The sequence below is a fragment of the Euprymna scolopes genome, chromosome 22, assembly GCF_053919585.1.
Source record: "Euprymna scolopes isolate OS-2025 chromosome 22, ASM5391958v1, whole genome shotgun sequence".
In the NCBI taxonomy this organism is placed as follows: Eukaryota; Metazoa; Mollusca; class Cephalopoda; order Sepiida; family Sepiolidae; genus Euprymna; species Euprymna scolopes.
In genome coordinates this window covers 46,077,988-46,222,166 of record NC_136503.1, presented here as the reverse complement: position 1 = coordinate 46,222,166, position 144,179 = coordinate 46,077,988, and the positions used below count along the sequence as shown (strand labels likewise).

Genomic DNA, 144,179 nt, shown 5'->3' with positions numbered 1-144,179 from the left:
TGCAGTGGATTTCTCAATTGGATAAACCAGAAAGGTGGAGATAAATGAGCTCCTAAAAATCACTAAGAAAAAGTCGATGCATATAAATGTTACATTGCATAACCTGGAATAACAACAATTACAATTAGAGATGCTTTGTTCCCTAAAAGGTGGATATTTTAAGCTAGTTTTAAGCCCATTTGTTGCTGCAGAGTTTCTTTTTGCCTTCTCAATTTGAAGTTAATTGTTTAAATTAATGTGAACACTAGGATACTTCAACTAAAAGTCAAATATGAACAGGTAAAATTATAGAGGAATAAAAGGCGGATCAAGGTATAGGTTGTTTAAACAGTTACATTAAATTTAGCTTAAATTTGTAGTTTTTGAAAAGATGCCAAGTGCGGACTTTTTTTTTTTTTTTTTTTTGGCGCCACTGTATACCGCCATTTCATCACACAAGTTATTTAATAAAAATCCATTTCAAGTATTTTGGAGAATTATAAAATCAAATAGCAAGTCAGACAACACCCTATCTTCAAACGCTTTCCATAATGAGATGTTTTATTTTTTTTCTGCTTTCTATATCGATTTAATTTGTTTTCTTTTCTGTTTTTTTTTTTTTTTTTTTTTTTTTTCTTTTGAAGACTTTCCAATTAAAAAATTCTTTCTCTTCACCGATTCAGACTTTATTTTATATGAATATATTCATTAGACACTGATGGATAATTTTTTTGGTACTTGTACAGTTTAATCAAGACATTAAGAAATGAAAATATCGACAAAAGGTTATATTGTACGTATCCGTTTTGGACTGAAAATCTCCAGGAAAAAAATTTCACTTAATTTGATCGAGTAGTTTTATTTATTTATTTTTTTTTTTATTACAGTGAAAAACATTTTTTTATGAGAGCGCGTTGAAATCAGCCATCTTTGAATTTTTTTAACATGCCATAGGGAGATAACTCGATTTAAAGTGCTGACACTCCCTCCCCATCATTAATACTACTTTTTCTTCCTAAGAATCGGACCTTTTGCTCGGTATTATTTATTTTTTTTATTTTTTTATTTTTTATTTTTTTTTAGAACTTTGTTCCATAACGGATACGTACAATATAGCCTTTTTTTCAATATTTTCATTTTTTTTTTAATGTCTTAATGAAACTATACAAGTACTTTTTCTTTTTCGTCCGACAGGTGTACACTCATTTGATAATAATTCTTAACACTCGATTCAGTGATTTTATTTGTTCATTTATTTTTACATCTACAGTGGAAGAAGGTATTTGCTGAGAGATTTCGTTTACGCAATAACTGGTTGAAAGGTCGCTGTACTGTTCGTACATTTGAAGGGCATACACAAGGTATGAATATCTGCTACTTATTTGCTGTTTATTTTTAAAAAATTAACTGCAGGAGTTATATTTTTATTTACATATTTTAGAGATATTTTAATTATTCTGCCTATGTATGTTATTTTGGTTGCCTCTTTAGAAAAAAGAATTGATTTCTATTTTAGGTGGTTGTTAAGATATAGTCAATAGATCGATTAAAAAAAAAAAAGTCATTTTAAGCAAAAACAATATTACGTCCTTAATTGTCATGTCGAAAATAGTACTATATCTAAAAATTACAAAAAAATTATTGAATAGAAAGTAGTTTAGTTTAAAGTAATTTTTACTGAAAACTGGGTAAAATTGCATTTTTCTTAGACGTTAAAAAGTAGACACAGGGGACATAACTCTGAAACGATTACTGCAATATTTGTTGTCTACAGCAATAGACTTTTTTTTTTTTTTTTTTACTAAAAAACACAATAGCAGTTCTATTTGGATTTTCGTAATTTTTGGATATTTTCGACATCACACTTAGGTACGTAATATTGTTTTTGCTTAAAATGATATATTAAAAAAATCAATTTGTCAACTATATCTTAACAAGTGTCCTATTTTAAAATCCATATTTTAATATATGCACAAAATGATTTAGACAAAAACAGTTTGTGTGTGCAAATTGTGTTAAAAGCTTAGATATTTTCTGAACTATTGATTGAAGCAAAAGTAGTAGTTTGGTGTCCGGATGAAACAGCTGATGTATACTTGGCAGTTGAGGAAACTAGTGTTTTTTTTTTTTGTTTGTTTGTTTTTTTTAAATGGGATTTTCTAATATGGATTCAGATGATCTGTAGTAGTTGTCAACCGTTGGTCCACGAACTATGAGTGCTCCATGCAAATTTTTTTTTATGGTTTCCTGAAATCTGAACAAATATCACACTAAAAATATGTAATCCTTGAATAAACTTCAATTTTTTTTTTTTTTTTTTTTTTTTTTTTTGTAAATGATTAAACTATAACTTTACCTTTTTAATGGGCACATTTCATATTAATAGGTTTGTATGATTATTATAACTAGACATTTTATTCCATTAAAAACAAGCAAATTTACAGCCCGATGGCATAGAATAGGTGCTTTATGCAAAATAGATAGTTGAATATGATTACATTTGTGCTCATTTTTGCTCTAAATACTAATCTCTAACCTCTGCATCAAACGGATACCATAATACTTAGTTCGCTGCATCTTATAACAAAGGTCCATACAAAACTCAAGCCAGATTGGCTCAGTAGTTTTCAAGAAAAAGTGAAATGGACAGATACACTAAGAGAAATGTAATATAGATATAAATTTATTTACATTTTTTATTTCTAAATTCATTTGTTCAGCAAATTTAAAATCATATTTATTGGTTCGTAAAGTTCGAATAGTTGACGATTGCTAATCTAGAACACAAGGGATGTAGAGCTCACAATTTCTGTTGTCATGGCAACAAAATGAACCATGTTGATCTTGGAGAACTAAGCGGTGAACAAGGGATCAGTGCCAGTATCTACACTCCATAAAATTATGACTGTTAGTGCCAGTGTGCAACCATTTCAACAACTACTGACACTACGCTGTTTCTGCAGTCTTCTTCCTCATCTTCTCATTCTGGCTGTGTGGTATCTCTCATATTGGCAACTGCTGAGGGAGAGCACTGGTTCAGAGCTATAAAAATAAACTCAATAGAAACAACAAACTTTGGCACATCCTGTAGATATCCATTGTACTCTGTGTGTGCGCGCATGTGTGTGATACTCTCAACCCTCTAAATGCTAACGCCCACATCTTAGGCGTTAGTTGATCAATTCATTTTCCTATCTTCTCTGAGCCACAACCCGTCTTCAACTGTCCTCAAATGTAAACTGTTGCGAAACTCGCTCCCACTCCTAAAACTGTCTGGAAACTAACTTTAAATATATTGATCTTATGTCCAGTCTTTTGTTTCTGGTAGTCTTTTGTGTTCCTTGGTGAACTACTCCCCCTCCCCTCCCCTTATTTTTCTAACTTCACTTCCTATACTTTAGTTCTGGTGATCACCTATTTCCGCTTTTTTTTTTTTTTTTTTTTTTTTTTTTTTTTTTTTTTTTTTATCACTTTCTAAGACTTTGGGAGGAGGGGGTGTCCATATTATCACACCAGTTCTCATGATCTGTTGGTTTGTTGATGTAACGCGATGTTCAGCTCCCTAGATTCAACATATTTCAACTTTATATGAAGCACAGTTATGCTAGATGCACATATTCACAATGAGACTAGCTTGCTACAGAATTGATAGTCAGAATTCAGGTGTTAGGGTTGGTAAAACTATTATGAATATGAATTTAGTACTTTAATCTCTCTGTTAGTGTGATAAGTAGTCCAACTTAATATATAAATCTTATTTTCTCATTTCTTTGTAGGTATATCATGTATACAGTTTGATGATACACGGATCGTCAGTGGTTCATCCGATAAGACAATCAGGGTTTGTTCAATTTTTATCATTTTCCACTTCGTACATAAAAATGCTTGGTTCTTGTCCAGAATTCTTCCTATATTAAAAACAAAAATAAAGAAAAATCTGTATGTACCCATGATGAAACAAATATATTCCAAAAATCACATAAATTAAATTTAAATAAAATCAAATTTTATCAGTAACAGAAGAGCGACTGTCTTGTCCACCATTTTGTAAACTATCTAAAAAAAAAAAAAAAAAAAAAAAATCAAAGCGAGATAAATCAATAAAAACTTACGAGATTTATGTTGTAATTAATCGCTTAAAAATGATTTTCCTTATAAGAATAAAACTACTTGATCAATTTACGTAATTTTTAAAATACATTTTCACTTTGTCACGGGTACATGCATCAAGATTTTTCTTTATTTTTGTTTTCGACAAGAACCAAATTCTTTAATAAAATATGTTGGTAGGAAAATTAGTTTCATCATCAACAAAAACTTATTTTTTATGCCGATTGACTTTTCCTGAATTTAGAAAGTATTTTCTCTCACACAGTACTTTAATAAGCAAAAATTGCAATAAGCTTGAAACAATTCTCAAGAAATCTTAAGTGTCCTCACTTTAATTTCAATCAACAGGGAATTAATTTTGATTGCGGTCCTTTTAATAACTACAGACTGAGACATATTTTTATTTATTTGATCTGTCATCATTGGCAAGTGTCCTGTTGATGCAGAACACAATGACAGGCTTAAGACTGTCCTGAGTTAGCCAATTTCAATTTTCTTGTCCCAATGACTCCTGCGACCTTCTTGCTGGTTGACCAAGTGGGTGTGTGATATCTATCAGCAGTCCTCACCAAATCCATTAGTTGTCCATTTCTTTAGCCAAGATGGTCAGTCCATTTTTTTTACTTGTTGACCCCCACCCACTATCCTGTAAATGTTGTCATTAGGCCTAGGATAACAGCATATTATTTTCATTGTTTTGACTCTAGTGTGTATCCGTTGATATCTTATATGCTTTTATATAGTGATGTGGTTCTCGGTTGATTAACTGTGTCTAACTGTGTTGGATATATACTCGAGTCAAAACGAGGAAAAGAATATTCTGTTGTCATAGCCCTAGTTATTACTCGTTGAGGGAATGTTGGTTTTCATAAGTTTTAGTAAGCGTGAATTTTCTTTATTGCTATACTGTAGCTTGAAAATTAAAAGGAATAAAATGTTTACTTTGTGGTGGGCAGTGAGAAGTGTTGCAGAAAAGTAAAGAAAACAAGTTAAAGATATTTGCCAATTTGAGTATCGTTTGATGTTTTTTTTTTTGTTTTTTAATATATATCCCCTTTCAGCAATGAAAATCTCGTCTTGGTAATAAAAATCTGAATTTTTTAGATTAAAAGTCAGTAAAGTTTAGTTTGCAGTGTAAGAGTAAGTTTGAGGAAAGTTGGATTTTAAATAATTTGAGTTTTTCACTTAGAAATTTTGAATATTTTTTTAGCCAATGAATGTGTGTGTGTGTGTTGCTGTTAATTTGGTTTTCACTAAAACCTAAGATATAAGTTGCTATAGTCCCTGGTGAGACTAAAGATACATCTTTCTCTAGTAATATAATAATAGTAATCTTAAAACTTACACAGCAATCCAAACATCTCTTCCACGTCACAAACAAATTTGATGTCCTTTATTGGATTAATGCTGTCTGCCACTCAAATTTTGCATGAATTCAGTTTTCTATGAATTAATTATAATATTTAGTTCAATTTGGAAATAAACATTTAAAACAAATTTGATTACCTGTGATTAAATTGGATTGTGGGCCTCCTATCGAGTTCCTGTATTTGTTGACTTCATTTTCCTTTTTCCAGGTTTGGAATATTCGGACAAATGCTCCATGGTCAGTACAGACGTTAGTCGGCCACAGTGGAACTGTAAGATGTCTACATTTAGAAGGGAACCGATTAGTGAGCGGCTCTTCTGATAAAACAATTAAGGTGAGTGGATTTTATTTTTAAAATTGAACCCTGTAATTTGATTGACTAAAGTGGAATCAAATATTCTATAGTCAAATATAGTCTTCATTTTAAGACACTTACAAAAAATTGATATATTCAGTAGTAGGATTCAATCATTCTAATTAAAATTCCAGTGCAGAACAATTTTTTGAATTGTTTCAAAATTGATTTTTTTTTTTAATTTATTTATTTATTTTTTTTTTATATATGGCAAATTCTTTAGTGGAATACAGATATTAAGTGTGAGTTTCTAAGAAAGCAACTCCTGTCATGGACTTGCATCAGAAGCAGCAATATGTCATTGAACTTTTTGCAAAAATGCATTAACAATGGTGATGATTATGTAGAAAAATAAATTGTTTTAATGGTACCATTCCTGTCTTTGTAGCTCTTCAACATTTTAAGCTGAAAAAAACATAGGTTTTACTTTTAGGACGACCCTCATATCTATGACTCGGTCTTATTTATTCCTTTTTCTCTCAAGTATTAAATAAGAATAGTAATCAAAAAAATCCAACAAATTTTACATTTGAATTTTAAAGTTCTAAATAAATAACCGTAAGATTGGAGATAGATTCCCCTTTTAACATTAAGAAGAAATTGTGTATCTACTAAGTATTGTGAGAAAACCAATCTGTTTTAGTAATTAATTTGTTTTAAAATAAGTGAATAAAATATAAGTATATGGACATGTAAGAAAATACTAAGCAAAGAAACAAAAGAAATGGTGGAATTTAGATTTACATATAGAAGTTACGCACAACACGGATAGATAGATGTACTCGACTTCGAGCCACCCGTGTTGGTCTAGTTAACAGACCAGTGTCTCCACGTAGAATGAATTTGGAATGCAAAGATTTAAAAAAATTTTAAATAATAAAATCAAATTTTATGAGTAACAGAACAACTGTCTTGTCTGCCATTTTGAAAACAATTAAAAAAAAAAACAAAAAAAAAAAACTCAATAATTCAAACTTGCAAGGTTTACGTTGTAATGCTTACAAATGCCCATTAATTGCTTTAAAATGATTTTCCTTATAAAAATAAAACTTCTTGATCAATTTACATAATTTTTGGAATTTGGTATTTTCGTTTCATCACAGTACATATATCATACAGATTTTTCTTTATTTTTGTTTCTTATATAAAGGGAATTCTGCACAAACCATAATTATAAATCAATAAAATGTGTACTAAAATATTTGAAATTTTTTTTTTTATACATCTTTTTTACTATTCATAGGTTTGGGACTTGTCAACTCAGGATAGGTGGTCAAGTATAGCTTGTAAGGTGACTATGGTAGGCCACTTGGATACAGTCCGATGTCTACAGGTGAGTTTCTATAGAAGAAAAATAAACATTTTTACAGTTAAAATAAACTATTTCCATCTAATATATAAAGTTGTGGAATTTTCAAAGTCTGAACAAAATAGCATGTCAACTGACAAATTAAATTTTGCTTTTGACCAGCCAATTTTCATTTGTTATTATTATACCATGTTATTAGCAGTATAATAACATACTTCACTAAAATTTATCTTTAAAAATTACTTAGCTTTGCTCAGATGACTGCTAATATAAATCTTTGAATAATGATCTAAAATAAAATTTTAAAAAATCGGTCAGAGAAATGACTCATTTTAAACTTGAAGATTATCATATTTGTCTACCTTAAATCTAAATGTGCAAACAAAATTAAAATTAAAAACTAAAATTATTTCACTGTGCATTTAACTAATTTCCTGCACTACTGGGGTTTAATTTATTGATCTCTACCCTTTAAACATGCGATCAGCTCTAAGTCTGTTTTCTGAATATAGATTCAACTAGTCTTAATTATTTTTTATAACTAAATAGAAATTTTGATTAGAATTTGAAAGTTAAGAATCCAATACATCCCTGATTTTTTTTTTTTTTGATTTTTTTAAATAAACATTGTTTTATTTAAAATTGACTAAGTTCCAACAATATTACGTCTTCATTGAGTATAGAATCAGTTTTTGTGTGTGTGTGTGTGTGTGTGTGTTTTTTTTTTTTTTTTTTTTTTTTTTTTTTGTAGCATAATAGAACTAGAAAATCTGTGATTTTAAAGATGGATTTTGCCCTCAAATATTCCAATCAGGATGATTGCGCATGGCTTGTATGAAGTGAATTATAGTTTTTTTTTTCCCCCCCCTCGATGTAAGCATTTTTGTAAAATTTAAATTAGAATTTTATAAGTTAAGCTAATACAACACAGATTTTTTTTTTTTTTGTCTTTTAAATAAACATTTATTTAAAAAACAACTCAGCTTCAACAATATACCTTTTCATCAGGCATGGAATCAGTTATATTGGTTTAACTTACAAATTCTCATTCAAATTTACAAAATGTTTACATTGAGGAAAAAAAAATCTCTAATAGAAACTTTTTTTTAAAATAAAAGTTGACAAATTTGCAAAAAAGCAAAATAAAGTACGACACCTATGAGTATGGTGGCATAAGTTTCCCTGAAAAAAAAACAAAAACAAAAAAAAACAACACGCATTTTAATGAACCCTCTCTCACTATGCAAAGTCATCTACTTCAACCCACTAATGGTCCTGGATATGACCTTAAACTATATCTTTACATCATCAACGCTCTGATCCCCATCTGGCATCAATTGAAATGAATGGCTCTCGTCTTGAGGAGGCTCCATGTTTTAACAAGCTTCTAGGTTTGACCTTTACTCCCGATCTGAAATGGGACATGTACATCAAGTCTGTTGCCAAGGTCTCTGGGAAAATTGTGGGATGCTTCTACCACACCAGAAGATATCTCACTACTGATGCAATTCTCTATCTATATAAATGCCAAGTACGTCCAAGGATGGAGTACTGCTGACACATTTGGGCAGGAGCCACTAAAAACAGCCCATCCTGCCTTGACAGAGTACAAAATAGACTTTGTGGCTTAATGGAGGATGCCCTTTTCTCTTCCCTGAAACCTCTCTCCCATAGAAGAGGGTCCTGGATATGATCTTAAACTATATCCAGTGGTGAGACCCCAGCTTGTGGGCTTTGAGAAGTGTAGAGCCACCCTTTAATTGCCATTGCTCCCAGGTCCACTCTGGCCCGGAGTGGTAGTACCTGTTAGGGTTCCAACTATGGGTTAAATAGAAACCGACTTGAAAACAACAAATGTATTCTATTAAAAAATTTTTCTTAAATCTTTGAATTCGGCATTAAATAACCTGAAAAGGGTTGATATGCCATAAAACAAAAACAACTAACCAACCAACCCACAGAAGATATTGCAAGCCTGTCTGTTTTATCGTTATTTCCATGACAAGTGCTCATCTGAGCTCCAATCTCTGGTCACCCCTCGCCAATCTTTCACGATAAACACCCGTCTAGCTGAAACTACTGTCAGTAATTTACCCCACTCTTTAACTGTGCCTAAATCAAAGCGTAGATTCTATGAACAAAGCTTCTTTCTTAGAACTGCACGGCTGTGGAACTCTCTTCCACTTACCTGTTTCTCACCTGACTACAACTTAGATGTTTTCAAGTCCAACATAAACAAATTCCTGATGAACCGCCCCCTTAAGACACTTTATCAAATCTTCAATACTAACAATTATTACGACACTATCTCATCAATTACTGTACATGCAATAACCCTTATCCCGAGTGGCTTCCGGGTCTTGATAAGTGGTGACCTCCATGTAAAAAAAAAAAAAAATATATATATATATATATATATATATATATATATGTAGTCGATGGTGAGGCTCCAGCTTGCGGGCTTCAGTTAGTGTAGAGCCACCCTTTAATTACTATTGCTCCTAGGTCCACTCTGACCTGGAGTGGTAGTATCTGTTAGGGTCCTAACTATGGGTTAAATAGAAACCAACTTGAAAAAAAACAAATATATTTTATTAAAAAAATTTTTCCGAATCACTGGATTCGGCATAAAATAACTTGGAAAGTGTTGATATGCCATAAAACAACCAACCAATCAACCCACTAATATTAACCAAATAGTAATTAATATTAACTATTTTTTTTTTTTTTTTTTTTTTTTTTTTTTTTTTTTTTTAATTCTCCAATAGATTTTTTTCTACAAATAATAATCAGTATTATCTATTCTTTTCAAATTATTCATTCCTCTCCTTCCCACTAGGCTAAGCCACCTAATTCCATCCAATGTTAACTAGTATGGGTTATCGTCAGTTAACATACTTAATATCCAGTATAGCACTACCAGAAGCAGTGACAAGGTAAATCAGTTCCTTCACTTTTATTGTTCTTCAGTATTTCTATTGTGAAGTGATTTCTTGAAATAGAATATAAGAAAAATCTTCATTGAAAAATATTCAATAAAAATTCACAAAATTTTACAGATAAAACTAACACAATTGGTCTTAATTTTCACTTTTAATAAAGTTAAAAAAAGCTGAAAGTTTTTATTTTATTTGAAACTAGCATTTACGCCCGACGTTGCCCGGGTGTTTGGAGGGGTACGTTGAACAAAAAAAGAAAAAACGCGTTCAATTTTTTTTTTAATTTAACCCCTATTTTTTGGGGGGCTCAAATAAAGTTATTAAGTTAGCTCGATGTCCAAGGAACCTATATCTAAAATGGCAAGTGTTTAGACCCCAAATTGTCGGAGTTTGGTAGAGTTCTTAAAAGTCAAATCGTTGAACTTTGACCCCTTAATAGAAAAATTTCTGGCCAAAACCCGATCACATTGATTTTCCCAAATCTCAATACCCTATATATCAATTTTCGAGTCTATAGACTAAAAATTGACAGTTATTGCATAGGGAAATGTACACACACGTTCACTTTTATAGATAGATAGACTAATAGATTAAACAAAAATATATACGTATGCATAAATATATATGGAAACAATTTTTTGTTTAATGTAAAGATTTTATGCAAATATTATGCAAGTATAAATCATGTAGAATATCTGCATGAATATAATTACACATAATAGTTAACTCTAGATGATCATCCCATAAGAAAACCGAAAAAACTAATAGGGAATAAATTAAAATGAATGTTTAAAAGAATATGCAAATTAGCTAGATCTTTTGCTAGTGAATGCATTTCCACAACTCATATATAAGAAAATTGTATTTTTTTTTTTTAAATAAGTAGAAAAGTTTTTAATATGAATATCAATACACGCAAAAGAAAATCGAATTTATAGGAGTATAGATTTTATAAACATAAGTGTATTAAAGTATAAAAATAAAATTATCAAAATAACAAATATAGACATGAGAGAAACGCTAAGGAACTGATTTGCCTTGTCCACTTTATCACTTCTGGTAGCGCTACGCCGGAAGTTAGAAATTACTTTAACTGACTAATCCGTAGTATGATCTGTTGTCTCAATTTCTTCAAATTCTTTAACGTTTAAGAACTCAGTTTAAAGGGAAGTAACTAATTTAAAATGAGAATTACCTCCCATTCACTCAGGACAAGCCCAATAGGCATTTTTAAAAAAATTTTATTTATTTAAAAAAAAATTTTTTTTTTATCTAAGTTTTTTCTAATGTTGATATAAACTTTAGCCATCTAATCTGCACCTTCCGAATCTGAACTTGACGGAATATATTGCCCCTCTCCCTCTTCCTACGCATAAACAGGTTCACTTCTAAATTAGACCCAAAATTGCCCTCTGGACCCAACTCCAAAATATTTTCAGGATTTTTAAATGGATTTAGGATGTGGAATATCAAATATTTGCACCTTGTAATGTATTTTGTAATATTATACATATTTTTTAATGTTATTTTTTATTCACGCTAAACAAGATGGAGATGTAAGGAGCTACTATGAATTAGGAACCAAATTTATAGAGAACATCCCAAGTTGGAGGGGAGGGGGTTGTTCAGCAACATGGTTGTTGGTATTACATTTAAATTTTTTCACGTTGGTACAGTCGGGAGCAGGAAGAGAATTCCAAAAGCAGGCAGTCTGAGAAAAGTAACTATTAGAGTAGAAAGTTTTCTGGTATCTGGGGACCTTTACAGTGAAATAAGTGATTTTTTTTTTTTTTTTTTTTTTTTTTGCCGCTAATTGGGTTGGTGAAGGGTATTTATTATAAAAACTAATTTAATAATTGTATTCTATTAAAACACTCATTTAATGGGGTTTTGTTTTTCTAATTTCCAATGAAGGCTGATGATGAAAAAGTGATAAGTGGATCTTATGATAAAACTCTTAAAGTTTGGGATATCCGAACAGGAGAGTGTAAAATGAAACTCAGGTAAGTAAAGAACTTCCTCTTTATTTTTCCTTTTGAACTACTTGTATTTAAAAATTACTACATCAAATGAAATATTGAATATGCCACATTTTTTTTTGTTTAATTTCTTTTATATCTGAAATTTCATTTGTATAAGAAGTTAATGTAGTTTGCTTGAAACATTGTTTAATGTGTATATAAGAAATTTAGATTTATAGGAGGCAGAAGAATGCAGGGATTTAACAGATAGACACAAATAGAAGCAACTTAAGATATAATGGTGGAACAAACAAGCTATGCCGTTTAAACTTTATTGGTTCAATACATGCATGTATATATATGTACGATTTTATATATATATATATAATGTGTGTGTGTGTGTCAAGGGTGTGAGTTCCACTATAGAAACGTTAATTTAATTTGAATAAAATATGTATCAAGTGCGCTTGAAAGCCAAATCACAACGCAATATTATGACAATAAGCAAATATTTTACATGCTTGAAATTTATAATTTAAATATATTTCTTAGTCAAATGCCATCATCAGAAAGAAAACAGCATACTGAGGATGGAGTTACAGTCCAAAATATATTTAAATTTCAAGCAAGTAAAATATTTATTTTCCTAATATTGCATTGTGATGGACTTTCAAGCGTACTTGATGCGTATTTTATTTTATATTATTTTACATGCAGAATGTTCTTACAAAACTATTTAAACGCTGTCTTAAGAATTGCTTCCCATCACCCTGGAAAATCTCATCAGCATGCCCTGTATTTAAGAATTCAGGTGATCGCTCCTCTCCCTCTCAGTACAGGCCAATAAGTCTCCTGTGCGTCATGAGTAAGTTGCTGGAATCTGTTAAATAGAGAATTAATCAACCATCTCAGCAAAAATAACCTTAGTGACACGCAATATGGTTTCCATTCTGCTAGATCTACAGCAGATGTGCTTACAGTTACATCTCATAGTGTTACATAGTTATCATTGAAGTTATCACTAGGGTTATCATAGAGGGGCACCAGATTGACATTTGGTGTATAACATAAAAGGGGAGGACCATAATTGTATTTGTTGTCATGGAATGATTATTATTAGAATGAAAGGAGATTATGCGTGTCATAAAAGAATTCCGTGTGCGTATGATCGTCTAGTTTCATATGCGGTTGTGTGCGTGTATTACATGCATTTTCTTCGACATACCTTACTTCATGTGTCGTCGATGTTGATCCATCTGGAATTCATCTTCTCCTGGAGGGAGACTGGTACCTGTTAGACGAAGATTTATCACTCCAAGACGATGAATTGGTTTTATAGTTTTTTTATTTTCCTTCCAGATGTCGACACAGAATATGGAAGTGAATCTTGCTTGCTTTGAACACGTCAGCATCCCCCACCCCCAGTGGAGGGGAGGGAACAGCTATTAAGCTGTCCGTCTTCAAAGTCCAAATCCAGTCTCACAGATCTAGCCAACCTGACCACGTCACTCATACGTAATCTGGTCAGCTGACCCTCGGTTCTGGTAAACGTGTCTACACTCCACGTTTACTCACCTCTCTCTCTCTCTCTCAATCCATTCTGTAACAATAGGATTAGAAAATTTCTCGACAGAGGCTACCTTTCTAGGGCAATTGCTCTTGACATATCAAAGGCCTTTGATAGAGTATGGCATAAAGGTTTACTTCACAAAATCTCCAGTTAAGGTATAGCTGGAAATGTCTTCTCAATTATTAAATCATTTCTCTCTGATAGGTTCATAAGAGTAGTGGTTGAGGGGCAGAAATCAGAAGCTCACAGTATTAATGCTGGAGTCCCTCAGGGACCCATCCTGGGCACAACTCTCTTCCTGATCTACATCAATAATCTTCTAAATCACATCCTTACATCATTCATAGACATTTATGCTGATGACACTACTATCTATGGTAGCACATCTATGACCGTAAATGACCAAGTTCTCTCCGATTCTCTCTCCTTTGATTTTGAGCAAGTGGTACAATGGGGAAAGAGATGGCTTATTTTTAATGCATCTAAAACCAAGCTTTTATCTTTACATCATCAATGCTCTGCTCTCCATCTGGCATCAATTGAAATGAATGGCTCTCATCTTGGAGGCCTCATGTTTTGACAAGCTTCTGGGCTTGAAATTTCTTGATATTTACTCCTGATCTGAAATGGAACACATACATTAAATCCATTGCCAAGGCCGCTGGAAAAATTGTCGGATCCTTCTATCAATCCAGTAGATATCTGACTGCTGATGCAATTCTCTATCTATATAAGAGCCAGGTACATCCAAGGATGGAGTACTGTTGCCACATCTGAACAGGAGCTGCTAGAAAGGACTTATCCTGCCTTGATAGAGTTCAAAATAGACTTTGTAGCCTCGTAGGGGATGTCCTTTTCTCTTCCCTGCAACCTCTTTCTCACAGAAGAGATGTTGCGAGTTTGTCTCTGCTTTATCGTTATTTTCATGGAAAGTGCTCAACTGAGCTCAAATCTATGGTCCTCCCCTCGCCAAACTTTCACAAGAAACACCCCCCTAGCAGAAAACACTATCAATAATTTCCCCACTCTTCATCTGTGTCTAAACCTAAATGTAGATTCCATGAACAAAGTTTCTTTCTTAGAACTGCACGACTATGGAATTGTCTTCCGTTTTCCTGCTTTCCAGCTGACTACAGTATAGTTGTCTTCAAGTCTAACGTAAACAAGTTTTTGATGAGCCGTTCCATATAAGTTAACAAATTTACCGAATTTCTATTACTAATGATTACTTTATTGTCCAATTGTCTACTGTACACTCTTTAACCCTTATCTTTGAGTGGCCTCTTGGCCTTAATATGTGGTGATGCCTTTGTAAAAAAAAAAAAAAAAAAATCCGTGGTGGCATATTTGTGTTGCAGTATTTTGGGAAGTACTTCCCTCTATCTGGCGTGTTCAATTTTTCAAATGTACATCATGCGTGTTTTGTAAGCTGAGTTGTATATTTTAAACAGCATAATGTATTTTAAGTCTTCTTGTACCATATTGAGTTTTACTAAAAAAAAAAACAAAAAAAAAAAAAAGGAGGGGGGGGGCTTTATGCAAAATTATAATCTAAAACTAGTTATTGCAAAGATGAGATATTGCTGACAAATCTGGTTTCTCTGCCAGTTTTGACCCAGTGAGTCATACAATAGGATAAAGACAGAACCTGAAAATGAAGGAAAAATGAACCCAGTTGTATGGTTACTGGTTAATTTGGCACATAACCAATAGCACTGCATTGCTATGCACAGTAGAAGAGATCCTGCACTGAATTGAAATGCACCTGTGGAAATGCACTGGTTCTCTTGTGGTTCCCCATGCCACTGAATTTAATTTAATTCTTTTGTAATTAAGAACCACTGCTGGGATATGAACACTCTTAACATTATTCTAATGACCTCTTCATAGTTTGTCTATCTCTACCTCGGTGAAATTGGTAATCAGATTATATTGCCATATAAGAACTTTTAATCCTGTCTTCACTACCAAGATTTATTTAGCCAAACATTATTGGCTACAAATGTGAATACATGTTTCTGTTTCAATCCCTTTTAAAGAACCAGTGTCCTCGGGTGAGATTTTTTTTTTTTTTTTTTTTTTTTTTTACATACAACCCAAAACCATTACACAGGGTTTGCACAGGCTTGAAAAGGTCTTGAATTTTTAGCTTTGTCCTGTTTTATAGTTACTTTAAAAAGGCCTTGGAAATATGAAAAATGTCTTGAAAAGAGCTTGAAAATCGTTTCTTAAGTAAACATTTGTGTTAGAATATTAAAAATAAAATAAAAATAAATGTTCTGAAATTACATTTCTGGTATTGTCGATACAAGAGTTGTCCCTTTATGGCGAAACTATCCCATCTTATCCATACACTTTATTGATGTAGTGAAAGGGAAAATCAAATAAATATTATTAAATATTAATTAAAATAATTTTTTTTTTTTATATCATTCTATATATATCAAATTTTGTTTTTAAAACTTGAATTTTGTTTGGAGAAGGCCTTGAAAATGGATATTGAAAATTTGTATGGACCCTGATTATAGATGGAGGGAATTTCATATTCATATACAGATTTAGCATATTGATTTTTCTTCAGACACTAGCCATAATCACTCTTTGCACTTAACAACACCAACAAAATTAGGAAAAAAAATTTTTTAAAAAATTCTTTTATTAGGGTGAATGTCACCATTCAGAAAAAATAGTAATGAAAATAAAGATTTTTCATTTAATAAATTATACAACATTACTCAGGGTTTCTAAAAAAATTTTTCATTTAACCTTATGATGTTTTCAAAAAGAAGTATGTAACTCCTTTTCTATAATCTTGAAGATTCCAATGACCAACTGCTTCCCTCCAGACTACAACTTGGATGTCTTCAAGTCTAATGTTAACAAATTCCTAATGAACCGCCCCCTTAAGTAAACACTCCATCAAATCTCCACACTAACGTAATGTACGTGCAATAACCCTTATCCCTGAGTGGCTTCCGGGCCTTGATAAGTGGTGATCACTGTGTAAAAAAAAAAAAAAACAAAAAAAACAAAAAAAAAAACTGATGAATTTTAATTTCTATTCCATATTGAATGTTTCCATTTCTGTTTAAAAGCATAATAGTGGCTTAGAATTATGTATTCAGCTTTAATATCTGAATTTATGGATTCTCTTGAGTGTAGTGGATTAAGAAATGGGTGCTTCAGCATCGTTTCAGGATTTGGAAAGTCAATAAGAAATTTTTCTTGGTGCTTCTATATTATAACAAAAAAATATTGAATGTCAAGTGAAACAAATGGTACCTATGTAATTGTCAGGTCTCAAATAGTAACATATCTAAAAATTATGAAGAAATTTGTGAAATGAAGCAAAATCACTTACACTTACTAAAATAAGATAAGTTGACAGGGGAGATTAAGTTCTATTGCTTACATCACATAATGAACGTAATTCAAAATGTTTTATTCCTCATCTAAACTTTAGCGGAAACTGTTTTTAATTCATAATTATTTTTCTACCTTATTTTCCGTAATTTTTGGATACATAACAATTGCGACATAACAATTATGTAATTTTTGGATGCATAACAATTACGACAACAATTACATGGATACCATTTGTTTTACTTGAAATGAAATATTTTTTAGTTATAATAATATAGAAGCACCTTTTCCCTTTCATATATTTTGATTTAAAATTAAACTTTTTCTATACAATTATGTGAAAATTGTAATTGTATATGAAGCTTTGCTCATAATACTATTCTATCACTTTTTTTTTTTTTTTTTAGGGGCCATTTGGCTGCTGTCTTGTGCGTTCGTTTCAGCGATACAAAAATTGTATCGGGTTCCTGTGATAAAACCATCAAAGTAAGCAATCCACATTTTGGTATTATCTTTAGTTTTTACATTTTTTTTTTTCCAAGATTAATTTCTTTTCATGTTTTTTTTTTTTTTTTTTTTTTTTTTTTTCCCCCTAATATCTGGCAAATCCTATTAAAATAATTAAATTTACCTCATTTTAAATCTTATGCTCCATGTTTCTTTCCACTTCATATAATTGTTAAAGCAGATTAAATCTTGGAAATTTAGTTCAAAGAAAAGAAAAGTTCTTTAGGTGCCAAGAAGTCTGACATGAATCTAAATTTTCTGGATGATTAAAGTTCAGTGTCTCTGGGTGCAGTTTATCACAGAGTAGTTCGATTCTTTGTTAAAATTCAAATCCCCCCCCCTCCCTCCTGTTTTAGCTTTCTTTACTTTTCACTCTTACAAATGTACAGTCATTAGATTTTTAGTCACGGTGGTGGGGATGTATAAAGATAATTTCAAAATTCAGTTTTAATCTTTTTGAAGAGAACAGATGAATAATATCAGACTGAAAATGCATTCTTTTCAAATGACATTTTGTTCTAGTGCTTTGGTTTTGCTAAACCAAAGCTAAATGTAGTAATGTGTAGCGCCCTTTCACACACACACACACACACACACACACAAATATATATTCAATGATAAAAATATATATACATTTTCAAGGATATCTTACAGAATAGTGAGTGAGAAAGAGCCAGCAGTTATTTCCTCTCTTTCTCTATGAACATTTCTTGCTTAGACCTTATCAATAAATTTTCTTTCTAGCATGATGATTCAGGGGTCCATCCTGGGCCCAACTCTCTTCCTGATCTACATCAATGATCTCCCAAAACACATACTTAAATCATTCATTGACATCTATGCTGATGACACGACCATCTATGGCAGCACATCAAAGGCCGTAAATGACAAAGTTCTCTCCGATTCTCTCTCCTTTGATCTTGAGCGCATGGTACAGTGAGAGAAAAGGTGGCTGGTCACTTTTAATGCTTCCAAAACCAAGCTTCTATCTTTACATCATCAACGCTCTGATCCCCATCTGGCATCAATTGAAATAAATGGCTCTCGTCTTGGGGAGGCTCCATGTTTTGACAAGCTTCTGGGTTTGACCTTTACTCCTGATCTGAAATGAAACAAGTACATCAGGTCTGTTGCCAAGGATGCTGGGAAAATTGTGGGATCCTTCTACCGCACCAGAAGATATCTCACTACTGATGCAATTCTTTATCTGTATAAAAGCCAAGTACGTTCAAGGATGGAGTACTGCTGCCACATCTGGGCAGGAGCTGCTAAAAACAGCTATCCTGTCTTGTCAGAGTACAAAATAGACTTCCTGGTTTAGTGGGGGATGCCCTTTTCTCTTCCCTGCAGCCTCTCTTCCCCAGAAGAGACGTTGCGAGCCTGTCTTTGTTTTATCGTTATTTCCATGGCAAGTGCTCGATTAACTAGATTAAATAAAAGAAAAGGTTTTGGTAAGTATGAAGGATCGAACCCAAAACCTTGAGGCAAAGTTGGAAATTAAAGTGTGAAAAAAAAAAAATTGCAACGTTAACCACTGGGCCACCGCGAAATACTAACGGAAACACGTTTGAATTTATTTAACTATTTAATGATTTAATGAGGTCAACTTTGATTGCGGGGTAGTATTTTATTTTCTGCGAGAAAACTTTCTTTTTTTTTTTTTTTTTTTATTTCCCCAAGTTGTTGGGGGGGGGGGATAACAGCTCCCCATAACAAGGGGATTTTCCAAATTGAATAGCAATTGTCTGATATAAGGAGAAACTCCACATTAATCAAAGCTGATTGCTTTTGGACGTTCCTGGCGATTGCATCGGGAACAATGTCTTATTAAGCTTCGTTTCGCTTTTATTACTATACGAAAAAGCTTAATGCGTTGGCGATCGAAAATTGTTGAAGATTTATCTTTTCAAAGTCGGGCAAATTAAATAGACAGGCGACCTCGGTTGTTAACTCATAGATATTATCATTTAGGCGCGATATAAAAAGTTTTAAGTCGTGAGGCGACCCATCAGTTCTCGGAAAGAAGCCTTTCTTGGATATACATGAAAACGAACGCACGCAAACATTTTCACTTTTCCATTTATAGATTTACATATTCCTTTCATGTATAAAAAAATTACTATTTTGTATTTCACTGACTTTCTTAGAACATCCAAAAGAATCTTTCCTGCAGAACAGACCCTTCATTTTGGTTGCAATTTCAATCCTATTATATATTTATATTTGCTCCATAGGTAAATTGAAGAAAAATTATTACCTTTGCCAAAGATGTTTTGTCACTGCTTCTTTCTGTAAAGCCTAGACATTTTTTCTTGTTATAGATATATTAGCCTCTTAAACATAGGAGTCTGTCGGATAGAAAGAACGTTCAAGATTTGAATGTTGACGTGTGGGCACATGCCTGCGAATTAATATTAAAACCTATTTCTCTTTCTCTTTTTCTTGGCAATTAATCTTTACCATTTTTTTCGCATGGACAACAAGGAGTAGAACAAATGGTCACAGTAAATTCCTAATTTATTCCCCCAGGGATATATATATAAAAATTAGTAGGGTGCCTGTCTCAGGATAGGTATAAGCAATAAATATAGCATTAGTTTTTAAGTTAAATATTTTTTTATTTCGTTGGGAGCTTTGATAGTTTAAATGGCAACGTGTAAATGGTAGTTTTCAAAAAAAAAAGTGCTTATATTACTCACCATGTTGCCTAGAGTAAAATACCAAGCATATACATGTGACACTCAGGCATACGTCCAAATTCTTTTAAAAGTGTATTATCTATAATATAAAGGCAAAATCTATTTAAATGTTTGTATGTCTGCCTACATACAGCATAATCACGTTGACACACCGGTTCTCATCACATCACCAAAGTTAAGCAACGTTGAGCCTGGTTAGTCCCAGATGGTGACCATTTAGGAATTTTAGGTGCTGTGTGTGCTTTCTGCTTATCTCGGCATTGTTTCCAGTCGTTCTGAACCTCCACTTGCCACTGGTATTCAACAATGTTGACTCAGGAGAGGTGTGGTTGGAGATTGTGCAACTCTTGCCACAAAAAAAAAAATTCACGCGCATACAGTGGGTATCCATAGTCTGGTAGGACTGAAGGAAGCTTTTTTTCTTTTTATGTCTGCCTAAAACTTTCCACAGAGGCGACGGATTTTCACAAAATCTGTATTGTCTTGAAGTTCGAACCTTCGGACGATAAATATCACAAATTGTTTAAAAACATTAATTCCTTCACCCTCAACTGGACACTTTTCTACAGAGGGGTAGCAAAAAATCGTTCCTTCATGACAATTTAGCCAAACAAGCATGCGTGAAAAACGTTCTTTAATTGGTTTAAATATAAAAAAACGACCTAACTTCGCTCACGCAATCATATACCAGTCGTTATAGTGGCAGCATCGTTATCTTAAGATTGCATAATCGCGCCTAGATATCAGATATAAATTTTTTTTTTTTTTTTTTCGGTTTTTAAAGTTTTAATATTGAAACTGGGTTACTTGTGCCATTTATGTTCATTTTTTTATTTTCTATTACGTTCGCTATTTGTTTTTGTTTTTCTGATTTTTTTTTTTTTTTTTTTTTTTCCTCCCCCCAAGAAGTTTTAACATTTAGACAGGGTTATTTATGCCATTTCTTTTTCGTTGCTGTTCTTTTTTATTTTTTTTATTTTTTACGATTTTAAAAAAAAAGTTATATTTAAACAGGGTTATTACATTCGCTTATTCTTTATTTTCCGTTTTGTTTTGATTTACCCTCTACCCACATACCCCACACCTCTCCACATCCGGGCAACGCCGGGTACACCCGCTAATTTAATATGAACTCCAAATAAATTTTAAAATACTTTTCTTTTTAAATTAAGGTTTTAAATTTTATTACTATGGCTAGGACAAAACGGAATATTCTTTTCAGTGTTTTTACTCTCAAGTATATATCCGACTCAGTTAATCAACCGAGAACCACATCACTATATAGAAACAGAAGATAACAAATATGTATTCGAGAGTCAAAACAATGAAAAGAATATGCTGTTGTCCTAGCCCTATTCATCACACACTAAAAAAATTTTTGGATATTCTTATGTAAAATCTAATTTTAAAAGAATTTAACAAATTTAAAAGTAAAAATGAAGTTAAAACTTATCAGTTGATATTTTCATCATAAAAAGTATTGTAAATTAACATCTTTTATCACCCACTCTCCGAAAGAATGAGATTCTATTTTCTTTTAAGTGATTACACGGAAACACCCTGAAAAAATTGATGGAAAGAAAACAAGAAAATCTTTAGTTAGAAGTTTAAGTGAGAGATCAGTTTCGCATATTAATTTACTATAAAATGGTTCCTCATTTCCTGACTATTCTGGTGATTTAGGGCAGTTAATTTTTTTTTTTTTTTTTTTTTTTAGGTTATTACATGTGGTTTTACAATGTTTATATCTTGTTGGGAGGTGAGATTGTTACTCTGACTGGGGGGGGGGGTAGTAATAGTTAAGTGTTTTTTTTGTGGAGGTTGCCACTTGAACTTAGCTGTAGAGTTTAAAAAAAAAGAAAAAAAAAAAGTGGGGTGTTTAAGGTGTACTACCCTAACCAAGAGCTACTGGTAGAGTAATTTTTTTTTTTTTTCTAACTAACTTTCCAGCATGACCTCCCCCCCCCCCAATGCAAAGAATTAATCTCCCATAGCAAAAACTTTGGGGGTTAATTACGTTAAAAAGCTAGAATGATCTGTAAAGGTGGAGGGCGGGGGGTTATTTTGCTTTAAATTTTACATGGTGGGAATTGGATGTGTCCATTTGGAAATTAATGGTGAGGGAGCGAGTATGGTTTCCAAGTTTCAATTTCGGAGTTTTTTGCATATTGGCCACTCGCATGATTCAATATTAAAATCCCCGAAATTCACACCCTCTTCAATATTAAAATCCCCAAAATTCACACCCTCTTCAATATTAAAATCCCCAAAATTCACACCCTCTTCAATATTAAAATCCCTGAAATTCACACCCTCTTCAATATTAAAATCCCTGAAATTCACACCCTCTTCAATATTAAAATCCCCGAAATTCACACCCTCTTCAATATTAAAATCCCCGAAATTCACACCCTCTTCAATATTAAAATCCCCGAAATTCACACCCTCTTCAATATTAAAATCCCCGAAATTCACACCCTCTTCAATATTAAAATCCCCGAAATTCACACCCTCTTCAATATTAAAATCCCCGAAATTCACACCCTCTTCAATATTAAAATCCCCGAAATTCACACCCTCTTCAATATTAATTAATTTAATATTCAATATATTTTTCCCCGAAAAAAAATGTGCGTTCATGCACAGCCTCTTCAATATTAAAAGCTACAAATTTTGGAATATATATATATATATATATATATATATATATATTATTCCAAAATTTATGATAACCCATTCATTAGTTTAGATTAGTTGTTTTCAAAGTGGCTGGTACCGCCTCCTAGGGGGCAATATGAACTTTTAGGGAGGTGCTAGCAAGTAAACAGGCAGAAAGGAGTGTTGAAATTTGTAAGTTTGCAAAATGACGAGGATCTGAAACCAAAGTTCTAAACCTTTTACCAAGTGTTTTGGATGCAAACAGTGATCCCAAAACATTACCCAACCCTGTGGAAAGACATCAAGTTGTTTTCATTGCTATTCCAACTTCCTACTTGGTTGAGAGGGGATTCAGTACTATGTCCAGGTTTCTTACCAAACAAAGAAACGAGCTCAACATAACAGCATGGCGATATAAGACTGCTCCTGACAAACCTTCATCCTGATGTTGGCAGTTTGCTTGTAATGCATGAAGCCGACCCATCTAATTAAGCTAATTGTTAATGATTACTCGTTCACTTGTACAATTTATTTCATGTTCAGTTCAAGGTGTTTGTTAACCAATTTTGTTTATTAAAATTGTTTTTTATATTCTTCAAACTGTTTGATTGAAGAAGCAACCAATTTTTATGACATTTAACATTACCGTCGTTCTGGCATTCATTGAAAGAGGGGAGTGCTGGCATTTTGGTTCAGTGATGAAGGGGGTAATGGCAAAAAAAAAAAAGTTTTAAAAAAACTGGTTTAGATTATCCTGTATATAGAAATATATACACGTACATTGTGTGTGTGTATGCATATATATAATATATATATATATATTGTGTATGTGTGTGAGAAAGATACCCTGTTCTTTATTATAGTGGAGAGTTATCTACACAAATATTGATCTTATTAAATGTTTTCAGGTTTGGAACTTTGATGGAACATGTATGATGACTTTGACTGGCCACCAGAATGCAGTCACATGTCTACAATTTGACTCGACGCGTATTGTAAGTGGATCGTTAGACTGTAACCTGAAATTCTGGGATATCCACACAGGGGAATGCATTAATACTATCGATTGGAAAGCTGCTGAAGGACACACTGGAGTTGTCAGGTAATGAATGATGCCTTATTTTTCGTTTTCTCTGCATCCTAGTATAAATACTGTTATGTAGTAGGATTTTTTTAGCAGCTATTTTTACTGTTTTGAAATCGAATTAAATTTGTTCCACAGCACCAAATCCCCTATATATCAAATTTTAAGTCTGTAGACTAAAAATTGAGAGTAGTTTGGTAGAGACCATTTCTCATACAGACAAAATCATTTTATATATGAGAGAGAGAGAAATACAGATTACAAACAATTGTCATTTAGGTTTTTCCCATTTGATTATACTTATTAACATTTACCTTATTTGGAATGCTAGCAAAATATGCTTCCTATAATCGCATATTTTTGCTGTGAGGACAATATCGTTACTAATGAGCATGTACTAGCCTCACTCTCCAATGTACATGTGTGATAGGATCACTTCATGAACCTTCAGAAGAGATACTGCACGATCCTCTCCTCCACAAAAAGTTAATGCTTGGGAGAGCAGTGTTGTGATGAACAAATAGAGAATGCACTACCCCCCCCCCTCCCAGGAAGAGGGAATGCCTGGGAGGATAGTATCATGACAACAGAACAGATACTCTACTACTCACTCGCTGAATTGACGATGAGTATTTGAAAAATGGTACATTAATCTGAAATAGTAAACTGAATTAAACATTAAAAGATAGTAATAGTATAGGTTCGGCTTCGTATATCAAAATCTCTATTAGTAATAGAAAAAAATGGTGTCCGTTTACCTGAACAAGTTCAATAAAAATATTTTCCTTCTATTAAATGCAATACAGATTGTGTAAATTTACATCCTTCTACATTTCTTTATATAGCGAATATTAACTTCTGTAATTCTTAAGAAAAAGCTGCCCTATTGGCTGGAGCTGTACACTATGCCGACTATATTATTATTATTATTATTATTATTATATAGAGGGGTAAGAGCCCACCGACCCCACCTCAATGAGGCGCCTATTGGCCATGGGTGGTGACCTATAAAACATCAGAATGGAATCCTGATGGTTGAGCAATCATTGATCCAGCAACAGTGGTCAATGGCTTGCAACGCTTCGCTTTGGCCATTACTTGGTCTGATGGTTGATCGCATGGGGCTTGATCTGATCAATCTGCTAGTCCCAACATGCTCTAGCTCGGTTATTTTTCTCCCAAACGTATTATCCAATTTGCTCTTGTGGGACACTTCCTAATCGTTTATATTATACTAGCGTTGCCCGGGTGTTTGTAGGTGTGTGTGTGTAAAAAAAAAAAAAAAAAAAAAAAAAAAAGTGGTAGTAGACAGGCAGGCGCAAACCCATGACGCGAAAGTGGAAAAGAAAGTGAAAGAAAATGTGACGTCTTACCGCTACTCCATGACGCGACCGGAAGTGATAAGGGTTCAAATTAAATGTAGTCAATCAAAAAGATGACTTGAAGAAATGGCATTGCTTTTAAACCTCCCACAAAAGTCGTTTTTAATGTGTGTGTGGGGGGGGGGGAAGCAGCTAGGCCAAAATCGGGAGGAGGGGCTCTGGCAGTATCCAAATAAATAGTAATTGTCTTAGTAGAAAGGGTTTCCCCTACATTGACTAAGGACAAATTGCAGAACAAATATTACCCAGGCGAAGTCTGAGAATTGGCTGTTGCGTTCGATTAGTTTCGCTTTATTTATACGAAAAATACAATCACTTGAAACGAGGGAATTTTTTAAAACTCTATCGAAAAAAAGATAGACAATGTCCGTTTGTGAATCTGAGATATTACGATCTAGGAAGTATAAGAAAACTTCTCCCGGAATCTAACCAACGCAAGAACCCCACCCAAAAAGCGTTTCGTAGATATACACAAGCACTCGCGCTTATTTTGCCTTTTATGTATTAGACTAACCTGGGTGCTTGGCATTGCTCAGGCATTTGGGAGTGTGTGTTGAGTAAAAAAAAAAAATAAATAAAGTTGTCGTAGGCAGGCAGGTTCGAACCCATGACGTGAAGGCGGAAAAGAAAGTGAAGGTGTGTGTGTAAGGCTGTTGGTTGAGCAAAAAAAGAAAAGTGGTAGCAGGCAGGCAGGCTCAAACACGTTAGTGCAAAGGAGGAAAAAAAGTGAAAAAAAAAAAATGTGACACGTTAGCTGTTGCAACCATCACCAAACCGGAAGTGACGTAGGTTTAAATTAAGGCTAGACAATCAAAAAGAGGTGATGACTTTCGAAAATATCGGCGAAAAAAGCGACCTTTCCTTGTTAAAAAAGTGCCCAGTTGAGGGTGAAGGAATTAATGTTTTTGGCCAATTTTTCGATATTTGTCATTCGAAGGGTCGAGCTTCAATATGATACCGATCTTGTGAAAATCTGTTGCCTCTGTCAAGTATTTGCGAGACATACATATATACATACATACATTTAAATAGATGGGTGAGAGCATTGCCTGAGTGTTTGGAGGTGTGTGTGGTTGTTAATGAAAACCTAAGAATAAGCGAAGTAAAAAAGAAAACGGAAAAACGAACGTAAAACCTTATCTGAAAAATAAAGCGGGGGGGGGGGGGGGGGTAATCAAAACAAAAACCAAAAAAAACTAACGTAAGGCAAAGGAACGATGTTAAATGTGAAAATCTGAAAAACAAAAAGAAAACAGAAAAACGAACGTTAAAACTTCTGAAAAATAAAAACCAAAAAAAAAATTGTGAAAAATGGCTTAAATAAGCCTGTTTCGATATTAAAACTTAAAAAATCGGTGGATGCCCGGATGTTTTTGGGTGTGTTTGTACGGTCGGGGTTGGGGGGGGGGGGTTAATGAAAACCTAAGAATAAGCGAAGTAAAAAAAAAAAAAACAGAAAAACGAAAGTTACGTGAAAAATGGCTTAAATAACACTGCTTCAATATTTAAATTTAAAAAATCGAAAAAAAAAAAAGACATCTCACATGATTCAAACCCAAAACATTTAGATAATGAACCAACGCGCTAACCAACTGAACTAACACGACGTACATGAAATTGTGAGTTCTTCAAATATTTAAACTAAATCAGGTCATGACGTCATCTGACGCATGCATAGAATCGATCTCGTCATGAGAGGACGGTTTTTGTTGGTCAATTGTATTAAGAAAGAACTGATGACTCCTGTTAGAATTTGGCAGAGGATCGTATTATTTTTTTATTTATTTATTTGGCACAAGTATATTGGTATTGTATTCCCCTTGGTTTATTCTTAACCATAGTTGAATTCCGTTAGGTGGAGGAGCATAGAACCAATGAAAATAAAAACTGAATTATGGCTTCCTCTTTTAAAAAAATCCAAAAGGTATTTATCCGATTCAGATTCTGAAACCAACTTGTCAAAATTTATTATTATTGAATCCCTGAATGAAATCAAACTAAACATGTTATCCCCTTTTCTGATTGAAAAAGTTATATCAAGTAGGTCAAATCAAAAAAATGTTAAAAGAACTTCAAAATGACCATCTGCTAGAAGAAACATGCAAAAAATCTGCTGAAAACATCAAATGCAAAGCATATTCACATTTTAGATTAAATACCTCAGAACACGTTATGAGAAGCAGAAAGCTTTCATTAGCAACACCAGAAGAAATTGAAATGGCATTAAAAAAAAAAACAGGGTGTAAAGTAATATAAGAGAATTGCCCTCAGACAAAACTATACAGACACGCACACATATATATATTCACCTTTGATAAACCATCAATGCCAGAAGATGTCAGGATTGGCTATAACAATAAAAAGGGTAGAACAATTTATACTAACTCCCCTGCAATGTTTCAAATGTCAGAAATTTGGTCATCATAAAGACAGGACACCAAGTGTATGGGAAGCATGGTGAACATGACCCAAACCACACACAGTGAGTGCGAAAATATGTGCGGACCTGTGATGTTTATAAGACGGAACAGGAGATAATGTATGTAAAACACACCAAAACTTTACCATTCCCAAAAGCTAGAAAAATTGTTCAAAGCTATATGAGAACAAAAGCATTTGCCGATGTTGTACAAAAAACAAATCAAAAACCTCAGGACACCACTCAAAAAGATAACTATGAGAAACTTATCGCTCAAATAAATAACTATGAGAAAAGTAAAAAGAAATAATACCTTCTGCTTCAATAACCTCAAACAAATTTGAGGCGCCTGAAGAAATGGAAATTGAAAATAAAACCTCGCAAATAAACAAAACTCAAAAAAGAAAATCTATTAAAAAAATATTACTTGTTTAAATACTATTTCACACGTACATTTGTACATGTGTGCCCTACATTCCAAAACTTTGTCCAATGGTATGTGGATTTGATTTTTAGATAACCCATAATGTTTGATATGCCGTATAATCTAAACAGCCAAATTAAAATTGTTTATAAAATGTGTATCTATTGATAATTTATGAATTTGTTTGATATATAAATCTGTTAAATATATTGAGTTTATTAAATAGATAAACTTGTTGAAATTGTTTTACTTTTTTGTTCAACTTTTATAAAATCTGAGTCGGCGTGAAATGACCCAAAATGGGTTGGTATGCCGTAAAACAATCAACCAACTAAGGAAAAGCGGAGCCATTCCATGAAGGAACTGATTTTCATGATAATTGACATAGGGGTGGATCCAAAGTTTCTAACCATTATTTATATTGTACTAGCCTGGGTGCCCGGCATTGCACGGGTGTTTGGAGGTGTGTGTTAAGCTAAAAATAAAAAAAAAAGTGGTAGTAGGCAGGAAGGCTCAAACCCGTACCGCGAAGGAGGCTAAGAATGTGGAAAAAAAAAAACCCTGAAATCTTTGCTGTTGCGCCTATCGCCAAATCAGAAGTGATGTAGATTTAAATTAAGGCTAGAAAATCTAAAAGAAGGGATGGCTTTCAAAAATATCAGCGAAAAAAGTGAACCCTCCCTGTAGAAAAGTGGTCAGTTGAGGGTGAAGGAATTAATGTTTTTGGCTAATTTTTTGATATTTGTCATCCGAAGGGTTGACTTTAAAATGATACCGATCTCATGAAAATCCGTTGCCTCTGTCAAGTTTTAGGCAGACATACAAACATACATACATACATACTTACATTTAAACAGACAGGTGAGATTTATATTATAGACTAGCGGGAGGAGTACCTGGCATTGCCCGAGTGTTTGGAGGTGTGTGTGGTTTTGGGTAAATCAAAACTCCGGGGGGGGGGGTAAAATTAAAAAAAAAAAAAAAAATTAGTAGGTGAGCATTAGGACCGAACCCGAACTCTTGAGGCAAAGTTGGAAATTGAAGTGTGAAAAAAAAATCGTGCGATGTTAACCACTGAGCCACCGCGACATACTAACAGAGACACGTTTGAATTTAAGTAATAAAAACAATTGACACGTGGGCGCAATAAAAGTTAACTCTACTGCTTCTATTTGACGTCATTAATGAGGTCATAAAGTAGCGGACTTAACTTTTGCTGTGGGGTAGCTTTTGGCTTTGTTTACCCAACTTTGACTGGTTTTTTGCCCAAGATGTTGGGGAGGGGGAAACCAGCACTCCCTTGTCCAGATTGAATAGCAATTGTCTGATATATGGAGTTTGGCCTCACATTGATCAAAGCTGATTGCTTCTGGACGTTTCCTGGTGCGATTGCCGGGAACGGTGCTGTATTTATTTGCTTCCCCACTGAGCAAATTAAGCACAAAGCCGTTTTTTAATGTGGACAGAGAGGGAGGGAAAGGGGGACCAGCTCCCGATGGGTGGGAAATGGGAGCTGGATAGTGACAATTGGTGTGAAGGGTTGCCCCCTACATTGACCAAGGTCTGATATGTGGGGTTACCCCCACATATGGTCTTTGCTTGCAGTATCTGCCGGAACAGATACTACACTTGTCCCCCCCCCCCGGCCCCAGAGGGCAGGGAACGGTGCCTTCTTGGAATTAGTTTCGCTTTTTATACGAAAAAGCCCAATCAACACGTGAGAAGCCAAAATAGCAATAATTTTGTAAAAATCAACGTAAATAAATCTAGACACTACACATGTTCCCAAATCCTATATATTATTATATAGGGAGTATATAAAGTTTTAAGCGATGGTAACGACCCCGGGACTGTCGGCAAAAAAAGCCTTTGCGAGACATACACGAAATGGACACACACATATTGCCTTTCATATATATAAATTACATTAGATCAGAAAACTTGAATAAGATATATTAAAAGAAAAAAGTGGTACTTGATGCCTTTTTACTAAACACTCAACGTTATAAGATGCGTATCAAAGGTATAAGCAATGCAAAGAAGGGATATCATAAAAATGTACTTATGGCAGGTATGCCTTCTTGGTTACATCCTTAACCATTAAGCCTAGTTTCAAAGAACAACCAGGTTCAGTAAGATCCTGTTGTAACAGGTTTTCTAATTCTTTTTTAATGAAATCTCTATCATCCTTTCAAAATTGGTTCAATGCTGATGCTATTCTCTATCTATATAAGAGCCAGGTACGTCCAAAGATGGAATACTGTTGCCACATCTGGGCAGGAGCTGCTAGAAAGGACTTGGCCTGCCTTGATAGAGTTCAAAATAGACTTCGTAGCCTCGTAGGAGATGTCCTTTTCTCTTCCTTGCAACCTCTATCTCACAGAAGAGATGTTGCGAGTTTGTCTCTGATGTATCGTTATTTTCATGGAAAGTGTTCGATTGAGCTTCAGTCTATGGTCCCCCCTCGCCAAACTTTCACAAGAAACACTCGTCTAGCTGTAAACACTATCAATAATTCCCCCCACTCTTTATCTGTGCCTAAACCTAAACGTAGATTCCATGAACAAAGCTTCTTTCTTAGAACTGCACGCCTGTGGAATTGTCTTCCGTTTTCCTGCTTTCTGGCTGACTACAATATGGTTGTCTTCAAGTCTAACGTAAATAAGTTCTTGATGAACCGTTCCATATAAGTTATCAAATTTACCAAATTTTCATTACTAATGATTACTATATTGTCCAATTTCTACTGTACACTCTTTAACCCTTATCCTTGAGTGGCCTCTTGGCCTTGATAATGTGGTGATGCCTATGTAAAAAAAAAAAAAGTAGTGAAAAGAGAAAGTTTGTCAGTAGAGCAACTGAGACGAAACACGGTGTACAATTTGGCATAATGTTTAGTGTTTGTTAATGGACCAGGAGACCAGGGTTCAATCCTCAGTGGAGTCATAACAAGGATTCAAATAACGGTATTTGATGCCTACTTGTTAAACACTCAGCATCATAAGGTGAGGATCAAGGATCATCAATGGAGTAATCCAGGAAAAGGATTAGCACCCTCCTCTACATCTTGGTGTAGTAATCAGTCAAGAGGGAGCTATCAACTATGATCGATTCATTTTTTTATGATTATATTAATACTTTGTCAGAAATTATCCTAGGAGTAGTATATGGTTGGGAAGTGGGAGAGAGATTGTATTGGTCTGTATTTCGGTCTGTATTGAATACTAATTTCTCTTGCTAAAGTGAAAGCCTTTGTGGTGAACCTTTTCTGTTCTGATTTCCTTTCCTGTCTGTTAGGAATTTTCATCAATGAGAATCTTTTTCATGGCGCAATCCTCATGGTCGATAACACATGCGGAAACCTTGGCACTAGGAATATTTTAGGATGTCATTTTTTCCATGACAGTTGGGCAGAGATAGAAATACAGAACTTAAGCATTGGTCGCCCCACCATTCCCTAACCTCATGGCTAACACTTGCATACTTTATATTGTTATGTCACGTGTGCTGCTGTAGCAGCCACTCTGCGAGTCCACAAGATAAGAGTGATGATTATGCCGTATATTGTTCATCAGAGATTGAACTTAGGGCGTTTGGTTTACAGGATGGAATTCTGTTATTTTTGTGCGATGATAGTTCACTTATGCAAATGAGCATTACTTTGCATGGGATGAGTTTTGATGAGAAATGATGAAATGAATGTGACGATTTAGGACCACTTCAAGTGTTCAGTGAAAGAAGAAAAAAAATGAGTCACCATTGTGTTAGATTATTCCATTGACAAGATTTGTGCTTTGGAGAATTATTAATACAGTTCAGGAGTCAAAATTTATTTACTAGCAGTTCAGCCCGGCTTTGCTAGGGCCCTACGTATTGTTCATAACTTTATGTGCGCATGCATATATATATATTAAAGTTTGACTTGTGTCCAGATAACCTACATTTAAAATTTCAAATGTTTAGACCCAAAATTGGTGGAGGAGTTTGGTAGAGAATACAAAGGTCAACTCTTTCAACTTTGACTTCTTGGCAGCCAAATTTTTGTCCCAAAACTGATTAAAATGCTCGCTACATGTCTGAATACCCTTTATGTAAAATTTCAAATGTTTAGACCCAAAATTGGCTAAATAGTTTGCTAGAGACTGCAAAGGTCAAATCTTTTGAATTTTGACCCTTTGGCAGCCAAACTTTTGGCAAAAAAAACGATTAAAAAGCTTACCTTATGTTTGAATACACTTTATGTAAAATTTCAAATGTTTAGACCAAAAATTGACTGAGTAATTTTGTAGAGACCGCAGAGATCAAATTTTTTAAACTTTGACACCAATTTTGACCTTAACATTTGTTTGGGGCTCAAATCAAATTAAAAATTTTGATCCATGTCAAAGTAACCTACATCTAAAATTTCAAGTGTTTAGACCCAAAACTGGCAGAGGAGTTTCGTAGAGTTTTAAAAGATCACATCGTTGAATTTTGACCCCTTGACAGCCAAATTTCTGGCCGAAAACCAATTAAAGATTTTCCCAAATCTCAATACTCCTTATGTCAAATCTCGAGTCTCTAGACTAAAAATTGACAGAGTAGTTTGGTAGGGAAACGTATACACACACACACACACAAACAATTCCACTTTTATAGATATAGATTTTGTACATGTTTTCAACTGTCACTGCTACAGGTGCTCCCTCTGCATATGACTAACATCTGCAAAGTACCCCTAAATCCTAGCTTACACATATTTCAATCTATGAAGACCTTTCATTATCTCCCCACACATCTTTCAACAGTTGATCCTTCATGATAGTCTATACCTTGCTTTGTTATACTTGATAACGGTTATCTCATTTCTAAATCCAAATTTCAAGGCTCTTGTTCAAGGAATACTGAAACAAAGGAACTCAAGGCTTTATCATCTTGAAAATGCATTCCTTTCAGAAACAACTTCATGGCTGGAAGTGGGGGAAGTCAGAAGATGCAAGGTGATGAGAGTAGGAGGGATAAGGGAGGAAATAAACATTAATGTCTATAACTGCTACATCTATATTCTGGTTAGTTTTACTTGATAAGTTATTTCCAAATCTTAGTTTCAAGTCTGTTGTTCAGAAAATACTGAAAAAGATAGAAGATCTATCATTATAGCACATGCGAGTTAATCAACGGTTGTTTCCATAAGGTTTTCCTCTATAAATGAATTGTAGACTTTACATTGTTACGTCACCCCAATTGTCTGCGGCTCCCTCTGATTGTATCCGTCTTCTGCTAACTACTAAATGTATATACTTCTACAGACTAAAACATGGGTATGATTTTAAAAGTACAGATAGGGGAATGTTCAATAAGTAATACCTCTGATCCACTTAAAGCAGCAGAGCAATGAAACTTGGCACAGTTATTAGTCTTTTTTTTCTTTTTTTTTCTTTTTTTTCTTTTCTTTCTTTTTTTTTTTTTTTTTTTTTAAATCTTTTAATGCAGTTCTGGAGACTGCTTTTTAGAACACCTTAGGTTGGTCATCAAACCACAATGACTTTGGAAATCAAAACTGCATCATCTGGGGAAATGCTAGAAAGAGGATACAAGGTCAGGAGTGTAGGAGAGATGGGGAAGCAAAAAATATCAATGTTTATAATTGTTACATCTATACCCTGGTTAGTTATACTCGCTAACAGTTATCTCATCTCGAAATCCAAGTTTCAAATCTGTTCACAAAATACTGAAACAAAAACATAGACTTATAGAAAATGTGAGTTAATCAACGTTTGTTTTTATAAAAGTGGTCCTGGATATGACCTTAAACTATATCCGATGGTGAGACCCCAGCTTGCAGGCTTTGGGGAGTGTGGAGCCACCCTTTAATTGCCATTGCTCCCAGGTCCACTCTGGCTCTGAATGGTAGTACCTGTTAGGGTCCCAACTATGGGTTAAATAGAAACCGACTTGAAAAAAAAAATATATATATATTCTATTAAAAAAAATTGTCTTCAAAATCACTGGATTTGACATTAAATAACCTGAAAAGGGTTGATATACCATAAAACAACCAACCAATCCATAAAAAGTTTTCCCTGTATACTTTAATAACAGAAAATACATTGTAGACTTTACATTATGTCACTCCAATTGTCTGCTGCTCCCTCTGGGTGTGATCGTCTTCTGCTAACTACCTTTAAATACAATTCTTCAGACAAAAACAGAATGATATAATTTAAAAGGATATAAGCTAATTTCGATGTACGCACATTGTAATTATAATTTTGCCTTTATCATTGTATACAGGCAAATTCAATTATAAGCCAGTATTGTAGCCCCAATTTCCATCTAAAAAATCATAAAATGTTTTTTAAAAAAAAAAGTGATTTTTGTCAATTCAATCGGGTGGTTAATTTCATCAAAATGTTTTTACTTTGTTGCAGAAAATATTTTCATACTATGTTTAGCATTTCATGTTCAACTCTCAAAGCATTTCATAAAGTCTCAAATTTATTTACATGATATTGGTGACATGTTCCAAATGGAAAATTAAAATTATATTGAATTGATTTTTAACATGAAAAAAAAAATTGATTTATTAAAAATACACATTTTAAAAATGTAGATTAAAATTAATATTTTCTCTACATTACAAGGTGTATGCTATCAAGACACTGAGTTTTGAACATGGAATGTGTAAAGAAAACAAATTTTTTTGTGTTTAAAAACAGAAACTAGCCGCATGCATTTTTGACTTTGTTCATGGCCACAACAAAAACTGATGTTTGAATGTCAGTTTTTGCAATTCTCCCAGAGTTCATAAAGCAAACTTTCAATCAGTATTTTTCAAAGATTGGTTTTGCGTGGACTTGCATTCTATCATTGTTCCAGCTCGTCTGGCTTGTTAGTCTGTTAACTTGCATCAATTCGCTGTTTCGATAGCTCATTATAATACAACTTCTTATTCCAGTAGCTTCTTTCAAAGAACTGCAAGCTTCTGGAACTTTCCTTCTGCTGACTGTTTTCCTCCTACCAAGCTAGTATAGGTCTTTCCAAGACTAAGGTCAATAGTTGTGGAACTCTCATCCTGCTTACTGGTCTTTTCAAAACTAAGGTTAATAGGCATCTACTGTTTTTGCAATAATCATCTTTCCTTACATCAAGTGGCTTCATGCATTGTCTCAAGCGATTTCCATAAAAAAAAAAAAAATAGGCATCTCCTGTCTTTGCAATAATCATCTTTTATTCTTGTTAGGTCCTTTCAATAATTCATGCTTTGTCTGGAGCGATTTCCATAAAAAGACAAACCTTGATGAAAGTACTGCTGCACTTCAATGTTTTGGTGGATGAATTTTTGTCTTGGCAATTAATCAAGTGCATTAGTGTTCTAAGAGGACTCGTCTCTTAACTTTTAAGTAGTTGATTTTCTATCACATTATTTGGAATATCTCTGGACCTATTAAGTTTCTTTCCATTTTTCCTTCCTCCTCTTAACGTTAATACCTTCAACCAAAAATACCTTATTTTATTTACTCCTTTTTCAGGATGCTAGTCATAAGGTCAAGTGTGAGTTTTATGAAAATGTCTTTGTGGTTCAAACTGGATTCAAACTTTGCATGCCTAGGTTTTCAATTCAGATCATTAATCACTTGGCCACTGTCACCAACTTTACTGTACCTGGCACAATCTGAGTAAGTGCTAATCATACGCATCAAGATATGTCCTCGAAATCACTCTGACAGTCTGGGCTATTTTTGAGTAGGTGATGACCTTGCTTCTGTTGCGTTGAAGTACGGTTCCATGCAGTTCTAGGAGCACGTTCTTCCCAGGTTTTACCTTTCCCCTTTGAGAAGGGGTTAGTTTATTCCTAATCGCCGGAGTCGCTGCACATAGAACTGCCAACAGGCAGAAAAGGAAATCAGCACTGTCATTTTTGTGTATTTTTTTTTTTTTTTTTTTCATTTTTCTTAAACTTTTTCTTCTAGGGGATGGGACATCCAACTAGATGTCTGACATTTACCCCTATTTTAGTGAGTCCAACCAAGAGATCTTTTCAGGATTCTAGCTGTCCCTTTCAGTGCAATCGTTTGTATTTCACTTGCACTTGGTTCACCGGGTATGCTTGCTATGTACTTTTTAAAGTTTTTTTTCATAAGCCCAGTTGCTCCTATGATGACTGGTATAATTGAAACGTCTTTTAATTTCCAATTTCGTTTCATATCATACATAAGTACTTGATATTTTGTTATCTTTTCCCTCTCAGCTCTGTTAAGCCCTGTATCATTGGGTACACTGACCTCTATTACGGTCGCTTTTTTGTTTTGCTCTGTCCCAAATCACTATATCTGGTTTAACAGCTGCGTTTTCTAGATATGTAGCAGTAGGGATTATGTAGTCATAGTGAATAGTGTAGTTGTCATTCCCAACTGTTCGTTCGGGTATATGTTCCCAGGATTTTTTACTACAGTGAATGTTGAGTTTCTTACATATCTTCCAGTGAAGGTATTTGCAAACTCCATTATGGCGATCTGTATAATAACCATCTCCAAGTAGGACTTTGCAACCAGAAATCAGGTGGCCCACACTCTCAACCTCAGTGCTACAGAACCTGCATCAGTATGCCTATTCTTGTGTGCTGCCTTTTCAATCCCCGCCTTGTGTTATATCTTTCTGCAGTAAGGAGGAGGGTGACAAATAGCTACGATTGTCAGAATTTAATTCCATCTACCCTTCTTTCTCTCTTTTCTTTCTTTAACCTCCCCCCCCTCCCCTCTATGCAAGTAGTTGTAGGCTTCTACTGATAGCACGTTACTGTTTCTTTTTTTTGCTCGCCGATTTTAAGCGAAAATGGAAGTGAAAAAGGCAGTTGCTGCCTTGGCCTTTGGGAGTGAAAGGTCATTGTTTGATGGACTTGGATGTAGTAACCCATCGTGGCGAGACATCAGGAGGCTCTAGATGTAGGTCCTATTTCATCAGTTAAATTTTTGTCTAGGTGACGAAAATACAGAGAAAAATGCCGGCTGAGTTCAGACAGATAAGTCTTAAAAAATCAAGTCAAAAGTTTTGTCTAGAAGAAAAGAAATAAGTGCAAATGTTAAACCTCAGACCAGTGAAAAAAGTGACAGTACAAACAATAATTTGCTTGTTCCTCAGGAAATATTCAAAGTGAAAAGGAAAGTGTATAATCTTCAATGGTGCAGCAAGAAGAGCCTTCTATATATAAAGTGAAAATGTGTATGTATGTTCGCTTTTTGTGTATGTCCGCAAAAGGATTTTTTTCGCCAGCTTCTGGAGGCCGTTGCTCATTTTTAAAACTTATATCGCGTCAAAATCATAATATCTACGAGTTACGAACAGGGGTCGCCTGTTTATTTAATTTGCCCGACATTGAAACGTTAAATATTCAACATTTTGGGATTGCCGCATATTACTTTCGTTTTTCGGTATAAAAAAAGCTAAACTCTATTCGAATCCCTGGCCCACGCCCAGTGGTCTCTAGAAAGTGATGTAACGTTTGGCCAATGTCGGTTGCTTTCATTTGGAGACAAGACACTCCCCTAATAAATGGGGGAACTGATTTTCCCCAATGTTAGGTAAAAACAAACAAACCGGGTTATTGACCTCATTAAAAACTGTCCTGCAGAAAATGTTAACTGCTGAATAGCTATTGCTTTCGTCGTCGTAACGCTCACACAAAATGTTAACTTTATGACTTCTACTTGACGTCATTAAGTGCGGGCACCTGTCAATTCTCTTCTTACTTAAATAAATTCAGACATCTTTCAGTAACTCATTCTGGCTGGGTGAGCGGTTAACATGTCAAGTTTTTTTCACATTTTATTTTCCAACTTCGCCTCAAGGCTTAGGGTTCGATCCTACCAACTTACCAAAACTTCCGTCCTCCCGGCCGGGGTTTCTTTTTTATTGAAGAGCGCACACCTCGAAACGCTCGGGCAATGCCGGGTACCCCCGCTAGTCTCTAATAAGAATAAAGTTTTCATTCTAAGCTGTCGAAGCTACATCAGATCAAGTAATATTTTCTCCCTAAGTAAAAGCCGACAAATATGAGTAAAAGAAAGTTGAAGATGCAGATTTGTTTGATAAAAAAACAGAAGAAAATCCAATGAGACATTTTTTTTTTATTTTTATGCTATCTCAAGCAGGAATGACAATTCTGCTTTCTAAAAATAATTCTGTATAAATTATCCTTGCTTCTTAACCTCAAAGTAAGTTTTGCCTCTTTCTTAATCTTATCTTTTAATTCTATTCTTTCTCTCCTGAACTGTTACTAGAACCTTTTAAAGTTCACCAAAAGGGGACATTTTTTTTTTTTTTGACAGTCAAAATACAGTCCTTTATATGGTTAAAAGGTGAACTTCAGACTTTATTATTTTTTTCCTCGTTCCCTTTTCAATTTATTTTTCCGTCTTTAAATAAAATTTTATAATTATCTCAAATGGTTTTTACTTTTTCTTTCTTTCTCATTGTCCTACTTGTAAATGCTTATATGTAATTGGTTTTTACAGGTTCTAGTATTTAAATACGTCTAATTTGCCTGTTACTAAGTTAAATTCGGACACCATCTCATTTCCTGTTTTTACCATCTTCCATCTGCGATTTTTTTTTTTTTTTTTGTTTTTTTTGTTTTTTTTGTCGCATGTTCAGCTTGTCTTTCATGAAAGATACCATTCAGCATCTTTCATGAAAGATACCATTCAGCATCTGATTTTATTATCAAATTGTTGATGAATGCTTAAATATGCCCGATTTGTCATAATTTGCTATTTACTCTTCGTTGGATTTGTTTATTTTGGATGTGATTTCTCAACAAGCATTGACCATTCCCTTTCTCTTTCTATCCCCTTCTGTCTCTCCTAAGTCTGTATCTCTCTCTCCCTTGTAAATGGTATCAAAGCAGTGGAGGGTACTTAAGAATATTCAGGTACCAAATTAACTCTGTAGAACTTGGAAGCTATTTAACCTTTATAAGTAACAACTTGCACACTTTAGGATGACATCAGTTCAAAACTTTTAAAGACAATTGTGTCTAGATAAAAAAGTGAAACAAATGTAAAATGTCGAAATATTGTTGCGTGTGTGTCATGACTTGTAATGTAAACTTTATTTTTCAGATGTCTACAATCAGATTCTTGGAGAGTTGTGAGTGCTGCTGATGACAAGACAATCAAAGTAAGCAACTCATTTCGCTTGAACATTTTGAGTTTTGTGTTATTCAGTAACCTCCCCACCCTCACAACATGAACAATCTATTGAGTTAATCATCCATGCAATCAAATCGGCTGAGCCGAATCTGCTAAACCGAAAATGTCCTATTCCCAAAAATTATACTAGTGGCTTTTGTAATGTCTGCTAGTGACTGTTGTGTAATGGGCAGCCATTGGCAACATTGACCATTTTGGCCATGATCATTGTTGGTTATGTGTGTCCGTGGTCATTGATATCCATAGTCACTTGCAGCCATTATTAAAGTCTGCCACTGTTGGTTCTTGCAAATAGCAGGTAGTAGCAACCCTGGCCAAAATGAAACTCTGGCTTCCTCTGTCAGGCCATGGGAACAGGTTTTACTCCAAACACGGTTAATTTTTTTTTTTTTTTTTTTTTTTTTTGCTTCAATACACAAAGCAAGGAGCACCTTATTTCTGATTCTACTTAATCTAGAGTGGCAGTGTTGATGCAGTTTGCTTTTTCTGACATATTTTAACCAATGTTTTTGTTACTGTATATGTAACCCTGCCTCCACAAATGTTAAGAAAAAATATGCAATATGTACAAAAGTAAAAAAAACTTTGGTGTCCGAAATAAGAATCTTATTAGTTTTAAACTGCCTCATAATTATCATTAACAAATAATGGTGATTGTATATAAATTAATGAATGAAAATTGGAAATGCTTTATCAGTTGAAGAATGAAAGGAAGTCGTCTATGCAAACCCATGACATAACTTTAATTGTTGATACATTTTTTATTCTAAGATGATTCATTCCAGACAATCATTTTGTTTACATTATTTTAAATTCGAAGTGATTTACATAAATTACTGATGGTTATGAAAATCTTGAAAGAAATGAATGATTTGTTAAATTATGTGATCATCTGGTATTATCAATAGAATTTTATTAACAGGCTCTGAAATAGAATCACTATGCACAATAATTTTGCATGTAACTTAAAAGGCGCAGATGATAAAATTGAGTAAAAAATATCTGAATAAAATAATTACGAAAAGTATGATGTAAAACTTGAAGGAAAAAAGTGACAAAGAAACCAAAGAAAATGAAGGCGATGTTGACTTTATTGCTACTAATATTTTCAAATGACTTAATCACCACTGAAAGTTTTAGGTTGAGGAGTAAATAAACGTTATCTGACAGCGTTCGTGTTTGTTTTTCTTTAAGAATGTTATTTGCAATCTGATCATCATTGTTGAAATAAGTCGACCAATAAGGAAGGTTGGTTATTTAAGTTTGGTGGTTGTTTGACGTTCATTTAAATCAAATGTATATTTGGTACATGTAAATATGAAATGATATCAGTTAAATTAAATGGTTTTCTTTCTGTCCCTTGTTTTTTTTTTCTTTTCCTCCTTTTCGTTCTCGTTCTTTTCTTTTCCTCCTTTTCATTCTCGTTCTTTTCGTTCTCGTTCTTTTCGTTTTCGTTCTATTCGTTCTCGTTCTATTCGTTCTCGTTCTATTCGTTCTCGTTCTATTCGTTCTCGTTCTTTTCCTATCTTCTATGCGTTCGTTCTTTTTTCATCTTTTTCACAACTAACAGCAACCTCACATTCATGAGAAAAAAAAAACAATATTACTGATCTAGAACAAAAAAGATGTCTTTTTATACTGTAGCCTCAAACCCCGATAGCACCTAATATTTGCATTTATTGTATTTTTCATATAGGACTGGTTTCACGCTTGAATGCCAACACTTCTCTATAGATATCAAACACCACCCGTTTGTGCTTACTGGATTGTCACTCCACATCGTCATTACTAGGGCTGAGACAATAGCATTCTTTTCATTGTTTTGACTCTCGAGTGTATATCCGTTGATATCTTATATGCTTCTATATATAGTGATGTGGTGCTCGGTTGATTAACTGTGTCTGTGTCGAATATATACTTGAGAGTCAAAATAATAAGAATATTCTCTTGTCATAGCCCTAGTCATTACGTATACTTACTAATCTATCTATATAAATAAAATGAACTCATTTTTTCCCGTCTGATTTTGACATTAATAGGATTAAAAATCAAGGTATTTCATGCAAATATAATATGCACAAACGGCAGAACAATATCTGAGGTGTGTTATAGGCTTATTATTTCTCAAATTCCTCGATAATCTTAGATTTCTATACTTTTTCTGCTGAGAAGTCACGGCCAAAATCGGTTAAGATCAATGGAAGTGGTAAAATATTTTCTCTCTAATAAATTCCTCCTCCCCCTGCCACCACTTAACACCGTTTGGGGATCGTTCACAAGGAACAGTTGAGAAGAGAACACCGGTTTGGCTTCGTAGTTCTTTCATGTGAAGTTATTTAAAATCACTAAACTAAGCTGCAGTGCTCTGTGGCGTAGTGGTTAGCGTGCTGGACAATTCACATTATATTTTCACGTTCGCGCCGACCTACCGTAGTCGTTTTTTTTTTTTTTTCCTAAACAACTGGAATGGACTTTTCTTGGTGGCCGAACTGTTAACGTTGCAGATGTTTTTTTTTTTTTCACACTTTATTTTCCTACTTTTACTCATGACTCCGGGTTTGATCCTTCCTACTTACCTACCATAACATTTTTTAAAACTCCCCCCCCCCCGTCCTGGAAACAAACACTCGGGCAACGCCGGGTACCCCCGCTAGTTAAAAATATTAGTGTATGCTAAAAAAAATTACAGTAAACTATAGAGTAGAATTTTAGAAATAAATAAAATTAATTTACTATTCAGACCTCACAAATTCTGAACAGCATTTGTGTCAAGCCAGCGTGGTGTAGAAGATAATTATAAACTTGTGATGTATCTTGTTGTTCAGATTTCACGGCGTTCAAATATTAACTTTTCTTTTAAAATTTTGTTCTATAATTTTCCATAATTTTTGGTCTACATTATTATTTTCAATGAATAAACATATCCACAAGTTTTCATATTTCATTTTGAACTGCCATATTTCACATGTATCTCAATATAAATCAAATATTGGTTGTTAATAATTTTGGCACAAACGTTTTCAGAAGTTTTCTTACACTCCCATCCTGTCTACCTCATTAAAACAGAACAAAACCTTTCAACCAAATATGATAATTAGGCATGAAAATGGCTCCAAAACAAATGATTCATTTGTACGAAAAAAAAAGCAAAAAAACATTTGCTCATAAAAGGTAGCTTCATCAGAAATATGTCTTTCTCTTCTAATATATAAAATTGACCAATTTTCAGAGTTAGAGCCAAATAGCAATGCATTTGACGCATCAATGTGATTCATGCAAGAGATTTCTAGATATTTAGAGCATAAACGAAAACTGATCCCAGTTTAACAAAATTCCTAGTTGAAATATTTAAAAAAGAAAAAAAAATGTCTGTTTCAGTTTGTTTAAACAACAAACTGCAAACTGAAACAGACATTCTTTTCTTTTTCTTTTCTTTCTCTTTTTTTCTTTTCTTTCTCAGTATAAAGAACATGCTGCAAGGATAAGCAGAAAAAATTGTTAGCCTGAAACAAATGTGTAAGGTGCATTTGTATTTAGGTCAAACTGAAAATCTATTTTGGTAATAAATATATATCTAATACTAGACTACCTGTGACTCGTTGGGTCAGTATGTTATATTAGCTATGGAATTCATGTATGAGCATGACACTTGTGGCGTAAAGAAAATAGTTTTTTTTTTGTTTTTTTTGACATAACAGAAACATTTCTATGAAAGTATGTTAAAATGAAAAATCCTCCCTATTCGTGTTAACTATTTTTCCAAATAACCGCTCAAAAATCGAAAATTAAACATGATTTTCCTACAAATCGAATGCTGACGAAAGTCATTTAGCAGCAAAAACACACCTGAACCTACTGATGAGAAATATAAGAATGAAAACCCCATATTGGAATCCTCCAACCAAGTTATAGAAACTTAAAATCTAAAAAAATAATTAAACCTGAAGCAAAAAAATAAAACCTAAATAAAATAAAACTAATATTGAAGCGGATTAGTAAATGTGTCAACAAATTCACCGTTCTCACACAACTATTTTGTATCTAGAGATGTAAACAAAAATAAAGGAAGGAAGGAAAAGGGACGGATAGAGAGTAGTAGTAGTCTTGGCTTTACTATAATTGTCTTATGTTTGTCAACGGGTTAAAGTTTAGTTGTAAGAAAATAGTGACAGTATAGATGTAATAAAGAATAGTTGCAAAACACCCCCACTCTTATGTTAAATAATAATTTTGAAATAATAACGCAAATATATTGCAGTGCGCAAGTCAAAATCTGCAAAAGAAGCGATTTGCATTTATTTGTTTACGTTGTTATGGGCTAATGTTTATGCGCGCATGCGCAACCGGATATCGTAAACCAGAAAGTGGGTTACATCACTCGTTACAAGGTCATTTGAGTTTTATAATTATATAGATATAAAGTTAAGAACTTACTAAAACATAATTTTATCAAAATGAATAGATGCAAAAGATTTTTTATTTATCCTCTCCATATTACCATTAAAATGACTCGCTATTATTTAAATCCAAAATAAAACATTTTGAAATACTGTAGAAAGCAAAAAAAAAACTTGTGGATATGTTTACTTATTAATTGAAAATATTAGTATACACCAAAAATTATAGATAATTATCGAGTAAAATTTACAAAAAATTTATTTGGGTTCCATAAATGAACAATAAGACTGGTGTTTTTATATTAGAAGGGAAATAATCTTCTATTCCATGCTGACTCTACATGAATGCCATTTAGAGTTTGTGGAGTCCAAAATGTAAATTAATTTGATTTAATATTAAAATTTTACTTGATAATTTTCTATAATTTTTGGTGTATACTAATATCTTTAATTGATAAGTTTATCCATAATTTTTTTTTGCTATTTTATTCTGAACTGCTTTATTAGCATGTGTATCTCCTATATAAGAACCAAATAATGTTTTTCTTCCATTTATATTAAAATTTTGTCAAATTTACTTGTGATGCAAATAAGTTTGACATGCCAGGGAGAAGATTTCTAGCCTAACTTAATATATTATCAGGTGAAAAAAAGAAATAATATTTTCAATGTTTATTTTTAAAATTGTTTCTTTGCTTTATCTATTCAATTCTGAATTTGTTTATATTGCAATATTTTTGATATGAGATTATAATTAAATAAAATTGGAAGGTTCTACTTATACTCTGGCGATAGGAACTGACTAATCAAAGCAATCCACGTTCTGCTAGCAACCAATCAAAACCTGGAATTGCTCCATAAAAATATTAGACATTTTAGAATTTCTGCACATAATTTTTCATGTCCACAAGAAAGATCTTTCCTCTTTGCTGCAAAATTTTAAAGATCAAGGCTTATACAGATCAGCTACCCACTGAAAACTTTTTTTCATCTCTAGGACTTGTACAAATTAGCTACCCATTGGAAACTCTGCTAAAATTAAATATGGCTGTATTTATTTGCTTTCCCACTGAGCAAATTAGGCACAAGGCTGTTTTTTAATGTGGAGAGAGAGAGAGAGGGGAAGGGAAAAGGGGGCCAGCTCCCGAGAGGTGGGAAATGGGAACTGGATAGTGAGAGCCTGCTGGTATATACATACATGGACCAAAAGATTGCCACAAGGGCAATGATCTTTGATTGCAGCATCTTCCGGAACAGATACTACATTTTTATCTTGGCCCGTGCAAAAATGTTCTTATCTGTGTTGTGGGATGTGTAAATTGTTAATGAACAATACAATTTTCATCTGGGTCATTTTCAGTTCAAATCATAGTACAGAATGAAAAAAGTAATTTTTTTTGTTTTTTTATAAAAATACTTTTTTGTTTTTTTTTGTTTTTTTTTGTTCTTTTTGTTTCCTTTTTTTTTTCCTTTTTTTTTTTTTCATTCCCTTTTTTTTTTTCATTCCTTTTTTTTCTTATTCTCTTGTCCTTTTTTTCTCTATTCATTTTTTCGCCCTTTTTCTTTTTTCCTATTCTGTTTTTTTTTTTTTTTTTTCGTTTCTTCGTCTTTCGGGGGGGGGTCCGTTTTTGTTTTTTTTTCTTCGTCTTTCGTTTTTGTTTTTTTTTCTTCGTCTTTCGTTTTTGTTTTGTTTCTTCGTCTTTCGTTTTTGTTTTGTTTCTTCGTCTTTCGTTTTTGTTTTGTTTCTTCGTCTTTCGTTTTTGTTTCTTCGTCTTTCGTTTTTGTTTCTTCGTCTTTCGTTTTTGTTTCTTCGTCTTTCGTTTTTGTTTCTTCGTCTTTCGTTTTTGTTTCTTCGTCTTTCGTTCTATTTTTATTTTGTCTTTTGTCTTTCTCCTGCTTTCGTCTTTTATTGTCCTTTTTTTCTTTTTTTTTTTTTTTCATTTTGTTTTTGAATTTAATGCTACGTCATCTGAATAATTTTATTTTATTTTTTTAAGGTTTGGAATCTGGAGACTGGTAAACGCTTGATAACCTTACGGAATCATTCAGATGGTGTCACCTGCTTGCAATTTAATGATCTCACCATCGTATCTGGTTCCTATGACAAAACTGTGAAACTTTGGGACTTCAGTTGCTGTTGATAATCCAAACCTCGTATATGATGGCAGAAGTGGGAAAAGTTTTGCTGATTATGACTATTCCTTCCCAACACTTCAATTTCACCTGGATTTGATCTGCTGTAACTTTTTAGATTGTATAACGTCTCTAATGATCGATAACCTATTTAGATATTAGACGACCACAGTTCTCTTCTCATAATGCATTCATTATTCAGACTCATGAGTTTCTGAGGACATTCAATCAAAAAAAAATTGCCAACAAATCTTCAACAACTTTTTTTTTTTTTCCTTTAACAAACACATGGTTGATCAATTTACATGTGACATTTTATTCAGTTCTGTTAGCAATTAGCATTTGCTAATTGACTTGGTTTTATTGATAGACGATAAAAGATCTGTTACAAATAAGAACTAAAAAGAAGTACATCATTGAATCTCAAATATTCCATGCATTCTTTTTTGGATGATTTCATTAAACAAGATGTATTTTATATAATCCTCCTAAACAGAGGCCAACCCTTGTTTCTTGTTGACACTGTTCGATTGATGCATCCTATAAATTGTTTTGTTTTTGTTATGAAGATTTCTTTTTTTTTTTTAATCTTAATATAATTAACTTTTTATATATGTATATTGTGCATTAATAACATTCAAATAATTTATTAACAATTATGCAAAAACAAACTTTTTTGCTCTCTATTTAGAGAAGTTGTTTATTGAAATTTCATCCTTTTTTTTATTTTTTATTTTTTTTTTTTTGTCATGACTTACAGTCACATGATTTTAAAAGTGTACATGTCAATAAATGATAATAATTCAAGTAAAAGCTACAATACCTATGTAGTATGTATGTAATATAATAAAAATCATATGCAACATTTCATTGTAAAATGCAAAAACTTTAGACACAAACTTTTTAAACAACTTTGCCTATTTAATTTCATATAACATCAATTATGGACTTTTTTTTTTTTTTTATTCATTCTCAAAAATAACTCTAGTAGATTTAAAAAAAACAAAACTTTTAATGTATTTTGGATTAATCTATATATTATTAAAGTTATGACACTTTGGTGGGGCTTGTCTCTCTATTCACAAATAGAAACATGTGATTGGTTGATAAAAAGGGGAATAGGCACAGTACACATTACTAAGGCAGTAGGTTTTTTTAATGTTAATGTGTGTTTGAATCTCACATAAGTTTAAAAGATTTCTTTTTAACCGAGTGTTTTCTAACTTTTAAGAAATTAACATTACAAAAAAGAAAGCGTTTTTTTATGTTAACGAAGTGAGTTTTTTTTATAATCACAAAAAAAAATATAAAGAATACTCAGTATTTAAAGGGAATTGTTTTTACTTCAAAACAATCTTTTTTTTTTTTTTTTTTTTTAACTGATAAAAGCAATATTTGGTACTTATGCAGAATATTGGACCATGCTATCTTTTAGGTAGAATTTTCAAGTTAAATTCAATTTTTACAGTATTTTTTGTTTATTAAATTTTTAAATAAAAGTATAGAAGAGTTACAAAATGCCATTCCCTCCTGTTATAGTTTAAATGTTGAAAGAAGAACAAGTAGGCTTAGAAACAGTGAAATGGAATATATATATATATATATATTAACAGAAAATATAGAAATGTATATTGGTTGAGTGGGACTTCCGCTCAACTGGAAGGACAAAGTAAGGTTATGACCCACTCCCACTGAGCCTCAGATCCAGGCTACTTGATGGCAGAAACTGGTTACTGGAAGTGACATCAGGAATAGTCTGTCAGAATCTGTATGTGTACTATTCAAACACCTCCCCATTGTAGTGGATTTCTAAATAACATTCTTTTAGTACGGTCCATATTCCACATTAGTAGTCAATATGTAAATATATTCATCATGGTTACTTACTCTTATGCAACTATTAAGTAGCACAGTTTTGAAAAAAAAAAAAAAATTTCACAAATATTTTTCTTCATATTAGCTATGAAGCAGAAGCTAGGTTTAGGTGAAAATTAACATACTCGGGTACTTTAATAGTACCATTCAAAGAACAGGTATAAACTAGTTAAAAAAAAAAAATTCATAATATAGATGTAAATGAAGAACTTTTTTTTTTAAAATTCAGTTTGTGTATGTCAAAATCCAGAATATATTTGATTATTTTAGAATTTTTAACATTAGTAAAAATGTATAATAAGAAAAATGTCTAAATATAATCTTGTTTTAAATCAAGTCATCAGGTGTTTAATTTGATTACTTTTGACAGTAATGTTCTTTTATACCTTTTTAAGTTCCTATATATATATTTCTCATTTTTATTTATCATGAACGCTTATAAATCATTCCATCTACATGTAAAGAAACCAACATTCGCACAAAAAATTCAATTATTTGTAAAAGTATATTGTCCTTTCAGCAATATCCGTCTCGCATCTGCAATTGGTCTGTACAAATTATATATATTGAGTAACTTAAAGAGGAAAAAAACAATGGCATTTAAAGGGTCTAAAATCATTTCTATCAAATATTCAAGATGAGATGTATGAGCATTCACAATGTCTTTTTTTAATGTTTTGGGACATACAAATGCTCGAGTTGGTGTATAAGGGTACGATAAAACTACAAGATATGTCCTCTTCAACCTTTGTTGAGGTCATCATTCAAGGAAAAATAAAATTGACCTAACCGGACTGTAGTGACTGTTACTTCCAATGATGCAGACGATCTTTTGTGGTTCAGAATAGCAGTCCATTCCTTACTTTAAAAAATAAGGCTTCAGGCACAAGCAAGTGCTTGAAAACTTGAAGATCTTACCGCGTTTTCATGACACTGAGAAATTGTCAAGCAATGCAAATGCTTGAACCCTACATTGCAACCATCATTTATGTATAGTACTGTATAAAAATTTCTATGGCAAGTAAGCTACACATAATCTTCTGTGTTTCATCCCAGCAGGAAATTGTTTGGCTAAAAACAGATGCCTCTGTAGTTTACTTGCGATAAACTAGCAAAAAATATGCTCTCTGTGGTCAGATATTTTTGCTAGTCTGGGAGGTCCATGCATAATATAATGGGCATTTTTAGAATTATACTAGCAAGTCTACCTGGCATTGACCAGGTTAAGTGTAGCGTATTTCTATTAAAACTTCTATCTCTCTTTATCGGCCACTCTATCTTTCTCTCTTTTTCTTTCCCCCATTTTCTCCAACTCTCTTACTTCTGTGCCCAGTCCATTCTCCCCTCTGGACATTGGACATACACACAGACAACTCTTCTTTATATAATAGATTTCTCGAGGGATGAGTCAGCATTTTCTGATCAAATTATGACATAAAATGGCCTCAAAAATTTACCCCCTCCTCTCTGATGAAACTTGGTCCAATTGACTCCTAAAGAATGAATATTTTTTTTTAATTTTACATGTTTATCCAGGACAATGCTAATCAAAAATCTACCAATTTTGTAATCGTTTGTTTTGTAGTATTTTATGCACCACACGCACATACACCCTCCACACACACACATACACCTCCCACCACATACACCTCCCACTTATTTAAAAATGATACATTGACACACTATATATTTACATATGTTTTGAAACCTGATGTAAATCAAATCTATGATGTCACATTGATGCTGTAATTATTTTGTTAAGATAATTTTCTTTAGATCTATTTATAAGAAAATCTAAATAGCTAATTTCATAGAATATCAAACTGAAGATATCAAAGTTTTGATTTCTTCTCATGGCATCCGTTTTATTTGTTGGGTATTTATCTAAAAACAAGTTAAGATCTCTGATATTTCGAAATAAGACAATTTTTTTTTTTAAATGTGACTGATAGACATCTACATAGATGCACAGAGAAAGTGTACTTTATATTAGTATTAGTAGTATGAAAGTATATCCACTCATAAACCAGACTCATTGAGTGCTGAAGTAGATACTAAAAACATATATACAATATATTATATCACCTTAGAATATATTGTGTATATACATGAAATAATAATAAAAAATATATATATAATCTATATCAGACGATTATACAAAAGAAAACTTTTCTATGCAAGTATAAATGTATTCAGTGTGAATCTAGTTTTAAATTATTTTTCTTCACTATCCTTTAAATATTCAAAAATGTTTGTAAATTGTGTTTGAATAGTTGAAATTTACTAGCGAAAAAAAAAAATCTATCTTTTAAACAAACTGTTTGATGCGTACACACAATTGTGCAAAAAAAAAAAAAAAAAAGTATTTCTATGCAAATAAAAAATGTATTCAGTGTGAATCTAATTCGGATTTTTCGGACTAGTATTCTCATCTTGAGTGTTATTCACAAAACTTTTTGGATAATGTAATCTCCAACTTTCTTCAGGTGTATCTTGTCGAACTTAGGAATCTCTTTGTGGCACTCTGGAATCTATACAAGTGGCCTGCTCTCGTTCTATCAGCCATAATCAGGTAGAAGCCCTAAGTAATTCGTACTTGTATTTTAAGTGTTGGTTGCATGATAAACACCCAAAGAATGCCTGAGGTTACATCAACCAAAACGTTGTAAAAGTAATACTCAAGATGAGAACAGTAGTCAGAATAATCTAAATAATAAAAATTATCAATGTTCATCTTAAAAATTCGGAAACATAGAATTGAATTTGAAATTATTTCTTTTTCATTATTGTTTAAATATTTTTTAATATTTACAAAAAGAATTTAAATGATTTTTTTTTTTTTTTTAAGGATATTTAAATACAAAAAGAATGTTTGAAAGAAAAACAAAATGGTTAATTAATAAGACAATAGAATGAACCAATTAAATATGAGAAAGAAAAGCAAACGAGATTGATCGGTTTCATTTTAAAGTATGACCGTCTTTAGAAGCTGTTTGCACATCTGAACAAAACTGGTCCATCTCTTGTTTTTCTGTCTCCTATTTTTAATTTGTTATTCCATTTAGTCTTTCATTATATAAAGTGTTGTTAAAAATATAAAGACATAATTTAAATCAAAGCTTCCATATGAAGAGTTTCTACTCGTTTGTGGTTTTCTGGTAATTCAAACTTCTTGACATGTGCAGTGTTTAGCTTTTAGTATTTACTTTTTGTATTTTCAACATCCAGAATCTGTCGAGCGATATTCTTGATCCGATCTACCTTCCTTCTGTCTTTTTTTTTTTTTTTTTTGTGAAGTAAAATACTCAAGAAATAGCTACAAAGCAATCTGTAAAAAGTTACTACATTTCTGACAGGAACAATCTTTGCTTGATATGGGTGGTGCATGCTTCAAATTTTGGTTTTGGTTGTTTTTGTTTTACAGCATATCAACCCTTTTCAGATTATTTAATCCAGTGATTTTGAAGAATTTTTTAATAAATATATATATATATAATTTTTTTTTTTTTTAGTCGATTTCTATTTAACCCATAGTTAGGACCCTAACAGGTACTACCACTCTGGGTCAGAGTGGATCTGGGAGCAATGGCAATTAAAGGGTGGCTCCACACTCCCCCAAAGCCTGCAAGCTGGGGCCTCACCATCGGATATAGTTTAAGGTCATATCCAGGACTGCACACTTCAAAAATCGCTCCAAACAAAACATAAAGCCATTTCATGTAAGGAGCTAAAAGACATAAAAATATTACTTCGAGGTCAAAAACTAGACAACGGCTAGATTCCAACCCAGAAAACAGCAAGTCTTTCCCCTTTATCAGAAACCTCGCTTAATAATGGAAGCTTACTAATGTAGAGTTCTGAAAGTTACTAAATAACACCTATAATACTAATGAAGCTAATAAATTGTCAACACCGAGATTAAACCTTATTTGTATGAGTTTTTCTGACTTGGCATTTTCTTTTACCTATAACCACTAGCCGGGCTACCTGGCAGTGCCTGGGGTCGTAAATAAAAACGATAGAAGAGGTTAAAAAGTGTGTGCAAAATTTTTATATTAAAGCTTCTCTCTGTAACTCCCACAATCCATCTCATTATTTTTTGTTGTTTCTCTTGTTTTTCCGCATTCCTCTTTCTTACCCCTCTTTCACCCTCTGCCCTGCCCATTCCTCTTTGTTGTTTACCCCTAACCCCATTCTTCTCTGAAAATGATGTCAATCACTTCTCCTTTATATAATAGATAACACTGGAAATTGCGGACCTACATAACCAACGAATTGACTTAACGAATTGAACGAGATGACTCCTAAAGAATTGAATTTTTTAGATATTATTTATCCACGGCTGTGTCGTTCAAGAATATACCAACTTTATGGGTGATTGTTTTGTTTGTTTTTGTATAATAGAAAGTTTGGCAATATGTCACTATTTGTATCTACAAGGATCAAAGCATGTAGCTACACACACATGATTAGATTAGAACAAAGTTAGTTGTGAGATTAGATTAACCCTAACCCTGACAACCTAACATGCATCAAATAGAAAGTCTCTATGATGAATGGAATCAAAATTATTTCCAAACGTTTGATTTTTACATTTCCATGAAAATGACCTAGAACCAATTGAACTTTGGAATATCTAAGTTAGACCATGACCAATATTTTGATAATAGTTTGGTAACAATTGGTGAAAGAAAAGTGTGACGTTAGGCTGTACAGAAACCAATATAATGTATCCTAGGCTGTACAGAAACAAACCTAATGATAGATTTCACTGAATAAATAACCTCCTTAGTCGCAGTAACACTTTTACATAACATTGATTGTGAAGCTAATAAAAGATTTAAAAAAAAAAAAAAAAAAAAAAATGAAAAAGGCAATGGAAAGTATGAAATCTATCGTCAACATTGCATTAGTTATAAGATAATCCTAACACATTAGTACTCCTGTGTGTGTGTTTTTTTTTTTTTTTTTTTTTCAGCAACAGTTTTATTTCTGAAATCTTTATAGTTAGTTAAAAATATTGAAGTGATTTTCGAATATTATACTTACTGTCTGAGTTTTCAGTATGCTATGAAAATCTACTCTAAGTATAAAATCAGTTTCATCTCTTATGCAAACATTTTCTGTTAAGTAGTCCTTATATAATCAATGTGTATATATATATATATATATATATATATATATATATATATGAATGGATGGTCTAACTTTCCTATAAAGTAAATCTTTGAAAGAAATGTTGCTCAAATATTTGTAAAGGATTTTTTTGATAATAAATTTAAGAAAAAAAAAAAATTGAAGCACTATTGGGTTAACAAAAACTAGTGTCGGGATGATTAATTGGAATTGGAAAAAATCAAAACTTTTTGGAGTATCGGAATCAGAAAAGTCTGTGCCTATTTTCTGACGCCAAAACGATTCCTTTAATTATCTTTGTTGTTAAATCAAATAAAAATCTTCCACTGTTGGTTGTAATAATAAATATTTATTGATTTTTAACTTCCAGTATAACTAAAATTTATAGACCCCCTCCTCCTCACGTGTTTTTTTGTTTAAGAAAATATATACACATTCAGGATGTGTTTTTCTGGGGGTTTTTTTTTGTTTTTGTTTTTATTACAGTAATTAGGACAAAGTACCCATTTTATAGTTAAATATTTAGATATAAAGAATCGGAATTACTATGGAATCGGTAATTGTATCAGAATTGGGGGAAAATATTGGAATCGTCCCATCACTAAAAACAATCCTAAATTAATATGACAATGCATTCAAACAACTATCGAGCTACGATTCATGTAAATAAATATCACATAGTGAAGCTGATGCACAAAATGAATTGCCCACTGTCCTTTTGGTAATGTCGGGCAGTGCTGCTGCGGTGGAAATGGAACAGTGACTTTTGCAAAACAATCAAGGTCAACACGAATCCGGAAATAGTTGAGACATCCAACTAATCCATGTCTCCGGTGATGTGGATGAGTCTTATCACTGATGCATCGGTGTTATCTAAGCAGACAAAATTTGCTGGTTTCACTTGTTTGCCTTTTTGATATATCACGTTTCTCTATCATCACTTTCTGTTCTTACTTTTGTTGACCTTGTTTTTTTTGTTTTGTTTTTTTTGGTTTTTTTTTTGTTGCTTGCGTTTTTTGTTTCTTTCTTGTTCCTGTCCAATTTTGCAGATTTTCCAGCTCTTGGTTCATTCTTAGTTTTATGTAACTCAACCCTTGAAGCGAACTAATCGAAAAGCCCAGATTCATATCGATTTGTTTAAGCTGGTTGCGGAATATGTGTACATCCATACATCCATTCCTGTTTTGTTCATTTAGTTTGTTTACCATTTTTTTTTTTTTTTCTTAAATTACAAATGCATTAAATTGCCCAGGGTTGTAATTTCTCTCTGCCTTCTAGCAGAATTACCTTTTTTTTTTTTTTTTTTTTTTTAATCCAGAAAAAGCAAGATTTCACTTAAATTGCTAGTTCTCTGCTTTTTGGTGAAAATCCGCATTTTTTTTTTCTTTCTTTTTTGTCAAATTGCTAAAGTTTCTTCATTTTATGTATTTATTTATTTATTGTCATTTGTCATTGTCATTTGGCTGGATTCTATTTATTTCTCTCTCTCTTATCATTTTTTTTCTCTTTTCCTGTTTTATTTTTTTTTCCTTTCTTCATCCTCCTCTCTATCTTCTCTTGTCTTCCTTTTCCTTCTTATGGCAGTTCTATAGGGAAATTTCAGGTTTGAATTTAAATGATTTATGATGGGGAAGAGGTGTTGGAGTTATGAAACATTTGTTTCATCAAAGAATGCCTCCCCGTCTCCTTCTCCCACATGCACACGCAGTCTTTTTAAAGTTGTTTTTAGTTGTTATTCACTGAGCTTCCCTCTCTCTTCACACACGGACACAAGAGGGGAGGTGATTGGACAAGTTTGGAAATTTATTTCAACTTTTAGCTTCTTTTTGCCACGTTCCTTGTTATTGTTAACTTAGTTTCTTTGAGAAAAATTTGCTTATTAAGGAGCAGATAACTCCTCTAAATTTTATTAGTGGTTGTACCTATTTACAATGCCTCCCCACAGGACAGTGTTAGACACCAGGGTCGTTTTTTAACATGGAGAAAAGGTACAAAAATAAAAATTCTCAGTCGTGAAGGATTTCTCCTCCACTGAAAGAGAACAAGAAATGGAAGTGCCGCATCTGAAGACTCATTTAAGCAAATTGAATTCCTTCAGCCAATCTATATGCAAAACGTTATTTCTAAGCACAAATTCAAACAAATTGTCAACATTTTAACGTTTGTTAAACACTCATTTATAACTTCAATGGGACGACAAAAGGACAGACATGTTTTTTTTTTTTTTTTTTTTTGTCATTGATGAAAGTTAATATGGTGCTAAATAATTTTATATCTATCTCAGTTTACTTAAAAGAAAAAAAAAATAGTAAATTCTTTTCAAATCCTGTTGGGCATTGGACTTAATATTAAAAAGGTGTTTTTTTTTGTTTTTTTTTTTTGGTTTTTTTATTCCAGTCTAATATGTACATACAGATAAATGAGATTCTAATGAATCAAAGAAATATTGACACATTCTAAAGTTGAAATAATGAAAATGATTGTAAGAATAAAAAAAAAAAAGTTCTTGAAAAAGCATCAACTAATTTCGATTGCTGCGTTCACAGTGACGCTTTTTGAGAACACAAATAGAAACTGTTTCGATCAATTGAAATTCATGTCCACGAATTGCTACAAGTGATCAACAGCTTCACTTAAGTTGTTTTGAGAATTTTTCAGTACTTATGCAGCGAATGACCCTTTTTTCATGGATGCAGTGTTAGCATATTCTGCTGGATTATAGTGAAACATTCAGCCGATGCAGCAGACAATAATATTAGTTTTAATCAGGCAAAAAAAAAATAGGTAACAGAAAATATTTAAAAAAAAAAAAAAAAAAAAAAAAAATTTTTTAATTCCTTAATCTTAGAAAAAATGGAGTAGAAAAAAATAAAATTTCTTTTCTGAAAAGATGTTTCTTTGTACTTGCTCGCCCCCACCCCCAAATCCCCTTAAAAATATAACATTTCTAACAAAAAAAACTTTGTTCTTTGTTACTACACTTTATTTTACCAAAAATAAATATTCATTCATGACACTTACAATAGATTTTTTTATTTAATTTCCATTTTCTTTGAAATTACTATTCCATGTTTTCTAGCATATTTTTTTATTTTATTTTTTATTTTTTTCTAGCGTTTTTAAAATTTGATCAGTGCTTGGCATATTCCGGTAGTTTATGAAAGTTGCTGAAATATCCACGATAAAGTGGGTCATGCATAAGGATAATTTTTTTTTCTTTTACTGGTCTACAACGTGAATTAATTGGGCGATTTTTTTTTTTTTTTTTTTTTAAATGTCCAATATTAAAAATAAATGCTAAAATGCAGGAATCCCTTTTGTGAAATCTCAACATTTACAGACATGCAAGCAGTAAATAAACACCTTCCCACAAAAAATAATTTAGTGTTTTTAAGCTTCTGCTTCCTTCACATTCAGCGCTGTACAAAGCATGAGTAAAAGCTTAAAGCATTATAAGAATTGAAAAAAAAATTCATGTATCACAATATCTATTATGTATAACCTTTTTAAATATGACATGGACCATATACGCATAGTGGTTCTGCTTCAGAGGAGCCATATTAACAGAATGGCAAGCTTGATTAACCTTTAGAATTCACTGCTAATGGTGTGGTAGTTTAATTTATCAGCGACGGAAGGAAGGGAATGATATCTTGTTTCGGCTGATCAGAACGCTCTGACATTAATCTTTGTTATTAATGATAGCTAGCAGAACCCATAGAAATTCCACAGTAGTTCAAAATTTAAAAAAAAAATAAAATGAATAATAAATAAAATGACGAATTTAAAACAATTTTTTAGCAAATTCTTTTTTAACCTTTTAAAGTTAAAAAAATTAATTTTAAAAAAATTTAGATTTTTTTTTTTTTTTTTTTTTTTCTGAATAAATTTTTATATAAATTATAAAGGAACAGATGTCAATTTACTTGCAATTTTTTCTTTTTTAATTAAAGAAAAACGAAACTATAATAAAAAAAAAATATTAGTCTTTTCTCAACATGACTTTTTTAAATTCTAAAATAAAATAACCAATTTGAAACCATAAACAAACAGGCATTATTATTATTATTATTATTTTTTTTAATTTTTTTTTTTTTTAATTTTTGGAGAGGAAATGGTTTTAATGTTTTTTAACTGATAAAGAGTGACTATAAAGGGAGGTAATTCGTTTCTCATTAATGTTTGTGATGATGATGGGTTTTTTGTGACACTGCATGTATGAACAAGTAAATTAATATTTAGATAATAATGGCTATTTACTTCTAGACCATTTGGTATAATGGTAAGAGTATTTGTTAATAAGCCAAGAGACCAGGGTGCAATCCTCGGTCAAGACATAAAAATGGTATTTGGTGACCTCTTGCTAAAAATACTCAGCATCATAAGGAAATGATCAAGAGCAAGTGGAGTAATACTGAGAATTGAGTGACGTCCTCTCCTACACATCAACGTAGCAGCTAGTACAAAGGGAGCTTTTGGGTCGCCTCGACTATAAGCGATCACTTACCTTATTCACTTCCTGCGTGTCTGTGTATGTATTATAGAATGATGAAAAAAAATGATCACAAGCACCAAATAATCAGTGACTACATTTTTTTTTTCTTACTGTAGAGGTATGTTAGGCTGGGTTTTTTTGGTTACAGTATCGAAATAAAATGAAAAGAAAGATAAAAATGCTTTGTCTTCAAATTATTCCACTGCTTATTCATGATTATGCAATATTTACCCTTTTATTATATTTGAATGTTATTGACTCCTTGTTGATAATGAATATATTTCAACTAGCATTTTTTTGTGTATGGTTAAGAATTTAAAAAGGGGAGCAAGAATGCTGCACATTTATTCTCTTGTTTTTTTTTTGTTTTTTTTTTCATTTCTTGTGTTTTCATGTCTGTACAAGATACCACTGCACATGCCATCCCACCGTGATTCTCTGGTTGTGTCCAATGTATAATAAAATTGCAAGTGTTTATTTTATAATTTCGTCTTTGACTTCTTTCTTTTTCTTTTCTCCTAAATTTTTCATTATAATACTGGGGGGAGGGGGGCATAAAATACCCTTAAATATGATATTTTAATTTGCCCAAATTTCGTGTATATTATAGTTGTGCTTTCAAACATGTATAATAATAATAATAAAATAAAAATAAAAACTGTATTTCGGTGCCATCAGCTAGAATCGAAACCAAAACTGTAGCATTCAAAGCTGGTGACATTATCCTTTTCCCATATCCTGTAATATATATACACCTTCAACTGGAAACCCTATATATCCTATATTGATCTCGGTAATCCCCATTCGACCCCCCAGAAGAACCATCCTGATTTCCACTGGAAATAACAGTTAGACAGTGTCCACTCAAAAGGACTTATATTTGAATATGACTTTTATCAAAGAGATTGATCTCTGTGTGATTCCCTGATTTGTTTGTTTTTATAGTTTTTTTGTTTTTTTTTTAATGGAAACAGACAAGGCATGAAACCACTTAATGTAAAGAGATAACAGAATGAAAGATGATTATTGCAAAGACCTGAGATGTATGGGTTCCTTAATTTTGAAAAGACCAAGGTTAAAAGTAGGAAAAAAAACAGTCAGCAGGAAGAGAATTCCACAAGCCTGAGGTTTTTGGAAAGAAGCTACTGGAATAAGAAGTATTACAATGAGGTTTAAAACAGCGAAATGATGGAGACCACTAGACCAACAAGTCAAACGAGCTGGAACAAAAGAGGCAGGAAATAGATCAGACAATCTAGAAGAACATATGCGATAATAGCGTTTATAGAAAAGACTAAGACTAGCTATTACATTTGGGAAAAGAGAGCTTGCAGAGAACAGGATAAAATAGGGCCACCTAAGGTGCAAAAACATATCTGCAATTTATGAATGACTCTCAAATGGAACAAAGATTCATCAGCCCAAATATGGCAGCAATAATCCATATATGATTTGTAGAAATAGAGAATAGCATCAGATGTGAGACACTTATTTCATTTCAAACAAAACAACAAAAACAATTTCTGTGTGGCCTAATTCTCAGAGATATCTTCAATTTTTGCTGTGTTATTGCTTTTCTCTTACTGAACATCTCTCATCTGCAGGAAGTCTGTCATTCACATGCACCACTAAACATGTAGCCACTAGTGCATGTTTACAAAAATATTTTTTTTTTCTGATTCACTTGTTCTCTTTTTCAATGTGGAGTGCAGCTTAACAACAGTTAGTTCTGATTTTCTACTGACTTCTACTTAGAGCTTACAAAGATTATGTCTCAGGATTTTCTTGTTTGCATGAAGTCCTCCTGTAATGTTATACACTTTTTAATATGTAGAGATCCAACACGTTATAGACTCAGTCGCAAAGAAAACAAAGACAAAGAATAAGAAAGAAATTCAACTTGCTGTTTCAGGTTTGAAGAAAACACCTTTATTCCTCATTCTCTTGCCATGTGTGACTTCTCGTTACCAACGTGATGTCACCCACGTCTCTAACGTGATTGTGATCCTCTGACCTGTCCACAAACATGATCCTTAGTCTGCGCACACGTTCTTCTTTTTATATCTTTTTCTTTTTTTTCCTTGCTGTGATGTCACTTCTCACATGGCTCAGCATTTGCATACAGTCACCATGCGCGTGTCCATGTTCTGTTACACTCCTTTAGAGTGTAACAGAACGTAACAGAATTCATTAACTATGCAAGATTACAGGTTTTTAACCTCAACATTTGAGAACAGCGAGGTTCAGGGGTTGTATGCAAAATCAGGAAGGTTTGGCCTAGAGCACATGAACGATACAGAAGCAGCATTGACGCTCTCACTCCATTGATTTGTGGTTCCACACCTAACTCATTTTGGTTGCCACATGCAGAGACAGAGAGAAGAAGATCGAGATTTTGACTCCTGGATTTTCCCAAGAGTCCTTTTTTAGCCAGGTTGCGGCCTTAATATCATTTGGTGCCAATTTGGTCTGCCAGGAGTGGTCTTACCAAGAACAAGAGTCCCTGACAACATAGCTCTATTACTACCATGTCATCATGGAATTTAAGGAGTAGTATTGGGGCTCAGACGAGAATTAGCTTTGCATTGTAACTGTCTACAATCAGATGGACTGATTGGATGAACAGATGTATACAAGTCATAATTGAGGGTGAACGATAGAAAAGGAGAAAAATTCAGTTAAATATGACCTCAAAGCAATGCTAGATTGAAAAAAATATATAAATGATAATTTTATGAAGAAAATCACTGTATCACCATACCCACCATACAAAACACATCCGATTTAGAAGAGACATGTTAAATCAAGAAATAAAAAGAAAAAATGCCATCCTCTCTAATACTATTATTGCTGGCAATTTGTTTTGCTTGCATTACAACTTAAAATTTGTCTTCTACAAGGAGTATTTCAATCTTGTGCCATACACACAGAAAACCAATTTGCCATCATTATCACAAAAATACATGCAGTGATTTTGTGATCCTCTCCAGCCAGGGAAACACTACCTGCAAATAACTTCTATCATTCCCTGAAAGGGACTAAATTGATACAAAACTGTTGGAAGATAGAGGAGATTTATTCACCTCGATCTTCATTCCAAATCATTGATCACGTATAGTTCTCTGAATAAACTGCAGATTTGTCTCCCTCACCTTTTCTTTGAGCCATGTGATGTCACATCCATTTTTATCAGCCACCAAAGACTAGTAATTCTAATTCCAAGTTCAACAAGTTGATTTTGACTGACCTTTAATTTCCTGTTATTTTCAAATAAGCAATTTATATACTAGTGGGTTTACTTGCTTACTATTTAACAGATTGAAAAGATTAAGCAATTATGATATCTGTGCTGACCTCATTTAATGGTGAAGTTCATACACATACTGCTTTTGACCATGGTAAAACGTCTGCTTAATAAATAAAAACATAATTGGATAAAATGTGATTCAAAGTCATGGTTAGTTGACAAAATTTGTTAATCACGAAAGGTCATGATATACTCTTCATTATACATTTTTCATGACCAAAATTTAATGGGGAATTAAAATGTCGCTATTTCAATGCACAATAAAGTCCTAAAAGTTAAACATTTTAGGTATTTTGAAGGTACAATGTAAATGACCAAAATTTATGACAAACTTTGACAATTTTGAAAGGTCATGGTATATCCCTCGTTATACATATTTAGGGATTAAAATTTAATAAAGAATTCAAATTTCTACGTTAAAATGCAGCCCAAGATCCTGAAAGTCGAATAGTTTAGCTATTTCAAAGAAATATTGCAAATGTACACATATACTGGCTGGGGCAGTTTCATTGAATTCCAATATTTCAAAAATTTCATTGCAAAAAATGAAATGAACATTGATGTTTATGTTTTCTTTGGGTTTTTTTTACATGGTAGTTACCACTTACCAAGGCCCGGAGCCCACTCGGGGATAAGGGTTATTGTGTGTACAGTAACCGTTAGTAATGCAGATTTGATAAAGTGTCTTACTTAAGGGGGCAGTTTATCAGAAATTTGTTTATGTTGGACTTGAAGACATCCAAGTTGTAGTCAGGTGGGAAACAGGCAAACGGAACAGAGTTCCACAGGCGTGCATTTCTAAGAAAGAAGCTTTGTTCATGGAATCTACGCTTTGATTTAGACACAGATAAAGAGTGGGGGAAATTATTGACAGTGGTTTCAGCTAGATGGTGTTTTTCGTGAAAGATTGGTGAGGGGGGACCAGAGATTAGAGCTCAGACGAGCACTTGCCATGGAAGTAATGATAAAACAAAGACATGCTCTGTGGGAGAGAGGTTGCAGGGAAGAGAAAAGGGCATCCCTCGCTAAGCTACAAAGTCTATTTTGTACTCTGTCAAGGTAGGATAGGCTGTTTTTAGCAGCTCCTGCCCAGATGTGGCAGCAGTACTCCATCCTTGGACATACTTGGCTTTTATATAGATAGAAAATTGCATCAGCAGTGAGATATCTACTGGAGTGGTAGAAGGATCCCACCATTTTTCCAGCGAATATGATATATGTGTTCCATTTCAGATCAGGAGTGAAGGTCAGTCCCAGAAGCTTGTCAAAACATGGAGCCTCCCCAAGACGAAAGCCATCCATTTCAATTGATGCCAGATGGGGATCAGAGTGTTGATGATGTAAAGATAGAAGCTTGGTTTTAGATGTATTAAAGGTAACCAGCCATCTCTTCCCTCATTGTACCACATGCTCAAGATCAGAGCAGAGAGAATCAGAGAGAACTTTGTTATTTACAGCCTTTAATGTGCTGCCATAGATGGTCGTGTCATCAGCATAGATGTCAACGAATGATTTAAGTATGTGTTTTGGGAGATCATTAATGTAGATCAGGAAGACAGTGGGCTCAGGATAGACCCCTGAGGGACACCAGCATTAATACTGAGGGCCTCTGATTTCTGCCCATCAACTACTACTCTTATGAGCCTATCAGAGAGAAATGATTTAATAATTGAGAAAACATTTCCCGCTATACCGTAGCTGGAAATCTTGTGAAGTAGGCCTTTATGCCATACCTTATCGAAAGCCTTTGATATGTCAAGAGCAATTGCCCTAGAAAGGAAGCCTTTGTCGAGAGATTCACTAATCCTATGAAATATAACCGTTAGTACATCTGCTGTAGATCTAGCAGAATGGAAACCATATTGTATGTCACTAAGAAGGTTATTTCTGCTGAGGTGGTTGACTACTTCTTTATTTAATCTGGATTCCAGCAACTTACTCATGATACACAGGAGACTTATTGATCTGTACTGAGAGGGAGATGACCTATCACCTGAATTCTTAAATACAGGGCATACCGATGAGGTTTTCCAGGGTGTTGGGAAGCAATTCTCTTTAAGACAATGCTTAAAGAGTTTCGTAAGTATGGGCGCAAGTTCTGGTTGAAGCTTTTTCAGCACTATAATTGGAATGCCGTCAGGGCCAGTTGCTTTACTGGAATCAAGGTTCTTGATTAGCTTGGCGACATCACACGCAGATATTTGTATATTGCATAGCGTGTTGTCTGTTATAGGAGGAAATACGGGAAGTTGATGGCCTTGGTCACATAGGGTAGAATTAGCTGCAAAGTTCTTGGCAAATAGTTTGGCTTGATTTGATGCTGACGAGATGACCTCAGGTCCATTCATGATGGTTGGGATAGAATGCACATTTCTGTTCAGGATCCTGTTTGCTATTTGCCAAAACTGGTGGGAACCAAGCCGCTGCTCAGCTACTTTGGATTTAACAGACTGAACATATAACTCTCTTGCATTTTTTATTACTGTTTTACAGTGGTTGATGGCAGTCCTGAAAGCAGCTTTAGTCTTGTTCCTACTCAACGTTGCAGGAATGGAAGTGAGGAAGCTGGATCGTAGACAGCATGGAAATGTCACGTAGAGATTGATGTGGACATCCCTGAAGTGTGATGAGATGCCTCAGGTGGGTCAGGTCCATATGGATGAGGCCAAGGGTTGGATTCAAGAGAAAGAAGCGGGAAGTGAGGAAGCTGGATCTTAGAGCTGGGCATTGATGGTCACTGGAACAGAGAGCTAGCCATTGACGGCCACTCGAATAGGGTGCTGGATGTTGATGGGTACCAAAACAGAGAACAGGGCATCAATGGGCACTGGAGCAGGGAACCAGAGATTATAGATTGGTGCAGGAAGGAACTGGAGCAGGTGCTGCTGGAAAGAGCATGAGGTGCTGGAGTTGGAGAAGCTGGAGGATGTTGGAGCAGCAGGAATAAGCTGATCTACAGGACTTAGCTGGAACTAGAAACTGCAGAAACCAGAGTCAGATAAATTAAGCAGGCAACAAGATGTGAAAGATTGAATTTAGAGTTTCCCTGGAATTTGATTTGCTCTCGATGATGATGTCTTCTGCTCTGGAGCTTGATAACTATGCAGTTGGGAAGAAGTGATTTTTCTGATCAAAATTTGCTGTAAATCTTTTGCAGGGGTGCATTATAGTAACCATGTCATCAAATAAACGGCATTAATTAATAATATAAAACCTTTGTTGATTGTATTTAATTAGTTTTGGGTCAACATTTAGATGCTGGTGTTTGGCTGGGTGTGAGGAAGTTGAACTGCGTGTGTTTTACAGGTCAAGTTTTTTGGGACATGGTTTAACGTCTACACTTTTTTGAAAAAGGTTTGTTTGAATCCGTAATGTCCCAACGTAAAAAAAAAACTGAACGGTAAACCAATACTGTGACAATTTCTTAAAATAGTAAACTGCTTCATTGTATCTGACAAGCATGTCAATAGAAACAAATGGCCCCTTTTTTATCGACATGCTTTTGTGAGAGTTTATTTGGACAAGATTGTGTTATTCACTCCAGGTACTAGTGTTTTGGACTTGAACATTGAAATTTCAACAGGAATGTCACTAGATATTTGCTGGTATTATCGTACTTGGTCCAAATTACATCACCAGAATGAAATCACTCGTCTGTTCTATACATTTTGGAATTGGAATCAGATTCCTCATCAGTGTAGCCCTTAACCTCAACATCATCAACACATTCACTCCTCTTCTCTTTAATGTTGGAGTACATCGACTGCATGTCTATTTTGATTCCTACAAAAAAAACATTGCCACTTTTCATTCTGTGAATGGATTGAGTTCCCGGAAGTGGAATTGATGAACGTTCAATAGAAGCAAACTCTTCAACAATGAAAACTTCAATGATAAAAAAAAGAAAATTTATCTGTAGATTCTCTTAATACTGACAGCACAGATACAACATGATTGGCACAGAGAATTTGGCTTGGATGATTGATGAGAGCACAAAGGAATGCACCCTTTATAAAGGATCTAACAGTACCAGACATGTTCGTACCCTTGTTGTAGATTAAACATCGAGATGTGATTCGAACAAATACTAAAATGCAAATGGTTCTACTTGCCTCACCTCTTTTTCTTCTGTGCTCCATTTGGATACGCTCTCTTCATCACTTTCTGAAGCTAGCAAGTTCTAACATGAAAGTGTCAACTCAAAGTGTTTTCGATTTATGAAAATCTTTCCTAATCCCCAAAAGGTAACACATACATGTGAAAATAATAAGCCAGTGCCAACTTATAAATTTCTATGAGACCTGGTTAAGAAAATCAGTTTTCAACAGACTTCACCAGCAGCATTAAAAGACACTAGAATGCATGCTCTTCATCCCCTACCCTGGACGGGGGGGGGGAGGTAGAGGAAAGAACATGTCACAAAAGGAAAGGACCGAATTACTCATATACCAGCTTTATGAACACACACATCTATACACGCCCTAACAAGAACAAGATAAACCCACACACACACACACACACACACACACACACACAATGCCATGCTGCCAAACACTCATGTAAATCACCTACACATACATATTATTCACTCTATGAGCATATTGATTAGTGACTACTATTTGCTCAACTTGTTTACTTAAACATGTGGGTGTACTGTAAACATTTTTATTATTGAAAATAACTTTTATATTCTTATTCCTTGTATGTTTATAAAGGGTGAGGCAACAAAATTGTCACCCTAGAAAAGACGACATGATTCTATTTCTGTTTGATGAAAACCGGTTTTCTTTTCTTTTTTTTTTTTTTTTTGTTGCAGACCATCTACTAGTTGGCCAGTTGTGTACAAATCCCAAGAGTGATAGAAGCCTTCTATCATGTCTGAAAGTGACACAATGTTCAACAAGCAAGATCGGAAATGCACTGCTGTACAACTTATGCACTTTACCGATCCAAGTTAGGAGAACAGGAAAATTGCCACCACCCTCAAAATGCAAATCCAGATGGTTCCACCCTGTATTTTCTATGTTTTGTTATAAAAGTTTTTTTTTTTTTCAATTTCTCTTTCATAAAAAAAAACTCTGTTTATGTTTTATGTAGCACTTGCTACCTGGTGACCCTTCTCTTATTTCAATTTTTCATTTTATTTTCAATTTCATTATGCATACATGTTCCTGATACATCCTTTAATTTCGTCCTTTATTATTACATACATTTCATACCCAATTCATATTAGCATACACAAAAAACATTATTGTTATCCAAAAGTGGCCTCTATCAAAGCTGGGGGACCGCATCACACCTCTGCGTACCTCAAAATATTCTCATGAAGTAACATCAAAACGTGTTTGCTTTCATGGATGATGAATATTTTATAAAAATTAGTTCCATCATGCACACACACAACCACACACACAACCAAACATACATACAAATACACAACCACACACACACACATAAAACTCCCCACACGTACACAATCACATGCACATAACCACACATACATACAATCACACACACATACACAGCCACACACACAAACTCCCCACACGTACACAATCACATGCACATAACCACACATACACATACACAGCCACACAAACATACACACACAACCACACACACACCCACACACACCCACCCACACATACACACACACAACCACACACACACACACACACACACACACACACACACAAATCTCCCCACACGTACACAATCACAATCACATAACCACACATACACACACACACATACACAATGACACAAACACAAACATACATATACACACACACACACATGCACACCCACACACACATGGCACACAGAGAAGGACCTACAGCACAGTGCTGATGAAAGTGTAAAATAAAGATACAATCAACCTTTCAAATCGTCCAAGTAGAAATTCTAACAATTACTACAATTCCAACATTTCTTAACATGTCAATGCCCTGGAAAATCTAAATACCTTTATTATGTGAGTCATGTTTATCACAATAAGCATACCTAATACATAAAGTAACTTACCCTGCCTGAATTTGTACAACGCAAATGAGTAATACTGTAGCTTGATACATTATTTTCTAAGATAATCAGTAGTTATGACAATTTTTTTTTCGCAAGTAGGAATAGTTATCGCAATCAGATGATTTAAAAGATTTCTAACCTGTTTAAAGTTTTACATATTTTATATATTCAATCCTTTTGATCAAAGAAAAATATATTTATTTAAGCATGGATCTGAAATCCAACACGTCTGTTTTTTTTTTGTTTTTTGTTTTTTTTTACAAAGCAGTCACCACTTATCAAGGCCGGTAGGTCACTTGAGGATAAGGGTTAATGAGGTACAGTAGTAATCGTTAGTAGTAGAAATTTGGTAAATTGGATTACTTAAGGGGATGGCTCGTCAAGAACTTGTTCACGTTGGACGACCAGTAGTCAGTTGGAAAATAGGAAAATGGAACAGTTCCACAGCCGTGCAGTTCTAAGAAAGAAGCTTTGTTAATGGAATCTATGTTTAGTTTTAGGTAGAGATAGAGAGTAGGGGAAATCATTGATAGTGGTTTCAGATAGACGAGTGTTTTTCATGAAAGTCAGGATAGGGGAGACGATAGATTGGCGCTCAGACGAGCACTTGCCATGAAAATAACAATAAAGTAAAGACAGGCTCACAACGTCTCTTCTGTAGAAAAGAGGTTGTAGGGAAGAGAAAATGGCATCCCTCACTAGAGTATGAAGTCTATTTTGAACTCTGTCAAAGCAGGATAGGCTGCTTCTAGCAGGTCCTTCCCAGATGTAGCAACAGTACTCCATCCTTTGATCTATTTGGCTCTTATACAGGTAGAGAAGCTTGTTAAAACATGGAGCCTCCTCAAGATGAGAGCCATTCATTTCAGTTGATGCCAGATGGGGACCAGAGTATTGATGATGTAAAGATAGAAGCTTGGTTTTAAATGCATTAAAATTAACCAGCCATCTCTTTCCCCATTGTACTATGTGCTCAAGATCATAGAGAACTTAATCATTTACAGCCTTTAAAGTGTTACCATAGATGGCAGTGTTGTCAGCATAAATGTGTACAAATGATCTTAGGATATGATTTGGGAGATCATTGAAGTAGATCAGGAAGAAAGTTGAGGGATTCCAGCATTAATACCATGAGCTTCTGATCTCTGCCCCTCAACCACTACTCTTATCAGAGAGAAATGATTTAATAATTGAGAAGATATTTCCAGCTATACTGTAGCTGGAGATCGTGTGGAGTAGACCTTTATGCCATACTCTATCAAAGGCCTTTGATATGTCAAGAGCAATTGCCCTAGAAAGGAAGCCTCTGTCAAGAGATTTTCTAATCCTATGAGATATAACTGTTAGCACATCTGCTGTAGATCTAGCAGAACAGAAACCATATTGCATGTCACTGAGGAGGTTGTTTTTAGTGAGGTGGTTGACTATTTCTCTATTTAACACAGATTCCAGCAACTTACTCATGATGCACAGGAGACTGATTGGTCTGTATTGAGAGGGAAATGACTGATCATCTGAATTTTTAAATATGGGACATACTGATGAGGTTTTCCAGGGTGTTGGGAAGCAATTCTCCTTAAGACAACGTTTAAACAGCTTTGTAAGTATGGGAGCTAGTTCTGGTTGAAGCTTTTTGAGCACTATAATTGGAATGGTTGAAACAAGGTTGTGTGTGATTAGTCTGAAATTGACAGGCAATCATAATAGTGAATTGAGGCTGACTTCACTAAACATGATTATGGCAACAAGATGCTTTGCTGAAAAATGAACCCACTGGAATTAATTTATATATATATATATATATATATATATATATATATATATATATATATATATATATATATATATGCATTAGATTCAGTGGCATGCAGAATGGAAGGAATGATGGTTCAGACCATTCAAATTGGAGGAGGGGAGATACAATCATCTTCAAATCTTCTCCATTTCTCATAATCTTTCTCAGAACTAGGACTTATACTTGAATCTTTGGAGAATGCAATCACAATATTGTTTCCGAGCATCATCAAGGCAACACAAGCGGTTATGGCGTAGCCTCCCCCCCCCTCCTGTCCGGCTTTGGTAGAGGCCATTTTGGATCAACATTTAATATGTATTGTTTATAAAGTTACTTTTAGTGAAGGAAGAAAATAAAGGATATATATATATATATATATATATATATATATATATATATATATATATATATATATATATATATATATATAAGTCAATAAAGAGATAAAATGAAAGTATAAAACTATATATACTAATATTTATAGATTTATTCATTTATTCAATAAGGGTATACATCAATTAAATTGTTAGGTAAATGGGAACTCTTTACACCAAGGTATTTCGGAGCTTAATGCTTCTCATCAGAGGCATGGATGCATATAAAAAATGAAAATAAATGAAACATTAGGAGAACAGAAGAGTCAACTAAAAACATAAGCAGAGTTTTGTAAATGAAAAATGGAGAAAAACGAAATTTCATAACAAAACATTTTTATACAAGGAATAAGAACATAAAGGTTACTTTCAGTAATTGTTCTTTTATGCAAATTTTTGTTTGGTGAAGAAAATTGAGTTAGTAGTCACAAGGTTTATACATAACATCTTTGTGTAATCCAATATGTTCGTAATTTGGATATGTGTGTATAAGTACAGGATGGAACGATAAAATTGTCGCCCTGGAAAAAAAAACATGATTCCATTTCTGTTTGATGAAAACAGGTTTTCTTTTTTCTTTTTCTTTTTTGTTGCAGAAACCACACCAAAGAACCATGGCTAGAAACTTTGTTGAGCTGTACCCTCAACCATTCGACCATGAAGATTTGCATTTTGAGGTTGCTGGCAATGGTTCTGTTGTCATGACTTGGATCGGTAGAGAGCATGTGTTGAACAGCGGCGCATTCACAATCTCGCTCGTTGAACATTGTGTCACTTTCAGACAGGATAGAAGGCGCCTATCGCTCTTGATTTTTGTACACAACTGGACAACTAGTAGATGGTCTGCAACAAAAAAAAAAGAAAACCAGTTTTCATCAAACAGAAATGGAATCATGTCTTTTCTAGGAGCAACAATTTTATCGTTCCATCCGGTACTAGAAAAAAATCTATGACTAGAGAGAGCGTATTATTGTTAGCAATTGAAATATTTTTTTCTCTGACACAAATGAAAACCAAATGAAGAAAATGTAGAAAGACATTGCCATGGGACTGCATCCTTCTACAACATCTTTGTTTTAAAATCCAATATCAACAGATACTTGTTGAGCAAATTTTATCCATTTCATTCAACGTCCTCAACCCTCTCGTAGCATTGTTCATCATTCAACTGGCAGTCTCATCAATCCTTGTCTTTAAGTGGATTTAAGCTTTGGCAAGTGATGACTCATCAGTAAACTAATAAAGGTGCTTGTTTAGTTTAATCAAGATATTAAAAAATGAAAATATTTAAAAAAAAAATTACATTGTACATTACCGTTATGGAATAAAGTTCCCATGAAAAAAAAAAAAAAAAAAAATTCACTTAATTTGATTAAGTAGTTTTTCTTCTACAAAGGAAAATCAAATTTTAATGAGATCGATTGTATCCTGCCATCTTGCCTATTTTGCATACGAGGAGGGGGGGGTGCCTTTAAATGAAAACGAGATTAACAAAGGATAAAATGAAAAAGGGATTAAAAAAGAACAAAGAAACACTGTAAAATAAGTGAAAAAGAAAAACCCTAAAATAATTATCTAGGTATTTTTTCTACCCATGTTTCAAAATAATCTCGTCAAATTTTGACAAACTTTAAGCGGTGATTGGAGTTATCTCTCTTGGTGCACTCCTCGTGCACGAAAGAGGCAACTTTGCAGATTACGATCTATCTCATTAAAATTTGATTTTCCTCTGTAAAAAAAACTACTTGATCAAATTAAGTGAAATTTTTTTTTATGAAAACTTAATTTCATAACAGATACGTACAATATATATATACTTTTTTTTTTTTTGCAATATTTTCCTTTTTTTATGTCTTGATTAAATTAAACAAGTACTCTAATAAAGTATATAATAATAAAAAAAACTGGAAAAGAAGAAGAAAATTTTTTTTTTTTATTAAGTACAATAAAAAAAAAAAGTTGTTCCTTTTTCAGAGTTTCTACTTCAGGCCGGTGGTAATGAACGCTTCGTTGGGATGTACCATTGCATGCAAGAGGCAACACTTTCCTTAAACGTAGGGGGTGCTGTTTGAGGACGGGTAATTTGTGAATATTGGACCTTCCTCCAACAAGGATCAAACATATGTGGTTTCAGAATGCGGCTGTAGGCACGTGTTCTGTCGAGCTCCAATTGGTAGGATGTTAGTGACGTGTTGTTGTCATAGAAAGGACTAGTTGGAATGTTGCGCTGCAAATATTTATGAGTGAACGTGTCTTTGGGACTTGAACTTCGAAATGCTCTTTCATATGTTGACCTGAGAGGCCCTGCACATTTCAGGTACTCTTCATCTGGCCTCCAGGCGACCAGGTTTGATGCAGTGTTATATTTGTTAAATTTTTTCTTTCCTAAACCCTGTTAAAAAAACAAAAAAAGAAAAAAAAAGTAAAATGCCAGTAGCTTAGAAAGCATTTGATTCAGCAGATTAAGTGACAAGTTCCAATGAAAAACGCGATGAATATTATTTCTATTATTTGGATTACTGTTCTCATTCTGAGCATTATTCTGACAACTTTTTAGTTGATCTAACCGCAAACCTTCTTTAGCTGTATCTTGTCAACCTCGGAAATCTTTCTGTCAAACTTTGGAATCTGTCTGTCAAATTTTGAAATCTTTCTGTTAAACTTTGAAATCTTTCTGTCAAACTTTGGAATCTTTTTGTCAAACTTTGAAATCTTTCTGTTTAACTCAGTAATCTGCATGAAGCATTCAAACTACTGTTCTCATCTTCATGTGTCCTCTGTCAAACTCAGGAATTTTCCTGTTGAACTCAGAAACCTACATGGAATTTCCAATGGAACCCTTTATCTAATCCATGGGGTTAGTATGCTCTCGTTCTGTGGCCATGACCAGGTAAAACCTCTAAGTGACTTGCAATTGTATTTTGAATATAGCCCATAGGATTGACCGTTTAACCTCCAGAAGAGTGTAACTTGCGAATTTTACCAAGTCTTTTATCCGTTATGTCACATACTCAGTGTAATTGATACTCAAAATGAAATTACAAATTATTTAAGACTTTTACCTGGTTATGGCTGACAAAACAAGAGCATGCTACCCCTGAGGATTCCATTCAAAATTCTGTGAAGATTCTTGAGTTTGACAGAAAGATTGCAGACTTTAACACGATGCACCTTAAGAAAGTCGGAGGCTACATCGACTGAAACGTTGTGGAGATAACACCCCAGATGAGAACAGTAGTCTGAAGAATCCAAATAATACGAATTATCAATCATCATCTCCAAAATTCAGAAAGCAATAAATTCAATTTCTTCAAATTGAGAAATTAGAATTTGCAAAGAGGAATATTTCAAATCTAAAATTCGACAGTAAAAACTTACTTTTTTTTTAAACGCCCCCCCCCCGGAGTTTCCACACACACCTCCAAACACCCGGGCAACGTAAAATAAAGTCAGCCGAATTTTAGAAGTTAAACCTAGATAGCATTGCATCTGACATATTGTTATTTGATTCTTCCTAGTGTTTTTTTTTTGTTTTTGTTTTTTTCTGAACATTTAGTGCATGTTGTTATGAATAATACATACACTTTCATTTAATTTAAATTCTTTGCAAATACAATTTACCTCCCTCGGAATATTTTTTGAAGGCAAAACAATTTTCTTTTCCGCAACAAACGTACATTAATAGATTACAGCCATTTTTGTTATCAGCAGCAAATGTCACTATTAATAGTAAACAGTACTGCTAATACATTCTTTTGTTTATTACTATTAAATAACTTTTATTTCTCTCCAGATGCAATCCTTTCTATAAGAGACAAATACGTCCTAAAATGTAGCACTGTTACTACATCTGGAGAGAGCTGTTCAGAACACCATTTCCTGCCTTAACAGGGTTCACAACCTGGTAGGTGATATCCTTTTCTACTCTTTGCAACCTCTTTCTCAAAGAAGAAATGTTATTAGTCTATTTCTATCCTATTGTTATTTTCATAGCAATGCTCGACTAGCTACACTCTATGGTCCCCTCTCCCTGCAAAACATTCACAACAAACACTCGCCTAGTTACAACCACTGTCAACAATTTCCACCACTTTCTGTCAGTGCCTGAATCTAAACATAAATTCCATGAACAAAGTTTCTTTCCTAGAATTGCCTACTTATGGAATTCCATACCATAGGCCTGCTTTCTAGCTGACTAAAAAGTGGCCGTCTTCAAGTTCAATAGTTAAAGATGAACTGCCCCTTTAAAAATTAAATTCTACCTAATTTTGATCACTACCAGTCACTATGCTATTGTCTCTACAGAAGAAGGGAGTGTAAGTCACCTGACATCCAGTTGTAAGATTCTGCTGAGAGATGACTACAATACAATGTGACACAATGGAGTATGTAAGTATCTCCACTGGACCATCTGTAAATTAGTTAAATATTGAATGCAGCAGTAAGTCATGGGAACATGTTTACCAGAAAAAAACAGTTGGAAATAAGTCATACACCATTCACTGTGACTATGCAATTCCTGCAGCTAGAAAATGGTGCTATTAAACCTGACACAGAGATATGAGACAAGAGGGAGAAGTAGCAACCCTAGTTGAAGTCAGTGTCCCTAATGATGCTTGCTTAAACAAAGCTTAGAGAGAAAAGATAAACAAAGCTTAGAGAGAAAAGATAACTAAATACCAAAGTCTTATGTACGACATGATAGAAACTAGAAACAGGAATCTTAGGAAGATCTCTATCATTCCAGCATTTTTTTTTATGGAATTGGAATAATAGTTTAGAAAGGACATAGAAAAGGGAGTGGAAATGATATTTTAGAAAGGAACCGGGGATGAAATTTAAGAAAGAGGGATTGGACTAGTAGGTGCCAAGATATGGATTATCTCATCTTGTTTTGTATTTTTAACTGTACGAGTTACGTCCCTTGGAAGATAATAAAAATGGCTTCTTGTACTCTAAAGACATCTCGTCGTTATCTCTCCTTTATATTTACTTATTTGTCCTAACAAATACAACAGAATAATACAACACTAGGTTAGAAAGAGAACTGGAGATAACATTTTAAAAAAGTGGGAGGGAAACAAAATTTTAGAAAGGAGAGTGGAATTAGTAGTTTATGAAGGGGAGTCGGAACTAGTAGTTTATAATAAGGAGTGGAACTAGTAGTTTAGAAAGGGGAGTTGGGACAACATTTTAGAAAGGTGTGGTTAGAAGCAAGAAAGACAAGTCTTATCGTGGGTGCTCAGCGAGTGAGTTCAGGCGAAGAAAAGGAAGAACAAACATGACGGCAAGCATTTTTATTTCGTCCGTTCTTGCGTAATCTCGTGTGTGCGTGAAGATGGAAACTATAAAACGATGTTCATTTCTCGGTGCTGGGAGATTATTCCCGATCAGGCTAGAGAGAAGGCAACGAGAGTAGAGACAGAGGACTGTAGCGATAATCTTTCTTGAACATTCTGTTTGTGTATTTGAGGTGACCCCCCCCCATTATACTTCAAGCTATTTTGGCGATGGTGAACGCAGGCTTAAGCAACATGATTAAGCCTTTTAATGGCGACGGTGATGTGGTGGCGTGGCTTAATAAAGTGGACCTTGTAGCAAGGATTCAGAGGCTGGATGATGTGGCCGCAGTAATGCCACTGTTTCTAGAATGGGACACACTGGCCCTCTATTTGGAGCTTAGCGAGCGGGAACGGGGTGACGCAGACGCCATCAAGAGTCGACTGATCAAAACTTTTGCAGAGGGGCCTTTCGAGGCCTTTAATAAGTTGAAAGAGAAGAGGTGGACTGGTGAATCTGTTGATGTCTATGCGAATGAGATAAGGAGATTAGTTGAGTTGTCGGGCATCAGGGGACACGCCACGAGTCACGTAGTCAAGATGACTTTTGTTACCGGGTTCCCGGAAGAGATATCGAAAAGGTTGCAGCAGGTCCCGGGAGTGGAGACGCTGGATGTGAGTGAGCTGCTTAAAACTGCAAAAATCTTGGTGAGCACCCATCCCACGGAGCCTGGAGGAACGACAGCAACGGTACAGCAGGATGTGGGCAGGAATCTGCCGAACCCGGGGATGGCATGCTTCAAATGCAGGGGACCACACATGAGAAGAGACTGCAGGAAGTTCTTGCAATGGACAGTGTGTTACAAATGCAATTGGAGAGGCCATTTAGCGGTAAAATGCACAAGTTCGGGAAACTGGCGAGGGGAGGCCGACGCGTCAGCAGCCACCCCGATTCGAGAATAGTGGCGCACCCGCAGCAAATGCCCAAACAGAAGATTGCGGTGGAAGGACGGGAAGTTATGGCCCTGATTGACACTGGCTGCACCACTACCATGGTGCACACTACTCTGGTCGGAAGATGGAAAGGGAAGGGTGAAGTAATGGCATTCGATGGAGCGCGAGTGAAGTGTCGAGGGAGGAAGACCGTCACTATTGATATTACTGAACGTCAGATGAGGGTCCATACAATTGTCACTGATCGCCTGATGCCTGGCGTTTAAGCCATCATTGGAATGGATGTTATATGCCGCCTTGGAGGTGTTACCATCACACATGTAACAACGTGAGGTTCAGACTAGCTGAGTGTGCAGTGACGGAACAAGACCCCAGAGGGATCAACAAGACCGGGGAGGAAAGAAAATTGTCGATCAAAGATCAGGACTTCCGAGCCGAATTCGACGGAGAGCAGTGGACGGTGGAGTGGGCATGGAAACATCAAGCGCCATCGCTGACAAACAGGGTGGCGTGCTACACAAATTCGCTTAGAGGAGGGGCGAGAAAGGAGTTTGAGCAAGAAGTCGACCGATGGATTGAGGAGGGGATACTGATGCCGTGGACGGATGACGTGGAGTCGGGCATTTTGCCGTTGATGGCCGTTCTGCAAACAACTAAAGGGAAAGTAAGACCGGTCCTGGATTTCCGAGAGCTGAACGGCCATGTTAAGTGCCATACGGGAGGCGACACCGTAGATGTGTGCAGTGAGACCATTAGACCAGCTACATAAACAGACATGCCGAAGGACGAGGATGGAATGATAAGGTGGGAGAAAGAACGGTCGCCATGATGGAAGAGCTCCTGAAAGAAGCAGAACAGCAAGACCCAGTCCAGGGAACCTGGAACGTACCACGAACATTGGATGGAGTCGTGTGGTGCGATGCGAGCAGCATTGCAACAGGGGAGGAGTAGTTGCAGAAGATGCAGCCGGGTTGAGGAAAAAGAATGACGTCAGCCACATCAATGTGGTGGAATTAGACGCGACAATAAAAGGAGTCAATCTGGCCTTGAAATGGGGACTATGTGACATCTGCATCAAAACAGACTCTGCCACGGTGTTTGCTTGGCTAAAGTCTCTCATTTCAAGCGAAAAAAGGATAAAAACTAAAGGGGCTGCGGAGATGTTAGTGAAGCGCAGGCTTGGGGTGCTGGCTGAGCTGATGCAAGAGTTTTGTTTGAAGCTTCGCGTAGACATGGTGGCTTCTGAAAAGAACCGAGCAGATGCTCTCACGAAAGTGAAGAAGAGTTGGCTGTTGCCAAAGAAAGATGTTGTTGCTGCATCAGATCTAGATGATGTTGGCGTGCGAGAACTGCACAATTTGCACCATATGGGGGTAGAGAGGACTTGGTACTTAGTGAAAAAAGTCGACCCGAGGATCACCAAGGAGCAAGTGAGGCAAGTGGTCAGGACATGCGACAGATGTCAGTCGATTGATCCTGCTCCAAGCACGCATGAAGCTGGCCAATTGGAGGTGAGTGGGACCTGGGAGAGACTGGCATGCGATGTCACCCATTACAGGGGTGGACTTTACCTGACCATGATTGACTGTGGGCCCAGGAGATTTGCCCTATGGAAGAAGCTATGTGGAGGAACAGGCAATGAAATAGCGAAATCCTTGATGAGGTGTTTTTGGAGCGAGGCCCCGTAGAAGAGTTGTTAACCGACAACGGGACTGCATTCAAGTCATTAGCAGTGACAGAAGTACTGAAGAAATGGAAGATCCAACAATTTTTCAGAGCTGCCTACAGACCCAGTGGCAACGGGATTGTGGAGAGAAACCACCGCACCATAAAGGCAGTTGTGGAAAGAGGAGGCACCTCACCTGAGCAAGCTGTCTTCTGGTATAACATGTCGCCTAAACTGGGACAAGAACCAGAGACGGTCCCGCAACTGTCGACGTTTACATATTCCTGGAGACATCCCAGGGTGGAGCCGGCAAGCCGAGAAATAGAGGCCACAGGGACAATTAAACTCGGGGATGAGGTATGGGTGAAGCCACCGGGGGCGTGCTGCACCACACAATGGAGTAGAGGACGCGTGACTGGGAGGAACACTAGTAACAACATTGTGGTGGAAGGAGTCCCGAGGCACATTCTCGACGTCAGACCAATGGAGGGCGAAGCAGTGGAGGGGAGTGTGCAGCCAAAGGAGGAGGATGAGACACCTCAGAGGCCAAGTAGAGAGAGGCGACCGCCACAGTGGATGAGAGACTACGAAATGTGATCTTGAGATCAGGGAGGCATGTGGTTAGAAGCAAGAAAGACAAGTCTTATCGTGGGTGCTCAGCGAGTGAGTTCAGGCGAAAAAAAGGAAGAACAAACATGGCGGCCAGCATTTTTATTTCGTCCGTTCTCGCGTAATCTCGTGTGTGCGTGAAGATGGAAACTGTACGAGCCTTTTTCAAGTCTCACACAAAAACACACATTCACATTTAAAGCTATGTCATATACATACGCGCACACAAACATACGCGCCCACGTCCACACACACGTACATTTATTCACGTTCGCGTACATACACTCACATTCACGGTATATACACACACGCTAACGCACACATATGTACTCACACACGCACACGCGAATGCACACATGGACGACGTCATTTCCGCTTTCTAGGGAAATATACACATGCGCAAAAGACACTCCGGAAACGAGTATAAAAGGAAGAGCAACAAGTGGCTCCTTCTTTCCGGTGCAGCTTCCGTGCTGGTCGGTTGGTCTTCAGACCGCCCGCGCGCGTCACGCCCACTTACTACTATGTATGGGGCACGAGCTAACAGACTGTATGTACACATTCCCACTCTTTCTCTCTCTATCTACTACTGGTCCCTGAGAACACCTTCGCGTAGCTGACTACTAACTGATGTCAACTCTCATATCCTCTTCTTTGTCTACACGCTGGACTAACATTCTCATTCCCACTACAACACTTATTTCTCTTTTCACGCGTGAACAAACACATTTCCTATTCTTCTACAACACCAACCCCGCAACGAACAGTGGTTACACTTGCGCGGACATGAACACATGTTATAACTAAAACGTTCATTCTTTCAACAGCAAATAAACGACGTTTATCTTATTCATCAATTGAGTCTTTGTTTCCTTCAATTCCATTCGTGTCATTGTGGCGAGCTAGAGTATTATACCCTGGTCCGCAACAAAACTATAAAACGATGTTCATTTCTCGGTGCTGGGAGATTATTCCCGATCATGCAGGAGAGAAGGCGACGAGAGTAGAGACTGAGGACTGTAGCGATAATCTTTCTTGAACATTCCGTTTGTGTATTTGAGGTGACCCCCCCCCCCCACATTATACTTCAGGAACAGAATTTTAGAGAAAGGAGTGGAATTAGTAGATTAGAAAGAGGTGGAGGATTAGTAGTTTAGAAAGAGCAGCGGAGATAACATAAGGGAAGTATTTAAGAAAGATGGGTGGGAATGATATTTTGATAAAATAGTGAATAAGTTGCATTTCAAAAAAAAAAAAAAAAAAAAAAAAGAAAAAAGGGGATGTGTTAGTCGCAGATAAATGAGAAGAAAAGTAGCTGACTGAATAAACAAGTTATTAGAAGATAAGTGTTATAGTACTTGACAGCAAAACTGAACTTGATCGCAACAACGCCAAAAAAAACAAAAAAACAAAACAAAAAACAAAACACGTGTTTCCACTTCAAACAATCGACACATTCAAATGATATGCGTATAGAAACGCATGTTAGATCATGTACATTGTTATCGAATGATTTTGTTATTGTTTGTTAGACACAATTATTTTTATTTTTTATTTTATTTATTTATGTACTAGTTGTACGCCGCACGGTTCTAAAATATGCATAAATATTATATTTTAATTCATGCAGAATTCGTATTTATTATAAACAGAAATACTGTAGGTATTAAACGTAACGTTAAATTCCTTTTAAGAAAAAAATAAAGTAAAAAAAATTTTTTTTTTTTTAAACCCCGAAGAAACCGAGACATGTGCATGCGAGTATTATGTTTTTTTCTAAACAGTTCACTTCTTGTAAGTAAAAAAACAAACAAAAACACTTGAGCTGAGATCGAAACCAAAACTTAAAGACAGTGAGCGAACTACGATAACCATTAGGCCAGCTTCGCACGACCTTTAAAAAGTGTTTTCAAACCTACTTATTCTTAACATAAGTAATCTGTCATGCAAACGATTCATGAAACAGATGATATACAGATGAAAATCCCATGACCCCCATGTACTTATTTTGCCCCCTTAGCAAACCTTTTTTTCTGGATGAAAAACGATAAAAACGTTTTTCACATGTCTGAACACCTTATATACCAAATTTGAAGTCTGTAGACCAAAGATTCATTGAGTATATAAGTTGGGAAATGTCCTCAACACACACGCATATACATTTATAGATATATAGATATACTTTTTTTTTTTTTTTTTTTTATAGAATGACTTTTTCTCTGCTTCCTATGAACTTGCCTTCCTGAAAGGCCAGTAAATAGTCAATAGTACATAGTCGATTTTTAATGTAAGGAAAATCCACCTTCCTCCAAAGAGACACTCTGTATTGGAACAATGGTACTTATGGAGAATACAACCGTGCGACTTTTGTCAATTTTTACGGCATCTTTTGCTTATTAAATTATTAAGTGAGAGTAGAGAATAATAAAAAAAAAAGTTTTTTTTTAAATTAAAACAAACAAACTCACTCATTCCCTTGTTTAAGAATTTGTTTCTAAGTAATAATGTTATTATTTCAGCACGGTCCGTATTTTGCATAAGTACCGGAACAAAAGCTAAAAATTATCTCAGTTTAGAAAGGAGTTCTTTTTTACTGGCTGAGGACAAAAAAGATTAAGCGTAATATCAAAACAGATTCTACACTTTGCTCCTAGACAAAAGGCTATTTCTCTAGTCTATTTTTTAAAAATATATATTTGCATATTATTTCGTCCAAACATATGTGCTATAGAATACATATCCAATGAATTTTTATCTGTTTGGCAACTGTTTCACGAATGCGCTTGCAGGAATCGTTTGCATGACAGATTACTTATGTTAAGAATAAGTAGGTTTGAAAACACTTTTTAAAGATCGTATCAACCTGGCTTAACGGATATTGTACTTGACTCATTGTCTAGGTTTTGGTTGCGATTTCAGCAGTGAACTGTTTAAATGCAACTTATTCACTATTTTATCAAAATATATTTACCACACATCTTTCTTAAATACCGTTACTACTTCCCTCATGTCATCTCCACTGCTCTTTCTAAACTACTAGTCCCCCACCTCTTCCTAACCTACTAATTCCACTCCTTTCTCTAAAGATTCTGTTCCTTCCCTTTCTAAAATGTTGTCCCAACTCCCTTTTCTAAACTACTACTTCCACTCCTTATTCTAAACTACTAGTTCCAACTCCCCTTTGTAAACTACTAATTCCACTTCCCTTTCTAAAATACTTGCATGTACATGTCTCAGTCTGTTTCCGGTTTGTTTGTTTTTTTGTTTGTTTGTTTTTTTTACTTCATTTTTTTAAAGGAATTTAACGTTAATTTACGTTAATGTGATTTCTATGTATAATAAATAAGAAATCTGCATTAATTAAAATATAATTATTTATGTATATTTTACGACCGGGCAACGCTGGGTGGCGTGCTAGTTTTTCAATAATTTTAGATTTGCTTTTATATAAATATTTTTCTATTTCATCATTTGATTACTTCTTTTACTTATTTCTTATATTCTTATATTTCATACAGAAACATTCGGTGTTCCACTTCGCCAAAAAATACACAAAGATATTCTAATGCAAAAAACTGGAAGAATGGGCCAACCAACAGTGTGCCAAGTACATTCTGGATGAATTTACCCATAGCTATAACTATAATAGATAAGGGAAGATCCACTATAATGAGGAGAGGACTATAATGGCTGTCCAAGATCAAAGTTTGATGACCAATGCTTTTAAGATGGATGGTCTTAGCAATGACAACAGATGCAGGTAGTAAATTATTAATCTCACCTTATTTCCATGAAATCTGCTCGACTAAGCCTCAACCTCTGGTTATTTTTACCCGAGGAAATACTGAAAAAAATATTACCCTTATGGGCGTGTCTTGCGTAGTTTTTAACTTTTAGCTTCATACACATACACACACATGCACAATTCTCCTTTACGCAATGGATTTGGCTACCTGCCCTTGCACAGGGCAAAAATGTAACATAACTTCTATCCCCCTCTTTTCCCCACCTCCGTTTCCCCCCTCCCCAGCCCTTCTGTCTTCTTAGCCCAGCCAATTCTTCTCTCTGTACATACACAAATAACTGTAGTCAGCATAAGGGAAATAACTCAGTGGAATAAAAAAAAACAGAGTTACTTTCTTTTAATTAGTGGCTGAAAAATAAACTACATGATAACATTAAAAGATGCATATATGTCTTGATAACATTAAATGTTATATTAAATGTGCTGTAACACTTATCTTCTAATATCTTGCCTATTCAGTCAGCTACTTTTCTTCTCATTTATCTGTGATTTACGCATCCGTTTTTTTTTTAATGGAACTTATTCACTATTTTATTAAAATATCATTCCCACCCATCTTTCTTAAATACCGTTACTACTTCCCTTACGTCAATGTCATCCTCACTCCCCTTTCTAAACTGCTAGTCCCACTCTTCTTTCTATGACTATTTGACTCCAAAATAATGAATCTTTTGTTTTTTAATTTTACATATTATACATCGGGGACTGCATTGATTAAAAAAAATACCAGTTTTGTTAGTGTTTGCTGTGTATTTTTCAAGTGTTAGTTGGGAATACAAACAGACATCTACCTTTTATATAATAGATGGTACTTAGCTTTTTATAAACTGAAACAACGCTTTCTTACCTGAGTTAGGGATTGAGGATCACATAGAAAGATTTTCCTATTGTCGTGATGAGAGAAGCAATGTTTGGTTGGAGGTTGCTGAAAATGAAGATGAAGATGAAGTTTTATGAATAAGAAGATGAACATAAAAAAAAAAAAAAATTACAGTTATTCATTTTTCAATACCATTGGCAGTACCTACAGAGTGGTCTCAAAGAAATATCACCAATGGAATCGTCAATAAAGATACACCCCATTAATTAGGTTGTCTCTTAGTCTTGTTAAAGTGCCTGGGTATTTTTAATGTACAGTATTATGTCTTCTCCATGTCCTAGAGATATGTTTGATTGCTTTTGCTTACAATTAACATATATCCTTCTGCAACACTTCCATTGTTAGAATTAGTAAATATCCTGAACGTTCAGAATCAGAGGATGGACGTGTTTCTGGATCATCGGTTAGTTGATTGAACCAGGATCAATTTGGAAATCAGGAGATTGATCTTCCTTAGATACTAAGAATCAAAAATCTGAAACACCAAAGGAGCCATTGAGAGAGTTGATAGACTTCCACTACGATGACGACGATGACCACCACCACCATTGGTTTAGCATCCCTTTTACATACCGTGTTGGACTGCTTTTAGTAATTGACTTCCAAACTAACCAATCTCTAAGTCTTTATTTATTCCGTTTTCTCTGAAATCCATTCTTACCACTATGACACTACCATTTTCAGTGTCATGAGTTGACTGGTGAAATTAATCAGATCTTTAATCAATTATGCAAATTAAAATAATAAGTTAATTAATTGTGAAAATAATTAATTTTCACAATTATTGTATTATTTGAATTTGAGTAACAGATTTGTTAAAATCAGTGAAAAAAAAAAAAGTAACCAAATGCAGATACAGTGAAAAACAGCAACGTGTTTAACTTGTTATCATGTTGCCAAACACCAAAACAATTTTAAGAAGGTGCGCGGAATTGTCAGAAACAAAAAATCATTTTAGATTTCGATAAAATGAAAACAAAACAAAAATGTCAAACATTGACAGGTGCGCTGGGTCAACATGATCGGAACATAGAGTGCAAAGTTTGATACGAGACCTTGGGAGCAATCAAAGAAATTAAAGCCCAGATCATTAATTACGGCACTACCCATTGACTGCTTGAGAATGACCAATCATACATGAGTCCGGAAAGGGACGTTTCCTCTTGCCCTCCTCTGTGGTCATGGCATTAAACCATTGGTCGACAGTCCTGATTGGCCAACCAACTAGAAAACACATTTTTCAAAAACTGGGCCTATAAAATCGAATTGGTTCATTTTCCGTTGATCGAGAACCAAGTTCCTTGCTGACAACTCTGCCGCCACTGCACCAGCCATTTTTGACTATCAAAAGCTTTCCACCAGTCAAGCAAGCATATTCTCCCCGTATCTCCGGTATTCGACTTTATTGTAACAAAGTTTTTTTTTGTTTTTTTTTTGCATATTCTTGTAACACTAACGTGTTTCACTAAACCTTGTTATTGTTGTCGATCGGCTGTTTTCAGTTTTTTTTTTTTAGTTGCTAAACCTGTTTGGTAACTACAACTACAAGCATTGAACATTCTTTTTGCCCAATCGCCTTAGGGCTTCTTTTGTAGGTTTGAACAGTCGAAACCCTATGAAGTAGTCACAAAACCCTGACCACTATGGTCTCGTGACAAAATTAGGATCACACCACTTCCTCCCATGTTTTTGTTGGTCTTCCTCTGCTACCTGAACTGTCCTACATCTACTAAACACAAAATTAATTCTTTCTTTCAACGTGACCAAACCAACAGAGTTCTCTGTTTTGTACCCATCTCCCTATACTGTCCAGATTTTATCTTCTTTTGAGATCGACAAATCTAAAGCTGTTTTTAAGACTAACATCATACATACATGGTCACTCCCATACATCATCACACTGTGTATACATGACTAATAGACTATTCCTTTGATTGACTGGTAATGCTCTGCTGTTTACTAATTGTAGAATTCGCTGAACTTTCTCCATCAACTCCTAATCTTTGAAACCACACAACCCGACATTCAACCCCCTCCCCCACCCTTGTAATAGTAGTATTACTAAAGTCATTTTATCTATCCCATGGCCACAATGTTGCACCTTGTGCTTTTTTTTTTTTTTTTTTTTTACAAAGACGTCACCACTTATCAAGGCCTGGAGGCCACTCGAAGATAAGGGTTAATGAGTGTACAGTGGTCAAAGGGAACATGTCAGTCATCGTTAGTAGTGGAAATTTGGTAAATTGGATTACTTAAGGGGACGGCTCATCAAGAACTTGTTCAAGAATTTGTTGACTTTAAGACAACCAGATTGTAGTCAGTTGGAAAGCAGGAAAATGGAACAGTTCCACAGGTGTGTAGTACTAAGAAAGACGCTTTGTTCATGGAATCTACGCTTAGGTTTAGGCACCGATAAAGAGTGGGGGAAATTATTGATAGTGTTTTCAGCTACACAAGTGTTTTTCATGAAAATCAGGCCAAGGAGGATCATAGACTGGAGCTCAGACGAGCACTTGCCATGAAAATAACGATAAAGCAGAGACAGGCGCTTGACGTCGCTTCTGTGGGAAAGAGGTTCCAGGGAAGAGAAAAGGGCATCCCCACTAGGTTTCGAAGTCTAATTTGAACTCTGTTGTGGCAGGATATAGCAACAGTACTCTATCCTTGGACGTACTCAGCTCTTACACAGGTAGAGAATTGCGTCAGCAGTCAGTGCACTTGTTCCCCCTCGACATACATATCCCCGACAATCCCGTTTAGCAACAAAATCACACCCCTTCACCATTGAGGTTCCTAAATGTAAAAAAGTTTTCTACTCTAATAGCTTCTTCCCAGAACAACTAGACTTTGGAATTCCCTTCCTGCTGCCTGCTTCCCTAACTGTACTGATATGCAGAAGTTCAAATGCAACGTAAATCAACACCATAATCTTTGTTAGGCATCGTCCCAATAAGTAGCCCCTTACGTCCAAGTGTCATTATGGCTTGTTTGGGGTGAAGGTGAGTAAAAAAAAGTGAGGCATGCATCGTCCCTCGTGAGTGCACAATGAACGAGGCATAAAAAAAATGACTAAGTTCAGCATTCCACCACTATCATTTAGCCCCTAAAATTCCACAAATTCTGGTGAAAATGAACAAACGGTGCAGTTTTAAGCCTTAACATATGTAAATTTGAGTTCTGCACCATGTAAAAAAAAAGAAATGACTAACTCCATCATTTGCCCCCCCCCTCATTTAGCCCCAAAAGTTCCCAAGACCTTATTAACATATTTAAATATGAATTCAGCACCATGCAAAACTGCTGAATAGACATACACAGAAAAATTTGGACAAATATGGTAAAATAGTCCCAAAAATGGAGTGTTTTTATTAACCCTAAAAGAGACCCTGGGGCACACCCAAGAGTTATTGTGAAGTATAGATAAACAAAATTATATAGAAATCAGTTAGTTACAGCTTTCAGAAAATTTTATAAAAATCCAAGGCATCAATTTTTTTTTAATAAGCACAAAAGTGTCAATTTTAGCCATTTTAACCTGAAAGGCACTCCTAGAGGAGCAACCTGAGTTTTCCTGGAAAATCCGTTCTGTTACTTTTTTACTCATATCATGTTTAATATTTGTGCAAAATTTTAAAAAATTCCAAGGCATAGTTATTGAGAAAAGTGCGCACAGACGAATAGACAAGGATGAATTTACAGTTCCACCCTCCTTTTATCGGGAGACCAAAAAATCTAATTTCTGGAGAACCACAATAGCTTCACCATCCAAACATACTTTTCTCCACATCTGAGTTCGCCTCTATTGTCTTACACCTCTTGCACACTGGTTATCATCTCTAAACTTACCTGTAATTCCACTGCACTTCTTGTGTACCTAATGCTTATAAGTATAATAAAGACTTGAATCGTAGTAATAAGGAACGCAAGAGTGTTGTATGCTCAATCTGTTAAGTCCAAAGTAGCTGAGCAGCGGCTTGGTTCCCACCAGTTTTGGAAAATAGCAAACAGAATCCTGAACAGAAGCGTGTGCTCCATCCCAACTATTATCAATGGACCTGAGATAATCTCGTCAGCATCAGACAAAGCCAAACTCTTTGTCAAGAACTTTGCAGCTAATTCTACCCTTTGCGACCAAGACCGCCAACCCCCAATATTTCCTCCTGTATCAGAAAACACGCTATGTGATATACGTATATCTGTACGTGATGTTGCGAAGCTAATTAAAAACCTTGATTCGAGTAAAGCAACTGGCCCTGATGGTATTCCAATTATAGTACTCAAAAAACTTCAACCTGAATTAGTGCCCATACTTACAAAACTGTTTAAACGTTGTCTTAAGGAGAATAGTTTCCCATCTCCCTGGAAAATCTCATCAGTATGCCCTGTATTTAAGAATTCAGGTGATCGCTCATCTCCCTCTCAGTACAGGCCAATAAGTCTCCTGTGCGTCATGAGTAAGTTGCTAGAATCTGTGTTAAATACAGAAGTAATCAAACATCTCAACAAAAATAACCTTCTTAGTGACACTCAATATGGTTTCCATTCTGCTAGATCTACAGCAGATGTCCTTACAGTTATATCGCATAGGATTAGCAAATCTCTCGACGGTGGCAATCTTTCTAGGGCAATTGCTCTTGACATATCTAAAGCCTTTGATAGGGTATGGCATAAAGGTTTACTTCATAAGATCGCTAGCTATGGTATAGCTGGAAAAGTCTTCTCAATTATTAAATCATTTCTTTCTGATAGGTTCATAAGAGTAGTAGTTGAGGGGCAAAAATCAGAAGCTCACAGTATTAATGCCGGTGTCCCTCAGGGATCCATCCTGGGCCCAACTCTTTTCCTGATCTACATTAATGATCTTCCAAATCATATCCTTACATCATTTGTAGACATTTATGCTGACGACACTACCATTTATGGTAGCACATCTAAGACAGTAAACGACCAAGTTCTCTCCAATTCTCTCTCCTCTGATCTTGAGCACGTAGTACAATGGGGAAAGGAGTGGCTGGTTACTTTTAATGCATCTAAAACCAAGCTTCTCTCTTTACATCATCAACATTCTAATCCACATTTGTCATCAATTGAAATGAATGGCTCTCGTCTTCAGGAGGCCTCAAGTTTTGACAAGCTTCTGGGCTTGACCATTACTCCTGATCTTAAATGGAACACGTATATCAAATCTGTTTCCAAGGCCGCTGGAAAAATGGTGGGATCTTTCTATCGATCCAGTAGATATCTCACTGCTGATGCTATTCTCTACCTATATAAGAGCCAGGTACGTCCAAGGATGGAATACTGTTGCCACATCTGGGCAGGAGCTGCTAGAAAGGACTTGTCCTGCCTTGATAGAGTTCAAAATAGACTTCGTAGCCTCGTGGGAGATGTCCTTTTCTCCTCCTTGCAACCTCTATCTCACAGAAGAGATGTTGCGAGTTTGTCTCTGATGTATCGTTATTTTCATGGAAAGTGTTCAACTGAGCTTCAATCTATGGTTCCCCCTCGCCAAACTTTCACAAGAAACACTCGTCCAGCTGTAAACACTATCAATAATTTCCCCCACTCTTTATCTGTGCCTAAACCTAAACGTAGATTCCATGAACAAAGCTTCTTTCTTAGAACTGCACGCCTGTGGAATTGTCTTCCGTTTTCCTGCTTTCTGGCTGACTACAATATGGTTGTGTTCAAGTCTAAAGTAAATAAGTTCTTGATGAGCCGTTCCATATAAGTTATTAAATTTACCAAATTTTCATTACTAATGATTACTATATTGACCAATTTCTACTGTACACTCTTTAACCCTTATCCTTGAGTGGCCTCTGGGCCTTGATAATGTGGTGATGCCTTTGTAAAAAAAAAAAAAAAAAAAAAAAAAAAAGACTGAGCAGAGGAACTCTCCTTTTTCCGACGGATTTTCAGCATTACAATCAATAAACATAACTTTGGTCTTTGTAACATTCATCTTTTGAGGACAGTTATCCTCATCCTCATAGTTGTTGTTATTTCACCACGTTTCGGCCAACTGATTCTTTGGCCTTTTTCAGGTGGTTAACCATGACAGGATAGAAATGAACTCTTGAAACTCTATCCCCAGTAATTACTGCCTTCCAGAGTTATTGTTGTTTCACCACGTTTTGGCCAACTAATACTCTGACCTGCTTTGGGTAGGATTGAAACCGCTATCTTCAGACAATGCTTCACCTAGTCTTATGTTTCATAGTATTCCTCCGACTCCAACTTAACAAGTAGAGCTATTGTTCCACAGTTAAGGACTAGGTTCCAGCATCTCTTCTGGACAACCTGTATGACACTCTCTGGAAAGCTTCTAATTTATGGATGAAAAGCAACAGACTTGGTGCAGAACACTGCTGTACTCTTACTTTAACATTAAAGTCGTCAGTAAATGTGTTGTTAATTTTAAGACAACTTTGAACATTTCTGTACATTGTTTGAACACCCTTCACCAATAATTTGCTTGCGCCTAATTTATGCAAAGCCCACCAGACAAGGCTTCTTGGCAAGCTATCAAAAGCTTCCTCTAAAACCACAAAATCAAAATATAGGTTCCTCTTCTTACCAACAAACTTCTTTTGCATTTGTTTCAGGGTAAATATAGCATCAGTGATACTATGCCCAGGCATAAAACCAAACTTCAATTCGTGTACACTTAACTGATTTTTTATTTGCTGCTAAATTATTCTCTCAATCACTTCAGGGTCTGATCCATCAATGTTAAGCCTCTGTAATTACCTCTATACAGAACTCATTCTTTACTCTTGTAACATTTTAACAGTTTATTATTGCACTAGGTTCCAAGTCTTTTGGAATAACTTCTTTTATGATCTGATTTGGTGAGTTTTTGATCACCTTAATGTTTATTTTATTTACAGTATTCAACATTTCTACAACATTTGAGAGTCGTCAAGCCTTAACTTTCTTCATCTTACAGCATTCAATGCCATTTCTTTCTCAATTCTTATAACTGAGCCAGATACTGTTCTACAACTTCTTGATTTTCTCAGTTCTATGAAAACTCTTGTCCTGTTCATTTCCAACGATATCTATAGTTGTCTTTCTTATCAGTTTAGCTAACCTGAACACTCCGCTTTGACCATTACTTTGTAAGATACCTGGAAAACTATCTATGTTTCTCATCAGATAAATATCCTTATTCAAAAAACTTTTCTCCAGACACTCCATCTTCCTCCTTTTCTTTAATATACATCTCAACTTCCTCATTCCACTGCCATGTCCCCCTATTTTTTGGAAATCCTTTCGTCTACCCACAAGTCTATCCTTCAAGTATTTATCACAGGTTTCAAAGCATTATAGTTGCAGAGCCATATTGTATTAATATGTGCAGCAACTGTTCAGATGGACAGGTTCGGGTGCACTTCCCTCAAAACTTAAATTTATAAGACTTCTGTGGGCACGCCATGTAAACCGAATTTCATGTGAATGCCTACTCCACAACATATTACACGGTGTTTTGAAAGAGGGTACTCAGCCTCTTGGTCGTTTGCGTCTTAGATTCAAGGATGTGCTAAAGCGAGATCTCAAGGATTTCGGTGTAGAATATGAGCAATGGACAGTACTATCCTAGGATTGGGATGCTTAGCGAGCCAAAATTTATGCCGGGAAAGAGAGAGATGAGATAGAAAATCTCAAAAAACTCAAAATACGTCAATCCAAGACACCATAGGTTTGACCTCTTATAGCATTATCGGTTACCACAGACACTTGCAAAAGAGAGAGAGAAGATGTGCAGTAACTTTAATGACAACATCCTTTGCAAGGTTGCATGCATCAATATGACATGGCTCAAGTGGCGCACCCCCATCAGCATTCACTGCGATCGCAAGATCAGTGACTGCCTAAAGTTGAAAATCTGTCGTCAGATCCATCACTTTTTAAAAAAACAGTGAAGAAGACTGGATGACGATTCGCCTTTTAAATTTTTTTTTTTTTATCAGTTTGTTCAAACTGGGGATGGGGCATTCTACCAGATGCCAGACATTCACCTGCTTTCTCACATATTCCAACTAAGATATCTTTTTAAAATTCTAACCATCCTTTTAAACACAATGGTTTGAATCTCTCTTGCACTTGGTTCATCGGGTATATTTGCCAGGTATTTTTGAAATTCATTTTTTATGATTCCAGTTGCTCCTATAATTACTAGAATGACAGAGATCTTCCTAAGATTCCAGTTTCTTTTCACGTCATACATAAGACTTTGGTATTTCATTATCTTTTCCCTTTCAGCTTTGTTTGACCAGGCATCGTTGGGGTCATTATGAACGCCAAAATACCCTGGAATTACATTGTTCAACCACATCTGTAAGGAGAATATCCAAAGGCACTACAGCATCGCACCAATCAAGGGCAAGATGAGGCTTGGATAGTTTGGATATGAACTGAGGGTCAATGATGATACTAATGCTTTTCTACTAGAAGTCACCAAGAAACAATCAAGAGGAAAGTTGATGATGAGACGGACAAACGCCTTGCAAAAAGATTTCTGTAAAATCAGTCTTCACTTGAAGCAAGCCTGTGATTGTGACAAGTGGAGACAAAAATCCATTATTAGTAGCTCCGGATTAGCACATAAAAATAAGAAGCAAAGGTTGTTTTAATTGAGCTAAAAAAATTACTTCTTTAAATATATGACGATCTGCTAATAATTTTTAAACTGCTTATGAGAAGCAGCCTAATCCTGTTGTAATATTTGTGTACATCTTTTTTTTTTTACTTGAGACTCACCACTTATAAAGGCCCGAAGGCCATTCGAGGATAAGGGTTAATGAATGTAAGGTGGCAGTGTGGCAATCGTTAATAGTGTAAACTGGGTAAAATTTAATTATTTATCAGGACGGTTCAATATGAACTTGTTTACATTGGATTTGAAGGCTACTATGTTGTATTTAACCAGGAAGCAGGCCAGTGGAACAGTGTTCCACAAACGGGCAGTTTTGGGAAAAACGCTTTGTTCATGGAATCTGTGTTTAGATTTAAGCACGGATCGAGAGTGGGGGAAATCGTATATAGTGGTTGTAACTAGTTGAGTATTTTTGTGAAAGTCTGCTAAGGACAGACATTAGATTGGAGTTCAGTCAAGTATTTGCCATGAAAATCGCCAGGCATGACCAGGGCATTCATAGACACCTGCGTGCCACTGTTCCAAATTCATGGTATTTGTAGAGGCGGGCCCACAATGTATATCCAGTAGCATAACTTGAATTGATCGTATAACACAAGACAAAAATTGTAAAGATCACATTTTTTTGTCATGTGTATGTTCAGTGCGAGATAAAATGTCACCTACCTTAGCTCTCCCGATAAAGGTGGCGGGTGGTAATGGTTTAGCCAAATGCCGATACACCATATTGACATCATTTCGTGCACGGCTAAGTTTTGTGTAGCCATGGAAGCCCTCTGGAAACTGAATTCAGAAAATAATTTTAATTTTAAATTACCAAAAAGTTATAAAATGACATTTTTTTTTTTTATCGCGGAAACTCCAGAACAATTCATGTAATTAATGTATACCGAAAACAATACATACTAAAATAAGTTTAATTTCTTTTAGATGCTTTCATATGCATCATAATCATCGTCATCATCATCGTCGTCATCGTCATCTTTGTCATCATCTTTGTCATCATCGTCGTCATCATTATCAACATCATCATCGTCATCATCATCGTCGTCATCGTCATCTTTGTCATCATCGTCGTCATCATCGTCGTCATCATTATCAACATCATCATCGTCGTCATCGTCATCGTCATCGTCGTCATCATCGTCGTCATCATCGTCGTCATCATCGTCGTCATCATTATCAACATCATCATCGTCATCATCATCGTCGTCATCATCGTCGTCATCATCATCAACATCATTATCATCATCATCAGTTTAATATCTGTTTTAGATGCTAGCATTAGTTGTACAGCTTTTGGAAATTGATTTTCAAACTAACCTATCTCTGGCTAGGTCTTTATTTATTCTTCTTTCTCTCAAGTCTATTTTTATCACTTTCTCCCATGTTTTCCTGTGCCTTCCACTTTGAACTAACCTTACTACCTCAACTGTTCTACATCTACTAACCCAAAATCTCTGAGCCATTCTCTCAATGTGACCATACCATCAGAGTCTTCTGCTCTGCACACATCTCCCTATACTGTCCAAAGTTAATCTTTTGAGCTCATCAGATCTAAACATATCTTTAACATTCACATCACATATCTATTGTATTATTCTCATATCATTTCTCTCCCTGCAACACATCCTAAATTTTCGCTGGCCACGTTTCACTTCCATACATCATAACACTGCGTGCACATGCCTGATAGATTATAACTTTGATCGCAGTGGTAAATGCTATGCTGGTTAGTAATGAGAAAAGACCCCTGAGCTTATTTCACACACACTGAATCATTGCACACTATCATCTTCTCCATACTGTGCTCCAATGGTATCATCAAGTTAAAAATACTTCTCAATAACTTCTTCATCAATATATACTTTGTCCACTCCTGAGGTTTCTCCATCTCAATTGTCATACATTTCTTACACATAAACTGATTATCCCTTCTCAACCTGACAATAATTCTACTGCACTTACTGTATACCACCTTCTTATATATATATATATATATATATATATATATATATATATATATATATATATATATATATATATATATATATATCAGTTCAGCCCTATGTACTGTTCATAACTTTATGTGCATATGTATATATACATATTAAAAAGTTTGATTCCTGTCCATGTAACCTACATCTAAAATTTCAAGTGTTTGGACCCAAAATTGGCGGAAGAGTTTGGTAGAGTCTGCAAACGCCAACTCTGTCAACTTTGACCTCTTAGCAGCCAAATTTTCACCCAAAAACTGATTAAAAAGCTTGCTGCATGTCTGAATATCCTTTATGTAAAATTTCAAATGTTTAGACCCAAAATTGGCTTAATAGTTTGCTAGAGACCACAAAGGTAAAATATTTTGAACTTTGACCTCTTGGAAGCCAAATTTTCAGCAAAAGAATGATTAAAAAGCTTGCCCTATATCTGAATACACTTTATGTAAAATTTCAAATGTTTAGACCAAAAATTGGCTGAGTAATTTTGTAGAGACCGCAGAGGTCAATTTTTTAAAAACTTTGACCCCAATTATGACCCCTTATTATTTATTGTATTGGGCTTGAATCAAATTATAAAGTTAGATCTATGTCCAAGGATCCTATATCTAAAATTTTAAGTGTTAAGATCCAAAATTGGCAGAGGAGTTTCGTAGAGTTCTTAAAGGTAAAATTGTTGGACTTTGACCCCTTAACAGGCAAATTTCTGGCCGAAAACTGATTAACAAGATTTTCCTAAATCTCAATACCCCTTACGTTAAATCTCGAGTCTCTAGACGTAGACCGAAAATTGACAGAGTTATTTGGTAGGGAAATGTACACAGACAGACAGAGAGACACACGCAGACATTTTCATTTATATATATATATATATATATAGAGAGAGAGTTTCAAATATTATAATCCACTGACACATGTTTTGCCGTCTACATCTCATCAGAGAGGCCGAATTTAACAAGATTCAAAATCAGGACCCCATGATTAGGAGCCTAAACCTCTACCCCTGGGCTATCTTGCACGACTGCTGGATATATTGTGTTTTATGTATATGTTATTTATTTGTTTTTGTTTTTTCGATACTTTTGAATGAATTCAATTATTTATAGGATAGTGCATTTTTGTCTAAACTTGAGTTGGGAATAATTTTCTCTTTTACAAATTTGGTATCCCAAATGGGGAGCGGCATATATATTGTTTAAAATATAATTATCCACTCACACGTGTTTTGTCATAAGTACAAGAATTTAATAAAATATGTTGAAAAACACTTTAGCAAGTGTTAAAAGATTTATTTTTCGGAAATAAAACGGATTGTCCTTTATCTTCGGAGTTTCAAAAGAAATGCTTTCCTTTTCATTAGAGGAGAGGAGTTAGCAAAATGCGGAATCAGATTTTGCTTGTAAAGTATTTAATGAACCTGCAAGTATGAAGTAGATCATACTAGCATGGAAATGAAAACAGTGAAGCAGAGGGAGTGGGGAAAAAATGAAAGATAATTTCACGTGAATAAATGTTCAAATCAATGACGCGTGAAAAATCCAAAGATGGTAAAATCCAAAATGTTGGTAAAAGTGGAGGATCCAAATGTAAAAAATTCAAAGACATCCTGTCAATAAATGTTCCAAAGTATATATATATATATATATATATATATATATATATATATATATATATATATATATATATATATATATATATTGTTTTAACAAAAACAAAAACCCCAAAGAATGGGTTGATAGCAACAAAAAGTGTATTTCATTGTTAGTTACAATTGTTTCAAGACCGTTTGGACAAATTCAAACATTATGTCGTTTGAAAATTTTCACAAGAACAGCCTTTCTTCAGACTTGAATAAAAAACACTTTAACAATAAAACATTATGGAAAAAAAACCTTTCCTTTATAAGGAAAAGAAAACAAGTGAGACCACTTTACCTTTATCGCATCTTTGCAGAGTATTTTTATTTTAAATTTATATATCAACCTATTTTCGTATCTCTATTAAAAAACAAAAAAAAAAATTTGAAACTAAATATCAAACAATGTTTCCACTAATTACATGTTTTATTAATACTATTTATCGATTTCTTAAATAAGATTTCTATATTTCTTTATTTAATTTAACTTATTTTTTAAATTTTTTAAATCGGACCAATCAACTAGGTTGAATCGTTACGATATATATATATTTCCACAGTCAAGCAAGGTCGCAGCTAACAAGAACCAAGACAGGCAATAAATCGATAGTCTAGGATTTGATTTTTTCCCTCATTTGGGCTCATCAGTTGGACGCATCCAAACCTGGGATTTGAAACCCAAGACTTTTGCATGCGAGTACTCTGCTATTTGAGCAACCGCATGCGCATCACACAAGAAAGTCCATCATAAGTGCATTCAATTTGTGTGCGCGCAAAAAATTGAATGCATACACGCTCAAAAACAAAAATGGCGACCTGTGAAAACAACACAGAATACATTGGAACAATATCATTACCCTGATATTAATAAATAAAAGTTCTTTTATATAAGAGTGTGGTGCATGTTCTCGCCGAGTGGTTCCAACATGGGGGAAACTGAGCACCCTGAAAAATTTTGAATTTTTTGTTTTTTTTAAATGATATGGTAGATCAGTGTCCAATCGATAATGCTATGAAAGAAAGACGAAAAGAAAAAAAAATGCATGTGTGTATGGGGGAGGGGGCATTGTATAGGTCCACCCTAGTTTTTTTTTTTTTTGTGTGTGTGTTAACAGCCTTAAAATATCAGGAAATAATTATTAACGGTGAGACCTTTCTTTCAAGGCAAATCTTATAAAGTTTTAAATTTTAAGCCCCCCCCCCCTCAATGTTTGAAATGTTTTTATATATTTTTTTTAAAAGTTTGGAACTTACGACCCCCTCCCCTTCGTTCCCTTGTTCATCCCCTACCACCAAACTTGATAAAATGCTTACGATTACATGTCTCATTGACAATTACGTGGTCAAGATGTCGGTGCTCATTTTATGTCAAATTTGTATGGGAAAGTGATCCCCCATTGTAAAATATTAATTTTTTATTATTATTATTTTTTTTTAATTCCTTCTTTCATATTATATTTAAAGGCCGTTGGAACGTAAAAACAAAGAATAAAAAAGTAGATTTTGATTTCTTTTTAAGAGGTAAAACTACGCTGGGTTTGGTCGTAAAAAATACCAATAATAATAATAATAATAATAATAATAATAATAATAATAACAACTTTCGGGCCAAGATCACAGTGTAGTATCTGTTCTGATGCTGCTGAGTGGCTGCGTGCGCTGTTTACACTTCACCTTTTCTGTTCTCAGTCAGTGGAGATAAAATTCTTCATGACAGAAAGTTTTTCTATCCAGAGTGCCCCTTTTGGGGAGCTGGATTTGCCCCACATTAAAAACCAACCTTGCGTCCAACTCTGCCCTCGTGGGGAGGCAACAATAATAACAATAATGATTACAATACAAAAAAAAAAAGAAGAAGAAACTTACCCAACTACCCGTGATGTTGTTTGTCATTATTATTAAGATTTTCTTTCTTTTTTCTTTCTCACCTACAAAACCGTAAACAAAAAATAAATCGGTTCATGAAATTCCCATAAAGACTTTATTCGTTTTTTTCTTTTTTTTTTTTTCTTTTTTTTTTTTTTGTTGATGCTTTTTAACGAAATTTCAATCAACAACTTGCTCGTGTTTGAGTTACCCTCCCCCAAAAAGACAGAATAAAAAGAACTTTTTGTTTGTCAAAAATTACAGCCATCGCGAAGAAAAAAAATAAATAATGATTTACTTTTTTTTTGTGTGTATGTGAGAAAATACTTTTTAAAATGATCAAAGTTTTGTTTATCGTCGCCATAGAAACCGCGCACTTCGTGACTACTGCGAACAAAAACAAACAGAATCGATTTCATTTAATTTAAACTGTTTGTAATTGTAAAAATTAAAAGAAAAATGGGCGCTTCTACAGAATTGGGACGAAATTTTCGGAAATCGTAAAACTGAATTTCACATGAAAACAATGGTATCTCGGGTTTGTATTACTGTACAGTAGATTCGAAAAAGTTGTCAAAAAACAAATATATAACAAATAAATGTTATCAAAAGCAAGATAAGTTACTTTTCTACCAAACTGGATATATTTTTCGTGCTTTTATTCAATGTAACATGTTTATTCAGCTCGAAAAACATACAGTGTTTACCGATGTATTGGAAAATTCAAGATGGCGTCTGATTCTCTCTTTAACACGGTAAGTTTGGGAAAAGGTGTTATAAATAAAAACTCAGATAAAATACTGTTAAAAACACGCTTAATATATGTTACCGTGACATAGGTTGACATATATTCGGCGGGTTTTTAATAGTATTTTGTATAGTTTTTTATTTATAACACCTTTTCCCAAACTTACCGTGTTAAAGAGAGAATCAGACGCCATCTTGAATTTTCCAATACATCGGTAAACACTGTATGTTTTTCGAGCTGAATAAATATGTTACAGTGAATAAAAATACGAAAAATATATCCAGTTTGGTAGAAAAGTAACTTATCTTGCCTTTGATAACATTTATTTGTTATATATTTGTTTTTTGACAACTTTTTCGAATCTATGTGTACACAGTAATACAAACCCGATATCTCCGTATTCCTCGTATTTTAAAGATAATTATATCCAAAAATTACGAAAATTAATGAGGTAGACTTTTTTTTATTAAAGAAAATAAAAAATAGAATTTGATGAAAACGATCGTTAAACATAGGAGAGTTCAACAGGGAGGTAATTTTCTGTTCGAATTAAACAAAGATGGCAGCAATTTTTCATCTGCTAACAACATGATTAAAGGTGTTTTGTTGTTGTTTTGTTTTAATAATTCAGTAATATTCAGGTAATTTAGACTGTATAATGTGGAAGCTAACTTTGTAATTTATTAGAATTGACAAAAAAATAAATTGAAACCGTTTTTTTTAATCTGACAACTCAATAATGTAGAAGCACCGAAAAATATAACAAACGATAAATTTAATTCAAGTTGGATTAGAGTTTTATTCTTGACCCCCCCACCTCCCTTCAATATATATATATATATATATATATATATATATATATATATATATATATATAAATATATATATATATATAAATATATATATATATATAAATATATATATATATATATATATATATATATATATATATATATATATATATATATATATATGTGAGCAAACAGTTAATGAAATATGTTAAAAAAACACTTTGAAATGAGTTAAAAACATATTTAATCTGAAAAGGAAACACTAGATAAATGGATAGTCCTTAATCCACGGAGTTTCGAAGAAATACTCTCCTTCTCATCAGAGGGTAGGAATTAGCAAAATGCAGGATCGGATTTTGCATGCAGAAGTATTTGATGAAACAACAAATAAGTCAAAGATCTTACTTGAAAACAAAATAAGTTCAGCAGAGGGAATATGGTAAAGAAAAAGGTGATTACACATTAATGGATAGTCTGGTGGAAGATAAAAAATCCAGTGACGGTAAAATCCAAATGTAAAACTTCAAGAAAGTTAAAAGAATTTCCATTTGTACAAGTAAAATCCAAAGAAATCCCGTAATTGGAAGAAGATGGTCCATAATAATCCAAAGGCAGAAATCCATGGAATAATTCACAAAAAAAGTGTGTGCAAGGAAAAAATAATATTAATAAAAGATAAATAAGATGTGCTTTTCACTCTACTTCCGAGACATAACTATTCATTTTATATATATATATATAGGTTATGAAAAGGAAGGGTTGTAAAGAGATAGCTTCGAATTTGGGGGTATCAAAACCAAAGCAAAATATGATGAAAGTAAAAATAAAATAGATAAACCCCATAATTTATTATACCATACCTGTTCACATTTATTATACCATACCTGTTCACACTAAAACACTTATCACAATATTCTGTGGATCTATATTAAAAAAACCTTGTTAAAGTTTGTGACATATTTCCATTCTATGGAGGTCAGGCGCGAATGAACACCCCATAATTTTATTATACAATATTTCTTCAAACTGAAACATAATTATCAAAATATACTTACGCAGATAGATATGAAAAGTCTTTATTAAACTTTGTACCTATATACATTCTATGGAGGCCAGGCGCGAACGCAGACCCCACAATTTTATTATACCATCCCTATTTAAGTTGAAACATACTTATCAAAGTATTCTCATGTACACCTATATCAAAAACCCTTGTAAATGTTTTTTTTTAATTTTTAAATTTTTTATTTCCATACTTTGTGGACCAGGCGCGAATGCAGACCCCACAATTTAAATGAACCACCATTCTGCCAGATCAAACATACCCATTCCTGTGTCTCGATACATCTTCTATCATAATATATACACAGATGTTCAGCTTTATATTATAGATATATATGTGTGTGTGTGCGTGTGTGTGTGTGTGTAGTAGCCATTTACGTCCAAGTGGCGATTTTTATTTTTTATTTTTACACAGGCATCACCACATTATCAAGGACAAGAGGCCACTCGAGGATAAGAGTTAAAGAGTGTACAGTAGAAATTGGACAATATAGTAATCATTAGTAATGGAAATTCGGTAAATTTGTTAACTTATATGGAACGGCCCATCAAGAACTTGTTTACGTTAGACTTGAAGACAACCAGATTGTAGTCAGCCGGAAAGCAGGAAAACGGAAGGCAATAAACTTATGACATGGGCTTGATGTAACACAAGGTCAAGTTAAATATGGAGTATTGCCATTACTGAACACCATAAGGCTGTATATAACTCTATGGAGTTCAGTAGTGGCCACTCAATGAGAATTCATCAATGGTTATAATCAAGAAAAAAATTCATATATATATATATATATATATATATATATATATATATATATATATATATTAGTGATGGGACGATTTCAATGTTTTTCCTGAATCTAATACAATTACCGATTCTGTACTGAATTTCCGATTCCAATGCAATTACCAATTCCGATTCTTTATAAATCTTTAAATATTCAACCCGTTGTTTGTTATTCTCACACCACACCCCCACACACACACACCGATTACCGTAAAAACATGTATTAAACGTGCATACATTTTAATGCAAATGTAAAAACAAACTAGTGGGGGTGATCTATAGATTTTAGTTTTACTGGTCGTTTAAGTTTGACATCGATTTGTAAAGCAGCATCTACAGTTTTAATAGTTACAGCTGCTGCTGCTGCTACTTTTAATTAAACATGTCCACTGTTTCTAAAAACTACCATTCATCCATTATGACGTCATACTGCTTTGGCAACATCTGTAGACTTAGTATTTGTTATAGCTATATATCTATCTATCTATCTATATACTACAAAAAAATGTTAATTTTCCTATTCTCTCCAAGCAAGGGATAGTGCATCTAAATAGCACCACCAGGCCGGCAACATAATCAACAGAGTGTAGACCATTCTTGTAATGACCTCCTTTTTGTTGATTGCTGTATGAAGGTGGTCATGCATTTCTAGGTAGGCCACCTTTCCAGGCTTTGCTTTCTCTGAGAAAGGGGATAGTTTATTGCTAATTGCCTGAGGTGTTGATATCAGGAAATGCAAAAGGGGCTGCCCAGGTACTTTTTACAGGCCGGGGTGTTCCTCCTCAGAGGCACTGGCTTTCCAATCACTCTTTCCTGACCCTTGTGTCTAATCTTCCTATGATGTAATGGTGTAGTTTTGCCTACCGGGGACGGTCGTAAAATTTGCCCTCTCTCCCTGCTGGCATATAATTGCCTATTTTGCACCCCCCCCTGGCATATTATTACCCCCCCCCGCCCCGCTGGCATAGATTACCTGTTTCCCCACACCCCTGCTGGCATATGATTACCTGTTTTGCCGCTCCCCCACTGCTGGTATATGACAACCTGTTAAAACCTTCAAAATTCCTCAAAATATTTATTTTCATTGAATTAATGTTTACAAAATTCTCGTTTTATAAATTTTAATTTGATTTAACAATTTCTTTTCAATAATTTGAATAATAATGAGTATGTGAACATTAATCTGAAGGGAATTATGTAAATGTTAATATGAAACAAAAAAAAAACACATATTTTTTTCAAAACAAAGCGCATTATTCAAACTATTAAAAAAATGGGAAATTATATTAATTGGCTACACAAACAAATATAATAATAAATTTAAATGAGATGATTTGGACACCTGAAAATGTTATGAAATGATAAAATCATTTTTATTTACTTTTTTGTTTTTGTTAAAGTCCGAATTTTCACCAAATAACATGGCTGTATCAAAGAGAGGGTAGTCCGATGTAGTTTTCTTTTCTTTTTCTTCATAATGTTATTATTAAGAGGTCGAGCCTCTCGAAGAGAAAAAAAAACGTCTTGTATCAGCGCTTTTTGAAATCTGTGTGTGTAATCGCTTGATTTAAGCACAAAATGTAAGAAATGGAAAGTTACACATTTTAGAAAACATTTTTTATAAAATTTAAATGAGAATATTTGAAATTTGAATTTATAAATTTAAATAAGAACATTTGAAAACATGAAAAGGTTAAGAAATGATAAAATCATTTTAATTTACTTTTTTATTGTTATTTCCGAATTTTAACACAAAAAAAAACATAGCTGTATCAAGGAGAAGATAGTCTATTGAAATGAGAGAACGAAATGGAATAAGTTGCGTGTTTACATCATGTCGTGTTCATCAAAATATAGAATAAGGGACAACACAATGGAGTTTTATTCTACATAAACATACATAAACAACTTTATTTGTTTTCTTCATTAGTAGCGTGTAGATGTGTACAAGAGAGGAACAGGTTCGTGCATAATGATAGAATTAATATGCCGGCTGGTTGAAGAAGAGAACAGTTTAGTTACGTTTACACGTGTTTACGGCGAGTAGCCATCGAAACGGAGGAAGCCGATTAAAAAAGGAAGAAAGGGAAAAGGCATGCAGTGTGTTAACATGTTGTCATGGGAGCGTGCACCTGATAGTATGATAGTAGAAACAGGACAAAGGGTGTGTGTGTGTGTGTGTGTGTGTGTGTGTGTGTGTGTGTGTGTGTGTGTGTGTGTGTGTGTGTGTGTGTGTGTGTGTGTTGGTGTATCAACAAGAGCAGTTCTTTAGCATGATAAAGAAGAATGTTCGTTTGGGTACAGTACGTGGAAATAAATGTGAGTTTTAAGAGAGCCATAGCTAGCTCATAGTACTCATGTTCAGCCTTGGGCCTAAGCCCCAGGCAAAGTTTGCTCCCAGGCAGGGTCAGGTTGAAAGAGAGTTGAGAGTTTTGGATTTCGCCTTTTATATACTCTGTCACGTGACTGAGAGCTGGCTTGTGATTGGACAAACCAGGGAGAAAATGAATTTCAAATCTCAAAGTCGTGAGAAATAGTTCCTGCCTGTGATGTAGCGGGTGTCAGCTGCTACAGATACCCCCTTGTTGGAAAGGTTTTCAGAAGAAAAACAAAAATGTTCATTGGAATAAAAGAAAGGTTCTTTTATGTGTGTCAGTTGTAATTTAGAAAATTTGAAGTAGTGAAGATTTTGTAATATGTCCGTCTGTGACAGCTGCTTGTAAAATCCATTTCTTTTTGTGTGTCAACACGAGGCTTGTTGCTTGTGACAGTGCTCAAATTTGTTGCATAGAATTGAATATAATTTCTTTAAATTTGAACGATTCCAGTGGAATTTGAAGTCGTTATGTTGCTCGTAGCCAGACATCGGCGATGAATTGATTTGTTGACGAGTTTACTTTAGTGGAGGTTGTGAAAAAACAAATATGTCTGCCTGGTGTGTGTCAGCTGCTACAAGTCCAATGTAGTTTTCTTTTCTTTTTCTTCATAATGTTATTATTCAGAGGTCGAGCCTCTCAAAGAGAAAAAAAACATCCTGAATCCATGGATTTTGAAATCTGTGTGTGTAATCGCTCAGTTTAAGCACAAAATTTAAGGAATTTGTTGTTGTTAATAATGTTTCAATCCTTTTAAAAATAGTTTAAAATGTTTTTTAAATAAATGTATTTATGAATTGAAAATAGGGCTATAAATTTATTTTTTGTGAGAGAACCATCAACTTGGTTGAAAATTTAAAACATACTTTTCATGCTTTTTTTTCAGCAAAGTTATAAATAATTCTATCAAAATTCAAGTTCCCTCTCTAAGAAGAAGATTGCCAAATCTGTAAGCCTTGTCTCATTCATTTTTGATCGAAGGTAGGTTTTTATGAGCTTCAGTTTAGAGAAAGAGTGCTCACAGATGGCAACGTTAATAGCTTGGATAAGGAAAATGCGCAGCAAGATCTTAATATTAGAGACGAAATCCCCAAGGTGGTACTCTGTATAAAGTTCAAAAGTTCAAGAAGTCTATTGATTTAGTTTTTTCCTGAAGCTTTCACAAAATACTGTAATCTCTTCCTTTTGGCAAAGAATTTTTTTATGTATATCTTCATAAACTTCACCAAGCTGACAATCATAATTATCATCAAGCAGATTTGACGGTGTAAGAAAAGTGTATTTACTTGCAAGATTGTGAACTTGTTGAAATCTGCAAGATATTTCTTCTGTCAACCTGTCTATGACAGACAGCATTTGCCGTCTCAACTCAGTATCAGACCCTAGTGCTGCATCACTCAATCGTTCACCACCCATTCATTTCTTTTTGCGGATAAGATACTCCATGCTTATCCACATTTCAGAGCAGAGTTTTTTGACTCGTCTATTGCAGTGTCCACCATTTTTTCTCTATTCTGAATAAGGCAATCTCTCAACATCGTCAGCCTGACAGAACTTTGTTGCAGATCCAGCCCCTTTTCTTGAAGATACTTCTGGGCGGGCATCATTGATTTCTGGGAGAATAGTTTTCCAAAGGCTCAGAAATAAAAGAAACAGAAACGACAATATCGAGTTGAGAATTAAAGATGCATCTGATCTTGTGGTTGCATTTTCTCTTTTTTCTGTGAGCTGTTCCAGGCCAATAACGACCTGGGTTGATTTCAGAGATTCGTTTCTGCACACCCGATCGGTGGCCTGCCGCAATAGCAGCATTGTCAAATGCCTGGCCAATACAGTCACCAATCTGAATCCCATTGTTCTCCAGTTCTCTCAAAATCAGTTTAGAAATGTCCTCCGCGCATTTACCTTTTGTCTCGAGGAAGCAGAGTAACGACTCCTCCACTGTCACTTTATTTGCGTCAATTTTTACTTAGTGCAAACCTCACTCATCTGGTCCTTGTGACATACATCAGTGTTATGAAAAATTATGCAAAAATATTTGCTTTCCTTGATTTTTGTTTCTCACCTGCTTTGCCAAAATGCTCACAAATTCATTTTGAATTTCTGCTAACAGATAAGAAGTAGCGATTTTCTTTGACTTTCACCCAATGTTCACGGAGTAAAGGGTTCTACTTGGCCAATAAATTTATCAATTCTAAAAAAAATCCGTTTTTTTTCTTGATCTCTTTCATCATTATGGATATCTTCCCGGTGACCCCATAGTGCCAGATTCTGCTTGGCGAGAAATCTGACGATGTCCAGCAAGAATTCTAGCTAGAATTTCCTACCACTTCTTAATTTCCTTCTCAAGAAGATGTTGCGTTACTTTGTCAACTTCCTTTCCTTCAGCAAGTCGGATCTCTAGATCCTTTCACTTGAGAAACGCTTGAGTATGAGATGTGCTAGCCTCATGCTTATATACTTTTCGGTTTAATTTCTACCAATTCGTAAAACCCACATCAGCAAAAAAAAAATCGACAGTCCAGTTGAAACAGTCTGCAGCAGAAGCAAAATAAGGCCTCTCTGGAAGAAGAATTTACCATCCATTTTCTCAGAATTTTCTCACCGTTGCGCAATTCCTGATAGAACCATTTTTTAGTTAGCTTTTGTTTTTGTTCCTGGTCGGACTACTTCCTTGAATTCATGATCAAGGTTCTGCACACAGCACCTTGATCATGAATGCCAAACAAGCATAGCGCGAATTTTATGATTAATCTCAACTGGACATCACCCAACATCTGTAAAATCGGTTGCAGTGTATGTTTTCGTGCCAACTAGTGATTGCCTCCAACTTCAGGCGCGTCATCATCATTGACAATTTTTGATGTATCAACACTGTCAATGTCGACTTCCAAAGTAACAGTATCAACGTTAGTAATATCAACTTCATCTTTGGTTTCAGCATGATTTTCGACTTTCGTTTCGGCCATTTCAGTCATAGAATTTTTTTCCATGAATTTCAACAGTGTGCCTTTATTCTTTTTTGCTTCCTCTTCTTTTGTTTTTTATGAAATGCCGCACCACTCTCCTTCATTCTCTTCATTCCGGTACCTTCTTTGAAAATTCATGCAAATATTCTGTAAAAATTTTAAATTCTGTTTTCAAAAATAGCACGACATTTCTCTGCATAAGCACCTTCTTGTGTTGTTCTGTACTAGTACCACAAAAGGTGAGATTCCCCCCCTCCCACAAAATCATTTTTCTGAGATACCTAACTCTAAAAATATATATATACATACATACATAGAAAGAGAAACCGTCACTAGTCCCCCCCCCCCTAACAAAAAACTTACGGGGCAAGAGTCTTCCATTTTATTTTCTATTTTGAATGTTATATATGTTTTTGACCACTTTTCCATTCTGTTGAGTATTATATTTTCTATTTTTGAGCGATTCAGTTTTCAAACGTGCGCGAAAACAAATATGAAAACGAAGCTCCTTGCTCCTACCTCACGAAGACAAAGAGGGGAGCATGTTCGCCTTCCTGAATTTCCACAACTCTTACATAGTTAATATTTAAAATGAAATAAAGAGTGTTTAAAACTACTTTAAAACACCAATAAATGATTCAGGAAGGTTGCAAAGTAACTTTTATAGCCAATGAGAAGATTTATTTGTTGTATATTTGATTTTTTTACTACTTTTTCGACTCTGTCTGTATTGTAAAGCCAATCAAAAAAATAAATAAATAAAATAATTAAAATCCTATTACCAGAATTAATTCATCATAATAAATTTCGGTTTAATCATAAATACGTCAGTGATTATAAAATTTTGTTAATCGTTTGAAAAAATCAATTACTCCTTGATTGTTCGAAACTTGACAGAAATGCGGCAGTATTTAAACTATCAAATAGAAAGCCACTTAAATAGTATTTGAAGTGTAGCATTTAGTTCCCATTTAAAATTATATCCCCTGATATGACGATCATAAAATCTGTTTACAGACGATTTTTATTCTGTACTTGCTTAATGTTTCTACAATTCCAAAATTACGTAATTTACTGTTGCTAATTTTCCGTTGTATCATTTAATTATCAGTGATGTTTGAAAGTATTTTTCTTGACAAAAATGTTTTCTTTAATTTGCCAACATTTTTTGGAACAAATCAACTGCTTTCTTTGAAAGGTTACCTAGAGAATTTATGCAACTTTTTTAAAACTTTGTTTTACAAATAAAATACATTTACATCGTATTTTGATGTTATTACCATTTTTGTTTCAGTGATGATTTAAAAATAATAAATATTTATCATTAGTACCAATAATGAAAAATTAAATTAAAATTTTAAACAATCGGTTTGGTAATTGTAAATCAGCGACACATTTTTCCGATTCCGATACCTCCAAATGTTCCGATTTTTTACAACCTTTTTGGCATAAGATTTCAGATTTTTTGTTAACTTTTATTTATTTTTCTATTTTCTATTTTTAACCTATCAAAATGCCGCCCCCTGGTAAGTGCCGCTCATAAAACAGGGACACATTTTTCCGATTCCAATACCTCCAAAAGTTCCGATTTTTTAAAAAAACTTTTCGGTATAAAATTAAAGATATTTTGTTAGCTTTTATTTATTTTTGTTTATTTTTTTTCTATTTTCTAATTTTACTTTCTCGCCCGTAAAATAGGGATACATTTTTCCGATTCCGATACCTCCAAATGTTCCGATTTTTTTTTACAACCTTTTTGGTAAAAGATTTCAAATTTTTTGTTAGCTTTTATTTATTTTAATTTATTTTTTCTATTTTCTATTTTCTATTTTTTATTTTTAACCTCTCAAAATGCCGCCCCTGGTATGTGCCGCTCATAAAATAGGAACACATTTTTCCGATTCCAATACCTCCAAAAGTTCCGATTTTTTAAAAACTTTTCAGTATAAAAATTAAGATATTTTGTTAGCTTTTCTTTATTTTTCTTTATTTTTTTTATTTTCTAATTTTACCTTCTGCAAATACTGCCCCCCTGACATGGGCCGCTCGTAAAACAGGGGCACATTTTTTTGATTTCGATACCTCCAAAAGTTCCGATTTTTTTTTACATTTTCGGTAAAAAATGTCAAATTTTTGTTAGCTTTTATTTCTTTTTATTTCTTTTTTCTATTTTCTATTTTCACCCTCTCAAAATGCCGCACCTAACGTGTGCTGCTCATAAAATAGGGACACATTTTTCTGATTCCAATACCTCTAAAAGTCCCGATGTTTTATAACCTTTTCGGCATAAAACCTAAGATTTTTTGTTAGCTTTCATTTATTTTTAGTTATTTTTTTTTACCCTCTCAAAATGCCGGCCCCCCTGGAACATGCCGCCCAGGGCGGACCGTCCCTCCCCCCATCTTGCTACGCCACTGCCATGATGGGAGAGAGAGATAACTACCTTGGGACTTGGTACCATATCTACAGGGGTCCTATGTAGGGAGTTGAGCAGCAAGATGTCTTATTATCTTGTGTGTTTATCTCCATGCACACTGGATAACATCACAAGTGTCTGTAGGTCACTGCACCAACTAAAATTAAACTTTGAAAAGAAAACATGTTTTGAAATTTAACTCACTTCATCTAAAAAAAAGATAGCTGATAAAATATTTTGGTTGGGTCACTGACTGCATTATTAAACATCAAATAATCAGGCCATCTGTAATAATTAACGGTATATACCGATACTCTTAATCGACCAAATCCTTGGATATCAAGATTCAAATATGTCCAAAGATGGAGTACTGCTACCACAGCTGGAGTTGTGCCACCCTGAGTACTCGTTGTTGCTTTGACAACATTCAGAGTTGACTTTGAAATCTAGTGAGGAAGTATTTCATTCCTCATAAAAGAGACTTGACTATTATTTCCATGGAAAGTGTTTGACTAAACTTAGATCTCTGGTTCCTCCTCGCAAAACATCCATAGCAAGAACTCGTCTAGCTCATACAATAAAGAGACCGCCTTTTTTTCTCAGTGTATCCAAGCATCAGGCGAAATTTCCACAAATAAAGCTTTTCCACAAAAGGCTTCCTATCTGTGGAACACATTGGTGCAGGACTGCTTCTCTGCAGATTACAACTTGGTCGTATCCAAAGTTAATGTAAACAGATTCCTAATTAGAACCGCCTCCACAAATATTCGGACTCAGTTCTGACAATCATTCTATCTCATTCACCCTTATCCTTGAGTAGCATCTGTTCTTGATAAAACAAAATCATGTAAAACAAAACAAAAAACAAAACAACGATGACTGAATATGTAGATAGGTACTCCTCTCTCATATCATATGATTGTATAAAAAAAAACGGTTGCGTATGGCAAGTGCTCATCTGAGCTTCAATATATGCCAAACTTTCATAAAAATCACTCTAATAGCTACATCCTCTATTAACAATTTTCTTCACTCTTTATCTGCGCCTAATTCTAAACGCAGGTCCCATGAACATAGCTTCTTTCCTAAAACTGCTCGCATGTGGAATACTGTTCCATTATCCTGCTTCTCGGCCGATTATAATATGGTAGCATTCAAGTCCAATGTAAACAAGTTTTTGTTGAGCTGCCCTCTTAAATAATCCAAATTCTGCCCAATCTATACCATTAACGATTACTACACTACTACCTTACATTCATCAACCCTTATCCTCGAGTGGCCTTTGGGCTTTGATAAGTGGTGACTCCCTTGTAAAAAAAAAAAAAAGTAAACAAATATTGAAATAGTTTTTTCCTATACTAAGAAAAACTAAACGACCTTAGCAGGGATGTGATCAATGAGCAAAAAAAAAAAAAAAATGAAACTGTCACTATGAATGAATTGTCACTATCGATTTCCTAACCTGAGGAGCGGCAAGGTGTTCATTCATAATATTATCCTATCTAATTTTTTATGGTGGCGGAGATGGGTGAGTAGTGAAGGATGTTACTTTACAATCTCTTTTTTTTATATATACTGAAAGTATCAACTGATATGTTTTAGAGAAGACAGCAAGACATTGTTTGATGAAACAAAAGTCTTCTTTCTCTCCTACCCACGAATCGTTTAAAGTATGGCAAAAATTAATATTTTCAGAGAGAGGGAGTAAAGAGAAGCAAGTCAAAACAAAACATAACAGAGAGAGAGAGAGAGAGAGAGAGAGAGAGAGAGAGAGAGAGAGAGAGGGGGGGAAGAAAAGAAAAAGAAAGATAAAGTGAGAGAGAGAGAGAGGAAGAAAGAGAAAGACAAGTAAACTCAAGCTTAATGCAGAAAAACATAAGGACATAAAGCCCTAGCAATTTGTATTTTTTTAAAGTGGAATTTCGCTTTTTCCAAATTAAAAAGAGGCAGAATTCCGCTAAAAAGCAAATAACTCATATTAGTCTTTAGGTTAGACTAGCAAAACTATTTGGTATTGCCTGACATAAAAGTGTAATATATTTCTATTTACATACTTCTATCGCTCTCTTTTCCCTCCCCCATACACACACATTTTTTGTGATTCAGCACAAGGGAAATAATTCTTTGAAAAAAAATCAGAATTTCTCCCCTTTAGTTAAAAACTTGAAAATAGACCACCTCCCTGACGAAACCTGTTCTACTCCAGGGTCAAAGAACGAATATTTCTTACTAGATTTCAGATATTTTTCATCCAGGGCAACACCAATCAAGCAAATACTAAGTTTGTGGTTGTTTTTTTTTTTGTTTGTTTTTTTTTTTTTGTTGTTTTCAAGTCTTAGCTGGTACATATACAAACGCACATGCACACAGATGTTTGCCCTTCATATAATAGACTAACAGGGCTACCTGGCATTGCCTGGAGCCATAAAAATAAAAAATAGAAGACGTTAAATTATGTTCAGCTTCTCACTCATTTCTAGAAGAGAAATTCCTTTATTTTTCTGTGAGGAGTGAAAAAATAAAATCTAGGATGCCTTCAGTGAAAAAATAAACTTAGGATGCCTTTAGTGTGCTTCTGAAAGTGTCAAATAAAATTAAGGATGCCTCCATGATTAAAACTAAGTTTCTCCCACTCCCTTTCTTTGTAGAGAAATGATAGCAGTTAAGAAACAATGAATCAAATCCGGTGTTAGTGTCTTTCAATTTGAAAACAAATGCTGACTCATTTCTTGGACTGTATTAGTACATGATCACAATAAAAATAGTGTATAATTTTTTATCACATTCAATGATACACTAGCAATTTGACTACCAAAGTGTGAATCTTTTTTTTTTTCTAAATTTTAGATATTATTTTTTTCCGGGGTTGTGCCGATTACTAAAATACCAACTTTGCAGGGGGGTTGTTGCTTATTTTTTAAAGTTTTAGTTGGACATACAAACACACAGGCAACTGCCCTTTATATAATAGACTAGAAGGTCTACCCGACATTGCCCGGGGTAAAAGTAACATTTTTATCTTTTCCTCTCCTCCGTTTTCCCCTCTCCCTCTTTCTTCAATGCCCAGCTCATTCCTCTCTGCACATACACTTACACTTTTATAGATTCCTTGAGGAATGTGTCGCTGGAAAACAGAGCTCCCCCTCTCCCCTGATAACGAATCTGCACCAGCTTAGGAGCAAAGAATGAATAATTTAAAAAAAAAAAAAACAAAAAAAAAAACATTAGATAATATTCATCCAGAGCAACAATGATCAGGAATATACTAACATTGTGCGTATTTGGTTTGTAGTTTTTAACTTTTAACTGGACATGGTAGCTTCCTTTAGTCTTGACAGACTATGGATACCCACTGTAAGGGTGCCTGTGTGTTGAATTTTTGTGGTAAAGTTCCACAATCTCCAATCACATCTCTCCTGAGTTGGCGTTGTTAAATACCAGTGGCAATTAAAGGTTCAGGACAACAGGAAACCATACTGAGATAAGTGGAGAGCACATACAGCACCTAGAATTCTCAAATGGTCACCCGTCTGGTACTAGCCAGGCTCACCATTGCTTAACTTCAGTTATCTGACAAGAACCAGTGTGTCAACGTAATTATGCTGTATAAACTGGATATATAACTGAACATAAACACATACAGACACACACACATACAGACAACTGCCCTTTATCTAATATATAAAAGGCAAGATGGGCGTGCGTGTTTGTGTATGTCCACGAAAGGCCTTCTCGCATCGGTTAGATCTGGGAGAAGTTTTCTAATTTTTCCGAGATTGTAATATCTCAGATTTGCAAACAGACATCGTCTCTATCTTTTTTTGATTGAGTTTTAAAAAATTCCCTCGTTTTGAGTGTTTGTTTGTCTTTTTCATATAAATAAAGCAAAACTAATCAAAACAAACACAACCGCCTGGCCTATTGACTGGGTAGTATTTGTTCTGTGATTGGTCCTTGGTCAATGTAGGGGAAACCCTTCATACTGAGACAATTACTATTTATTTGGATACTGCCAGAGTGCCCCCTTTTTGGGGGAAGTTGCTTCCCCTCCCATATTAAAAACAACCTTCATGGGAGGTTCTTTTGGATTGACTGTTAAATTTGAACGCTTAATACTTTCAGTTATGCATGGCATAGCGGTAAGACATCAGGTTTTCTTTCACTTTCTTTTCCGCCTTTGCACTACGGGTTTGATCCTGCCTGCCTAGTACCACTTTTTTTTTTTATTTTACACCTACAAACATCCGGGCAACGCTGGGCACCCAGGCAAGTATAATAGATAATCTTATGTCATGATAGAGTGTTCGCATGTCAACATGGACATTATATTTTTTTTTGTTTTAAGGAGCTTTTGAGCAACATGTTTTATCAGTATGAAGTCAGATTTTTGTGTATCAGAAATTAAATGAAGATTAAGTATGTCATTGCTCTGCGCATGACGACTGCGTTTCAAATTAAAGAGTTTTGATAACCTTTGATACCTATTGAAGATTAAGTATCTGACGAGGTAATGTTTCTATTTATTTGCCTCACAATGAGGGCAGAGTTAGACACAAGGTTTTTAATATGGGGGAAATCCAACTCCCAAAAAAGGGGCACTATGGATAGGAGCGAAAATAAAAATTGTCTCAGTCATGAAGAATTTCTTTTCCACTGACCGAGGACAAAAAAAAATGTGAAGTGTAGCATCAGAACAGATTCGGCTCGATTTTGTAACTGGTTTTTTTTTTTTTTTTATGGAAGTCGTTCGACACAAGGCGTGATATAAGGAGCTAACAAAAACGAAAGATGGTTATCACAAAGACAAGAGATGCCTCTTGAAAAGACCAATACTGTAGGTAGGATGGAAAACAATGAGCAGGAAGAGAGTTCCACAACCTTGCAGTTCTTGGAAGGAAGTTACTGTGGAATAAGAAAATGTATTACAATGAGGTATAAAAACAGTGTATTAATGGAGACTATAAGATCAACAAGTCAAACGAACTGGAACAAAGGAAGCAGAGAATAGATAAGACAATTTTGAAAAACACGTTATGATAGTACTTATTAAAAAGACTGAGACTAGCAACATCACGTCTGTGAGAGAAATGTTGCAGTGAAGAAGAAAGGATGGGGGTCAATCAAATTACAGATACGTTTCTGTATCTTATCAAGAACCCTTAAATGAGACAAAGATTCATCAACTCAAATCTGACTGTACTCCATATATGGTCTAATAGTATATTTGTAGAAAGAGAATAGCCGCAGGTGCGAGAAAACGTTTAGAATGATAGACAGAACCGATTGTTCGAGAATCAGAAGCAGCAATGAATCTAATATATGAACTGCAGTAAAGATTGGACGAGAATGAAAGATCAAGACGTTTTAGAGGCGATTTCTCATTGAGAGCAGCGTCAACCATACGAATCTCAGGAATAAAAAGAGACATGTCTACGATTGAAAGACAGGAGCTGAGTTTTAACAGGAGTAGACAAAACAAGCCATTTCTTACCAAATCCATAACTGAATCGAGATCAACTTCGGGAACAGCTGCATATTTCAATTGATCTGAGAAAGATGGATGAGAAGCAGTATCAGAACAGAAAGTAGTATCATCAGCATTTAATGTTAATTTTCTGAATAATATTATCTGGAAGATTATCGTTGTAGAGAAGAAAGTGTTAAACCTAGAAAAGAGCTCTGAGGAACACCAGCATTAATAGAAAAAAAATGAAGAGTTACTTGCAAACTTTGATAAAAAAGAAAAGACCTAATAATGTCAAAAATCTTACCACTAATGCCATAACCTCAAAGTTTACGTAGAAAACCAAAATGCCACACTTTGTTGAACACCTTCGAAATGTCAAGTGCAATAGACCTACCCTATCCTGAATTATCTATAAACTGACAGATTTACAACAGTTAATAAGACCAACTGCTGAATTAAAACCACGAAAATCATACTTAACATCACTAAAGAAACCCAGACTTTTCAGAAACAGAACAAGGTTTTAAAAACTTTGCTAATAACAGGACAATACTTAATCGGATCAGATCGATCATTAGCATTTTTAAAAATATGGACAACAGAAAGTAGACAGGACTGAGACAAACAGAGATTGAACAAGTTCAAGGGGATAGAAGAAAGTTCAGAAGCACAGCGTTTGAAAACAACTCTCTTCCTGATCTACATCAATGATCTCCCAAAACACATACTTAAATCATTCGTTGACATCTATGCTGATGACACGACTATCTATGGTAACATATCAAGGGTCGTAAATGACAAAAGTTCTCTCTGATTCTCTCTCCTCTGATCTTGAGTGCGTGGTACAGTGGGGGAAGAGGTGGCTGGTTACTTTTAATGCATCTAAAACCAAGCTCCTGTCTTTACATCATCAATGCTCTGATCCCCATCTGGCATCAATTGAAATGGATAGCTCTCGTCTAGGGGAGGCTCCATGTTTTGATAAGTTTCTAGGATTGACCTTTACTCCTGACCTGAAATGGAACACGTACATCGAGTCTGTTGCCAAGGTCGCTGGAAAAATGGTGGGATCCTTCTACCACTCAAGAAGATATCTCACTGGTGATGCAATTCTCTTTCTATATAAAAGCCAAGTACGTCCAAGGATGGAGTACTGCTGCCACATCTGGGCAGGAGCTGCTAAAAACAGCCTATCCTGCCTTGACAGAGTACAAAATAGACTTCGTGACTAGTGGGGGATGCCCTTTTCTCTACCCTGCAACCTCTCTCCCACAGAAGAGACGTTGCGAGCCTGTCTCTGTTTTATCGTTACTTCCATGGCAAGTGCTCGTCTTTGTCCCCCCTTGCCAATCTTTCATGAAAAACACTCGTCTAGCTGAAATCACTGTCAAAAATTTTCCCCACTCTTTATCTGTGCCTAAATCAAAACGTAGATTCCATGAACAAACCTTCTTTCTTAGAAGTGCACAACTGTGGAACTCTCTTCCGTTTACCTGTTTCCCCCCTGACTACAACTTGGATGTCTTCAAGTCCAACATAAACAAGTTCCTGATAAACTGCCCCTTTAAGTAAGACACTTTATCAAAATCTCCATTACTAACGATTACTACGATATTATCCCATTGGTTACTATACACGCAATAACCCTTATCCCCAAGTGGCTTTCGGGCCTTGACTACCATGTAAAAAAACAAAACAAAAAAAAACAAGAATCGAATCAGGGCCGGAAGCCTTAGACTGGTCAAGACCAGTAAGAACCCTGGCAACTCTTTTTTAGAATGCTACTTGTAGAATAAAAAAACTGATCAATTTTCAAGTGAGAAGTCAGAAGGATAGCGCCAGAAACATTAAATGAAATATTGTCAGCAAAAATACAAGCAAAAAAAGATCAGTTGCATCATTAGGAGATGAAATGACCTGAAGACCATTAAAAAGAGGAGGAATAGCAGACTTGCCACCATTAATAACACTTATTGTAGATTTATATAAGGCAACCATTCGTTCTAAACACACCCAGAAAGTAAAGGCAATTATTGACGGTGGTTGTTGCTAGACGAGGATTTGTTGTGAATGTTTCTCGGTGTTGGAGAAACTATACAGTGAAGCTAATTGAAATTAACGATAAGGTAGAGGAAAATTATCAACTTCTCTTGTGTGAGAAAAGCGATGCAGAGAAGAGAAGAGGACACTAAGTCAGTTTTATACACTACCAAGGGAGTAAACAACGATCTGAGGCACATCCTTACACATGTTTCAACAATACCCCATCTTTCATATTAAACTTTTATAAAGCTAGAAGATTAAGTTTGAAGTGGCTGATGTGATATTTTTTAAGGAATGTATTCAATGCATAACCATATTTAAACACGTACAGGTGTCTTGCATTGTATCCAGATAAATAGAGAGGTAGATCGATAGATCTATAGAGATAGATAGATAGATGGATAGATAGATAGATAGATAGATAGATAGATCGATAACGAACACTGATTACGCATAGACCAAGAACAATCTTGATATTATAAATAGAGAGAAGGAGAGAGAATTTTAAATCGTTATACAATTTTAGAGACTGACAGATATGTTCGTGGTAAGATGTTTTGCATTAAAGTATTTACATTTCAAAACATATTTAGATAAATAGAGAAGTAAACAGGGAGATATATACGTAAGTACGTAGATAGATAGATAGATAGATAGATAGATAGATAGATAGATAGATATCATTTATTGGTTACGCATATACCAAGGATAATCTTGATATTAAAAATTAATATGAAACAAATATATCGTATAACCTGTTAGCAAGAAAGTTTGGGGAATAAGAGAGAGAGAGAGAGAGAGAGAGAGAGAGAGAGAGAGAGAGAGAGAGAGAGAGTTCAGTTCACCAGACAGAGGTTAATGTCTTGTGGATAATGTGCGACGAATCAGATTTTAGACTCATTTTGGACCCTGTTAAAGAGCGAGAGAATAGCAATAGATACACCAGTCCAGCAACCATACTATATGACAACCATACTATATGACAACCATACTCTATGACAACCATACTATATGACAACCATATTATATGAGAGAATTATGGCTTTGTAAAGATATAGGATGCTCTCTCAAGTCTATCATAGAAAAGGAAGCCTGCTTTTTTTGCAACAGCTTTGACAATGTTTTCAGTGTATTTATTTCGAACTTATGTGGCCTGCAACTGTTAAACCGAATAGTTTGAATGATGAACTCTCAGCTATGATGTTGTTTTTCACCGCAATCGGTTGTGCAAAATGTATTTTAGTTGTTCAAGGAAAAAAGGTATGTCTTACTTCAGTAGATATCTCACTGTTGATGCAATTCTCTACCTATATAAAAGCCAAGTACGTCCAGGGATGAAGTATTGTTCTCACATCTAGGTAGGAGCTGCTAGAAGCAGCTTATCTTGCTTTGACAGAGTTTAAAATAGACTTCGTAACTTTATGGTGAATGCCCATTTCTCTTCCCTGCAATCTCTTTCCCACAGAAGAGACGTTGCAAGTCTGTCTCTGCTTTATCTTTATTTCCATTGTAGGTGCTCGTCTGAGCTCCAATCTCTGGTCCCCTCACCAATCTTTCTAGAAAAACATCCGTCTAGGTGAAACCACTGTCGATAACTTCCCCACTCTTTAACTGTACCTAAATCAAAACGTAGATTCCATGAACAATGCTTCTTTCTTAGAACTGCACGCACATGGAACTTTCTTCCGTTTGGCTGCTTCCCATCTGACTACTTGGTTATCGTCAAGATCAACATAAACAAATTCGTAATGAACCCCCCCCTTAAGTAATTCAATCTACCAAATTTCCATTAATAGCGACGACTACAATATAATCCCATTGATTATTGTATACTCAATAACTTATCCTCGAGTAGCCTGATAAGTTGTGACTTCTATGTAAAAAAAATTATCTGTTATCGTCTACGTTGAGTATATTTTCACTACCGACAAAAATGGTTGTTTCTTACTGTGTCTGCCATTGCTTTCGATTTGTTTACATTCGTTTTATCCTCCTCTCAATTATATGCTTCACTATAGTTGCAAACGGCTTATATAGAGTATATATTTGTCTATCGAGAATGAAAAAAAGGCCAATACTTCTTAGGTATTTGCTATGTCGTGTGTCGCAAACATGTTTTCCGCCCCCCCCCCCATAAAATAAATATATTTAAATTTGAAGCTAACTATTGCCTAAAAAAAAACAAAAAAACAACGGACTCAGTTTTGTTTCTACAGAAACACTGTAATTTCGCCAACACTCCGATCATATGCCTCGGTTCAGTCTCGAAAGACAAAGGATATGCCCTGTAATGGCAGCTGCGCATGTAAGGCAAGAGGTGCGCAATCTCCAGCCACACCTCTCGTGAATCAGTTCTGTTTAAGTCTAGTTGCAAGCAGAAGTCCAGGACGACTGGAAACAATGCCATGATTATGCTAACGTGTGTGTGTGTATATATATATATATATATATATATATATATATATATATATATATATATATATATGGTACTGTTTCGCTGTATCACAACTCATCAATGCGGCTAGACAGGAAACTACCACAAGCCAGGATCAAAACCCGACCGCCCTGACGTCAGTGAAGGCCCTTACCATTACGCTAATCAGCGACTGCTGTGCGAGTAGTGAATTAAATACCTAAGCTCGATTTGTTTACACAAAGATTAATGGTAATTCGTGTACCACTTCTCAATATGCTCAACACTATTATTATATTATCGTGGAAGTTTTGATTTATTTTCTATTATCGAAGTCTTGCCGACGTGTATATGCTTTTGATTATGAACGATTAAACGGAGACAGACAACTCCTTTTCATTAGTTATCAGAAACCTTTTCGACCATCAATTACCATTGGTCAATAGCACCCTACTCGAGAGTTCATCATTTACACTCCCCAGTCTAACATTCACAGATAAATATGAATTAGTACAAATACACACAAGATATAGCCAATGTTGCTGCAAAGAAAGTGGTCTCCCTCTACCATGCTAAAAAACTTCTTACACCTAAGAGTATCCTGTATCTCTACAAAGCCGCCATTCACCCATGCATAGAGTATTGTTGTCATATCTTGGCTGATGCATCAGCCAATAGTCTCTCCTTCTTAGATAAAAAGCGCTTCTAACCTGATAGGTTCTACACTGTCTACCAAGGTTTAGCTCCTGTCCCAGCTCCACAATGTTTTATGAGTGCTTCAATGGAATGTGTTCTAATGAACTTGCTACACTGGTGCTCCCCCTCCAACTAACCCCATAAGCAGTAAAATCACACCACTTTGCTGTAAAGGTCCCCAGACACTTGAAAACCTTTTACTCTATTAGCTTCTTTCCTCAAACTGCTAGTCTTTGGAATTCCCTCCTCTGCTCCTTGTTTCTCTAACTGTAACAAAATGCAGAAATTTAAACATAATGTAAACAAACATCTCACTGCAAAACTCCTCCACTTAGAATGTCCCTATAAATATGGCCCCTATCCATAGCAGCTCCTTCTTACATACAGGGGTTTGAAATGCCGGTAGATATATTTGGATTTGTCTATCTATACATAACTATATATATTTGTATATTAATCGTCTAGTGGTCATGCCAACATTTAAGAGACTGTTCACAAGATATATACAGATTGCAAAACATTGAAGGAGACAATATCTTCTCATCCGATAGGTTCCATTCAGCTGGTTCTTGGTTCACCTGTTTGGATCATTGGACTTGGAATAAAGATCTTAAACTTCCCGAAGAAAAAGACCAACACAGAAATCATCGTTAAAATAACATATATATGCTTCTTTATTACCGATAATCCCTTTCTTCTCAAAGTTGCAAACACCGTTCTTATTCACATTTCCAGTTTGTCGGATTAGATCTGCCTCCAACGTCTCTTGTTAGCTCCAAAAACCCAACTCTTCTAACTCAATCTTCACGTCTCATTCTAAGATCCACATCATCTTGAGTGATCTCTACATCAGACTACGTCAGACTGCTAGAGGTTAGACCTATTTTTAAATTATTGTTATTAATTTAATCGTTCTAAAACCAATTTTGTTTATACTATTTCTCTAAACATTATCTTTCTATGATGTTTGTATATTTTTGAGATGAGCCTTGATAATTATTTTTGTTTTATTTGGACTATTGTTATCATCTTTGTAGTTTTTTCTACAACGTTTCGACTGATGTAACCTCCACCCGTCTTCAGGTGCATTCACAATGGATATTATTGGTAAATGGGGAAAAATAGCACCAAATCTATTTCTTTTCTTTTTTTTTTTTCTAAAGACGATCGATTACATCAGCTAAAACGTTGTGGAAAAATCCAAATAACACAAAAAATATTTTATCAAGCCTCATCTAAAAAATATACAAACATCATAAAAAAAACAAAAAAAAAACTGAATGGACTCGGATTTATTAAAAAAAAAAAAAAAAAAAACTTCGCACTATTTTCCACCATTCACCAATAACATCCAGTATTAATGCACCTGAAGATGGCCGGAGGTTACATCGGCCAAAACAACTAAGATGAGAACAATAGTCCTGTAATAAAAAAAAGTCCAAGACTGAGGAAGTTTGAAAGGAAGCTTTATTTTACTAAAAACTAAGCCGGGAACGAGTCGCTGCAGTTTTATTTAAGGAAAGAAAGAAAAAGAAAAGAAAACTCAAGGAAAGTTACTCACTTCCGGAGAATATAAGCGGAAGTTAAAGAGTTCTATTTTGTTTTTCTTTCAGCACAAGTCCAAACAATCCAAATAATACAAAAAAATAATTATCTTTCTAATTTATATTTATATAAACATTTATTTAAACTAGAATTTAATTACAAACAATCAAGTTATCGTAGGCTAGCAAGGTTATCTGGCATCGTCCATGTCTTAGTGATAATGTGCCTTTTATAGGGGGGGAGGTGAATCAAAGTAAAAAAATAAATACAAATAGGGCAGCTCATATTTATGAATGCCACTATTCCGGAGTGGCCCATGCATTTTTCCAATTTATAAATGATAATATGGTTGTATGTTTTGCAACATGTTTGGCCACGTGTAAATAGGTAGAAAGTCATATTTGCAAACACAGCAAAGTATTTAACACTGTAAGTGAGTGTAAATTTTCAGTAGTTGTCATGTTTAATTGCTTTATGTGTAAAATATGCTCAATAGCAACATACGGAGCAGAATGTTGGGTCTTGAAGAAAGTCGACAAGAGAAAAATTGCTGCTTTTGAATTGTGATGCTATCGTAGATTTCTTTGTGTAAGCTGGGTGGACAAACATACAAACGAATGGATTCTGGAGAAGATTGGACCATGCCGAAGACTGCTGGACAACATCAATGTCAGCATATTGCGATTTTTGGGATATGTGGCCAGAACAGACGGCCTAACAAAAGATCTGCTCTTTGGTATACAACCCCTGGCAAAAGAGGATGTGGAAGACCAAAAACAAGAATATCAGACAACATGAAGGACATTGTGGACATTAGCATGGCTGAGTTGCTCAGAATGGTGTGCAACAGGAATCAAAGAGAGAGAGAGAGAGAGAGAGAGAGAGAGAGAGAGAGAGAAGTGTAAAATCAGTTACTACTTGACCTTTTATTACTATACCATAAAAGTCTTTTATTACTATACCATAAAAGTCTTTTATTACTATACCATAAAAGTTTTTTATTACTATACCATAAAAGTCTTTTATTACTATACCATAAAAGTCTTTTATTACTATACCATAAAAGTCTTTTATTACTATACCATAAAAGTCTTTTATTACTATACCATAAAAGTTTTTTATTACTATACCATAAAAGTCTTTTATTACTATACCATAAAAGTCTTTTATTACTATACCATAAAAGTCTTTTATTACTATACCATAAAAGTTTTTTATTACTATACCATAAAAGTCTTTTATTACTATACCATAAAAGTCAGCAAGTTAGATGCTGCTTTGCATTATTTATTGGTCGCAGATAAGAAAAGTTATTTATGATCTGCTTTTGTGTGCAAACTGTATGGCATAATGAAGTTGACGTAATATTTCTTGTAAATCACTGAAGATAAATCATATCCAGCCTTTTTCTGTCTCTTTCTAGTCACTAATGAGTAGGGCCGTGACAACAGCATATTCTTTTCATTGTTTTGACTCTTCAGTATATATCTGTTAATATCTTATATGTTTTTATAAAGCACGGATGTGGTTCTTGGTTGATTAAGTGTGTCTAACTGTGTCAGATATGTACCTGAGAGTCAAAAGAATGAAAAGAATATTCTGTTGTCACAGCCCTAGTAATGAGTCACCACTTATCAAGGCTAAAAGCCATGACGTCACATTTTCCCTACTTGACAACTCGCTGACCTCAACGTTGTGTGCCGTGGATCTGCGGTCTCTCATCCTCTCCTGCTCCATCCGTGTCATCGTTTCCCATACATCAGCGGTTGCTATGAGGGTGCACACGGGCCCACAAGCACAAAAATAAAATAAAACAAAACAAAAGGACAGCACTGACTCTGACACCCAACATATATATATTAGCTGGACTCCAGGTGCGTGTGCAATATCCCCAACTCTCTAAATGTCAAAATTCATATGTACGCTCTGTTGAGGCTGAATTCATCAGTTGTCATCAGCACATCTCGATCTTGTCCAACCTACCATCTGCCTTCAACTGTGTCAAAGTCACAACTGTTGTCATGTATCTAATTGCTTTCCTAGCCGCCGTTAACTGGACAGTTGTCGACTGGACCATTTTAAAAATGTTGCAAAACACTAATGTAGTGGTTTTCAAACTTTTTTTTGCCACCACCCACTTCACCGCTGGACTGAAATGCCAATGCCCTCTTCTTCCAACGAACGGCAGAACAACGGTAATGTTAAATGTCATAAAAATTGGTTGATTCTTCAATCACAAACAGTTTGAAGAATATAAAAAAAAAAATTTTAATAAACAAAAATGGTTAACATTTATTTTTCAATCACAAACACCTTGAAATAAGCATGAAATAAATTATAAAACTGAACAAGTAGTCATTAACAATTACCCTGCTTAATGAGATGGGTCGGTTTCATGCATTGCAATCAAACTGCCAACATCAGAATGAAGATTTGTCAGGAGCAGTCTTATATCACCACGCTCTGTTATGTTGAGTTTATTTCTTTGTTTGGTGAGAAGCCTAGACACAGCACTGAATCCCTTCTCAACCAAATAGGAAGTCAGAAAAGCAATGAAAAACAACTTGATGCCTTTCCACAGGGTAGAGTAGCGTTTTGGTAAGAGGTTTTGAACTTTGGTTTCAAATCCTCGTCATTTTACAAACTTACAAGTTCCTCTTCTACATGGGTTGGAACCTCTATGCTGGGTTCAGTGAACGGATCAATCACCCAACCAGAGATTTTTAAAAAAGATAGATCATTGAATCTGACTGACATATCTCTGTAGAGTTCCACCAAATGAGCACAGTATACAGCAATGTCATCATTCTTCACTCCTGTTTTCTTCTCCAAGTCAGACAAACAAGGACACTCATGGAATTCATGGCATCCAAGGTTTCTGCTGTAGAGTTGTAACTTTGAGGGGGGAATGCAGAGAGGATGGACTTGACTTTGATTAATGAAGTCTCATCACCTTGCAGCTGCAAATTCACTTCACTGAAAATTTTGAATTTAGTGAGGTTAGCAATATCTGTCTTACTCGATTTCAGTTTGTCATAAAGCTCAGGGTTGGATTCTTGAAAAAAAAAAGTAAACTGTTAAACAGTGTGTAAAACTTTTTTAAACAGTTACCTTTCAACAACCACTTAATTTTTGTATGGAGAAGCAGACATGGAAAATCTTTGTCATTTTCAATACACAACTGATGGAACAGTCGAGAATCGATAGCATTCGCTTTGATTTTGTTGACTGCAGAAATCAGAGTCGATAAGGATTCATGTAACTTCTCACTCAAATTCTTTGCCACAAGTTTTGTCGATGGATCACACAGTGAACTGTAAGCACTTCCAGAACAGCTTTTTTCAAATAACTTAGAAATCTACGGTAGCGACTAACCATGAATGAGGCACATAAAATGATGTTTGCAAGTGGAATACGTTTTTCTGGAAATAGTTCTCCACAGCCTGATACACTAATTCTCCTTTGGTATCTGTTTCCAGGAGATGTACAAACAATAATTCTTGACACAGTGACCCACCCTTAATGAAGTGTACATATGCAAGAAGTAGCGATTCGTTTTCCGGAAGAGTGGATTTGTCCATTTGCAAACTGAACTCAGTTGTCACCAACATCTTACTTACTCTTCAACGTTTTCAGCCATTTTGTCCATTCTTCGTTGAACTGAGTTGTTACTGAGAGGAATCGATTTTATGACTTGTTCAGGAGATTTGTGCAAGACTGTTTTAATAACCTCTTTTACTGCAGGCAGAATCAGTTTTTCTCCAATAGTGTGGGACTTGTGAGCTTTTGCTATCAGCAAAGAAATGTTCTAAGAAGCCTTCAGACCATCATCTGAATTTTTCGAAGGAGAAATAAACATATTCGTTGTTTTTCACTGCAAACATTGATCTCAAAGAGATTGAAAGTGTTTTACCAGATTTATCAGGATGAATCTTCTGTAAATGTTCACGGAGCCTAGACGATTTCATTTTTTTTGTTGTTTTTTTTTTTACATGGACGTCACCACTTATCAAGGCCCGGGGGCCACTCAGGGATAAGGGTTATTGCGGGTACAGTAATCAATGAGATAGTATTGTAGTAATCATTAGTATTGGAGATTTGATAGAGTGTCTTACTTAAGAGGGCGGTTTGTCAGGAATTTGTTTATGTTGGACTTGAAGATATCCAAGTTGTAGTCAGGTGGGAAACAGGCAAACAGAAGAGAGTTCCACAGGCGTGCACTTCTGAGAAAGAAGCTCTGCTCATGGAATCTACGTTTGGATTTAGGCACAGATAAAGAGTGGGGAAAATTATTGACAGTAGTTTCAGCCAGGCGGGTGTTTATCGTGAAAGATTGGCGAGGGGGGACGAGAGATTGGAGCTCAGACGAGCACTTGCCATGGAAATAACGATAAAACAAAGACAGGCTCGCAATGTCTCTTCTGTGGGAGAGAGGTTGCAGGTTAGAGAAAAGGGCATCCCCCACTAAGCTATGAAGTTTATTTTGTACTCTGTCAAGGCAGGATAGGCTGTTTTTAGCAGCTCCTGCCCAGATGTGGCAGCAGTACTCCATTCTTGGACGTACTTGGCTTTTATACAGATAGAGAATTGCATCAGTAGTGAGATATCTTCTTGAGTGGTAGAAGGATTCCACCATTTTCCCAGCATCGTTAGCAACAGATTTAGAAAAGTTTTTCTCACAAACCAAGCACATGGGTTGTTGTGGATTGGTCGGTGATTGACTCCACTACTACACTTTTTACCTACACTTCTTTTCAGACGCTCCTGGGGTTGCCATGGTTATCCCAGAAGAAAAATGGAGTAACGATTAGAAACTACGATTGAGATCAGACAAAAAATGTACTAAACATGCATATATAGTTTTAAAACCACAGTTGAATGGAAATGTGTTAAAGGCTCGATAAGTTATGCCTGGTATATCTTAATATAAAGAAATGTGTTAAAGGCTCGATAAGTTATGCCTGGTATATCTTAATATAAAGAAATGTGTTAAAGGCTCGATAAGTTATGCCTGGTATATCTTAATATAAAGAAATGTGTTAAAGGCTCGATAAGTTATGCCTGGTATATCTTAATATAAAGAAATGTGTTAAAGGCTCGATAAGTTATGCCTGGTATATCTTGATATAAAGAAATGTGTTAAAGGCTCGATAAGTTATGCCTGGTATATCTTGATATAAAGAAATGTGTTAAAGGCTCGATAAGTTATGCCTGGTATATCTTAATATAAAGATTGGAGAGCTTAAAACCACCATACATAGGTAGGTCACCGCTGACCAGAAATATGAAACAAATTGAGTGTTTCAAAACGATGTTTTACATGATTGGCAAAAATATTATTACTCAAAAGCTATCGTTGTTCATCTGATAATTCAATTATTGACATAGGTAGGATTACAAAATGGAAAATAAGAAAAAGGAACTCAAAACAGGCTTACAAACTGTATATAGGTACATACGTCTAGTTGCAGCAACTGGGGAGCGCTTAATTAAATCGCCACTTTTTACCAGCTTTTCTACCAACAACAACGTCACATTTTACTGTTATTGCTCCAATGCCTCTTCACAATTTCAACACCCTCATCTAGCTGTTTACCCACCAACGTTCCTCTGAAAGTTCATATCGCAACTCGGGGGGTGGGGGGAGCAGTACCACCCACTTTGAAAGCCACTGCATTAGTGTCTGGCAACCGTCAGTCATAAAACTCATTTACTGTCACAAGTGCATAGCCAATCCCAATGTTGCTCGTAAACCAACTCTAAGCATAACTACATTTGTTGTTCAATCTTTTTGTTATTACTATACTTTAATTAAGACTTCCCCTTAGCTCTCTTTTCTCAGCGTTAAGGAACACATGCATTGTTTACTGATAAATCTTATTTCCTATTTCTTTTGTGGCTCGATCTACTACTTTCTAACAATTGCAGATGGGGGAATTAGATAGTATCACACACCTCTCATGCCCAACTTGTAATTTATTACATAAATTACAAAAACAAAAGTCATATTACATAAATTCTATACAATTCATATTTTCATATCACATAAGCTATGAAACAGAAGAGATATGACAGTCAATCTAAAAACAAGTAAATAAAACAAAGCAAAACCCAAAATCGAATTGTTTCCAAATTGTGTATTTAACCCTCTCGCCATCCAAACGGTATTTGTATACACTAAAATAATTAAAAAAAAAAAAGCAAGGCAATTCTTTTTCGAACAGGCTCCTCCCCACTGGTACATGTTTCTTATACTAGAATGGTAAAATCAACCTTGCCTCTCCATCGAGGTAAAAAAAACGAAAAACAAGAGGAATTTTAATCATCTACCACAGGACTTTTAACCTTCTATATAAATAGGCATTCCACCATTTTACCCACCTCTTCCAATCAAAGATAATCAGGAGAAATTTTTACCACCTCCTATAGAAGAACTTTTAACCACCTTCTAATATAAACTGACATTCTGCCATTTTATTTCCCCTGCCTCCATCACAAAAAAAACAAAAAACAAAAAGCAGGAAGAACTTTTAACCACCTTCTAATATAAATAGGCATTTCGACATTTTTTCTTTCTCCCCCCCCCCCCAAAAAAAATAAAAAACATCCAGGAGGATTTTTTACCTCTTTCTGCACACATCTGAACTTGCCACCATTTTTTTTTCTCCTTAACAATAAGAACAGCGTCCTTCTACAATTTTGCAGAGACAAAATATGAAACAGTATCTACAAAAACAAATGACGTTTTAACAAAAAAACATATGTCTCCACTGTTTCTATTTTTAATAATATCTAAACAACCATATAGATCGACACAATAAAACCCTGAAAAAAATATAATTACAACATATAATACATATCGCTTCTTCTTTTAATTTCTGATTGCCGTTCTCATTTTTTTATGATAACCAATATAGACTTTGTAGCCTAGTAAGAGATGCCCTTTTCCCTTACCTGCAACCTCTTTCTCACAGAATAGACGTTGCGAGCCTGTCTCTGCTCTATCATTATTCTCATGGAAAGTGCTCGTTTGAACTCCAATCTATGGTTCCCCCTTGCCAAACTTTCATGGAAAACACCCGTCTAGTTGAAACCGCTATCAATGATTTTCCCTACTCTTTAACTCTCTTCTGTTTTCCTGCTTTCCAGCTGACTACAATATGGTCGTCTCCAAGTCCAAGGTAAACAAATTCTTGATGAACCGTCACCTTAAATAATTTAATTTACCAAATTTCCACTACTAACGATTACTACGATATTATCCCATTGACTTAGAAGGTATATAGTCTTTTACACCACACTGGCTTATCACGAACGCTGTTCAAAGTATGTGGGGTTTGAATAGTAGATTAATTTTATTTATTACTAAAATTCTACTTTATAATTTACTGTAATTTTTGGCATACATTAATATTTTTAATTGGTAATTATATTCATAAATTTTTCTGCTATTTCATTACAACAAAGTAATCAATAAAATTATTTTAAATTAATATTTCAAAGAGTGAACTTTGCAAGTATATTATCTCTATATTAATAAAAGAAACTTTTTTTTCTCTCTCTCTCTCTTTCAAAAAAAGACATCATAGCAATACAGGGTGGGACGATAAAATTGAAAAGACGACATGATTCCATTTCTGTTTGATGAAAACTGGTTTTCTTTTTTTTGTTGTAGACCGACCATCTACTAGTTGGTTAGTTGTGTACAAATCTCAAGAATAATAGGAGCCTTCTATCATGTCTGAAAGTGACACAATGTTCAACAAGCGAGATCAGAGATGCACCGCAGTACAACTCATGCTCTCTGCCTATCCAAATTATGACAACAGGACCATTGTCAGCACCTTCAAAATGCAAATCCAGACGATTTAACGCTTGAGGCATAGCTCAACAAAATTTCCGACCACAGTTATGGTCTTTGGTGTGGTTTCAAGTGAGGGCCACATTATGCCACCTCACATCTTCGAAGTCGGCTTGAAAGTCAACACCAAAGTGTACCTGGATGTGCTAAGGAGTGTGGTTATCCCCTAGTGCAATCAGGTGGTCACTGGCAGAACCAGGGTGTGGCAGCAGGACTCGTCGTTGGCCCACAATCCAAAAAGACCCAGGCTTGGTTTTAGGAGTGCTACAACTTTGTACTCTTCTCTCACTGCCCTCCCTCTTCCCCAGCCCTGATCCTGCTGGACTACTCCTGAGCATGCTCCCAGTTCCTGATTCGCATTGAGGAGGTTATTGAGGCTGAAGGCGGCTACATAATCAAGTTACATGAATTTGTTTTTTTCGGTAAAAGTTTTAAAATAAAGCTGTAGTGTTGTTTTCTTTAGGGCGACAACTTTATTGTCCCACCCTGTACTCATTAACCCTTATCCCGGGCCTTGATAAACCATGACATTTTTTGTAAAATAAATAAATAAATAAATAAAAGTCCTTATATAAACTGTTTCTAGTTTTCAATGTACTTTTTCTTCTTCTTTTTTTTTTTTTTTGCGATATAAGGAAAATGTGTTTATCAAAGTGACCAGAAAAATCAGACCACAATGTTAAGTTTTGTTACTATATGACGGAAAAGGGGTAAAAGATAATTGGCGAAAATGAAGTTACGTGTCTGTTTTGTTTTCGTTCTACAGAAAAAGAAGCATAATGTCTTATTTATTTATTTATTTTTGTGTTGTTGTTGTGATATTACAGAAGGACGCTTTAAAGATAATGTGTGAAAATCAACTTACATCTATGTGTTGATTATTGTGACGCCATCACTCTCCAACAAAGACTAAAAGTGGCCTTCTCCCTAAGAGGTAAAATATCAGACTGGCATTTTAGAAGACTCGGTTTTAAGAAAAACCAGAAGCTATATAATACAGAGAGAGTGAGTCAGAGGAAATGATAAAAAAAAAGGGATAAAGCTGATAGAGACAATAGAAACTGCTAGAAAGGAGACCTCTGTTGAATTCACCAAAATGAGGTCAACATTCTCCAAATGCTATTAAAGATTTTATAATTGGAGAAATACAACAACGCTCTTTGTTATTGGAATAAAATATAAGAAATCAACTTGTAATCATCCAAGAAGTGCAACAGAATGAGATTGACGTCATCAGAAATGCTGTTAAAGATCTAAAAATTAGAAAAATATAACTACGCTTTTTGTTATTGCAATAAAATATAAGAAATTATTGGTTTGTGTATAGCCTCGTCTTCACATTGCTAAACCAATCGTTAGCAAACTTGGTTAAAATAAGGCTTTTTTTCTGTTGTTCTTGGCCTTCGTGTTTGTTCATTTTCCCAATTGTATTTTTTTCTTGTGAATAAAAAAATTAATATCTCAAAGTGTAGTATCTGTTCCGATGCTACTCCTAACCACAATCATCAATTCATTCAACCTTACTCCTCACCAGTCACTCAGTCTTCAAATATTAAACTTTCACCCAGTTTGCTACGCATTTATTCACTTTCTGGAAACACATCATACATCTCTACTCTCTATTTCTAAAGACATTGTCCTCAGTCATTCTCCATCCGCCATTGGGTTGTAGAACCAATCGCACATCTCATACTGGGTTAGAGGCCACAGTTCCCATCCACAGGGGTTTACTGTGTCATACCCCTATCTAGTATCTATATGTAGCGAGCTGCTACTACTACGAGACTAGGCTGTATTCTCACCTTAGTTCTCTCTTTCTCCCTACTCTTTTCTCTTTTCCTTCCTTTTTTCTTATACGTCATCAGAGGTTCCAGCCAATGAAAAGCGAGAACGGTTTACATGGGACATTCGAGTGAAGGAAACGTCCTTACTTCCACAGCGACTAGAGACAGAGCACACGCCTCACTCCTCAGCTTCCGTTAGGTAGCCAAGAGGAGCATTGAACATTAATACAGACTTTACAAAATGCACTGTCTTTCTTTGTAACCCGTGTTTCGGGAAAACACACATATATATTGGATATATAAAACCTCATGAATTCATAACAAAGTCGCGGTACATGTCCTCATTGTTATAAGAAGACAATGCCTTCTTTTACCAGTATTTCTTTCTATTTCAGCGCTCCAGTTCTCCCTGTTATCGCAGGCGCCCCGAAGTGGGAGCCTACCGAAATGGTGACCTCTAATTAGTACCCATGTTAATGTATGGTAATAATACCATAATATGGTGAACCCCGTGCGCGTATATACACGCAATCTTCAAGAAAAACCCAGGAGAATGGGACGGAGTGAAAAAAGAAATTAAAAAAAAAAAAAAGAAAGAAAAAAACGCACTTTCGAGGACAACGTTAAAACCATACAAAAATAAGGTATATATGAATCCGCTTTCTAAGAAATGCCAGTCATATATATGTATATATCTATATATATTGCTATTTTTATTTACACTAAAGAAAAAAAAAAAGAAGTCATTTTACGTGATTTTCATCAGATAAATTGCTAAATTAGAACCAGGTCTAAAAACTATTCTCCGACAAAAGCGGCCCGAGCAGTTAAAACAGATTCACAAACGGCGTGCTGACACACACACACACATACAAAAACTTTCTTTGAAACGCACGTGCGTGACAACATACGCCATCTTTGGAACACACGTGGTAAATTTCACCAGACGAACTCTTCCCCCCCCCACCGAAGAACATTTACTATATATATATATATATATATATATATATATATATATATATATATATATATATATAAAACTAATAATAATCAATCCCAGTAAAGGCTGAATTTAACCTCTGGTGAGTACGTTTTTCTCTCTCTCTCTTCTTTCTATCACACTTTTCCCCTTTTCCCCAGCAATTTCCTTTAGTCGCCATTACAAGTAAATAAAAAAGAAGAAATAATATTAACTGATAGTAGCTAATAACCATAGTAGTAGTAATAATATTAATAATCATAATAATAATAATAATAATAATAATAATAATAATAATAATAACGATAATAATAATGGATGCACAGCAAGTTAGTATTAAACCTCCACAATTCATGGAGACTAGTGTAAATGGTTGGTTTTCTATATTAGAAGTGCAGTTCCATCTCCGACACGTGACGACCGACGATACAAAGTTTTACCCAGTCATTAGCGCGTTGCCACCAGATGTAGTGACAAATATTCCCCCAGCAATCTTACAGTCACTTAATTACGCTAAATTAAAGGAGTCTGTGTTATCTGCCTATGAAAAGACCAGACCCGAACTCCTGGAGAAGTTGATGAGGACCACTACATTATCTGGTCATCCATCGTTATACCTCCAGGAGATGGTGACGGTCGCGAATAGGATAGGAGTGAGCAAAGAGATAGTGCGCCACAAGTTTATACGTGCGCTTCCGAAGCAAATAGCACCAGTGGTAGCAGCCCACACTGAGATGCCGTTAATGGAATTGGGTCGACTCTCCGACAATTTGATGCCGTTGATAGAGAATACATCAGTATTCCAGGCAGTTAGAAGTCATACTCAGGCAAACGATTATAGTACCACCAGACGCGCTTTTGAAAACATCCCGGCCGGTTTACGTCCATATCGACGGAAACAGCGACCGAAGATGTGTAGAGCACATATTCATTTTGCAGAAGAGGCTCGCACATGTAAGCCCTGGTGTAAGTGGCCAAAGAACAAGAGCAGTATACAAATGCTACCTAATTCAGGCCCCTCCTCCCCCGCCCCAAGTGACTAGGAAAACTAGACAGGCGGACTGCGTTTGCTCCAGTGGTCCCGCCGTTATTACAAGTCTCTGCGAAGATAGGAGCAGCTAAAGTTAATTTTATTATAGATACAGGGGCCAGTGTTTCCATTTTGCCACTTCCGTAGTAAATGGAGTTACCCTGGAGCCAACCCCTGTGCATATCTCAACCGCTAATGGGGAGAGTATAAAATGCTATGGTCAAACGAACTTAGAAATAAAAATTCCACGTTTGAGAAGATCTTTCTAATGGAGTTTTGTGATCGCAGATGTCACTAACTCTTTGCTAGGATTCGATTTCTTGAACAAATTTCACATCATAGTGGATTGCAAAAATCGATCCATTCGTGATAACGTAACGGAGCGTGAGATTACAGTGAATGCAGTAACAGGAACCGATGCGGTAATAATTGATAAAATCGACCTAGCGGATTATATTACCGAGGTAATAAGTAAATATGATAATGTACTTTCACCACATAGTGGCACAAACAAAGACTACGGTGGAGTGTATCACAGGATTGAACAGGCAGCCGGGTACCAGTCTTCGCTAAAGCCAGACAACTTTCCGGCCCTAAATTAGATGCAGCGCAGGCGGAATTTAAAAAGTTATTAAATACTGGAGTTATCCAGCCTTCCAGTACCAAGTGGGCAACCCCGTTGCATTTAGTAAAGAAGGCGGATGGTACGTATCGAGCTTGCAGTGATTTCCGTGCACTAAATAGCATTACGAAAACAGACCGCTATCCGATACCAAATATAAATTCGCTCTGCACGCAGTTAGCTAGCAAACAGTATTTTTCTAAAATAGATTTAACCTCAGCGTATCATCAAATTAAGGTACACCCTGACGATGTGCCTAAAACAGCAGTCGTGACACCTTTTGGCTTGTTTGAGTTTAATTACATGCCATTTGGTTTAAAGAATGCTGCGGCTACATTTCAGCGTTTTATGGAAAGATATTTTTAAAGTTAGACTGCGTATTTATATACCTAGATGACATATTAGTCTTTAGCGATAACAAACAACAACACAAGGAAGACTTAGATAGAGTATTTAGAATCCTTAGCGATAACAATTTAAAGATTTCCTTAGATAAGTGTGTATTTGGAGTACCAGAGTTAGACTTTTTAGGCTCCCACGTTAACAAAGAAGGTTTATTGCCTACTTCAAGGAAAATTAAAGAGTTGGAAAATTTTCTAGTCCCTAAGGACTCAAAAAGCTTATGCATATTTCTGGGGATGACAGGTTTTTACCGTAAGTTAGTCCCTAATTATGCATCCGTAGTTTTACCGTTAACTGAACGAATGAGGTTGGATCCGGAAGCAAAGACCGAGCTTAATGAGGAAGAAACTCACGCTTTCAAAGCAATAGTAAGCAAGTTGTCTGAATTAATGGCGTTAGCTCATCCACAGTCTTCAACTACGGAGTACCACCTAGTTACGGATGCTAGCCAATTTGCCGTGGGTGCTGCATTGCACCAGTTGGTAGATAAGAAACCAGTACCTATAGGTTTCTTTTCCAAAAAATTTTCCAAGCCCAAACTAAGTATTCCACGTTTGACAGAGAGCTACTGGCAGCTTATTTTTCAGTGATCCATTTCCGCCACCTCATAGAAGGTCGCCACGTGACATTATTCACTGATCATAAGCCTCTGTGCGGAGCATATTACAGTCAGACACCGGCAAAGACAGATCGACAACAATGACACTTGTCAGTACTTGCCGAATATATTGCTGCCGTGGTGTATATTAAAGGAGCTGAGAATATAGTTGCAGACTGTATGTCTCGGCCTGCATTAGCTGTGCAGATAGATGCATGCGATTTGGCTGAAATAGCAGAGGCACAAAGAGGTGATGACGAGATAAAGTCATATACTGATTTAAAAGAATATTGTGTGTCGAAGGAAATTGGCTCAGTCCTGTGCGATATTTCGACAAAGTACCCCAGACCGTTTATCCCAAAAGAACTTCGTCAGGCTATTTTCAACAGTTTACATAGCTTAGCGCATCCTGGTATGGGAGCGTCTATTAAACTGGTTAAGTCCAGATACTTTTGGCCCAGCTTAGATAGAACAATTAAGCAATTCTGCGCAGAATGCATAGAGTGTCAGCAAGCAAAAGTTCACAGACACACAATGTCTGTGGTCCAACAATTCGAGTTACCATCTGCACGTTTCCAGACGGTACATATTGATATTGTTGGTCCCTTGCCCTTAATGCGCAATGAGTCTGACCCTTACCTAAGCCCTTACAAATACTTGCTTACCTGCATCGATCGTGCAACTCACTGGATTGAAGTACAGCCTATGACTGAAATAACTGCACAGTCGGTAGCAGAGGCATTTATCAATGCATGGATATCCAGATTTGGAGTCCCACTGCATGTGGTAACTGACAGAGGTAGTCAGTTTGAAAGCGAGTTGTTCCAGGAATTAGCCAAGGTAGTAGGTTTTTACCGATTGAGGACAATTTCGTATCACCCTCAAAGTAACGGGATGATCGAAAGAGCACACCGTACTCTTAAAGCAGCTATAATAGCTCGCAAAGAATCATGGATGAAAGCCATACCGGTGATTCTACTTGGTATACGTAGCACCCCTAACGAATCAGGTTTTTCCCCTTTTACATCTGTTACTGGAGCTCCGATATTGATTCCTCAGCAGTTAATACACAAATGGAGAGCAGGAGAGACTCCAGTTAATAATAAGTACATACGTAATTTGTGTGAATGGATGTCCAAAATTGATGTACTCGACAATGGAAAAGGACATATCCACGACAATTCAAAAACTTTCATACCAAAAACCTTACGGTCCTGTGAAAAAGTATGGCTCAGGGTCGATCAAGTTAGAAAACCGTTAGAAGAACCTTACTCAGGTCCTTATAAAGTCTTGACTCGATCAGACAAGCATTTCCAGATCGACATGAACAACGGTACTCACACACACGTATCGATAGATAGATTAAAACCGTATATAGAACCAACTATTAGTAATAAAATTAGACAGACGGAGAAGTCACAGATAGATAAAGTTAATACTAGTGATAAGATTATTAGGACAGACGATACCGACAAAGTCGAAGATGGAATTGCTACTGACACATATAAGTCTAGAGCAGGAAGGAAGGTGACATGGAAGAAGAAAAACGAATACTTTTATTTTTAAAAAAAGAACAGATTTAATAATTGGGTATAAGTTACTTAACTCCGTTAATTGGAGGGGGACTCTTGTAGCGAGCTGCTACTACTACGAGACTAGGCTGTATTCTCACCTTAGTTCTCTCTTTCTCCCTACTCTTTTCTCTTTTCCTTCCTTTCTTCTTGTACGTCATCAGAGGTTCCAGCCAATGAAAAGCGAGAACGGTTTACATGGGACATTCGAGTGAAGGAAGCGTCCTTACTCCCACGGTGACTAGAGACAGAGCACACGCCTCACTCCTCAGCTCCCGTTAGGTAGCCAAGAGGAGCATTGAACATTAATACAGACTTTACAAAATGCACTGTCTTTCTTTGTAACCCGAGTTTCGGGAAAACACACATATATATTGGATATATAAAACCTCATGAATTCATAACAAAGTCGCGTTACACGTCCTCATCTTTATAAGAAGACAATGTCTTCTTTTACCAGTATTTCTTTCTATTTCAGCGCTCCAGTTCTCCCTGTTATCGGAGGCGCCCCGAAGTAAAAGCCTACCGAAATGGTGACCTCTAATTAGTACCCATGTTAATGTATGGTAATAATACCATATATATCCCTTAATGTTTCTTTTCCCACATCCTAAAAATCTCCTGACCCATGACTTAAATACTTTCCTTAACTACTCCACCCCTCATCCATCAATATGTGATGCACGATACGCCCATGATTCTATCTAGCAAATTTTGTTAACCGGGAGATGAGGAGGATGAATGAGCTCATCACAATCATGGGAAGTAACGAAATGGCAAACTGCTTCACCTATAAAGCTACGGGTTAATGAAATAGATTGACAGTTGAATGATGAATAATACTATTGTTACAAGAAAATGGGTCCCCTTTTCTTGTAAGTAAGAAGAACCTTAGATATATGAAAATTAGATTAGGATAGACCGAGATTCGAACTTTGTAAGCAAGGTTTAGAAATAGATTAAAAAAATGGAATGTTAGGATTTTGCATTGTTCAATTTCATATAAAATAGTTTATATATGTTTGTTTCTAAAAAGTATTTAATTGTTCAATTCTTTTTTGTGAAAACTGAATTAAAATAAGGTTAGCTAGAGAATGACGAAATTTTGGGTTCGTCACCAAAATCCGTTTTTCATGGTAACAAAAAGGAAAGAAAAAAAGGGGGAAAAAACATTTATGGCAAATTTCTCGGAAAAGAGTAACTAGTGGAAATGAGCAAAAGAAATACAGACCCGAATAAGTTTAAAATGATCCAAGTTTATTAAAACAAAAAGTTATCGATTGCCTTTATTTCCCAAGGCTGGGGTTAAAAAAAACCCTTAAGGAAACATTTAAAAATACATAAAAAAATACAAAAAAAGACGTCAATCCTTACTTGTAAGAAAGGCTAAAAGAAAAAACATATAAAAAACGGAAAACAGTCCTTGTTTAGAATTCAGTCCTTTTAACAAAATGTTCAGTCTTTCTTTGACAAAAGGTTCTTTTTTTTTTTCCGAAAGGACATACAAAAAGTTTCTTTGACCTAAAATGGGAGAAAGAACTAATTTCCTTTGTGAAAGCTCATGTGCCTTTTAATTCAAAGGGGAGAGAAGACCGTAAAGCCGCTTTGGTAGGCTTTATGTGTACAAATTATGTATTTGAATTATGGAAGATTTCCTTTCTGAAGGAAACTTTGGTTGAAAAATCTTTCAAAGAGGGGATTTCCTTTCTAGGGGCGATATTCTGCTTGTCTCGTCGGCGAAATTAATTTTTGTTCTTCTTAGAAAAGAACTCTTCAACACACGGTAGTTTCCTTCGTTAGTCCTTTGAGAATAATAATTTACCAGTTGTAAGACTCGATTGTCTTTTAATAACTGGTATTAATCTTCCAGTCGTAAGACCTTGCTGTCTTATAATGACTGAGAATAAAATAACGTTAATAGTTTAGTACTAACCAATGAAGTTCTAAACAAACGTCTTTCTCAAAGGAGGAGAGAAAAAAAACCGTAGAATTTAACGTCAAGAATCCTTTTTGATGGAGCCGAATAGCGTCCTTCTTCTTGGCCGGCTAGATTCGAACTGACAAAAACGGGCAAAAGCCTTTCCTCCTCCTCCTCCTCCTCCTCCTCCTCCAGAGGGTAGGAGTGGGGCTGGCTGCTAGAAAGCGAACTATACCGATGCTGCTGATGATGGAAGTGACCTGCCGGTCAAGGAATGCGTTCCTTGACCCAAATGCGGAGATGTTGAATGGGTATAAATAAAAAAATAAATAAAAATTATTTCTCTATTAAAAATTTCCACAAGAAGAACGAACAATAGAAATTAAATATATTGAAAAATAGGTTAGTGAGAATTCTTTGTTATAGAAGTGTGCTTTCGAAATGTATGTTTAAGCCACGTGAGTCGACCACGTTTAGAGACACACATATGACGTCATAGCAGAAAGGGATTCTCAATAATAGAAGAGGATTAGCAGACGAGTTGAGATGGAGACAGGAGGCAGTCGAGTCCAGATCGAATACCAGCAGAGTCGGTCGGAGAGAGTTGACATGATCAGAGGAGGGTCCCCTCAGATGTGGAGGGGTAGAACAGTAAACATGTAGAAACGACTTTGAATTCGTTGATGTCATCATCATTCGACTGGTCGATCTGATAATACAGAAGTCATCGTTTTGTAAAACTGTGTCGTGACATCATTCAACAGCAAAAGGTAATGTGAAACATCCTTAATAGGAACCTTGTCTCCCTCATCGTTATTAATGAACTTTGTATAACCCCCTTCCATGTGTCTTCCTCTCTATCATGAGTAATGATTATCCTCCCCTCCTGTGTTATAAGAAACCACAGAACTGTAATATATATAAATTTCTTCTCCCCCTCGTCACCATCGTATATATGTACCCGTCATCTTAAAAATGACCCCGGCTATGTAACACTACGAGAGGATTGGGAATAATGAATGAAATGAATAAAATGTTATGACTTGTGAGAACAGTTTATGACTCATGCCTATTGACGTTGGATTTAAAAATGGCCGTGTTGTAGTCATTAGGGAATCAATATTGTGGTAATTAGTTGAGCTTTTTATTTTACTAATGCACTCCCACTTATCAAGATAAAAAGCTACTCGAAGACAAGGGTTAGTGAGGAGGGTAGCTTGACAGTTGAATCATGATGAACACTATGAGAGGTTTGAAAATCTTCACATACCACCCACTCAAAACAACAGCCAACCCAGAAAACAGCAATTTTAACCCCTTTGTCATAAACATCACCCACAAAATATCAAGAGTAAATAACAAAATTTGAAGGAGGGGGAGGGGCAGCCTTGTATAGAGAAATCATACTAAGACCTAAAAGAAACTTGTACCGAGAGAGGGCTTGTAGGTCCTGATATAGTCTGAATAAGTTTTAAGAGAAACAATGGGCAGGATCTGCTGAGGACAGTAAATGAATCCACACTAAATGTGAGTAAGAGAGAGACATAAACTGAGTGATTCCGAGAGAGGAGTCAGTGTACCATCACCTCGATCGACAACTCTGCAAAAATTCAGCTGGTCCCTTTCTCTAAAATACAAACAAAGTCACCTGCTTATTGCTCCCAAACTTCTCCTCATTGGCTTCCACATGTTCTGCCATTTCTCTGGAGGATGGATCCTGTAAGGAAACTGTGGAGACTAAAATTCCAGATACTAGTACCAGATAAGGTAACCATTTGAGAACACTAAGCGCTGTCTGTCACTTCCCTGGGGACTGCATATATATTTGATGTTCCCTAGAAATTTCTGTCTTCGGCTGGAATTAGCTCAGTCCATTCAGAATGAATACAATGCCTGGTATTACGAGTGTGTGTGTGTGTGTGTGTGTGTGTGTGTGTGTGTGTGTGTGTGTGTGTGTGTGTGCAAAAAAAAATTAGCAAGATTACACTGAATTTTGATAGTTTGTTATGAAAAACTGAACTACAATTTTCACGTCAAAATACTGAAGTTGTTACTTCTTGTTGAAACTTGTAGAACATTGGTTTTGCGAATGGCTGCTCAACAAGCGGTAATGACATTAGTGTATTTATGTTTAACACGATAAAAAAAAAAAACTTCCCAACCTCATTATTATTTCCTAATGCGTTAAGATAATATTATTAAGAACTAATGATCTTTCTGAGATATTATTAGCAAGACAAGTAGGCCCCATTAGAAAGCGGCCCATTTTGCCAAGTCAGGATAATCCAGCTTTGGATTAAAATGTAAATATTATGACTATGTGACGAACAGGAAAAAATCCATAACTCTGAGCATACACTTTTTCCTCTAGCAAATCGGTGCTCAACAAGCAAGAAATTATAGGCGTTTCAAATCCAGTAAGCATTCATTTCTATCGTTATAATATAGGTATGAATCAAATATAAAAAAAAAAGTGCCCACTATGAGGACAGATACAGAAAACTATTTTTGAGTGATATGTAAATGGTAATTTGCCAACAAGGAAATAATAGAGGACGGAATGATGTATTAAACGATTTTTAAAACCTGTGTCTTCATCTCTAGTACAATGAATTGTTCTTGAGAAGGATAATAAAGTTTAAACAAGAATTAATCTTTCGTTTTGTACTTCGAATTAATGTTGAATAAAACTTTCCTAAGGTTTGATCAAATCTCGGTTCTTTCATTACAATTTATACATTAGTTATGAAATGTTATCACAAGCTCGACCGTCTGGAACTCGATACGTCAGACAATGACTCTAATGACAAATGGCAACATTGGAGAAACATATTTGAGGGATTTCTGTCAGAACGGCAGCCATCTTACTTTGGGATTGACAGGTTCACAGAAATTAACCTTGTTATTACACCATCTTTCTACTCTGATTTATAAGTGTTGTGTCTGCACAAATAATTAACAAGAACACGGAAAGTAAAGGTATAACAATAATATATTAGAAAGAAAAGTTATATACATACTTACATGTCTTCAGATATGCTTCAGTTGGAGATATTCCGGTAGGTGGCGTGTTGCATGTCTTACTGGAGGCAGCATAGGCGTCTTGCCTAGTTGGCGGTCATTGCCGGACTCTCCCGGTATTGGTGGTTGATACCTTTATATATCTCACTCACCCGCCTATGTTAATTAGTGGGCGTCTCCACAACAATAAGTGTCAAAATTATACGACTGCTATAAACACTCTAGATAGTATGTTTATTAAGAAGAAAATTCCTGATGAACCGCCCCCTTAAGTAAGACACTTTATCAAATCTCCAATACTAATGATTACTATGATATTATCTCATTGATTACTGTACACACAATAACCCCTATCCTCAAGTGGCTTCCAGGCCTTGGTTAGTGGTGACTACTATGTAAAAAAAAAAAAAAATGAAAGAAAAACTCCCTTTTTTGCAAGATAATTGCTACCAAGCATTAATGAAGTTTAGGGCTGTATCTTCAAAGCCTTAAAATACTAAGTTACGACTGCGATTTTACTGCCCTGACAGCAAACCAAACCAGAGATAGCTCAATAAGAGATGCCTTAATCAGTGGAGTATGATCTAATCAAATCAGACAATGGATGCTGAGAATAAGAACTTAGATCTGGTTTCCATCTACGAACTATCCCTTATGTGGGGCGTGGTTCAGAAACAATCCAATCTATATCCATAACCTGATTTTCTAGGGGCTACTATTCCTGCCCCCTTTCATTTTCAAATATTTTCTATCTATTGTAACCTCCTACTCCTCCTCCTCCTCCTCCTCCAGGATGAAAGTTCTTCAAACATTAAGGAACAATCCTTTACTTTCACTTTGACTGAGATTAAATGCTACTTCTGCGGTCTTCATAAACACGCTCGTTCATCATGCCAAGCTCAAAACAGTAAATGTTGTTGGAAATTAATTATGTAAATATAGATTTCTAACTGTGATCATGTTTTAATACTAAATCTCATCGACAATCTGTGGAAAATTTTGAAGTTAAGGGTGCATGCAAGAGATCCCAGGAATATCAAGGAATCGAAGAAAGTATATGAAGAAGAATGGCTAGTCTATTATATAAAAGGCGAATGGGTGCGAGCGTTTGTGTGTGTCCGCGAAAGGCTTTTCAGATCGGGTTCTGCTGTCGGTTAAATTCCACAAGACGTTTTTGCATACTTCGGAATATCTCGCATTCACAAACAAACAATATTATGAAAGCTTGTATTCGCTGTTCAATGGTTGGGTTGTCAGACAAGCTTTGGCTTATTCGATTAGGTGGGTGTATGAACATGTGGCAACATTCAAAATAAGATTTGTCAAAATGTGGATGAACTTCATGAAGCCAACAGGCATGTATGGAGTACTGTTGTCACATTTGGGCTGGTGCATCTGCTACTTATCTCTCACTCCTGGACAGGCTTCAAAAGAGAGTCGCCAACCTGATAGATCCTGAACTGCCATCTAGGCTTCAGCCTCTGTCCCATCGACGAAATGTTGCATCCCTCTGCCTGTTCTACAAGTATTTTAATGATGAATGCTCTGACGAACTACAAGCACTTGTACCCTCTAGACATGAATACTCCTGACAAACCTGACAAGCAGCTAAATCCCACCCCTTCACAGTAGAGATCCCTGGGTGTAAGAAGGCTTTCTACTCTAATAGTTTCTTCCCCAGAACTGCTAGACTTTGGAACTCCCTTCCAGGATTCTGCTTTCCCAGCTCTACTGACATGCAGAAGTTCAAGTGTAATGTGAAGACATCTTGCTACTCATCTACCTTCATAATACTCCTGCAACTTATGTCCCCAATAGTAGCCCCCTACTTAAAAGTTGCACTGTGCCTTGTTTGGGGTGAAAATTGAATTAAAAAAAAAAAAATAAAAAAAAAGTGTATATATATATATATATATATATATATATATATATATATATATATATATATATATATATACTGATAAAGAGTAGAAAATGCACTGTGGGTTTACTTTCAGCAGCTTCCTAACATTTGTTTCTCTTATTTTGTCCGTTAGGTGTCACATTTTATGAGTGATGTCTCAGACAGAGGAAGAAGAATTGCTGTTTCTCAGGTCGGCTGTTGTTTTGAGTAAATAATACAGGGTACAATGATAAAATTCTCGCCCTAAAGAAAACAACACTACAGCTTTATTTTAAAACTTTTATTGAAAAACTGGGAGCATGGCTTTTCTACAAGCGCTGGTGGAAGCTTGGCAAATGGCGGCTATCAGGCTGGCTTTGGTGTTGTGAGAGGTCATGTTGGTGATGTCCTCAACGTATGATCAAACAAAGTAGTCCAGCAGGTTCAGGTCGGGGGAGAAGAGGAGCCAGTGAGAGAAGGGTGCAAAGTTGTAGTACTCCTTCTAAAGCTAAGCCTGGGTCTCTTTGGACTTGTGGACTGGCACCAAGTCCTGCTGCTACACCCAGGGTCTGCTAGATGCCATTTGATTGCACCAGGGGATCACCACACTCTTCAGCACATCCTGCTACACTTTGGTGTTGACTTTTAAGCCGATTTTGAAGATGTGAGGTAGCATGATGTGACCCTCACTTGGAACCACACTAAAGACCATAACCATGGCAAGAAAACTTTGTTTTCATTACCCTGGGCATGTCCCTGTTATTCGTGGCAATCCAGCGATGCATTTTGAGGGTGCTGGCAATGGTCCTGTTGTCATAACTTAGATCAGTAGAGAGCACAAGTTGTACAGCAGTGCATTTCCGATCTCGCTTGTTGAACATTGTGTCACTTTCAGACATGATAGAACGTTCCTAACGCTCTTGGGATTTGTACACAACTGGCCAACTGCAACAAAAAAAAGAAAACCGGTTTTCATCAAATGGAAATGGAATCATGTCGTCTCTTCTGGGGCAACAATTTCATCGTTTGATCTTGTATATGGGGATTTTCAATTCCCTTGTAGTGTTTATTATTGATATATATATTTTTTTAACGACAATTAAATACTTGGGATACATAATTGACAAAAAGAGTCAAAGCCTGTTCCGGCCAAATCTACAACAATAAAAACTATGTGTATCAACATTGAAACTTTATATGAAATTTCCAAATTATTACAGCAATTTCATTTCTAACATGCACCTATTAAATAAAGATACAAAATGTAGTTGGTCTTTCTTTGTGCAATTTTTAACTATACCTCTCCTGAATAGACACTGCGTGATTCTGATGGCAGGATAAACAGAGACCAAACAGTCACCCATTTAGTACTGACCAGGCTTAACATTACTTAACTTTGGTGATCAAGACGAGAGAAGTGTTATTTTTTCTGAAGACACCAGGTTGCTTCTTTCTCCTTCTTATCTCATATAATTATACCAGGTTTAATAACTATGTCAGGTTTAATAGCTCCATTTTCTAGCTACGTAGCTGTAGAAATTGAACAGTCATATTTAATGATGTACAACAATGGTGAGGATTTCCTGACTCTCATTGATTGCAGTCCATCAAGGTTTGCCATATGGCGTATGCTGCATTGACAAGATAGTCACTACTATTGTCCGTCAACTAAACAATATTTTCCTGGAACGTGGACCTCCAACAGAGATATTGCTTGACAATGGTGCTGCATTTACCAGTGAGCAGTTTAGAAAGTTTACTGACAGCTGGGGCGTACATCTGAGGTTTCGATGCGCCCATGTACCTAGTGGAAATGGGATCATTGAATGGAATCATCGAACCGTCAAAACAATCGCAGCTAGATCAGGCTGCACAGTGTTTGAGGCAGTTTATTTGTACAATGTAACCCTGAAGGATGATGTGTCGCCCTCTACGGCGCCAGCTGATACATTGTATAGATATCATGTCAGGGTGAAGGGCATAGAGACGAACCCGCTGCCTAAACTGGAAGTAGCCGGAGAGAGAGTGAGAAAAGGGGATGTCAGCCCACAAGCGGTGCGGTCGACGGCGTGCCCTGTCATGTTAAAGGCATATGGTTAGTAACGCAACCATCACAAGACGACACAAGCGAATCAGAATCAGAATCTAACGAGGCATCGCTCTGGATTGCAGCACCACCATCAGACAGTGACTCAGAGATTAGTAGCCTCCCAGACAACATAGAGATTAGTAGCCTCCTAGAAGACACAGAGATGCTCGACCCTTAGACCGCAGACGAAAGCACAAGTGAAGATGAGGCGTGTGTCGTCCCCCCTCGAAGAAGCACCCGGCGAAGACGATCACCACCCCTTTGTCATATCATGAAATCAGGGGGGAGTGTGGGGAAAATGGCTTACGATACAAACGTCCTCGTGTCTGTCTGTCCTGTGAGTCGCGCGCGTCGAGAAAGAAAGAAAGAGTCCATCATGGCAGCTGTGACGTTTTGTAGTGAACAAAGTCTCGCGAGATCACGTGCGCGTGCCTCATAAAAGTAGGTCACTTATCGGTGGGGGAGTATCGAGAAATCATTTGACATTTGAGGAGCGGCAAAATCAGTTAGGAGAATTTGTGTGAGCAGTGATTTTTGCCTGTTGATCGACCACATTAACGAAAAGAGTCAAAGCCTGTTCCAGCCAAATCTACAACAATAAAAACTATGTGTATCCACATTGAAACTTTATATGGAATTTCCAAATTATTACAGCAATTTCATTTCTAACATGCACCTATTAAATAAAGATACAAAATGTAGTTGGTCTTTCTTTTTTTTTTTTTAATTTCCTTATCATTCTGTTCAAACTGTGGATGGGGCATCCTACCGGATACCAGACCCGATATATCCAGCATTTCAATTGAGAGATTTTTTGTTTAAAGATTCTAACCGTCCCTTTAAGTGCAATTATTTAAATCTTTCTTGCACTTGTTTCACCGGGTATTTTTCTAAGTAGTTTTT

At 35.2% G+C, this 144,179-nt stretch overlaps 2 protein-coding genes across 3 annotated transcripts in view; one reads left to right on the top strand and one right to left on the bottom strand.

The window, feature by feature from the left end:
- The window catches only part of LOC145243402 (uncharacterized), a 116,048-nt gene extending 69,637 nt beyond the window's left edge, over positions 1-46,411 (top strand). For both annotated transcript variants that reach the window (XM_080106252.1, XM_080106253.1), the window contains exons 6-14: positions 1,250-1,340; positions 3,756-3,820; positions 5,667-5,792; positions 7,057-7,146; positions 11,976-12,064; positions 17,363-17,441; positions 23,728-23,921; positions 39,228-39,285; positions 45,712-46,411. In XM_080106252.1, coding sequence (XP_079962378.1) covers positions 1,250-1,340; positions 3,756-3,820; positions 5,667-5,792; positions 7,057-7,146; positions 11,976-12,064; positions 17,363-17,441; positions 23,728-23,921; positions 39,228-39,285; positions 45,712-45,855 — 936 coding nt within the window. In that variant the 3' untranslated portion in view covers positions 45,856-46,411. The remainder of the gene's footprint in view (positions 1-1,249; positions 1,341-3,755; positions 3,821-5,666; positions 5,793-7,056; positions 7,147-11,975; positions 12,065-17,362; positions 17,442-23,727; positions 23,922-39,227; positions 39,286-45,711) is intronic.
- Positions 46,412-68,951: 22,540 nt separating this feature from the next.
- Positions 68,952-130,080, bottom strand: LOC145243706 (uncharacterized). The gene is made up of 6 exons (XM_080106762.1): positions 130,060-130,080; positions 126,144-126,210; positions 96,208-96,269; positions 91,375-91,491; positions 82,014-82,091; positions 68,952-71,245 (listed from the first exon to the last, which is right to left on the bottom strand). The coding sequence occupies exons 1-6, from the start codon at positions 130,078-130,080 to the stop codon at positions 70,838-70,840; spliced, it is 753 nt and encodes a 250-aa protein (XP_079962888.1). The 3' UTR covers positions 68,952-70,837.
- Between the last annotated feature and the right edge of the window lie 14,099 nt (positions 130,081-144,179).

Bases quoted from the DNA above. Each gene is read 5' to 3' on its own strand.
- LOC145243706 (XM_080106762.1), bottom strand. From the start codon at position 130,080: ATGGCGTATGTTGTCACGCAC. The intron at 91,492-96,207 runs GTAAGTTTCTTC...TTCTGAATTCAG, and splicing joins ACAACATCACGGGTAGTTGG to TTTCCAGAGGGCTTCCATGG. The intron at 71,246-82,013 runs GTAAGAAAGCGT...TTTTTTTAACAG, and splicing joins ATCCTCAATCCCTAACTCAG to GGTTTAGGAAAGAAAAAATT.